Source organism: Ruditapes philippinarum, unplaced genomic scaffold, assembly GCF_026571515.1.
Source record: "Ruditapes philippinarum isolate M1 unplaced genomic scaffold, ASM2657151v2 ctg74_1_1_1_1, whole genome shotgun sequence".
In the NCBI taxonomy this organism is placed as follows: Eukaryota; Metazoa; Mollusca; class Bivalvia; order Venerida; family Veneridae; genus Ruditapes; species Ruditapes philippinarum.
This window is the reverse complement of record NW_026865153.1, coordinates 106,800-250,978: the sequence shown is the minus strand read 5'-3', so window position 1 is coordinate 250,978 and position 144,179 is coordinate 106,800. Positions and strand designations below refer to the sequence as shown.

The following is a 144,179-nucleotide window of genomic DNA, read 5'->3' as shown; positions in this document are numbered from 1 at the left end:
AAGTGATCCCCATTTCCCCACTAAAACCGTATGTGATTACCCTTTCCTCACCAAAACCGGAAGTGGTTACCCTTTCCAACACAGCCTGTACAGTATAGTCTGAAAAGGTCTCGCTTACAAATGGCTGACAAAATTTTCATCTTCATATACCCAAGATTTATATCGGACAGTTTCAGAAATGAAAGCTGGTCCGGAAATTCACCAGATTAAAGCAGCACGCCTCCAGATTCATGCTAATTTTCATGAAAATGTGTATAAGTGAATAATATCGTCAAGAACCAAAAAGGAAGCAATCTACACATTATCAATGACACTTTAAACCCATGTAGTTTACCAAAAAGAGATAATTATGATATGCTAAAATAGCCCCTACTGCGTTAGTAACGCAGTAGAAAAATAGTAACAAATACTGAAAATCAGTCATTAATTGCACAAAACATGTAAATAATTCCTTGAATCTGGAATATTTTTACTTTTCCTAAAATCTAAGCACATTTTTGTCATGTGTGATTTTATTGAAATATTTTTGCTCATATGGAGGCATATACGTAGCTTTGAAGGTGTTTTTTTCACAGATAAGGAAATAGCAATAGGTAAGTCTGTATTGTCCTCCGCAGTATATATATGTTCACATATACATAATATACATTTATATTGATCTATAATACAAAGATCTTGTAAGTATAAACCCTTAGAATCTAAGAATTACTGGAAAAGTCTTTAAATTCAATCTGCTTAACTTTAAGCATGTGACATGGGCATTTAAATCTGAACTGCATAAAGTGATAATTTATCTTATACTATTGGCAATATCTGGGCAGCTAAATCTCCTGACGATATCAAAATAATTTGCATTAACAAAGTGTGAGATTATGACGTTTTATTTCATTCGAAATATCAAAATAAAAAGATAATGATCCTTAAGACGGATGTGGGGTATAAAGGAGATATATAAACGGTGAGCTAGAGCCCTAAAAAGCGACATATTGTCTGTCCACAAGGTGTTATAATGCCCATTTTTTCTCCAAATCACGTTATTTTGATTTACCACAACAAACTGTTGTGGAAATCTATACAGTAATTAAATATTTCCTTCTTGCAAAACAAGTTTGGGCTGGGTAACTGATTAAAATATTAGGTCATCTAGTATTTCATGGGTAGAAATTAATGCATCCCTCGATTGCTCTACGGCATACGTACGTATAAAACGTCAATGTCACGGCCTCCTCCTCAAAAAACGTACACGTTCAGCAAAATTCAAGATTTTTGAATGGAAAATAATGTATTAACAACCTTGTTGTATAAAACAGTGTTTCATATGTGAAAAAATGAATAAAAAGTATTGAAAAAGAAACTGTACGTTGTTCCTTTGCTCATTTATAATACATACTTGCTATGTATTCTTTGATCAGCCGCCTTTAATTAACTTATCACACTCTAAGTGCATACCTTCCTATATTTATAAAAGTCATCAGGAATGATTGACATTTAACGAGTAAAAATGCACAATTAATATTTCTGCATATTTTTGTATGCATGATGATAGGAAATTTTAGTCATGCTTTTCAATAGTGATCTTATCGGCGGTCGTATCTTATATTAGTATAATATACACGATCATTTTAATATATTTTAATAATTAAATCAAATATCGTATGCGTGACAGCAATTTTTGTTGATTCTGCGATAATTAAATCAATTGATGATTAAATTAATTTTGTATTGTTATGCATTTTTTATCGAAAATAAATCAATGAAGGCATTGTTATAGTTTTATCAATAAATTGGAAACGGGTCGTAGATGTATTGTCAAGTATTTTTGCACTATTTGCAAAAAAATATACAAGTGTTTATGGCAAGAAAGAAAGAAAGAAAGAAAGAAAAGAAAAGAAAAGAGAAGAAAGAAAGAAGAAAGAAAAGAAAGAAAGAAAGAAAGAAAGAAAAAGAAAGAAAGGTAGAAAGATAGAAAGAAAGAAAAGAAAAAAAACGAACGAACGAAAGAAAGAAGGAAAGAAGGAACGAACGAACGAAATGACGAACGAAAGAAAGAAAGAAAGAAAAATAGCATGCCAAATCGTTGATACATATGTTGATGTTATAAGCAAAAAATGTCAAAATCAAACATTTTGTTATATTTTTATACAGTGTCTTTTTACACTGACCTTTTTACACTGTCTTAATACTGTGTCTTTCTAAGACGAAATTCTATAGTTAAAGTATTTTGCTGGATAGATTGAATCACAAATATGCCATTTTTGTCTCGCATATATATATGGAAACGCCGACGGACTTAATAACTTACGTGACCTCTATCCGACTATAAGTACCGCCAATGCTTATCTTTTTGTTTATTTGATATGTATTGATGAATAATTATTTCTTAATTTATCTTGTTTACTATGAATAAAATGACCCAGCCAGAACCGTGGAATGGGGCAAATTCTTAAGACTGATATTTGATAAGCCTTATTTGCATTCCAGTTCCAAACTTAAATTGATGACGTCAGTATTCAGTCGGCATAAGTGTTGCGCATGATAAGGGTAGGTAATTAATCGGGTATTGATCGGGTATTGAAAGATTATTTTTTTCAAATAAGGTCATGATTTGTAAAGCAGTAATGCCCTCTATACGCATCTAGGGCATGATGGGTCACGTGATTTAATGATTTAATATTGAATTGCATTGAATTATATATGATTATCAATCTTGCCAAATTCCGCTGAGATTGTAAAATTTAAATTACGATATATGGCAAATAAACTTACAAGTAAGTCGGTATAATAAATGAGGACTTACAGGAGGCAGTATGCCGAGGGCATGTGGGTTTATGCAATGAATCGAATGTGGAAGGGAAAAAAAGCAACAATTTTGTTAAGTAATGGAATGCGTTTAACACTTACGTGTTATTTTCCATGCAAATATAAACGAGGGGACAAATGGTGCCGATGGCTGTTTTCTTCTACTTAAAATCATTTAGTCATATTGTCATAATTTTATGAATTTACAATGCACCGGTGATTCTTTTTTTTGTATGGTGGCTGATGCGGGCCATTCATGCGAAAAGTGGAGAGAAAGAAAAAGATTCGTCATAATTTTGATACATGATGTTTCCTGTAAAACAGATCGAGTTAATTGTATAAAAATGGACTATGACTGCACAGTATTAGGTGTTATTTCTAATTTCCTATCAATCGCTTCCAAGATATTTTTTAAGATGGCGGGAAAATTGCAGCTGATTCTTGCCCGATCTGGGCCACTTGATTGTAACAGATGCTCGAGAAATATCAAAGTACTCAAAAAATCAAATTTTCCCAGAAATCAATAAGTCACGGATCATGGATGTGTGTTACAATAGCTCTTATTGCTAATGACATTAAATGAGTGTCGTTTGTTCGGTAGCTAAGATCAGATCGTTTTATTGGCGGCAGACGAAAGGCAGACGAACATTCCGTGGCACATGAAAAGTACTTTGTGGGTTCTTTTAGCTCCGTGTTAAAGTGACAAAGATAACTTTTGGCGCTAATATCATAATAGGAACAAAAGCTGAATTGACGTTACGGTTGTGCACGTGTTTTGCGTATAAAATATTGGTCCTATTTCAAGGCAAACAATTTTTTTTAACATTTCACGTGCTCAGAAAGAACCCAAAACTATTACAAATATCAAACCCATTGCCCTGTATAATGCCTGGGACTTAAGTCCCATATATTGCCTAAACATGCTATTTATATTGTTATACCCAATTCAATGGTTCAACAAAAATACTTAAACAATGTCATATTTACATAAACAATTTCTTAATACACAAATTGGTTGCCTAATGCATGTTCTGGTATGTAATTTTCACATAACATGAAACGATCCTCTCAAAGATATCCTTGTAACGTTCATTCATTGTTCGTTTATTTGCGGTGATTTCCGCGTAAATGAGCCCATTCCGTTCATAATGACCTCTTTCAGAGAATAATTGTCACAGAATTTCTCATGGAATTCTGATAACTCTTGGAATGTTTTAATAGGCGAATTCCGGCTATAAATATAGGCCTAATTCAAGATTATTGATCAGGTCTATTATATAGTCGTGTGCATTATAACATCTTTACAAGGCTCTTCCGTGATGTCACAGCGTTACAGTTTAACACAGTCAGTCTTTGAGAAATATTTTCTTTATTTGAAATAACGGAAGCTTCAACTGTAAAAATGCAAAGATTCGATATCGATATAATTCACGAGAAAATGAGCAACATTTATCCAGAGTGACGAGTGTAGTCGGTCATTCATCAACAAGTTACTTGCAGCTTCCGCTTTGACTTCATTACTATTTCATGGACAGATGTCCGGTATTATTAGTTCATGGTTTTCGCAGAATCATAGATTTTACTTCATGGACAGCTTTCCGGTTAAGCAGAATCGTAATTTTTTCACGGACAGGTTAACCGGTTTAGCAGGTTCACAATTATTTCATGAACAGATTTCCGGTTCAACGTTATATCAGCATAACTTCACGAACAATTTTCCGGTGATGCATAATAACATTCCGGACAAGTTTCTAGTTTAGCATAACTTCATGGACAAGTTTCTACTTTAGCATAATAACTTCATGGACAAGTTTCTAGTTTAGCATAATAACTTCATGGACAAGTTTCCGGTTTAGCATTTCTTCATGGACAGGGTGGATATTACTAAGTACTCTCAAATAACAGTCATAAAGAAATGGATACTGCGTATATACACAACAAACTAATATGTATTTTTTTCAGGATATTTTTATTTGCTTTCAATAAGGCATTTAAAAAGCCGACATATCGAGAATATAACATTTATTTTTCACCAGTCAATAATTTGCAATTTTCTAACATCAGATTTTTTTCTTCAAGTGCATAGCATTACAATCAAATTTCAACGAAAATAATATAACCTTTACACGAAAAGTTCGAAACCTCATTTTGATGTCTATTTATACATAACGACATAAAAACGCACTTTTAACAGTAATGTTTGTTCATATAAAAATACCGTACAAAATATTTAAGAAATCAAAGTTAACTTTTTTTAAACATTTTTGTAACTGAAAATATGAAAATCTACACCAGCACATATCTTTCACCATTTACCCGAAAAGTCTCCGTAAAAATAAGAAATGCACCTTTCCGTGCTTTATTGGTATTCAAAGAAATGTGCCAGGCTTTGCAATAACTTGTATGTCTTTCTCACTTTTAACATTTCACTGTAAATATACTTCATACATTTAGTTTTAAATACACTATTTTACAAATTAAATAATTCCTTTCATCCCTCCACATGGAGCCCGTTTTTACATTGCGTACAGGACTACATGCATACATCCAATTTCAAGAACCGGAAATCAGTGCTGAAGAAAGTATAATTTATCACAATAGCGCGATTTTTTCCAGGTTCTATCTATTGTACAAGAACTTTGAATACATAAAAACATTACACATGTAGTCTCAGCTCAAATAATGGGCTAAAAATGACCTTATTTTATTTTTTGCTCTATGGACATTTATTTTTTAATTTCAAAAAAGAAACAAAAAACCCAAAAGAATTGTAAAGCTAATTTTATAAACAGTTTATTTATTTTCAATCAACAAACATCATGTATTCAACTAACATTTTATTCAAAAACAAACAGAAGGGATAAAAAAACGTCATTTTATGCCCATTTTTACAGTTATGCAAAATTGTTCATTCAGAAACAGTAGCCATTTTGTCTTCCATTTGCACAAATTCATTTACATATTTATAAATGTTATGAGGAAGAAAAGCTTGAAAAAAAATAAACAAAATTGATAAAGTACTATCACAGTTTCTAAATACTTGAAAAAAGTCCGGTACATGAAAGACTCCTTACGAAAATAATTCTAAGTTTTGTGTAACAAGTTTAGAAATTAAGGTTTCAGTTTACAAAGACAATTTCCTTTCATCAAAAAAGCCACGAAATCTTCCGACTTTATCTGAAGATTTGTCATCACTGCTACCACTAAATGTAACAGATCCCTTTTTTAGAAAGAAAATCGAACTTTGAAAATGTTTTTTCCCCTCTCTATGCAAGTGCAAAGGAACATTTTGAACACCCCTCATCAGAAAAAAACTTGCACTGACTTCACAAGCGTTCAATTGTTACGGAAAAGCTATTTTTGCAGTCCCTGTACATAGCTGGATTGCTATTAGCTCTAATACTATCAAAACTAGATTGAATAGAAATTTAAAACCCACATGTCTGTTTTAAAGAAAAATAACATAAAAATGGATCAAAATTTCTTGAATTTCACTTAGATCTTCTCATAAATGAGAAAAAAAAATATTGAAATAAAAATGGATTGAAAGTTTTGCTCTGCTATGCATTATATTAATTACTGAGGTAGAAAATAGTCCTGTTAAATGTTCCCTTTAAGTGAAACAACTAAATATCCAATCATATACGAAAAACTAGGATTCCATATTTCAGAGGTAGCCTATTCACTATTTAAAGAAAACATTAAATAAATACCAGAAAAAAACACCTTGTATATTCATCGCGTGGTGAAAATCAAGTGTTTCATTTATAAATAGGTTACTATTTATAAAGTTCTATTTATAGATATCACATGTCATGTCAAAACACCCTATTGAAATGGCACTCTATACTTTCCCGTATTCTCCAAGAAGTACAATACTGTATATTTACATTAAAAATACAGAATCAAAGCTCTTGGAAATAATCATTTGGTCGAAAAAAATGGACCAATAAAAAAATGCATTTTATTCATAGAGAAACATTCAACGAGTTTATCTTCTTATAAATAATTAATGATTGAACACATTTTTGAATGCGAGGTTGTGGTATTAACAATTCAAGTTTCACGAAAAATCTGGATTTCAAGCAAGCACGTCCAATTTGAGTTCCGACCATCTGAAATGCAGATGCTGAAAGTCAAACCAAACAACCACTACATCTACCTATAGTTATACACAAAGAAAAAATATATAAACCAAAATCATCTGCAAATTGCAGTTTAGTCCTATGCATTAAACTCTTATATTTAGTAAAATAATAGTTACTTTATATAAAGAGCCCGTGGCCAAATAAAAATAAAACCACACCAATCCAGATTTTTTCAGAGCACCCCTTCATGTTAAACCACGCCCTGATGCCCCAGTCTTTAAAGCCAAGCAGAATGTTCAGTGTCCTATCACTTGGAAATATGACCAAGTAAGTATATAAATAAAGATTTTGAAAACACATTATAATATTGTGACCAAAGATTCTTTTCCAAATTCTTTCAAAGATTAAAACGTATGCATGCTGGGCATTTAACAAACTTTAGATGTTGATTTTTTGTGGCATTGTAAGAACATGTGAAACATGCGCTAGATTTAAAGTTACTGGAGGCATTTTAATGTTAAAAAAGGCTAGGCCCTTCCATGATAATAAATAAATAATAATTTATCATGTCACCTTCTCAAACCAATCACATAAAAAAAGGAAACATAAAAAAAACATGAAAACAATTTTTTTTCATATTAACATCTTTAAACAAAAAGCATGACAGTGTAAAAAAAGGATATTTTGTACATAGCACTATTTTTTTCATCTAAATCTAAATCTTTACAATTTAAAAAAGTGTTCTTCAACATTAATATAACATGTATTCATGGATGATAAAAAATGCTTTTTGTTCATACTTCGATGTTGCTTTTTTTGTCCCATGTATTTTCTTTTTTCTTATAAAAAAAGAATGATGATTTTTTTTTCGATTAATGAAGATGATGATGATTTTTTTTTAGAGGAAATGATGAATGAAAAAAGTGAAAATGAAATATTTAAAAAATTAATGAATTTTTGATACATGATTTTTTTTCGCGTAATGAAATGTTACTTACAAGTGAAATATTGATGGGAAAAAAAAAATATATGAAAATATAAAAAAATATCACATTTGAAGAGGATAATATGCAAATTTAAGGCATATTTTGATGCATGGGCGAAACACATTTACATTTGTGTAACAATGCAAATACATGTAAAAAAATGACACAATATACACGACACCGTTCCAATGACAATATAATATGATCTTCGAATTCTTGAGGATACCCGATTATTACGTCATATATTCTCAAATGAAAAATATTACATCATGAAATGATGCTTTTTTTTACCCTTTCCATCTGTTGGAACCCCCAAAAAAGCTTGTTTTTTAATATTTTTTTACCTATTTTGTCATGTGACTATTTATACACGCTTTTGTAGTTTTTTTTTGGTTAACATATACATGTAGTAAATTGATTTTTTAACAATATATACAAAATATATTATTTCTCCAATCTGCGTTGTAGTTCTAAATTAATCTTTACACTTCTATATAAAACATTCAATGCACAGTTCTGCTACAATACGCCTTGTCTATGTGATACAAACGTTTTTTGTGTGATATAAATTAAAGTGTACAAGCTGGGCATCAACCTTTAAACTCAGTGACGATCGAATTGAAATATTGAGAACCAACCTTTAAAAGAATTAAATTTTTTAACACAATAATTAGGTACTATTCCCAAATTATTAAAAGAATGCATCAATTGTATAGGTTTGCTATGCAATTTTACTCTTGACAAGTGTTTTCAAGACTGAAAAATGAAATTTATTCTAAAAATAGATTTACTCTGTCAGATAGTTAACGTTTTTAAAGGTTGATGGCCACTACTTTATATGGAGATAAGTCATTTTGAGATTCTAACCACATGTTAGCAGATCTTTCTGAAATTGAGATTAAAATTATGCTCTTTTTGTGATGAACTAAACTAAATTTATAATGATGATTGACTTTCTAAGAATGATTTGAATGAATTCATAAATTAATATTATTAGAGCTTGAGCTTATTTGTGAACTTTTTTTTCTAACAAAATGTATGTATGTTGAAAATAACATGGAATGATCTGGCAGTAATTTGGTCCCCATAATAAAAAAACCTTAACAAATATCTCTAAGGCACTTAATTCACTCAATTTCTTGTATATATAATATAACGTTTACATATAATAAGCTTTAGAAATGTAGTTCGGTGGGCAGTACAAATTTTTTTGAGTAAAAAACATAGGAACATATAACTTAAACAATATAAAAATAGAAACAAATCAATTTTTTTTTTGCTGTTTAACAATTTTTTAACAATAAAAAATATTAAATGCATTCTGCAATTATATCTGAACTATTTTTTTTAATAAAAATAACATTTTAACTGTCGTATATATTTTTTTCTATCTGTATTTTGTTCACACGTAGCTAAAAGTGAATATCTTGAACGTCTGTGGGTGTCGTTGGTTGTTCTTTTAAATGTTCGTGTTGGGAATTTGAATGATGTGACGGCGTATGTTCCATTTTCGTTGTCTGTTCAACTGTCGTTGCCATTGACGATAAATTTACTGCTAATGTTTGTTCAATTTGTTCTTGGCAGCCACGAAGACAGTCCTGTACAAAACAAAAATAGAAAACCATTTTTAAAAATTTATATTTCAGTAGCCACTTTGAGTATCATCCACATAAAAATCTGCGAAAATTCTATAAGAACCAATATCAAATGCAAATTTCTTAAAACAATACCCAAATTCTAACAAAATTGTCATAAATAACAATTTAGATCAACCTAAAGAAACAAATTGTCAGAGAAGTATCAAACCCAAAGAAACAAAACTTCTGGAAATGTTCTAAAATATCACAGACCTCCTAGTATATCTGAATTACAGTCTATGTCAGATATCTTGATTGGTTGTAATTACAATTTGATATGCACAATCAAGTACAGACTTCCTTAAGGGTTACCTCCCCCTGCTTCAATACCAAACTGCCAATTGTTAACATAATAAAATTCTCCTTTATCTCAATTGTTGATAGATAAAGTTTATAGCAGGATCAATTAATCTTATTTGTGAGTCTACAACAATCTAGGGGAAAACACACTAATTGATAAAGGTGTTGTCTGGTAAATATTTACCCCAAATACTTAACTTTTTCAACAGAAAGTAGATAAAAAAGAAAAGAGAAAAATTTTGGAAAGTGAAATGATGGATTTTAGCGTCTCCATAGTTTTAAGGTTGTGTGAAAGAAATTTACACCCACATATGTTTGTATATTAAATTTCTTAAACTTTTTTTTTCAAATTGTAAATTTCTTCCTTTTTTGTATTTTTTTTTATCATGATTATTATTATTAGTAGTATTAGTATAATTATTTAATTCCATATTTAAAGATAAGAAATTTTCCTTACCATTTCGATACCAGTGATTTGATGTAAACGTTGCAACAATTTAACATCTAAGTGAGGAACATTACTCAAACCATGAACTGCTGCCCCCACACTTCCAGCCGCAATCATTGAGGGAGGGTACATCATAAATTTACAATCTGTAAAATAAAGATGAAATTTTTTTTAAATAAATAAATTTAAAAAAAAAAAATAAAATACAATACAATTTAAACCCTGTAAACAACTATTATGAATTTCTAAGTATATTCTATTAAATACATACATCTTACTGTTATCAGCCTGGGGTATTGATAATATATATCTACTGTGTTGTCATAAAAAAAACGCTCTAAGTCAACCTATAAAGAATGTTTATCAACTGATTGCATGTGCCTTGTGTAATTTTATTGTACTTTTTATAGAGGGTATTTCCTGCAGTCCTGTATTGCAGGAAATCTGGTTAGTGTTACTTAAAGTTCTTATCTAAGAAACCAAATTCTGCATCCACTTTTCTTTTCACTAATTCTTCAGTCTTGTTTAGAAAGAACACAGATTTAAAACTTTAAACTCCACCCCTACACTTGATTTAAAAAATGTTTTTGCCAAGATTAACTCTAGAATTGTTCTACAAATTTTCATTCACAATGGGATTTCATGAATTCAGTATTAGAAATAAGAATGTATCCAGTTTTGATGGTGTGCCATTTATGTGACAGCTGAATGTTAAATAATCTAAATCCCACAGATTCTCTTAAATGGTATTTGTGCAAAGTTAAGCAGATTTCAGAACCTCCTTAATCCTAAATGTACTGAAATGGACACAAGTTTGTGTACATTTCACATGACCCAGCAATGACATTTCAACAATCCTATCTATTAAGCCGACTAGCCAACTCGAAACGAAAACAACAAGATTTCCTATTTATTAATCCAAAAACTGTTACATGGCTGTTTAACACAACTAAACTATTAAATGACATTTTTTTCTGTCTTTTTAAATATCGATTTTCTTAAAACAAAGGAATGATTGACTTTAATTATTTAGTTAAAGTAGGAACTGTCACACAATTTAAAGTTTTTAAACTTTTCTTCAAAACGTTCCAATATATGTCAAAATGATTCACCCTGTGCAAATTTTGACCTTAATTTTCGATTAAATAACATGTAAATGTTATGCAGGAATTCTTGACAAGGTGTTAAACATTGAATTAAATGGTTCAAAAGTATACTGTTAAGTAAATAAAAATATCACTTTAAATCAGAAAATGAATTCAATTTAGAATTTTTACGATATCTTCATACAAAAATATACGTGACTAAGTTAAACAAGATTTGGTATCTGACATATGTAGTCCTTTTTTCATACATCAGTTCAGTAAAGTCAGTAAAAATCAATTCTTTTCTCATTCATAATTATATTCATTTCAACCTACTTTTTTTTCAAAGTTAACTTTTTATAATCTTATCAACAAATAGATAAAAGTACATAAAACCACCTGTTTTTACTTTTAACACTTCTTTTTTCTCCTTATTTATTTTTAAAAATATAAATCAAAATTGCCTAAAGACATTAGATTAAATGTAGATAATAACTATTTTTTTGGTTTTTATCCCTCATGCTTTATTTGTCAACAATAAAATGTAATAAAACTGAACATTTTAAGTTCATTGTTACATATTAAATAATAAAAATTAGTTTTTAAAAAAGTTAGCAAGGAAACTCTAAAACTGCCAAAGGGCATACAACTCTAGCAGGCTTAAGTTAAAATATCCACTTTAGAAGGAAAGAGTAATTTTGCAATCTTTGTATAGAATGTAAACTGTATGTATGTATGTATAGATTTTTACACTGTAACACTAGTCTACTTTATATAACTATTAAGTTAGTTACATATCACACACATACTGCTTATTTTAGTCATATTTTATTGTTATACTGTACCAAGTGAAGGACAGTTATTTTCTGACATGAAATACAACAGTCTTAATAAGTAATTTATCCATACATAGCTGGAATACCTTTACATGCAATTTATTATAAACACCCTTTACTTTCATGTGATAGTTATAATAATTAATCTTTTTAATCATGTATGTTAAAACAGATAAGGCATTTAAACCTTGTATTAATATATATATTAGATGCTTGGGGCATTAATAAGTATTATTTAACAAATATGTTATAATAATAAAATGACTTAAAAAAAGAGAAAAAAGAAAACCCCCAAAGATGATGGGATCGGAAATCAGATCAGCGGTTTAACTCAGTTTATATATTGTGGTTTAACTCGATTTATGAGTGAAATATCTTTACCCTTTTAATACTGGAGTAAAAAATCTAACAGGTTTTCACCCCAGCGAACCTTGCGGTTTTATCTTTCTTCACAGAGAAAAAATTATCTATTTTTGCTACAGCTAAACATCTTCTTTTAAACTATAGGCCTAAGAACTTTCATGGGAATACACACAAAATTCCATTCAACTTATTTTCAGTGCAAAGCAATTAAGAGTAAAAAAGCCGGGACTGATCAAATTACTGAAAAGATAGTGTATCTTTCAGCGATTCAAATAGCTACTCGTTCTGAACAAATGCCACACAAGGTTGAAAAACTACAAATAATTGAAGCTAAAAAATATCATAATAGAGTAACAAAAAATTTATTACTTTTTTGGGACATTTATAAAAACAGATTCCAAAGGATAATAATTACCTGTTGCGCATAGTGCCACAAAAGTCTGTGCATGTTTTTTAATCACCTCTGTTTGTTCTTTTTCTAATGCTAATCTACTCAAAATTTGCTCTAAAAAGTCTTGTGGTGTAACTGCTGATAGGTCCCATTTTAACTTGCTTAACAATAATGATTCCATGTCCTGAAAAGAGAAATCAGAACAAATTAAAGAATGCGTTTTTGAAATAAATCATACAAAGTTTAAACAAATTAATAACATTAGAATATAAATTTCTCATTCAAAAGTTAGGACAAATCGTAGACATGAAAAGTGTTACATGTTTAAAATGTTCAATTCTGTGTTTTAATCCAACAAAAAAGTTCAAAAGTATACATTTAATACTAAAGTATCTTATTTGGGTACTCGAGCCTTATTACCTACTTTTTTTCAGACCAATAGGTCAAAAGCACTCAAGCTTGTATGCTTTTAACAAGTTCTTAAATCATTAATTACAGTTTTAAACAACGGGATTTTTTTCTCATGTAATTCAAGGTTTGTGTGTAGTATTGAATTCAGTGCTAAAATCCAAATCTTATAGTTTCGTTATTTTCGGTTTCATTTTATAGTTCTTTAGCCAACTTTTTACTCTATAATTGAATGTTGTAAAGGTATGATAAGATCAATGGTATTTCATTTTACTTCAATAGTAAAATAAACATTTGGCCACCTATAAAAAGACGTATTTATCTATACTAACATGGGAAAATGACTTTCTATCATCAGAAATTTATCACAAATTCGACCTAGCCCACAAGTAAGGTAAAGTTTGTCATTCCAAAAATTGTATGACCAAGTGGAGTGAAAACCAACTGATAAAAAGTTAAGAAAGATTTTTAAATAGAATGAATTATTGCTTTTAATGCATAGGAATGTACACTAAACTATGTGCTCTGGGCAAATATTTTCAAATCATTACATCTACTGTGCGTTTGTGAAGACCGCTAAACGGCTATTAAAAAAGCTTGTCGAATTAACAAATCTGAACATTGTGCAGCCTTTCAGAGCTCTTAATTGAATCCCACGTGCGATTACGTAACAGCTCGTGAACTACCGGAAATACTAAATAGCTTTCAAGCTGAGCGGTAGTCGAAGAAAATTCTCGAGAAAAGCATGCTTTTATTGATTTTTTTTCAAAATTGATCGATGTAATCAACAAGATCGGTTTTTTGGAGGTCGCTCAAGATAATTATTTCTTTCAACAAAAAAACATCGTGGAGATTAAGAGTTGGCCAGAAAAGTCGGTCAAAAATAAACGTCATTTCTGACGTCACTTTTAAACTTGTCACTTTTATAAATGTACTGCACGACCTCCTGTCAGCTGATTTCACAGCTGTTTCCAAGAATAGATTTAACTTGGTAAAAATTGAGTAAAACATTTACCATTAACATTGATAAAGTTATTGAATGGTCCGTGTATATCACAAGTTTTTCCGCTGAAACTGGACATGTCTCTTTTAATTTTGAAGCAATAAACATGCACGCTGCACCCAAAAGTTGTAGTCTAGTCCGTGGAGTATCACAAACACTAAGAAATCTATCCAAATAATTCATTGCTAACGAAAACACTTCCTCTTCGCATCTCTGTTCATCGCATACCTGCAATAGATAAAACAAGAGTATTCATCGGGGTCCCCTTCAATATAATAGCCATAAGTATCTACTATATCCTTAAATGCGAAAAGCAATTAATAACTGCTGATTAAGTATATAACTTTTACCACGAGGTACGTACGAGGATATAATATTCAATTTGTCGCTATCCAGAAAACCGGGGCAAAATTTTAGCATGCTCGACAGCATACGAAGATTTCGAGCTATTCGACTAACTTCACAAAGCTCCAGAAAACGCGTGTAACTTAAACATATTTTCATGAATGTTAATAAAACTTGGACCTAAAGTTGACAACATATTTAGTATTCTAATAGACCTATTAGTTTAACAATCGACCGCACAATTTAATTTTTATACAATAAGAAATGCAAAATTTTCACATGACATATGAAAAAAATCTAACAAAATAGGTGTTAGAAAAAAATGGTGTCAAAATTTTATTTAACTTCATTCAAGCGAAATTCGAAGAGTTTTGAAAGGATAAGAATCCTAGTAAACCATCTGCACAAAAATTCCGTCGTTTAAATCTATGCAAATATGTTTAGTGCAACAATCAGTAAATGACTGCTCAAAATTAATGCGTCATGTCTCGCCATCTTGGTTTTTGCAACATTGACAGAAATTATCCAAACTTTAAAAAGTGATAAAAAATTCAATTTTCATCCAAAATTCGTTCTAAATGCATTAAAATAACCGTGTATTTATCCTCTATCCAATGACAAAACTGTCATTTACGATTATTACAGGAAACATAGAATTATTTTCAACATTCCAAAGCATGGTACAGTAGTCGTAACACAATTTACCTCTAACATCCATTGTGCAACCATTTTTCTCATATAACGTTTAATGTCTGTCTGAACACATTTGAAATAAGCAGGGTTCGGTTGATATCTGTCTTCTAGAGCTAAAAGATTCTGTAAAACTCTATTGTCTTGAATTAACACTGGATCCTCGTACGCCCGTCTAGGGGCTTCCGACTCTGCACACATTAAATCCATTTCGGAAATTTGTGCAATAAGTCCTTGATCAGTGTTCATGAATAAAAACAATCCTCGCGTTGAATGGAAACTAACAAATAATTTTCACTAAGGCTGCAAGTTTGGCCGGTAAAAATTAGCGGTTAAACTTGCTAGAATCAATTCACACACGTCCGTACTCTGAGATGATCACCGGCCAACAAATTTTACATTTGCCAGTGATCGATCAAAAGTATTTCATTGATTCCTGGTGCGCATGCGCACAGACGATACAATTTGACAGGTAAGGAGAATAACAGTTGATGTTTACGTGTAAAAATTATAAATAAATAGAAGATACAGATTTAAATGAACTTTTTTGCCTCCTATATGTAGAACATTATAATATACATACGAAATGTGCATTTTTAAAGCACAAAAAGTTAAAATAATATAATAGATCAACTTTCTTTCTTTAACTCGTTACGCCCACCTCGTAAATATTCATGAGCCAGCTGTTAAACCAAAACAAAGGAACTGAAATGTTTTATACTACAAAATCAATAGATCAATGACATACTATCAGTTAAATTTTTGTATTTAGGAGAATCCCACACGGAGTTCTATTCTTATGCCTTTAAAACGCATATTGATATAAAAGTTTGGCTTTTTAATGTACTTTCTTTTCTCGACCCATCCTTGGTTTTGGTCAATTTTAGCGGTAAACTCTAAAATGCAGTAAGGCATCGTACTGCAAGTAAAATTTTGCAGGTAGAATGTAGTTAAACATATATATACTCTATGTTAAGATGCATAAAAATGAAAATTTTATCGTTGATTTTATTTGATTTTTTCGCTTATTTATTTCGCTGCATGTTCGTCGCTTAGCTTTGTCTCTATTTTTAGTGAAACTAAATCAAGGTCATTTGAGAACGTCATCCAATCAGAAGTTACCGAGTATACATGAATGAAAAGAAATACTACGTGTCCCCGACGGTGTGGGGTCGACCTACTACATGGTTAAGGCCCACCCTATTGCAGGTATATTATAGGGAGATCGGTCCTGATTGGTCAGTGGTAAAAAAGGGAGCGGTCACATGTATCTTCCAGGTCCTCGAGAAAAACCAACAACAACAACAGTTGAATTTAGACAATTTTAACATTTTTCAAAAATAACATTTCGAAAAAGACCAATTTAGATACTTTTTTTCCTCTGTACAGTAAAAAATAAGAAAATAAATGTTTTTTTATTATAATATATTTTATATAATACTACGATAATGAAATATGTATTTTTCATGTTTATAGGGGAAAAAATAAAAACGCTTAAGGTGCAATAACACCAATTAAGAACTTCAACCTGTCAAAAAACTACAATAATGACCCGTGTCCACTTCAAAATTATTAAAATTTATGTTCAAATTAACATGAAATCTGACATACTGATGGCTTGCCATTTTTTGTTTTGTTTTTTTCGCTTTGATTTTACTAGAAGAGGAAGGGAGACAACATATCAGTATGATATTTATATTCAGTTACCATACCGACAAGAGATGTTGATTTGTCGGCCCCTCAAAAGCTCCCCTAAAAATACTCAAACGTAAAAACGTGGTTCATAGTAAAGGAATGAAAATTAACATGTTATGGTAAGTATGTCAAAAAAGCACTGATAATTGGTGCTTTTGTATAGATAGATAGATATTTAACTAAAGAGCGCAATTTTCATACTTAATGACTTACTCATGAGTTTCATAATGGCAAAATATTTGTATATGTATTGGGGAAAAATAAACAAATATTGGATATTTTAAAAATTGACAATTAACAAATTATACGATATACAACATACAGTTGGAACGTTTCTATTGTTATGATACTGTATATAATATATAGGAGAGAGAACCTAGCACTTGGAATGTCTTCTATATTCGACAGATATGTGAAATATGATAATTAAAGAAACGTATACAATATGGTCTAACAAATCAATTATTTCTTTTTACTATATACTGTACTATCGCATTCTTGTTTTACAAAACAATAGTTTGTAGGACAGTAGAACTTTGAAAGTATCAAGTAACACAACTCTTATATTTTTATTATTATTTAAAATTCGGGCTCTAAAAAATTTGGAGACACGCGAGCGTTCCAATTTTCAAATCTATGTCTTCATTCAATGCCAGACGCTTAAAGTGAAACAAAACGCATAATTAATACGTGTGACCAACTTTATTTGGCCTTGATGGTAGATTATAAGATAAAGCTCGTGCAAACACTGGTTTCTTATTACTTACCAATTCATAAGCAATAAAAATAGTAAATATTTAGACAATAAAAGCTATTGTATGCCAGTGAGAAGAAATGAAGTGGAACTCAAAAGTGTCATTCTGTACCTTGTAGGTGTAAAATTATATAGTAATTTGAGCCGAATATAGATAATATTTTGTTACTAATGATCATTTTATCCAAGTTGTAAATTTAAGCAGTCACTCATGTAAGAACTCTGCTGGAGGGGTGTCGAGTTTCGAACATTATTTGTTCTGAATGTCTCCGATTCCATTTCTGGAAGGTATAAAATAATAAGTAATAAAAAGTCAAAAGACAGACTGCCACCCCATTGTAAGACAATAATATTATGATCTTCAAAGATAGAAGAAAAAAAAAACAATGACTTTTTTTCGGTCAGTATTTTCTGGGTTTTTTTTTCTAGACATTTGGCATAACTACAGACAGAAATGAGTGGTCTTGATTGAAATATTCATAATATGACACCGTAAAATCAAACTAAAACTACTCGGTCAAGCTCGAGTCACTCGATTGTTTTTCACGGAAAGGCAAGTGGTTACCATAGTAAAGTAAGCCCACAAGATTTAAGCCCCTTGAATTTAGTTGCCATGATGATAGGATAAAATATCGCCTAAACAAAATTCGAAAACAATCCTGCAGTTAATGAAGATGTTGATTAAAAGTTGTATTTATTTATACAATGTTTGTAAATAAACTTCAACAGTTCTATTTTCTTTAACACACGTATTCCAGGCCAAAAAAATAGATGGATGAATAAAGAAAGACGTTAATAACCTCACTGTGTTCGATTTTAAAGATTGTGTTCGGAATTTATTCGAGAAAATTCAACATAAAATCACCATTTATCAATTCCTTTCTTAAATAGTAACATACATGTTAGCACACTAATTTATCAATATAAATAAACATTTACGAAAATTCAATAATTTTCATTTTCTTTAGACTGAAGGACCAAAACTGGTACTCGCTGGTATAAGTATTCTCGTCTGCAACAGAAAGTGCGCGTTTTCATTCATTTCCACAGAAAAAAGGAAGAGAAAACGAAACGGATATGGTTGCCCTTTACGGAATTCGGTATTCGGATTTTTTCAATAGATAAAACAGATTTTCAGGGCATTACATTCGCGATACGATCTTTATCGAACTTGCCATAGACTTTATTCTAAATCTTATCACATGACTTTTGACACATCTACAACACTCAAAATACCTGTAGACCATTTATCAATAACCGCTTTCGTCGTTTTAAATACACCGATCGCCTGTTTACTGATATAAGTAAAGATTTTGAAAAGGTTTTCAATAACTCAGGGGCATTATCGAAAATGGTCAATTTTACTATATGAGAAATAGGCGCAATCAGCGGTCTGGTCATTTAATCAGTTACAATATTGTGTAACTTTTACAATCAGGTAAGTACAGGACAATACTATCATCGTGTCAAGGTGATTTGACCATAGTGTTCCAATAAGTGCTACATTTTTAGTCTATACTCAAGAACAATCTGTAATTTTGCCACGTATGAATGTGCGACTATGACAAGTATCGTGACAAATACACCATATGCGTTACTTTGTGCACGCCGACACCCAATGCAACCGTCGGCACAATTTTTTTTTAAAATTCAAATATTTGTATATCTACCAACTCTGCATGTATATTGATTGGTCAATGTTTGTTATAAGACGTGTCACTTCTGACAAATGCAACATATGCGCCCGAGTTTGTGCAATTTCAAATTCAAAATAACGAAACATATCGCGCACGTTCAATGGCTAGATTTGAACAGCACGCGCTTGGAACTTCCAGTTCTAGTATAGAATTTGGCGTATGAAAAAATACTCAAACATTTTGCTGATTTTTATGAAAAAATCTTGCTGTACGTAGTAAAATTTGTGTTGCAACACTTACATCCATATTCTTATATAGATAACTTTTAGTTTGTTGATTTCGTGAAAGCAGAAAAAGCATTTTAGCGAAACTGTTGCAAAACGCTTTTTTTTAACTTTATCCGAAGTGATCGATTTAATAAAGATCTTTTACTTTAAAAATTAATATGTTTATTTTTTGTTTTGAATAGTGTCTATTAGGGGTGTATAACCTTAAATGTACCATGCAAGATTTTATTTAAAGTTAATTCAATATTAATGCATAACTATAAAATTTATTGATGGATTTTTATTATCGTTGACGTTGTTGTTTTTTTGTTGTTGTTGTTGTTTGTTTTTTCAAAAGAAGAAACACACTTAATGATTGTATTAATAAATCTTTTTGGAATTGTTAAAATGTTTATTCACCATATATGATTTTAAAAATTAATGCCAAGTCCCACTTTTGCAAATTGATGTCCCATTTTACTTTATAATGCATATATATCTATCAGATTTATATACGTTTTCTTGATGTATTTAGACTGACAGATGTGCAGACATTTTAATTTTTTATAATTCCCGAAGATTAGAAAATAGAGAGTACATAATCACAATTATATAATAACAACAATTGGTCCATTGGTTTTCTAACACAATGACAAAATTATGGCGTCAAATTTCGAGTAAGCCGGAAAAAAGATTTCTACAGATCGTAAGTGTTGTTTTTCAGACAGGTGTTATTCTTACACCCAAGCCGAAGCTTTATTCGTCCTATTTTACCAATCTAGAATATGAAAACAGTAGGTAAAGTAGTGCCATCATTGGTGAGAAGTGGCAGAACAGCACGGTGCCCTATACATTTAAACAGACAGACAAGCGACCAGTCGAAGGTGTAAAACACAATGTCGCCCTACTCATTTTTTCGTCATTCTTTTTTTTTTTGCCATTTGTTTATATATAAAATATTTGTACGTAATTGTAACTTTTTTGTGTCCATGTGTTAGTCTACCTTACATAATGTAGATCATTTGTTACATAATTGGATATACCAAATAAAAAAAATAAAAATTTATACATGTACATCTTAATCATTGTTTTTTTACCTTTGCACTGTCTATTGTCACACTTTCTTAGTCGAACAAAACCAACTAGAATATTTCTTACTATCTCAGAAATTGGAAAATGCGAATAGAAATTGACCGCAACAATATTAAACAAATAATTTGATTTTTTAAATTTTAGTATACTGACAGAGTGAACATGTCCAATTTTTGTTGTTATTTTTTACTCAGATATAGTTGAAATCTATTCCAATCTAGAAATATGTTCATTTAAAGTATATTTTATTTTTTAATTTTCGTTCAACTCTTAAAATAGTGTTTTGCTTTTTAAATAAAAATGGTCGCAAAATGCCTGTTTCAGCATTATCGGAGCAACACGTGTCTAATTGCATCCAAAGGTATTTATAGACAAAAGGCATGACTTTTACACCTAAGAGATTCATTTACATAGCTATTTCACTCTATTATAAATAAATCTTCCGTATATAAAAGACACAACAATGAATTCCGTTATTATAAATGATGTAAGGGTTCTGAGTTTGGTACGAGATTTGTTAATATATAAATTTATACGAAACTCGAGATTGCGTAGTTTCGAATTATAATAGCTCTGTTTGTTTGAAAATATGCGGTAGCACGACACCCAGAATATAAGTGTATATTAATTTTGAATAAATTTATGATTAATTTCCGTTGCCAGGTGATGAAAAATGAAGAGTACGTATAAATTTTCAGGATGCATTTGGTAGGTAAATGAATTTTTAACACAGTCATTAATTGCACACCTTTTGGCTCATTGTATCATCAAATTACGTCATATTTCATACCTTTGTTGTGTCATAATTCTGATTTTTGAATAATCATTGTTCCCAGCGTTATCATATAACCTTTCACCCTAAGAGAACGCACTGGTTACTATATGTATTCATGGGTAATCTATTCCTAATATATCATAGATATTAAGAAAGAAAACGAAGGTCAATGTCAACCATATCTTCTTATTTTATAGATATATAGATAATTTATTTCATATATATATATAGAAACTTATGCACGGTACATGTAGTTAATATTTGCCATGCATACAGATTTCCGTTTTCGTGTGGCAGGGTCAAAGGTCTAGATCAGATTTTTTTTCTTCCTTTTTTTATTCGAACCCATTGTATCTGGCCATTCTGGATCTCGTTACATATTCTTAAAGCATTATCTTCACATACTTTCTTAAAGATTTAAAAGGAATGATCGTTTAACGACTCGAATTCACTGCACATCAGACCAGCTCTTTTTTTTTATAAGTAAGTATAAGTAAATATTTTTTGTGCACCCGATCCGATGGGGCTTTAAGTCACCATAACTCATTATAACGATAATAATAATAATTATATATTTATACATATATTATATCGGTCACATTCGTTTAGTATAAGTTGCATATAATTGAAATTTATGTTATGCATCGTAAAAGTTAACGGCTATCGTGGGAATGATAGTTAAAAATAATAGTTTGTATCTCTCTCAAAACGCCCTAGTTAAATTAAGTAAGGTCCGTTTTCGATAATAAAATATGTGTCTGATATATAGAACTCACTCAGAAAAAGAAAGATATTAATTGAGGAAACTGGGTCGTCTCCTTATTCATGTATGACCATTTTTGGCAATGGTAGAAGAACTTGATATGTTTTCACATTGACAGTTGGAACAATGGAGGAAGTACCAGAGCACTAAGACTTAGGTAGAAATGCCCTTAGTCGGATAATTTCAGAACATTACAGGTAGTACAATACAGGGTCCTTATTCAGAGCATGACAGTTCATTACAGGAAGTACGATGATCTTATTCAGAGCATAACAGTACATTGAAAGAAGTATGATGGCCTTAGCCGGAGCAAAACAGTAATTACAAAAAGTGCGATGTCCTTATTCGGACCACTACAGTTCATTACAAATAGTATTACTGTACATTGTAAGTGGTATGATGTCCTTAATCGGAGCATTACTGTACATTACAAGTAGTACGATGACCATAGTCGGAGCATTACAATACAATACAAGACGTGCAGTGTCCTTAGCCGGAGCATTACCATACAATGTAAGTGGTACGATGTCCTTAACCGGAGCAAAACAGTAATTACAAGAAGTACGATGTTCTTAGTCGGAGCATAACTGTACTTAACAAGAAGTACGATGTCCATAGTCGGAGCATTACAATACAATACAAGACGTGCAGTGTCCTTAGCCGGAGCATTACCATACAATGTAAGTGGTACGATGTCCTTAACCGGAGCAAAACAGTAATTACAAGGAGTAAGATGTCCTTAATTGGAACATTACAGTACATTACAAAAAGTGCGATGTCCTTAACCGGAGCAAAACAGTAGTTAGTAGAAGTACGATGTTTTTAGTCTGGCCATTAAAGTTCATTACAAGTAGTACGCTGTCGTAGGTCGGAGCATTAGGGTACATTACAAGTAGTACAGATTATTTAATCGGATCATTACAGTACATTACAAGAAATACAATGTCTTTAATCGGAGCATTACAGTACATGCCCTTAGTCGGAGCATTACAGTACATTACAAGAAGTACGATGTCTTTAATTGGAGCATAACAGTACATTTCAAGAAGTACGATGTCCTTAGTCGGAGCATAACAGTACATTACAAGAAGTACGGTGTCCTTAGTCGGAGCATAACAATACATTACAAGAAGTACGATGTAACTTAGTCGGAGCATGATTGTACATCACAAGAAGTACGATGTCCTTAGTCGGAGCATTACAATACATTACAAGAAGTACGATGTCCTTAGTCGGAGCATAACAATACATAACAAGAAATACAATGTCCTTAGTCGTGGCATAACAGTACATTACAAGAAGTACGATGTACTTAGTCGGAGCATAACATTACATTTAAAGAAGTACAATGTCATTTGTCGGTGTATTACAGTACAGGACAGCATTAAAAAGGTATAATACAACAAATCTATAGTACATTACAGCACATGTGAAACTATGTGATACAATCAATTAAGTTCAAAATAATAAATTCCATCCAACTTAAAATGGTTTAATTCATTTCAATTATTTTAACTTTAAAGGCAAACATAATACAAAACAGAAAATAAAACATACATATAGTGTGAAATATATTATTATATCTCACTGTCTATAATTATCCATTCTTAAAGATTTTTATTTTTAGTCTTTTACATAATCTTTGGTTAACGTTTTTTTTTTTTAGGAAACAATGTGTTTGGTAAGCAGTTAATACAAATGTACATGTATACAAAAAGGCGTTCAAACATTCGTTAATACATTAATAAAATAGAACTGTTTGAAAAGTGAATTATATGAAAGCGGTAAAGTCTAGAGTCAATGAAAGCAAATTTATTTTAAAGATATTTTTTGGTTGTTCCGCGTAAAGTTCAATGTCAAAAGTTACAAGGATTTTTAAAGTTTTTTTTAAATACTGTTTGAAACGGGTTTAAGAAACCGCCTATTGAAGAGAATTAAAATAATAACAGAAAATAAAATATTGAAGGACGCTTTAAGAACACTCAAATCTCATTATTTTAAATTCCTGTATGATTTTTTTGCTGAATTATATTTCTTTAAAAGAGTTTGGAATGCCTTTAAATGAATGGAACGCTCTATTGAAGTCTATCGGGAATGAATTTACGTACTCCACGGATCCTTTTCATGGTATATAGCGGTCTTTTCAATGGCTCAATTAAAATTGAATAATCGAACTATTAGATAGGTTTTAAAATAGGTAAAATGCCCTTTGATAGAATTAAGTAAATGACTGTATTAGTAGTATTAGATCGATTACAGATTGATTTCAAATTGACGATAGATTTTGATAAATGTTGTTGACTTTACATTTTATTGACGTAAATGAGAGGCGATAGTAGAAGATTGTTTTGTTTAATAGAGAAATAAACTTCAAGAGGTCTTGAATGAAATTAAAAAGTATTTATAATCTAATTGAGGGCCTCCTTCTGATGGTTTTGTTACGCCATTAGAAATATAGTGCATGTCCTTTGGTCCCCATTACAAATGTATTGTGTTTCTATCATATATTATGTGTCCATCAATACGATGTCATGCTGCTATTTAACACTTCAAAATCAAACTTTAAGCCTTTTCAGTAATTGAAAAATGTGCGCATGCGCAGAAATCTGGTAAGGTTTGGAGTTACGTTGAAAAGCCCATTGAAGCTAGGAGTAAGTCCATATAGAGTTGATACCAAAAAATCACTGTACACAGCAATCTGATTTAATTTATTTTCATCTGTTGTTGATTTTACTTTCTTAAAGATTTTGTCCTGCTTTTGGCCAAAACGTCTAGTACTGCGGAGCTTTAAAATTTACAAATGTCTATAAATGTCACAACGCCCGTAAATGTTACACTTGCTGCTAAATATCCATTGGAAGAAGATTTTTGTAACATTTGGTGGCTTTGTGAAATATAACGGTGCCGAATCGGCAATGTTAAGCAAAACAGCATGGTACTTTACTTTGTTCAGTTCACTTTTGTCATGTTTTGTAGAATCAGATATGGTTTAAACATATTTATTTATTTCGATCGCGAAACAAGTTCTTGCAACTTATATATCACTTTCGAGTCCGCTTCCTGGAACCAACCAGTACTTGTGTCATATGAAGAAACATGGTCGTGACCCGATTAGGGCTCGAACGCATGATCTCTGGGTTGATAGGCAGATACCTTAACCACTAGGCCACCGCTCCCCTTAAAAAACAACCTCACTTCTTTCATAATATAATTTAGTATAGCATAATGGCGTTCCTTATTTTTGAGGAGGAAGGTCAATTAGTTTTTTAATTAACAGTATTAAAGTCGGAATTATGACGGAATTGGTAAAACCGAGCACCTCTAATTTGTGCACGGAATGAACGGAAATGTTCTATGCCATATTGAGTCCAGTTAGTTTACCAACAATTTGTTAAAATCTGTATTGCAGAAACCAACCGATTCCTCCATGTAGAAGAAACGTCTTTTTATCAAAGTTTTCATTGTGAGGCACCAGTATACAAATGACCTCGCACTGTATTATATGGTAATATTTTTCAAAGGGTAAAATGATTCTAGTCCGTGCATAGGGCGATTGGGGTCGTCCTTGGGCTCTTAATTGAAAAAAGTAGCCATATAAAGCAACTATTTATGCTTGGACATAGGTAAATAATTTACCCCAGACGGAAACCATTCTTGTTTTCGCAAACACCCTTTTGAAAATAAAATCTCAAGTGGTTAATTCATTCGACCTATTAAAGTCAACATGTTCCGAACTATAAAGTATTTATTTTTATAATGAGTTAATATATTAAACTACAGAAGGTTATTTGCTATGAAACCTACTATTAAAATATTATAGGTAATTGTGAACAAAATAAATTGCTTAAATTAAAATGAAAATATTTTCTTAATATATCAAGATAGTATTCATTTCTTCTCACGAGTAAAATCTCTTTCTTATATTTCCAAAATAACATGTTTTAAATATTTTCCGAAATTTCATAATCCGGCAACCTTGACCCGTGGGTATTCTTGATCACTTACTCAAATATTTGGAGAGAAATTAATTTAACATAGGTAGCTACAGAATAGTTTGATCTATTATACTTCAATAGAACTTATATGGTCAATTAGCGTTCAATTTATCTTTTTCCTCTTGTTCAGTCACTGCTATCAAAGGCTGCCATAAAATAAGTCCGAGTTATAACTATTTGCAAAAGAAACTTCCGGGTCAGTTCATATTTTTATTGGACAAATGGTGGGGTATCAACTTGTACGTAGTTCTTTTGTAGTACCCCCCCCCCCCCCATCCCCCATTCGAAAGAAGAAAAATAAATAAGTAAAAAATAAGGCCGACATGGCCATGTCCAAAGATTGTTTCGAGCAATGTCTGGTGTTTTGAAACGGGCTCGTTTCCGAAATTCCCATAGTTTTTGGCATTTTTGACACCAATAAGTTTTTTTCTTGTTCAAATAAAACAAAATATTGGAGTCGTCAACCTGAGTATTTAACATGAGTACTCAAGGGTCAGCGACCTCTAAATCGGGTAATAACACTTAACTTGTTGTCACCTTTTGTCAGTTTTATTTACTCATCGCCTCCTTTTAGCTGATATTTCCCCCTACATTACGTGACCATTTTCATTCATAAGTTTATACAGGAACTCTGATAAGCGAGGCAACAACCTGTAATTGGGGTCGTATGTCATATGAGTTAAAGGGGTAATGAAAATGTAATGTCAACGGAAAATGCTCTCACTGTATATGCGACGTAACGAAATGCTGTATACGGATTTTAACAGTAACTCTTTCATGCTGAAATTCTATTTTTCGTTTGGCTTTACAAATGACATTATTTTCAATTGCAAACACGTTTCACTTACGTTATTGCTGTAACATAACATTATGTATTTAAAATTTTAATGGTAAAAGTCTGCATGTTTTCTTAAAAATAAAAATACTGCATTTCCAGGTTCTCTATAGGTTGTCCTTGATACACGCGAGAAACGGTTTCCTGTTGTTGTTTTTTTGTCAACATTTTAAGGACTTTTCAAAATTTCTGTAGACCATTTCTTCCTTGACGTTGAGTTCATTGACATTGCCAAATATCATTTCATAATGCCTTATTTCAAAACTCGTTCATAAAAAAAATATCTCAAATCTGCTGAGATTTGATTTTTTTATCCTTCACTAGCATTTTTTTGCCATTTTGAATAGATATGACTGATGCAAGACGAAGACTGCACCCGTTTAATGTGCTTCAAAGAAGAGGACCACGGAATCATCGTATTTAAAAGAATTTGCATAAATAAGAGATAAATATATTCTATAATCGATGTAAAGTCTTGAAAGGTGCATAATAAGTAAAAAGAAAACATGACAAGTAGGGCGATACGATCTCGCCTTAAAATTGTATTGCCAGCAATAAGGCGGAGAATGTTTATTATCATTTATACAAGAGGGTGATCCGCGTAAGTGTATAAGAAAAGGCTTGGCCGCCATTCACACATGATCTTAAATAAATATTTGCATTCTCTTTAATACTTACCTTACTACTTATATCCCTTGGGTAAATATATCTACTAGGTCAAAGGTTATCAAAAGGAATGTCAATAAATCGAAAGTTCACGAAAATTCTGCAACAAGCCATATTCGGCAATTTCCGTACATTTCCGGAAATCATTAATGCGATAGGAATTAAAAGTTTCATACCTATATTTATATCTATCTACCACCGGTTGCCGATCGCTTATTTCAGATCTAATCAATACATTTTTGATCAATGATTGAGCAGCGATAAACACGTACATATTTCAAGTGTATGTAAGAACTAATATGACCTTCCTTAGATGAGATTTTTATGACTTAGCAAAAACAAGAACCACGCTTGTAAATTTGTTACTTATTTCGTGCACCCGATTATTAGTGTGAAATACTTGATCAAAATACCTTTTGTGATAAGAAAGCGCATTTTTAGAATTTCTGATTTATTGTTATTTACATTTTTTCTCTACTGAATGAAAATTGCATATTTCAAGACGGCGTGATCTGTTAATTTATATCCCGATTAAAACACCACTTAATTATTCATTTATTTATTTATTTTTGACCATACAATATCATTAATAATTCTATACTAACATGTATATACTTTTAAAAGATAGGAAACATAAGAAATTTAAAGATGTTTGGATAGTTTAAACCTAAAATAGATTATTCCAAGTTTCAATTACATTGATCATTTTGTTTTTGTTGCTGATGATATTGTTGTTGTTATTGTTGCTCTAGAAGAAGAAACTATTTTTATTTCCCGTTGCAACGATTTGATATTCATTTTTATCTTTCAGTAATTAAAAAATATGTGAATTAATGCTGCTGTGTTAGATTTATATAAAAACATATCACGAAAAAAAAGAGTTCAAAATCAGAATTTTAAATGGAACTGTTATTTTTCTTGCACTTTTAATTAAAAGTAACAAATCAATGCTTCTAATACTACTAAAATTTCTCGCACCCCAGTGCTTTATAGTAATCGTTATTTCTATTGTTTAGCATGGTATTTAAATATTTACACTGGACACTGGTACAGGGTCGGATAGACTCATATAGCGCCGACGGTATTCAGTAGCTAATTCCGGTAATTTACGGACGCTGGGCGATCTTTCCGGAATCAGGTTGCAATTTCCGGTGCTAGTCAACATTCGTGATTATTACGGCATTGTTTCAATTTTAAGCTCCTTTCACCTAATTTTTTATATCTAATAAAGTCAGAAAAGAACATAATTGACAATAATATTTGACGTTCATGTATGTCTGCTTTTTTTACAATAACTGATGTATGGATTTTAACAACTTATAGTATTATTCTTATATTAAAGGCACATTATGCCTCAGAAATTAATATTTTTTTCTTCGGTAGGAAGGTCAAATAAGTGTTTTAAAATGCTTTAATAATGGCTTTTAGAACATGTGCGGTGCTCATCATCTGAAAAATAGCCCTGAATGTGGAATATTTGTGACAAAGGTACCAAAATGTAAATATAGTGCTATTTCGACTTCCATACAAAGCTTTTGGGGAAAAAAACACTAAAGATAATAGCATTTTTAGGCTAAATGGGTCTTTAAGAACTAAATATTCGCGATTGCATGACGACAGTGATAAGATTTTGCTATCAGTATAGAGCCAGGCTAGCCTGCACATCCTTGTAATCTGGATAACTTCTACACCGTTGGCTTACTTTAAAGGCACATTATGCCTCAAAACGAATAATTTTTACTTCTTAAAAGGGCAAACTTGACTGTTATAATGTTTGAATAGCAGTATTAGATCACGTTAGGTGCTTGTAACATGAAGAAAGTGCTAAATGTGAATTTTTTTTGTCAGCAAAATGTAAACACAGTAGTATTTTCACTTTCATACAAAATACTAAATCACATTTGGTACAATGTTATTTTCAACTCTCTATTCCCTTTATTACATCTTTCAATCTTACGGTATTTTGCTCCTTATCCCTTTTTTAACATAAGAGTAAACCATTTCATCTTTAATTAATATCATAATGGACCAGTAAAGTCTAATATTGCATTATTCGCGTAATCAATTCTAAGTCTATACGGATGGACAACTATTTAATGATTATACATCAAAACAGTAGCTAAGATTAGAAATACAATGTATCTCTTTTTAAGTTAACCCTTTGCATAGATTTGAAATTCATTTTATCATCTTTCTTTTAACCTACTGACATATTTTAATGGATCTGTCTGGCTTTGGATTTGGAATATTCGTTTAAACATATTTATTTAAGCTGCTAAATTATTATTTATTTATTGCGAAACAAGTTCTTGCAACTTATATTAATTACTTTCGAGTCCGCTTCCTGGAACAAATCAGTACTGGTGTCATATGAAGAAACATGGTCGTGACCCGAATAGGGCTCGAACTAATGATTTCTTGGTTGAGAGGCACAGTACTTGTGTCATATGAAGAAACATGGTCTTGACCTAAGTAGGGCTCGAAGTTGAGAGGCATATACTCTAATCACTAGGCCACCGATCCCCTAAGCTTGGTGGCAAGGCTACTCACTTTAGTTCGTGCAAGTTAAAAGTCAAAATTCAACTACATGTAGTCTAACGACCTTTGTTACGGGGCTGTCATCTCTTTTATGATTATTTTATTAGCACGATCTTTGCGTCCCTATGAGATGTCAAACATGACTTCCTGTCGGAATAATAACGACGTCAAACTTTTTTCTCTTTAATTCCTTCTGATTAATAGAAGGGGAATTCTCTACAAAAACACTATTAAATTGGCAGGTAGTAAAAATGACACCAAAATACCATGTACACATGTACTGATTTTTTTCTTTGAGAAATAATTCTTTTTAACCCCCTGTCACACATTTCAGATCAAAGTGTGTGATCAACTCTGAAATCATGTTTTTATCATGTTTTTATAGAATGCTATGTGCAGTGAAATTTGAGTACTTAAAAAAATATTTACTTTTTGTTGCACTTACATGGAACAGTTGAAAACTGATAAGCCCTGATTATGTAAGACTATAGCACTGCACACACAAAGTCTTTTATCAACTATTATAGCATAAAATCGGCTATTTTCCCCTCTTTTGCCCATGTTATAACGGGACCAAAACCATGTGTTAACATAGTCACGCGCTCTTGTTATAGCCCGGTTTCACCTATGCGCAATACATACAGGGCCCAGTAAAACAAACAAACAAAAAAGACAATTTGGCCCGTTTGGCGAAGAGTCATGCGCTCTTGTTAAATTGAAATTTATTGATTCGAGGGCCTCAGTCGTATATGCCAGTAACTATGCCGGGAAAACGGCGTATAGACATCGGTGCTAATCTTGGTTGTCGCCCTTTCTAAGAAACGGACAGTTGTCAATGTAAACAAATACAGTAGAATCTACCTGTCATTCAGTTTAACACTCCGATTAACTTACAAAACTTGATAACACAAAATTGATATGAGAATATGTTTTTTATTTATGTTTATGTTGATAAATGCTCTTTATATTTCTTTGAGAGAATAATGCTTAGTGCCTGATTTTGTTATAAACTTGTTTGCTTGAAAAAAATAACCGATTCTGATTTCACTGATCTTTTTTCTACCGTCAATCTGAAATCACTCTAAGAATTTCTGAGGGTCATGTTTTGTCTTGGGTAGAGGGTAGAGTAATGTAACGTTTTTTTTTCTTGAGATAATAAATCTCCAAAGGCCAAGCTTTGTTAAATCAATTAAAATTCAAAATTTCGTTCGGTTCCGAGAATTTTCCAAGTTGTTGGCCCCGGAAAAATGAAACGCATACGTAAAACATAGAATTGGATAAATACCGTCCAAGCACAAGAATTTAATGTAATTGTGTTTTGTATAAACTATACATCACGAATCTGTTTGAAAATTTTATGCTATAATAGCGTCAACGCACGTTTATTTCGTGTTATAAAGTCTGCAGAGTCCCTCGGAACTGTTGGAGCCCTCGCCCTACCGGGCTCGGGCACCAACCGTTCCTCGGGACTCTGCAGACGTTATAACACGGAAAAACGTGCGTTAACCCTATATTAATAACTGAAATCTATTATATTTATCGGACCCACTTTGACTTTTACTTCACGTTTTCTGCACGGAAGTTTAAGTGGAATAAGATCTGATATTTTAACCCTCATGATATTACAGACCTTACGACTTCGAGGTGTATTATCTTCTTGTTTTAAACCTCATTTATTTTTATAATAAACCTAATTAGCATTCATATCACATGGCCTTATTTTCTTTTATATCATATTAAACGCTTTAGTTCAAATCCAATAACCGTTTGGTATCGGGTCATTGGGCGTACTAACGAATTTTCGATATAGATAAATTATAACATATCCCATCTATAAATAATTCCAAATAAGATTAATCTTTAAAGTCCGCCATTACGCTATATTCAAATGAGCAATTTTCAGTCGCAAATGATTGGTTACTATTTATAGAATCACGTGACGCATGCAAATTTTTCCCGCTCTGGTATCGACGATTGGAAGAAGTTTCAATAGCGGTGAATTCAACATGTTCAAACTGGAATATCATGATCAATGTCATAAGTAAATTTGTCAATAGCATACCTATAGCTCGGTGAGAATTCGCTATCGATCAGCCTGGGAACAAATTACAAATTTATACTCTATAGTATATAAGCAGACGACAATGTTGTATCGATTTTTAGCGTATTTGTCGAGTGCGTGGTTTAAACAGAAGAGCTAATAAAATGTGGGAGTGCTCATACTGTTGGAAATAATGCGATTACAGAAGCTGCCCATAAATAAAAATAGTTTCAAAAAAATATTTATTAAATGTTTCCATTTGAAATTATTGATGATGTCGGCATAATTGTATAGTTGACGTGTAGTTCCGACAAAAAGTCAATGTCTGTCTTTTTTTATTTTAATAAAATACATGTACAACGCACGTCACTTTTAAATATATAAAACCAGAAACAGTCGGCAGTTTGGCTGTATGGGGGTCCATAAAGTAGTAATGGTTCATTATTATAATAAAACCCCGTGTTTTTTCTTTTATTCTTCATGTCTGTTGAAATAAATTTTTTGCAACATTTCAGAGGCCTTCAATTTATAAATATTTTATGGTGAAGTCTTGTAACTTTAAAACGTTCAATCGCATAATCAAATTTATATTTTGTTTGAGATGGTGTTACATTTTTTATTGATTTATTTCATTGGCAATACCGGAAGAAATAATTCATCGTGCATATTAGCCCGTGCACTAGTATAAAAGATATAGAGCTATGTTATAATTTGTTATCTTATGTTATATTTTGTTATGTTATAATTTGTTATCTAATGTTATAATTTGCTATATTATGTTATGTATTTGTTATATTTTGTTATATATTTGTTATGTCATCATGTCTAATACATGTATATTGTTATGTATTTGTTATATTATGTTATATATTTGGTATATTATGTTATATATTTGTAATATTATGTTAAATACATGTATTTGTTATGTTATATTATATATTCGTTTTATCATGTGATATATTTGTTATATTATTTTATAATTTGTTATATTATGTTATAATTTGTTATCTTATGTTATAATTTGTTATCTTATGTTATAATTTGTTATCTTATGTTATAATTTGTTATATTATGTTATAATTTCTCATTTTATGTTATAATTTGTTTGTTATATTATGTTATAATTTGTTTTATTATGTTATACTTTGTTATATTATGTTATAATTTGTTATATTATGTTATAATTTCTCATTTTATGTTATAATTTGTTATATTATGTTATAATTTGTTATATTATGTTATAATTTGTTTTATTATGTTATAATTTGTTATATTATGTTATAATTTCCCATTTTATGTTATAATTTGTTATATTATGTTATACCTTGATATATTATGTTATAATTTGTTATATTATGTTATAATTTGTTATATTATGTTATAATTTGTTATATTATGTTATAATTTGTTTTATTATGTTATACTTTGTTATATTATGTTATAATTTGTTTTATTATGTTATACTTTGTTATATTATGTTATAATTTGTTATATTATTATCATATTTCCACTGTTTTTACAATAACAGCAACATTCCATTAAAAAGAGACCGTCTTAATTTTTCTTAACTTTCATTATTATCGTTGTATATTACATGTACAAGACTGTTTTTTTTATTATAAAAAGTCAGATTAACAGGTGATTGCTAGTACAGTAATAGACATATGTAATCCATGTATTTCGTCTAGAACTACCAACCCTGAAACGTTCATTATCTTACCATTTCTTGGTACTTTTATCCAGTCCCCTTTCACCAGAAAAAAAAATTAACATACAAAAGTCTTCACTACTAAAGGTATTCAATTCTAATGAATGTCCTGGGAAAAAATGACGAAGAGGAGGGCGAGAGTTGAGGGATGAGGGCATGGGGACGGGTCTGGCGTGTGTCACCCAAATAGATGGGTGCGTCCTGGAATATCTAAAAGAGATAGAGAAAAAATGTTTATCAAAAGAAATTTTCTTATTCAACCTTGGTAGTTTTCCCTCTTCGTAATAAGCCAATTTTGATATCTGCAATTTTGTTTGTCATTTAAAGAAGACGTAATTTAACTGTCAATATATCGAGCACGTGCAGGCACGAACGTAACAGTGTCTGATTGTATTAGAAAAAACTACTCCCAAAATATCAAATTTAACTTTTAAATGAAACACTAATAAAGCCGTCAGAGGGCGGGTATTGATCCTTTAAAACGCTAACAAGGTTTGTTAATATTTTTACTTACAGCTATTAATCAATTTTAATAACCTACATGTCAATGTGGTATTTGAGAATATTATTACTTATATAAAGTACACTTAATTCAACTAACAAGGTGTTGGCGATTTAATTAAATTTAAATATATTTTATGTAGAGTAATTGAAATTCATATATAATCATAGTTTAAATATATGGATGACATAGAAGAGTCAGCTAAATGTTTAGGAACATGGCACGACACTAACCCAGTAAAATTGTTTAAAGCTTAGCACGACACTTGGCCAGTAAAATTGTTTAAAACATAGCACGACACTTGGCCAGTAAAATTGTTCTAAACATAGCACGACACTAGATGTACTCACATAGACTATTTAAGCGACAATAAACAAGATGAATGAATAAGCACACAAAACGACTCAAGTCTAGTTAAATGTATAATTAATTAAGACGACATTTAGCATTTTGAATAATAAGAGGCACAGCACGACACTTTGACATTTGTATGAATAAAGACGTAGTATGACCCTAGACCAGTTGCATTATCAAAAATTTAGTACGTCACTAGACCGGGTGATATACGACAACATTGCACGAAATGCTGAATAATTAGAGATATGACACGACATTTGGTATGTTGAATAATTAGAAACGATACTCGGCATAGGCATAGTACGACATTTGACTTTTACAATAATTAGGGACATAGAACGACATTTGGTATTTTGAATAATTAGAGGAATAACACGACATTTTAGCCAGTTGTATGATTAAACACGAAATATGACACCGTACAAGATAATTTGAGTAAAGCATACTAGCAGCACGACACAAATGTTGAATTATAAGAGTTGTGGTGCTCACGGACCTTGGTACGAGATAGGTTGAGTACGTGAGTATATGTTTCATAACCTTGATTGGCTGTAACCCCTGACGGCAAAGGGCCCATTGGGATTCTGGGTGATTCCTCTAGAAGCAGCCATTGGTGCTGCAGGCAACATTGACTAGGTGAAACTAATCCGTTCATTAGACAGGCATATTAGTGCATCCAGACCTGGTATACAGACATCTAGATAGGTAAGTCATTAACTTATCTTATGGAAGGTTCTACAGAGTCAAAAGCACGACACTTGGCCAGTTTAATTGCTAAAGACATACCATGACGACGTCAGGCGTATTGTGTAATTAAAGACATTGCACGACTTTATGCCAGTTGAATATTTATAGACATGGTGTGACACAAAGACACACACGTGACGAAAAATGTAGCATGGCACAAGATTTTAACATGGCGAAACTTCATAGCAATTCAAATAAACTAAGGAAATAGCACGACATTTGGTTAGTCAAATTAATAAAGACTTAGAATGGCCCAATCAATTTTAATCAAAGAGTGAATTAGCACATACTTCTGTCAATATAACAAAAAACAACAGTTGACAGAATGTATACATTACATAATTAAACCAACTGTGAAATATTGAATTTTACCGACAACAAAAACAAATACTGTTTATTGAGTATGAATTTTTAATGCAGTCGAATAATACATGGAAATAACTTAATGAATAAGGTAGCACGTTTAGCACGTGACCGCTTCGTGTCACTGTTTGTTTCATGCCCTTCTGTGGACATATGTATGCATTTAGTCTGCCGACAAATGTAAAGAAAGTAGACGGACTTATTCAACAACCCTTTAAAGGCCCATTATACCTCAGAAATGATATCATTTTTATTTCTCAAAAAACTGTTCATTTTAAATATCTTGTTACTGTTTCCAAAAACATACTCATATGTTATATACATGAACTATCTCTTGCATAGTTATGTTTTTTGTGTGGTTTTTTATTATAGTTTATTTATCTTATTTTTTTAAACAATCAGTTTATTTTTAATAAGTGAAACCGTGTGTCATATGGGCAAGTCCTCCAGAAGAGTATAGTCATTTTAGATTTTGGAAGATAGTGCAAGATACGATTCCCAAATTCCAGACGCTTCTCCTGGTTCTTCAGCGTGTCAAGTGTTTAAGTACTCATACACGGGACCTCGATTTAAAGTTTCATCCGAAAGACTGATTAATAGTAATTTTAGTAATCGAAACCAAAATGTCGTAATTACAAGTCTGTCGCTCTAACCGGTTGATCTACCCGGGTTGATTCTGCGTCATATTGAGACAAGATAGTATAACAGACGATACTGCGACAGTAGCACCAATCTAAGAGGATATTTTATATTGATAAAATATTTATATTAAAAACTTATAACACTCATGCAAAATTTACGATAAGTTCTTACGGTTGAGATATCAACGAGACAAGATAGTATATCAAAAGACATTAATGGGACTTCTTCAAAAGGAGAAGAAACGCTGAGAAAGTAGTTCAGGAATTAATAATTCATCCGCGCTACGAGTAAAATTCCTTCCATTTAAAATTCCGTTGACTTGAAGGTCATGGTCATAAATTCCCAAATAATCCATTTTTTTTACTGGCAAAGTGGTGTGATATCATCAATTATTATTATTGTATAATTCGGAATGACAAATCATACGTTTTGATAAATCGTACGGTTGATATTAAAAAAATATAAAGGCGTTAATTTGCCAAATGCGGTCCAGATTAAAACCGGATAATTTAAAAAAAATTGTCATAGCCTGTTATAGTGTATTGTTACATATCAAAGGTCACATCCGGTTCAATCCACACTGCCGTATTCACAACCCTATCACGCTGTGAAATCTTCCATTGACTTGGCACAGAGATTCAAACTTGGCACCAACCGTGCCGAGACGAGATATTGATGTGAAAATCGGACAGAATTACTACAATTAAATACAAAAGATTTTTTTTATAACAATTCGACACATGGGTAATTCCAAATTTTTCAATATGGGTCAAATTGATTAATTCAATGTGGGTCAGACTGATTAATTAAATATGGGTCAGATTGATTAATGAGTTAAAACGTCGTTACAATAAAGGTTAAACTTCCGTTTGAATAATGTCTTCTAAAATAGAAAAACAAAATGTTTTGCTACTTTAACCGTGCATCGTTCTAACCTCGTGTCATCGTTCTAACCTTATATGGAAATAGCTCTTGCACGCACTACATTGCAAGTCAGCCTTCATGCAGAGCCGCAAAGTCTTGTTGTCTATGCCAGCTGTGGTTTCTCATTTTTCTTATTATGGATCTTACATCAGAAGACTGACGGAAAGGGCCGCAAGTTGCGATTGGTAATTCTTTTAATGCATTTAAGAAAAAAAATGCACGAACGAATATCGATGTCGGTTATTGACACAGATAACCGTGACCAAAACGATTTATTTTCCAGACAATAAAGACCGTACGAATAATAAATAAGTTTGAATATTTTAGCTCCATAATATATAGCATTAAACAAAACAGAATATTATGTTACATCTATAAAACATGTAAATCTCCTCCTTCGATATTTTACAATCATTCCTGAGGGATCGGCAGATAATAGGGCTCGTAAATGCTTATTATTCAAAAACAGTGTTATACTTCTTCATGTAAATCAATTGCAAATACATGTACATGTTCAAATAGCATTGTTCTACGAAAGTGACTTCTCTTGCATATTTTAGAAAAGAGGGAGAGAAAAAAACAAACAACTTTCAATGTTAAAATGACGTGAAATGAAAAATTTCTTCCCCTTTAAAAGATCTACAAGCCTGCATCAGTTAAATACATGTATGCCTATGTTGGAAATCGATGTTCGAATCTTTATTTGCTTAATAAATCTTCACCACGAAGATTTCAGAATGAGATGAGGCATCAACAACTTCCGACGCAATTGAAAGCAAAATGTCGGAAATAAAGTACATCCGGATGAGTTAGGTAATTACATTAAGATTAATACACGTACTTCCTATGTATTATGAATGAGCAATAATCTTTTATTTAAAATGGTATGACAGAACCAACCAGTATTGAATGGTTGCTTTACCGCAAAACAATAGCAATACCGTACTGGTGGCTGAGCGTTCCGGAGACGATCTGGTAATGGCAGACGATCATAAAATTTAAGTCATTAACCAAGTAATTTCAAACGTCCAGGTAACTGCAGACGGTCATTTACAGTCGTATAAGGTAGATCTAACTGCAGACGATAGTGTTGTTTCAAACGGTCAAGTAACTGCAGACGTCATGCAAGCTACTGTAAACGGCCATGCAACACTAGATGATCTAGTAACTGCAGACGATTGTCAAGCTGCGAAGACCAGGTAACAAATGCCGGAAGTCTATCAACACCAGCTTTGCCAAAAGAAATTGGGGGAAAGCCCGGATATAACACCATTCTTGCTTAGAATGACTGTAAAATTAACATTCTTTTTGAGATTCGAAAGGTATACATAACGCGTTAATGCTTTCTATAGTATTGAAATGAACATTATAGAAAACATTGTTTCAAATATAAATAAAATATAATGATCATGCAATACACTAGAACCGACAAAAGAAAGTCATTATTGTGGTGAAGAAAACTGTGTTTTGAATGATTTAGGCTGGGGAAAACAGAGTAAAAGATATATCTTTTTTTCTTCCTGATCGTTTAAATCATTGATAGTGAGTTTTGTTACAAAAAGGCAATAAAAGGATGAAAAGGGGGTATTTTGCACAGCTTTTTAAGGGGAAATAATCCAACTATATAGGGTCTGAAATGGAATACTGAGTCTAGAGTAAGTATATTGTCGTCTGTGACCTGATTTGGACACCAGTCTTGTGTTATAGATATATTGATCGATGCATTTGATTACAAATCCCGATAATCTTAAGATAATCTTTTGATCTCCCAGACGCTTATCTTCGATAGTATATTAGTATATATTACATGTATAAATATTTTCGTTGCGTTTGAACTATTTTGGTAAGATGCCTTACATTCAATGCATTTGCCTGGTATCCGGAATGCACGGAGTTTATTGAAATGTATCAATATTAACCAATAGGTCACGCCCCCTTTTTTATTCATTACCGTCATAGGGTCGGGATTCTTAATAATCTAAGGTGAGACGAACTATTTATGTGTAAATTGTAAATAAATAAAGAAATGTAAATAATACACCAAAACAACAAATACAATTTTATGTATACATGTAGATGTTTGTACGCACTCAATCCTCGCGGAGATAAGAAAAAAAGCCGAGATACGAGGGTAGATAGCGCACTAAAAACTGTTTGTTGCCGTATAGTACCCTAAATACCAAAGTTTGAATGAAAAAATGTAGTAAATATATAAATATATAATAAGATTATAACAGGATTATACGATTAGATATCAGATAAGATATACCTAAAATATTAGTATGTTAGATAAGAAAAATATGTCAGGTTAAAGGTATATAAGGTATATAAGTCTTTTTTATATTTATGTTAGATATTTTGTAACCGAATTCCGAATAAGAATGAAACACAAACACCGTCACTATTGTAAGAATAAAGAAAAATATTCGGGTTATTTTAAGGTAAAGTGACCACAATTTGGAATTTGGTTTATGTCCTTTTTTATATAGAATTAAAAGTACATATTTAAAAGCACAAGCGCACCGCACCTTTGATAAATTTGGTCTTGCGAAAAGCAGAAGGTAATTTGTAAAATAAACTTCTGAGAAATAACAAAATACTCTTAAACCCAATTATACCCCAGAAATTATTTCAATTTTACTTTTCAAAATCTTTTTATTTTTTTGTGTACTTTTATAGTTTCCAAAAACTTACGTGTTGGCCAATTACCTGAACAATCCTGTGCTTCTGGTGCTTTCTGGCAATAAAATACAGTCATAGTGAAATAGTATTTTGTATTGAAGTCAAAATACCACTTTGTTTACATTTTGCTACTTTTATGACACATACATGTAATTTCAAATTAAGCACTACTTTCTTCAGTTAATAAACATCCAAAGCCATAATATAAACTTTATAGAACTTAAGTTTGTCCTTTCCAAAGAAGTAAAATTTTACTCATTTTTGAGGCATAATGAATGTGCGTGCCTTTAAAGGACAGCATAATGTTTATGAAACACACATTAATGACACAACCACTCAAAGTAAAATTGACAGAAACAAAAAATTGCTCACGGTAAACAATTAAATGTAAATGATTTTCTTCAAGAACATACAAATACAAATAATTATTGGACATGTAAACTAAATTTTTCAAATGGCTATGCTTCTGTCATTAGACATAAGGATATAGGCAAAGTTTGACGTGAACTGTACATTTTTGTGACGACACAAGAACTGTTGCAAAGAGAATTAAATCGCCACGCTAAATATCTTAAATGGACTCGTCCATCCATCAATCTGGACAAAACCATTCATCATTATAGGGATTCAAACTTAGAATTGATTGAATAGCGAACATTGCAGACGATGATCAGACGACACTGATGTGCTAGCAGATCTTGGTCTGCAACGGTCGCATGGGTAGAGCAACCAACAGGCTATAGTTCCAGGACTAAAACTTGCAATCGGAAAACCATAGTGTAAGTTCCGTTTTACCACATTGGTGGCCTTTCATGCAACAACAGTTTTGTTCATCGAAAAAATCTCAACCTAGAATTAAAATATTACAAAATCCAAACATGTGTTCGACCTTAATTTACAATGTATCATCAGCATGCCCAGATTATAGAATTATAATTATCTTTATTACATTCCTATAAGTAAAACATTCTGAAAATGCTAAACATAATTATGAGATTCTCACGTCGTCTATTGAGTGACCTAGTCGATCTTCTGATTCCTTCATGCGGGGGAAAGGGTCTTTCAAGGTGCTTTTTAAAATCATCCAGTTATTAATGGGGTGTTAGCAAATCAATAAATTCCATTCACTTTTCGTAACACCCCTGTCTTTGAGATACACTTAAGACCGAATTAAGAGTATATTGATTACGGATTTATGTTATTTGAAAAGCCGACCTAACACTTAAAATAATCTTCAGTGAAAGAACTATGGTTCTGATAAATTCGGAAATAAATTGCCTAGTTTTTATCTACGTACACGTATTTCAAAGCCTCTTCTAATTCAAGTGTATCTGTACTACTAGAAGTTTGATCGATTACGAAGAGATATTGATCAAAGTTTGACATCTATTTGAGACATCTGGGACATCATGTAATTCCCTTAAAATGTGCATCGTCACGGCCACAGTAAAACACTAGGTGTTTGGATAGGCGAAACAAAATCAAGTGTTACGTCCCTTTGTTTTAATAACACCATTGCATAGTGACAAGTTATACTGTGCGAGACATGCTTTGATTGGTGTTAAGTATCACTTAGCATCACTTTGATTAATGTTAAATGGAATTAGTCATATTTTATGATTTATTCAATTTGATTTGACACACGTGTAAGAATAATCACGCGTCATTGTCATTATGATATGAGCAATGCTCAGAACACGTGTTTTACTTTCCAGACTATGGCGAAATCAAGAAACTTATAATAGCCTTTAGCGGTAGCCTGACTTCTGAGCAGGAGGGGGTTATTATAAATTACAGGTATGTAGACAAAACGTAAGTTAATGTCCAACCTTGATTACGGATTTATATTATAGATTAAGATCCGTTCCTTAATGAACTATCATATTGACTCCCATTACCTCATCCCCCTTAATCTCGGCACGATTGACCATACCTAAACAAAACCGACATATTCACCTTCAAAGTTGGGCATTGTTGAACATTTTTCGGGCTACGAAACCCGTTCTTTTTGGTGTCGTAAAATATTCAGTTTTCCTTGTATTAACTGACTTGTCTCGAATAGACAGAATGCACATGAAAAGACTGCAAAACAGGTTTTATGTACACTTTGTACAGTATTAATTTGAAATAAGAATTCAAACCAACTTCGCGCTTTCAAAAATTAAATCTTTTAATGAAATTTAAGCCTATATCATTTTCAGTTTAGTTTAATTTCTTTATGGGCAGTAAAAAGGAGAATGACAAAAGTGATTTCAAAATAGACACGTGGGTTAAATCTAGATGAATAGTAAAAATGTATACTTTAAGAGCAATATAAAGACGGATAACGGCTGTCTGAGTGCAAAAATTTAAAGGGTCATATTTCATAAAATCTGATAAGCCTGTTAAAAGAAAGAAGCTAAAGAAAACACGGTTTTTATTGTCAAATTGAAAATTTATCCGCCCAGATTTGACACCGGTATGTAAATGGAGGTCACACTCAGTCACAACAAAGAATTTAAAGAAAACATTTTAAAATATAATCCTCGTTTGCAATATTCTTAAGAACCTAGTTCCTGTCATGTGACCGGCTGCAACAGGTGTCGCGGCACGCGACCAATGAAAATCGTCGCGCGCTAAGCAGACGACACTATTTTTGCTGATTCGCAAACCTTTTATCATATTTTGATGAAACAGGTGAAGTATGTCACCTTATATTTTGCTTTATTTTAATTATTATAAATGTGGGCCAACAAGTTGAAGAAATCTGAGCGCCGAACATTCCATGAGATGTATACCTTTTTCAATTTTGAATAACGTCAGAAATGAGACCTTTGACCCGGCACCAGTTGATCATGGTACAGTTAAAAAAGTAGATCTATTAAAGAAGAATATGAAGATTTTTTCTTATCACGAAATTACTTTATGTCAAATGTCAAGGATGAAGAAAGGTGCTATTTGAATAAAATGTAAACAACAACAAATAGACAAAGCAAGTGCAATAAAATGTGTTCGTATTAAATTGTGAATATCATGTTAAATAGTTCTTATTCCTTCTTTTTCTCTAGTGATATCAAAGTACATGTATATGTACTCATAAACGCGTCAACAAATTTTAAAGAAATAAATTGAAGATGAAAATAATTATACCTCGTGTAAATTTAAACAGCGACTTTATTACAAGATTTTATTTAATACTATATAAGGCTAGAATCCTTGGACAATCCCGGCCGCCGTCAATGTTTTCATAGCGATTATTATTACCAAATGACCGAAAGAAATTTAAACTTCGTTTTCTAAAGTGCTAAACGGATTATTTCAATGGAAAGGAAGCGGTTATTCTGATTTTCGTAATGGAAATTTAGTAAGCAACGGGCTATAATTCCATTCATGTAACTGTTCCACACCTACGCGTTACATTAGTTGATCATCTATTTTAGAAAGTCGGCCTAGTGTAAAATTGGTTTGAAGTTTTATCGCCCTCTGAAAGACAGTCGTTCTATCCTATTTATATTATAAGTAAGTTTCTTCCGTACCATGCCAGCTAATATCTATCTATTTGTAACGGAATGTATTGAATTTCCTCTCAATTGAGCAGATACGTTTTTAGAAAAAGTGTTATGTCCGGAGTATAAATTGACCGTGTTAACTAGGAGATTAGGTAACACCCACAACTTTTGAAGTCAACATAACTGATTGCAATTTTCAAATATCGGTTTTGTCACGGAAGAACTTAAATGATTCATCATGGGAAGAGCTTTACAGCACACAATACAGTGCAAGTCTAGGCTCGAGTTCTTGCAATAGGACGTAGGCATTGGTTTATAAGCCATTTATTCATGCGCCATGCATTCGTGACCGTTTTTAAGAGTTACCTGAACACACCGTATTACCGGCGGCAGTGATGGCAGATCACTGCAGTGGTGGCAGATATCTGAAAATTACCGATCGATACAGGTAGGTTATAAATTTGGTTGGTTTAATTATATTACACAAATACGGCCCATTTCATTGCTATAAAACTATTGTCCATTGAATGGAGATACTGTAAGGTAATTTTGGACTCGTTTTTTCCTGTTTTAAGACTATTTTGAGCAGGTTAAAAGTGACAGCCTCGGAAAAATCCGTGAAAATGTCTGTTTTCTGTTCAAAATATCTCAAGTTTAAAGTAAATGGCAGGATTTCCTGTTATCAACATAGACGTTCATCCATTGGGGTCACGCAAGCCAGATATCTACCCCGTGAGTCTTTTCATGAAAGTTTTACAGACGCTCAATCTTGTCCGGTCGAAGAAAAAATGCTGCCGTTGTACTAGGCAGATACATATAATAAATGCTGCCGTCGATGGCAGAAATACCATGAAAGTGGCTAATATTCTGACAGAAAATCAAGTTCAATCTTTTATCAATTCCTCTTTTCTTTGCGTCCTTTTAGTCGGAATTGAGACGTAAAACTATCATTTCTAATATTTTCTCAAGATAGAAAAGTTATTAAAGCGGTATGTGCATCGAAAAAAGCTTTTTAGCAACATGCAGTTACAATACAAAAGATGATGATTTAGTACGACAAAATTGCCTATTAATAGAGAAATGAACATGAAAAACTTCATGTTTCTATATTCATGCATGTGTGCTTGATCTGTTGTGTCTGTCAGTTACATGCATACAATACTATACGCATCTTAAGTTTAGCAGCGCACTCCCTTTTTAAGACATAACGCCAATTGCATATTACAGCAAGTAACTTCTGTAAGTGGATATTCATTTGCTAGCATATGACATTATTTTCTCGAGGTAATAATGTTCATCGCTTTATGACAAATAAAGGCTGAAATTTACTTAATCGGCGCAGATTATAAGTTATTAAATTGATGTAATAAAGGGGCGACTATTAACCTCGCAACTGGCATCAGTGTATCATAAAACAATGTATGTTAATGTAAAATGGAAAGATAATATTATTGACAGTTCAAATATTTTCCTATATTATCAAGTTCTTGAAAAACACGACAACGTGGATTCATTTCTTTAAATTTTAATGTTTGTAATAGCGTTGTAGTTTGCCTTTGAATTACATTTACTATGCTAAAGTTCTAACATCACGTGCTCCCATTTAACTATACATTTTTTCATTCATTTTAGTTGTATCCATGACAACTTATAAAGATAAACCTTGCGATGATTCATATCACAAGATGAAAATAAATCCTGTATGTATAGGAAAAAAAACTAGAATATTTGGTTTGTTATATACTTTTTGACCTTTCAATTCATAAGACTTCTCCTTTAATTTTGTATATTGCCTGAATTGAGAATGAAAGTAGTCCGGCAAGACACCATTCAAAATACGGAAAATATGTTTCGCTGCAGTGAAAAATAAATCTACATTGAGGCAATGGCTCCATTACTGTGTACATCTTGTGCATTCAAATGTTTCCTCGCTGGAATGTTTTCTTAGATGTCTTTTCAGTAAGACTTTGGTCTTGTAACCTCTGCCACAAATGTCACAGTCAAATATCTCACTATTAACAGTCTCTTTTAGAGATTCATCAAGAAACAAGCCATCTAATGGAGCCATTGCCTCGTCTTAATCATCGAAAGGTTCATCTTTTTAAGTTGTCATGGTTACAACTAAAATGAATGAAAAAATATATAGTTGAATGGGAGCACGTGATGTTAGAACTGTTGTTAATAGTTTAGCAAAGTAAATGTAATTCAAAGGCAAACTTAAACGATATTACAAACATGACAATTTAAAGAAATTAATCCACGTTGTCGTGTTTTTCAAGAACTTGATAATATAGGAAAATATTTGAACTGTCAATAATATTATCTTTCCATTTTACATTAACATACATTGTTTTATGATACACTGATGCCAGTTGCGAGGTTAATAGTCTCCCCTTTATTACATCAATTTCAGCCTTTATTTGTCATAAAGCGATGAACATTATTACCTCGAGAAAATAATGCCATATGCTAGCAAATGAATATCCACTTACAGAAGTTACTTGCTGTAATATGCAATTGGCGTTATGTCTTAAAAAGGGAGTGCAATGCTAAACTTAAGATACATATAGTATTGTATGCATGTAACTGACAGACACAACAGATCAAGCACACATGATGAATATAGAAAAATGAAGTTTTTCATGTTCATTTCTCTATTTATAGTTCAATTTTGTCGTACTAAATCATCACTTTTTGTATTGTAACTGCATGTTGCTAAAAAGCTTTTTTCGATGCACATACCGCATTAATAACTTTTCTATCTTGAGAAAATATTAGAAATGATAGTTTTACGTCTCAATTCCGACCAAAAGGACGCAAAGAAAAGAGGAATTGATAAAAGATTGAACTTGATTTTCTGTCAGAATGTTAGCCACTTCATGGTATTTCTGCCATCGACGGCAGCATTTATAATATGTATCTGCCTACAACGGCAGCATTTTTTCTTCAACCGGACAAGATTGAGCGTCTGAAAAACTTTCAAGAAAAGACTCACGGGGTAGATATTTGGCTTGCGTGACCCCAATGGATGAACGTCTATGTTGATAACAGGAAATCCTGCCATTTACTTTAAACTTGAGATATTTTGAACAGAAAACAGACATTTTCACGGATTTTTCCGAGGCTGTCACTTTTAACCTGCTCAAAATAGTCTTAAAACAGGAAAAAACGAGTCCAAAATTACCTTACAGTATCTCCATTCAATGGACAATAGTTTTATAGCAATGAAATGGGCCGTATTTGTGTAATATAATTAAACCAACCAAATTTATAACCTACCTGTATCGATCGGTAATTTTCAGATATCTGCCATCACTGCAGCACTAAAAAACTTGATCTGCCATCACTGCCGCCGGTAATACGGTGTGCTGAACCTTTTTTACAATTGTTGCATTTTAAAAGTTATCCCTTCTTTGCATTTTTGCATTTTTTTTGTCATTACTGTTATAAATATATTACATATTTTGGTGATTTGCATTTTTTTTGTCATTACTGTTATATTACATATTTTGGTGATTACATGACAAATTCAAGCATAGATTTATCGACAGGTTTGTTTGAACAACGGCCTAACCATTATTATGATGGCATTGTCTAGATTGTTAACAGATAACAAAAATAGCTCTAGTATCCAAACGATAACGATATTCCTGACACTAATTCGATGATAGATTAATTGATTACAACGATAATTTAATAGTGAAATGTTTTACCCCCGACCATTTATTTGATTAGCATTTGAATACAATGCGAATGATAAAGTATTGTATAATAACCTATAATAAAAACTGCCATTTTGATTTTCAAATTGTCCAAATTATAACATTTTTACTATTTTTCGGGAATATGTTATAACGTAACAACATTAGAAAGTTATATGACATAGACAAACACATTTGTAAGTGTCATGGTCGTTGACACACACTTCTAAATTCAATTACTGTTTTGACTTTCATACCTTAAATTAAATGTCTACTGTAAAATAAGATTTCCTCTCAATGGCCTTATAAGGAAAATTAATGTCCAGTTGCTCGTAAACTTGTCGCCTGCCTAACAACGGATTGACTACGTAACATGCCAAGAAAAGATGGTGCTTTTTTGCGGAAATAAATGATTTTATTTTTTAGGTATACTGCATGCCTCATAAGTGGCAAATACGCCTTAGGTCTTTATGCCTGATTTGTACATTTTGAAACTTTTTATTACTGACTGCCGACGAGAATGTGTTTATATATTCATCTGTAGATTTAACTGTTGTCTCGAAGACAGTTATATCTTCAGATGTGTTGTTTTCAGGAAATTATCATCAAGACCTTGTATGAAGAATAGCAAGTCATCTCGTCTTGTCATATATTTAGTAGATACTTTATATATAAGAAATAAACTTCAGAAGACATGATTTAAACTCGTAAGAACTCAAAATTGACAATTCAACAGGCCTGTATTTCTTGTTGCCCTAAATCTAGGTTAACGATTTAAAGAAGATCTAATCAAATATTTACGGAATTTTATCATGGTCTTTTAACAAATATTTGAGAATGCCTCGTTACATAGGTTTTCCGTGACAGTTCCGATTACCTATATAGTACCTACCTGTTATCAAGGTATTGTTGAAAGTTTAAACAAACGGTACGCAATCATCTTAAATATGTAAAGTGCGTAATGAGCCCACTAATTGCGAGGAAATTGAAGAACTTTAATTATAAGGCTTCTGACCTTTATTTATTTTGATGCCTCCACGTCTGTTTGTTTATCTTGAAACTTTATTCTTAGGGTGGCTACCACACGAAACAAAAATATATGTGGTTTTGCTGAAAATATTTTCTTTATTTTCGGTGCCAAATTATGTCCAGACTTTGTTTTTAGACATATTTGTGCATAAATTAAATGTGGCGGAATTGAATGTGTAGGCATTCCTACATTTTTTACGCTTTAATCGAAGTAAAGGTATTTGTATAAATGTTTGCTTGTTTGGTTATTATACAATCATAATGCGTTGATTTAGACAAGTTTTCATTTCTATTTAACTGCCACAAACACGGGCGTTTCCGGTACAATAGCCGTGATGTTTTCGCAAAGATTTTTTGCGCAGATTGTGACGGAATTTTGCGCGTCGTCTTTATTTTGACAAGACTAACTTAAAGAGCTGTTTGTCCACACCAAGGATATGGTTGACAAAGGTCCACAGCTTCTATTTGCCATAAAAGTTCTTATGCGTAATCAGTAGACACAGACTGTTTTCCGAAGCCGGCGTCGATTTGAGAACATATTCTCATTCCATCGTGAATGGATTAAAATACTTACGTTATTGACAAGTAATTGTTTCGATTAGAATGACAATGCCAAATTGAAATGGTCAAGACTAACACGCGGGCGATTAGAACAAGCTTCCGTGAAGTCGTTGTCATCACATCATTGTCTTGATGACTAAATGTGATGATAGGGATTAATGTGTTATAAAGAAGTAGCGACAGTGTATAAATCTTTACAAAAAGCTGTGAAATAGTTAAACATTTAGTAATTATTTGAATGAGAGTTATTCTAATAAGACGCCATTACAATTTATTTTCTTAACGCATTTAGAGAAGTGTCCACTGTCCACCACTACGTCACACTATAATATTATGTGTTTTGATATTGATATATAAACAAAAAACGATCGAAAATTATATTTTCCCTTTATCCTTTGATTAAAACGATATTTGCGCCCCCTAATCGGTTAGTCATTCAACAAGTATATTTATCTATAATACATAATGATATTGGGTATTAGAGGGGATTTGATATTTTCAGAAATAGAAGAAAAACCACAAACAAAATTTCCCCTCTCAGTTCTTGTAAACAGATTTATTTGTTTTCAATGGTCATTCAAGTGTTTTTATCAAACTGTTTGGTGTGGTTATAGATAGTAATAAAATAATACAATCAGGTATGTACGTCAAATACGATATTACGTACATATTATGTCAATGAATCTTTCATAATTTTCATAGAAAGGATTAAAAAAAAAGTCGTACACACGTACAATCACCATTTATACAGTATTCAACAAAATCATAAGTGCATCTCAAAAGTGCTCGATTAAAAAATCGTTTTTTTCTTCTTCTTTTTTTCAATACATTAATCGAACATTTATATTCAATGTACACTATTGTTTGTAATTATTAGTGCAGCTTTTCAGATGCACAATGCGTATTATAGACAATTTATTTATGTAAGATCGCGGGCATTAAATAAATTTTGACAGTTCTATGTTTGGTAAGTGTCATATATATAAAGAGACATTTAAATTATTGAATAAATATTTCTGAATTATTATTGAAAAACAAGATAAACACTTGTTTACCTGTTTTGGGCCGCCACTATACATCTTTTTTATTATTTGTTCGCCATACCTATAAACAAGTGCACGTGAAAGACAAACATTATATGCCAATAGATAAAAGAATTGTTGATTGAAAAAGGCGTTCCTTCGATAGGTAATAATATTCAAATTTTTGCAGGTTTGATTGAATTTCCTCACGCGATGAATTTCCTATTAACCTAAAGTTCAGAAACTAAAGTATATTTAAATGCCGTTATTCATGGTTTATATATAGGTAAAATATTCCGCGTTTCTAAGCCATAAATACACTAGATTTTATAACATCAGGCCAAATAAAAGTGCATTGTATACAACTATTTTAATGGCCAACATGAATTTGCTTTTTAGAATAGCTAACGTAAATTTAATTATGCTTCAATTTCGTTTGAAAAATTAAAAAATGAAGAGTGATAGAATTTATGTTTCCTAGGTCTAAATACTTGTTTATAAAAGGCTAAAAATCACGGATTATACAAAAATGTTAAATAAAAAACACCATATAAAGAGTCTACCATAGAACCTCGTTTGCACCACCATTTTCTTTTCATTTGTTCGCACCTTCAAATGTTTTAGGTTATATATAATATTTTTTGGACAAACATCTATATACAGTATAATAACGGAATCGATGGCAGTCCTAAAATGGAATTCAACATAAAATCAAACGCATCACTTCCGGTGTATATGATTATAATGGCAGCAGACGATCGACATTTTCAAATTTAAAAGTCATTTTCATGTATCATGTTAGTGCTGATTAAAATTTGTGATTTCTTGACTTCAGGTGAACACTGTCCCCGTGAGTGAATTTCTTTACATTTAATGTTTGCGCAATTCTGTAAGCAAGAAAAGGGTTTTCTCGAAGTGCTATTTCACCATTTCTATTCGACCCATATTTTTCGTGTTAACTAGCAAAAACTGTCTTCCTTGAAGAACTGCTTACATTCATTTTTTTCTATCCATTATGAAATTGTGTATATCATATGAAATGGAAGATTATGTTTTTGAAAGAGTCGTTAAAATCATATTTTTACCGTCAAACTGGAAAGACGGATGTTATTATTAATTATTATTATTATTAGTCGTTCGGACAACATCTATTATTTGTATAATCAACTTTTATATAGCTGGAGAGTTCCCCATTCTTAAATGTTATTAATCTATTACGAGAATCTAAATAAACAAATACCATTTTAAAATTTCAATCAGAATATTTAAACAAGGGTTTTAACTTTAAGAACAACACATACGTAATGCACTTCACTCTAAAACGTCTTACGCTATTGCATGTAAGAGATTTTTGAAATGCTATGGAAATAATTTACCAAAGCCCTTATTACATGATCCCCGTAATCAGCCTTTAATAGCCCCCTTTTTGAAGAAACGAAAAGTGGGGAAAAGATCGCCCCGCGTCGGCATTTATTTTGATGATACTAGGACGAATTACTGGGTTATTAAAAGATAGGTTACGATAGTAACTAAGATTTTCAAAATCAACTCAATTAAGCCTTCTTTTATTTTGTTGAACATGAAGGAATTCAGAAATTCAGTGCACTATAAAGACACTTAATACTTGTTTATCTACATATATCTTCAATTTCTAATACCCCCTCTTCATTTTCTTTCTCGGTCTTAATACCTCGTTGCGTCATCGGGAATTTAGCCCAGTGTTGCCGGGATTAACGGCATCCGTGTTTATGTTGGAATATTGTACAAATCCTATGCAAACAAGCTTTGCCTAAGAACCAGAGAGAGAGGTTACAAACATAACAGGTGGATGTTGAATAGGAAACATTCATTAACATCACCTTTAAAGCCTCTGGGCTTATTGTACTCAGCTGACACTAATCGTTTCGTTTTCTTGTACTTAGTAGTGTGTAAAAAGTAGGTTGTTTTTTGTCAGTTAAAGAAAATTAGAACCATATTTTGAGAGCCATGTAAACATTTCCGGCGATGAGCACTAACCCTAATGTGTAATTTCAAAACAAACAATGATGTTTTGATTATACGAACTCGTTAAGTAACTGTATTATGGCGTAATGTCAGAGAATTGAATTCAGATGTTTTCCCCCAACTTCTGCTATTATTGCGATGTTCAGCACACTAAATTTGTTGCTTAGAATGTGAATTTGTAGACAAATTAAAGGCATGTATACATTCTTTATTGAACATTCATATTCATTCATCAGTTTAACACTTTAGCCTGCTAACGACAACAAAATATACCCATGCGACCTATGCAGACCAAAATCACCCGGCACATCCGTCCTGTCTGGTCACGGTCGGCACTGTTCGCTACTCGGTCAATATATATATCCGTGTTCTGAATTTTTGCCTAAGATGATGAATGTTCAGATTGAAGGATGAACGAGGCCGTATAAGGTAATAAGTATGGTAAGGGTAGAATAATTTTAATTTGAAGGTGGCTGCTTATTTGGAGATTTTTTTGATATTAAGTGGATTGCTTTACAATGGACACATTTTTCCAAAAAGTATTTTAAATTTGTATAAAAAGCAATAGAAATTTATTATCAAGTTCACTTAAAGGCTAATTCAAGAACCATTAGACAGCCGTATTTATATTTATTGCAATTTTGTACCGCAAAACACAACCCAATCCTTCATTCAGGTTGTAGTACTGATGATTCAAACATTCAGAAACAATTATCTGGCATATATCTAAACATTACTTCTAGGGTTTGCATAACTCTATAGATTTTTTTTTGTCACGAAGTGTTAATTTTCTTACGCACCTCGCGAACGCGACGGATTTTCGCGGAATATGACTGTTGACGCGAAAAATGACGCACACTGCCCGTGACAAACTTGGCAGCTTTTGTAACCGAGTAGACATTTAAAGATGGTGCTTGATACCTCTTGTCTGTGTTGTGAAATAACAACAATATTCCACCAGCATTGTCGTTACACTGTCAAATAAATGCCCAATATTATACCCTTATAATATTCCTTATTAAGGTATACCTATTTTTCTTTAATTAGCCCAGAACGTGTGCAGATCGAGTCATCGGTACATTTGATGTTAGAGATATACCTAATACGAAATACAGAAGTCTAATTTAGAAATGGTGTGCCTGTAATAAGCCTACTTTTACGGCTACTAACTATACCATTGGTAAGTTGTAAGTTGTTTGCCGACATTTTGACAGGGGCAGCATTTGATAAGGCCTCTTCCTGCAGGTATTGAGATATAAGGATGATATTATATGTATAATAAGCCCACTTGCTTGTGTAGATAATATCTCAAATAAATCCACTTAACCAGAGAGCTGTTACCAAGTTTCAAGTTTATTGTCAAACGATACTGAACATTTGACGACAAAAGTTGCCATATAAATAAACAAACTATAATAAGGACATGAAGGATCTGGCAATATTTTAATAATGTGTTTAATTTACAACCTTTTAACTCTACAGTTTAGTTTGTACAGAATATATTTTAGTTTGACTGACCAGGAAGCTATAAGCTTACATTCACACTCTCGAATCCGTTCCTAAGCAAAGAGTGTAAAGTTTCTTGCTAAAGGGAAAAAAACAGCTTGTCTCTGACAGGATTTGGCTTTGCAGTTTGGCTTGCTTTGCTCCCGAAGTATTGAAAGCGATGCCTGCCCATTCTTCTCAATTCGTTCTTATGTATTACTTTTGAAAAGATGTACCGAAAATGTAATACCAAAGAGTGTCGTTTTGATAAATAGAAATACGTTGCATTTTTCACTAAAAGATAAACAAAAAACTAATCAGACATTTGCACGTCACACAAAATGTCCTTTCAAGTTTTATTTACAATTTAGATCCTTTTTTCTGCTGTAAGAAAAATCTTCTAAACCAATATACATTTGGTGTATCGGAATTCGTTTCTTTTACTGTATTATTTGAAGAGTGCAAACAATGGTCAATTAGACATCAAGGCGAAGACGGAGTTGCATCATTTAAAAGATAACGCTGACTTATCTTTGATGTGACCTAATAAGTATTTGATCAGAAAATAGCGATGGCAATTTGATTGCACTGTCCTTACATGAATTCCTTGTCATCTTTTGTTGACATAGATAATGAGTATTTGACTTATTTCATACATACCGTTAGAAAGCAAATAAATGTTTGTAGCTTTGAGGTATGTATCTATTCCATTGTTTATTTTAGCATTTTCATGTTTGACTTCTCTTGTGAGAGATCAATGACTATTGATGTGATCGGAGATTTGAAAGGGATCGATAAAGAAAGAGATGAAATGAAATCTCAGTACAGTTTGTTCCCTCGAGAAAAAAATTCCCGAGTTTCTACCCTCAGTGGTAATGAATAGCTTTATTCCTATCAATAGTTAAGCTGCATGCCCCCAGATGAGCCAAAATATTTCAAGAAAATCAAACTTGAGAAAAGTGCTGAGATTTTAAGAAAAGTAAAAAGTTTCTAGATAAAATTAATTATTTCCGTATAATGTACGAGTTATGACCACTTTTGCAGTATTTTTCACCATATTTGTCATGCGCTACTAACGCAATCGGCGCTATTTTTGCACTATTTTTCACCATATATTATTTCTACCACATTACTAACGTACTAAGGGCTATTTTTGCATATTTTGACATTTTCTTTTGTAATTTAAATAAGTTGTAATTGCTGTTTGCAATGAAATTTAGCATGAATCTGCATGGATACGGACTGCTTTAAAATATCGTTTGTCATTTATTCATGTCTAATTCGAAAAAAAACACTTTATAATGATGTTTTGTGGTAATATTTGTATGATTTGTGTACCAAAATAACAGGGCAGAGTTTATATCGGATGATTTCCTTCACATACTCTATGTCCGAAATGTTGTATAAATAGGTCCAATAACTTTTGGGTAATAAACAATTTTATTGCGGTTTTATTATTGTATAAGTATATACTTGGACTGTGAGTTTGAGATAAAGTTAAATAAACTTTATATAATCCCATGAGAGCGTTTGTAACCATAAATGTGAGAAAAGTTTGCCCTTCTTCCCGAAATCTTAAAGTGAACTTATCTATATTGGATTCTGTTTTTTTGTATAAATAAGTACATTGATAGTTTTTAGTACCAAACAACAAATTTAGTACCAAACATAACAACAAATAACGAAAATAAAAAATATATATGGATGTTGTCGGCAAGTGTGAGATACAGAATCCGATATTACATGTAGGTATATAGCAGATAATGAAATGTTCTAGAACAAATATTATTATTAATCATAAAAATATGTTCATAATAAATCATTTAGAGATTTATCAACATTTTTGTCAAGAAATATTTTAAAAGAATTCCCAAATGATACATTTCTATTTTTTTATCAATTTTTGAAATACTTAAAGAAAATGTGTAGATATATAGCTTTATGCACCCAATTCCACGCTAAATATCTTAAACGGACTTGTCCATCATTCATGTCGGACAATTCTCATTCTCGATTTTACGAATTTTTCGCAGACAAAAAAACTACTTACTGAATAGTGAATACTGCGAAGACCATGATATGATGGGACGGGTTCGTGCCTGCTTTTGATCTGCATCGGTGGCAGTGGTAATAGTTAGTTGCCACCAACCGGCTAATGGTTTAACGCTTGACAGAAAAATGATGGGCTTTTTACGAAACCGAAACGAATGGTTTAAGTTTTGTAATAGTAAAATGAACTTATTGAAGTCTCACGAGGAGGATTTGGCTGTTTCCAAACAAAATTATTAAAATTTGTACTAATATCAAATTAAGTTGAATATATCGACAGTATAGAATGAGTTCAAGTTGTGTAACTTATTAGTGACTGGAGACTTTAGGAAATGCAAATTGTGTTTGATGTGAAATTACTGACCGACTTTGTATGGACAATTAAACTTCTGTTCAATGATTTAAGACTAATGCAAAGCACATGGTCCCATTATGAAATCAACGGCAAAAACATTGCAGGTTCTCGGCTTTTAGAATATTAAAACACAATAAAATAATTCTAGCAGCACAGAGAATCTGATAAATATTTAATAACGTTTACTTTACTCATGTTTGTATGCTCGTACAACTGTACCTAATTCATTTTAATAAATGCATGTTCTTACGACACCGTTACGAATATTAAATTTTCAATATATAGTAGTATTTACGTACTTTTAATGAGATATAATATTGTGAGAGAGCATAATATATTTTTTCATGCGAACGAATACATTTCGTAAAATGCATGTTCAGGCAGAAAAAGCGCGTGCGTTGGTAAAATAAATTTTTCAATACAATTTACGAACAAAGTGCTCTAGTCTATTAGATTTTTTTAAAAAAATGTTTGCAGACGACATACTTTTTTTTATCAAGCACGATTGCCCGAACTGAATCCAGTGCTAAGGTCTGGCAAATTTTGATCTCTTCCGGGTTTTGGCGAGAATCTATCATGCTTTTGTACAATGCAGATATACAATTCTTACATTATGAATTACAGATTTTATATTATTTAAAAAAAAAAAAGACTAAGTCTTTCAAACAAAGGAATGGGATTTTTAGAACATGGTGTCCAGTTTGATGACCAGGGAGACAGGGGGGGGGGGGGGGGGGGGGCAAACTTCATATGTTTGAATTTTAATATATTCTATAGAAGAACATTGACCTAATCAGTTCATGAACCCTGGAAAAATAGGGGCATCTGACCTGAATCGCTACACATGGTACAGGTGGTCGGTTCAGTTATTTAAATGTGATATTCGGTAGTTAAATGTAAGGGCCCTCTATCTTAACTGGTTTCTTTAGCAATGTATCGGTATTCAGTGGCTTTATGGTCGTAAATTCGGCAGATGTTGAAATAAGCAATATTCAACAGGGCCATTCGTTCTTAATTTGAAATAAAACGCCTTGAATAGGAAGTATTTGCCACGCGCCTGACAGACGACAATAATACATTCACAAATGGTCATTTAAAAACAACTGTCCATTACAGATGATGGTGATGAATAGAGCAGAAAAGGGTAACTGACCATATATGACCCCTTGAAGTCCACCAAGGGTCGAGTATATTTGAAAAAAGTACTTCATTTAATGGACTCTTCATTAACTAATTGCGACTTGAACTTCTGCTTTTATAAAGAAAGGAACGGTTGGGAATTATGCATTAAAAGATGGTCTATCCAGAACACAAAAAGCACTGTTTCTTCAAAGCGCAAGTCAAACGATAAATATACAGGTGAAAATCTCGTCTGCTGCAAATGTACTACGGCGTGGTATGACTGCACAGTCTGCTTGTTTCCAGGAAACATCATTTAACCGGATATAATTGAAGTATTAATATCCTTAAATGTGCTATACAGCTTACACTTGGTTTATTAAATTTCAGCTGTACCCTTGAAAAAGTTGTTAATAAAATTTAAAAAAGCTATTAAAGCATTTTTCTTTTCACGTTTTTTCCTTAATCAAATTTCAGTCCATATATGACGTTACAATACAAATTTAAATAGAAAACAGCTTTTTTGTACATTTACGTAAAGCGATGAATACCGATCGTAATTAATTTTCAATATCAAATAAGGAAATCCAATAAAGTTAAGTATGCTTGTAAATAAATCACTTATAAGTTTATCAAATTAACAAGTTTTCATGCGTTAAGGGGCACGTAATTACGTATTTTAGGTATGGCACGTAGGTGACAAACTTTGGGCGTATGAATTCGTTAACAAATAGTACCACTGAGCGGTTTAATTCGATTATCTAATAAATATGTAAAATTATAGTATACCTTTCATTAAGTGTCGAACTTTTGTAAAATTAATTGAAAAATTAATTGACGGGACACTTAAAGAAGTGGTCACGTGACAGTATATTGTTTTGCTGTTGAACTAACATGTGTCTACAAGTAAAAATAAGTACCCATGAAATATCGAATTAATGTTTCAATTAAGATATTGGTTACGATTTTTCTCAAATTTGACATAATTCGAAAATTACAGGCTATAGAAAGTATTTTATTATTTTCGTTTAATTAATTTATAAGAAATACTATCCGGCCTATAATAGTGAAATTTGCCCATTACATAAAACCTAGTAATGTTTTGTGCGATAATTCAAGATAATTTAATGCTTAATTATTGATATTTATTAGATTTATTATCTACTAGAGTTTCAAAATTCAGTTATTTGACAAATTATCATCCGAAACAGACCTATTCAAGCCTTCATCGACATATCCAGGGTTCCTACTCATCCCCACACAGTTTATTGCTACATACTGTACTGTTCGTTATTGTGTCATGGGCGGCTTTAAAGCCTATATGAATAAAATAAAATGTCTACTGTTTAAAGGGCGAATGGACCCTCATTAAACACAAAATCCTTTACTACAAATCAAGAAAACGAAACCAGGATGTTCCATATGAATATTTGAACAATGAATTGTTTTATTTTCTAATTTTTATTTTGAAGTAAAATATAAACAGCTTTTGAAAGTTATACAAAATAATGTACATGTATATGACTTATTATCATGAAATATTTTAGTCTTTGGTTTAGTCTAGTTGTGTGTGTGTGTGTTTTTAAAAATAAAATGCATTCCTTCTTTTGTGCACTTAGTTAGTATGAAACTCTGACATATATACATGTATATATACATGTATATCGTTAATTTTAGCTTGACATAGTTAATATATAAGGAAATATTCATATATTCCATATAGGTCACACCGAGCGGTCAAGGTCATGTTAACTTGGACACTCCCACACCTCTTATATACTAACACAAATATAGTAAATCGGAAAGCAAATACTTCACCCAAATTTACATGCTGTTATATTTAGGTAAAAGTGCTTGGGTTTGCACTCTTACAACTTTCACACAATTCCCAACGTATCAAGATAAGTGGCAGACAAATATTCTATATACATGTAGTGTATTACCACTAGTCATGCTGACTTACTGCAATAAACATTCTTTGTTTTGACATTGAACTTGTCAACTTTGAGTGAATAAACAACCAGCCGACGGTATAAAATCTACTAAGACTTTACGGATGAGCAGGTATGCCCGCCTCTATATTGCATCCGCAAGTCATTATCGCAGCTAACGATCTAGAACAAGGCCAGCTGCCAACCTAGAACAAGGCCAGCTGCTAATATAGAACAAGGTCAGCTGCCAACCTAGAACAAGGCCAGCTGCCAATCTAGAACAAAGCCAGCTGCAAACCTAGAACAAAGCCAGTTGCCAGGCTAGAACAAGGCCAGCTGCCAACCTTGATAAGGTCAGTTGACAGGCTAGAACAAGGCCAGCTGCCAATAGAACAAGTAAAGTTGCCAATCCAGAACAAGGCCAGTTGCCAACCTAGAACAAGGCCAGCTGCAAACCTAGAACAAAGCCAGTTACCAGGCTAGAACAAGACCAGCTGCCAACCTTGATAAGGTCAGTTGACAGACTAGAACAAGGCCAGCTGCCAATAGAACAAGGACAGCTGCCAATCCAGAACAAGGCCAGTTGCCAACAAAGAACAAGGCTAGCTGCAAACCTAGAACAAGGCCAGTTGCCAGGCTAGAACAAGGCCAGCTGCCAACATAGAACAAGACAATTGCCAGGCTAGAACACGGCTAGTTGCCAACCTAGAACAAGGCCAGCTGCAAACCTAGAACAAAGCCAGCTACCAGGCTAGAACAAGGCCAGCTGCAAACCTAGAACAAGGCCAGTTGCCAACTTAGAACAAGGTCAGATGCCAACCTAGAACAAAGCCAGTTACCAGGCTAGAACAAGGCCAGCTGTCAACCTAGAACAAGGCCAGCGTGCAAATCCTTGTGGTCTGATAAAACTTGAACTTTTATGGTAATTACAGTATTACACTAATATTGAACAGTCTCATCTTCTTTTCTGGGATATTGTACATTGTACATGATAAAGGTAGAGAATTAATTGCCAGTTTCTTGTGTAAATTATTAAAAACTGAACGAGAACAAAATATATCACGTTTGACAATAATGAAAGATTTCTAGTTCTGTAGCCTGGAGGTTATAAAACTTTTTTGCTGAGTTCTATGGCGGCTGATTTGTTCCATGTCGTATTTTGGCTCCGCAGGGCGCCAGACGAAAACACGAAAATACAGCAATATCACCACTTTGTCGTATCCTCGTTTTTTCACCAGTTTGTCTTATTTTTGTGTTTTCGCCAGGCAACCCATGGAACGAAAATAGGACATTGCACAAATCAGCCACCATAGAGTTCTGCCTCAAATCTCAAATTTAATTGTCTGTGAAACTTACATTGTTTGGCTGTTTCTGTCCAATTAAATACCTGAGATTTGAGTTTTAGCTTAAATAATTCCTTAATAACCTCTGAAATTTAATTTTAGAGATGGTCTTTAAGGCCAGGTTTGAATGTATTCTATTACATATACATCTTTGACAACTGCACTTTAAGCTATTTCCTACTAGGATGTAAGTACAAGTTACCGGTGTCAATGATGGTGTATATCATGTGATAATCTGATAGTGGTCCAGTAATGAGTTTGTTCCGGACATAACTGCTGACCATTCACATTTTCTTTTCATTCATATATGACTTATTTAATACATTGCATGTAGATTACTCAGATTACTTGCTAAAAGTAAAGAACGTATTCCAAAGAATTAAGAATAAATTCAAACTAGTCAACATCTACTTTTTGCATTGCACATACAAATATGTTAGGAAATAACTTTGTAACCAATTACAAGATTTATTTCATAATCACCATTATCATCATCATTATTCGTATTATTATTATTATTATTATTCAGAAAACTAAATTTTTCCTTGAAGATAAAATTATTTTCATCAGTAAATCATGTGTTGAGAAACCTAAAAAAAATAGCAGAGAGCTGATGCCGACTACATGTATTTCTGCTCAGTATGGTTTAAAACCATTTGTTAACGAATTGTTTTAAGAGCAAATTAAAACGATCATGAAACAAGTTCATGTATCTGACTGTCGGGTCAGAATCTGGTAAATAACCTAACCTCAAGGTTATAAAACTTTTTTCCTGAGATCTATCTCGGATCTCAGGATTTTCATTATGTGCCGGTTTCTGACCAATAATTAAAATGTTTCAGAGATAGGTTTGAGTTTAGAAGAAAATCATTATAACCTTTGACCTTGCAGTACTTATGTCATTTGAGGAAATTTCATGAATAGTCTTGTCTGGTGTACAGCTTGAACCCATGGTACACTAGAATGCATCAGAGTCTTTTAAAGAGACTCCACTGAGTTGTTTTTTGTTGTTGTTTTTTTGACATGACGGAAAATATTTTTTTCGAGATTAATACTCCTATGTAGGTCTAGACCAATAATAACTAGTGTGCAGAATTTCAAGTCATTCGGCCACTCCGTTTTTCCTGGATAATTATTCTAATGTGTGGAAAAAATGAACTCAAAATTGAAAAGCGTTGCAGCGCTTTTCATTAAAAATTCAGGATACAATTGTAGAAAAATACGATTTTCAAAATATTACTGCGTAAAATTTTATCATCTTGTGCATATTCTTCAGTTTTTAAGTGCCCCAGATGATCTATGTAAGAAAGGCAAATTTTGTGTTTTTTCTGATGAAAGTTTCAATCATCAAATGATGTAATATTTTATTGAATACTCCAAAGTAAAAACATCGCTCTTTTGTGCTAATATAGTTAAGTAAATAAAGTTTAATGTTTTGACGGAAGTGACGAAAGAATATATAATATATTTTCATTACTTGTGAAAATTTGTGAAAAAATAATCCGTAGAATTATCACCAAATTTTAAAACCACACCTGTGGGAGATGATGTAAGGGATAATTCGTCACAGATGTGACAGGAAGATGGATCCGTGGTTTGACGGGTTTTCAATGGCTAGAGCCCGAAAATTACCGTGAAGTGCTGTTTTCGGCCCGGGGGTACGAAATTGGCATGTGCCGCGTGCTCCACGAGACGGCCATTGTATTAACTAATCTTCGGACAGATTAAAACTGGACATTCTCTTTTAAGCATTTGTCCTCTAATTGCTTGATAATGAATGTTAACTGTTGCCCCATTGTAACGTCAGTTGTCCGCTGTTAAATGACCAAAACCACATTCTTTAAGCTAAATTGGCATGGTTTAAAGTGACCGCGTAAGAATAAAAGACGATTTGCTAAATGCTATATATTGAGGGATCTTGGTAACGGCCCTTTCTCCTAAGGTGAAAGGGTCACACGTCTGTCCCCATTTTAGTTGAAGTAACAGTTGTGTTAAAAGGGCAGTGACGTAACCTTTTCAGTTCAACATACGTTATTTCGGATGATAAACTGTTGTTTCTGACAAACTGTTAAGAAATAAAAACAACTTTAGCTAAACCCCATATTACGGTGCTACCTAATAACTAATTTATTTCTATATAGGTCAAAAAACGTAATTTTGTTATATAATATAATTAAAATGAACTTTTGACAATGTTCCTATATTCATTTGTGTGTTTGGCCCTTTCTGTGATGCACGCCTTTAGAAAACATTCAGCTTAGTTGTATGGGCAAAATATTAGTATGAAAATTGTTGAACTTTATTCTTTTCTGGGACACGGCCAACAGAACCCCTCGTTACAAACAAAAATTGCTAAATCTTCTCACAAGAGGACAACATAAAGACATGTCTCTCAAAAATCCACATTTGTGAAGCGGTAATCTCTATTGTTTTGTTAAACTGACACGACCGCTGTTTAAATAATTCCGACACGGGAAAATCTTCATTTTAAAATGTTTGATGAATATCTGGTCAAAGATTTCAATGTAATATTTGATGGCCCTTATTGTCCTCTCTCACCTGTAATTCCTTTTTTCCAGGTGTCATGCATGCCGATGCACACTTGCAACGGTTTGACCCCGAGGTCATGCACATGTCATCTTGATCATCAAGGCGCATCTTCCGGTGCTCATTGCTAATTGAATTGTGGGACATATTCTTCAGACGATAATACCTTTATTGATGCAGTAATTACAAATGACCGGGTCCGTTTACAAGACATGGTTTGTATCTCGACTATAGCCGTCACTTGATAATAAATTAAAAAACGTGGCACAAATATTGAAATATCACATTGAAATTTGGCGATGGTCATTGTTTTATCATTTTTTTAAAATGTGCAAATAAATACTGTGTTACAAAAAGTAAGATCACAGTAATATCTTTAAAAAGTATATACTAATGGCTCTATGAATTTTTTTTTAAATTAAAAACATATTTTTGTCGATATACCATGCAAACCCACTAGCTGAAAATCTAAGTAAATTTGCCTGCCTAGAATCATATTAAAGACTAATGAATAAATATAGATTTACGGTATAGTTTTTTCGCAAGCCAAATATCAGATTCGGGGATCGTCACTTTTTATTAAAAATTAAAATTTTAGAGGAGTAATATGCTTAATTTATGATAAAATTACTTTTTGGACTGCACAATTTCATAACATTTGGTTTATAATACCATATTACTTACATTCGTAAAGTTTGATGTAAAATTTGGAACAAGTAATATACACAATGCAGGGGCGACAACTGCTGTAGCATTATTGAACAAACTCCTACGCAGTAGTCCCCCTTTGCTTCACGGGCATACGAGTATAATCACTGTCAAGTGTATTGAAACTGAGGGGCGTGGGTTCAAACCCAAGAAGGAGCAATTTTTTTTTCTTTCTTTTTTTTCTTTTTAACATTTTTTATGAATCACTCAGACCCTTAATGGATGAAAAAAGTGTTTCATTTTAATTATATAATTATTGTAGGTATTTATTTGGTAAATAATGCCAAATTTGATAGCAAATATGATACCAGATATTTTCAAAGTTTAATAAAATAAAAACTGCACGGTAAAAGTATTTAATATTTTGCAAGACCCACCAATATACCTTTAAGAAAATTTAGGCAAACTTTGAAAACAGCCCCTCATTGTGAAAAATTTTAAGGATATTTTAAATAAGGCTTTTTACATATGGAAATGGTCAAAGTGTTTAAAGTGGGTGGGGTAGGGTTACATTTTTATACATATTAAAAAAATTTCGTTTAGAAACAATCGTTTTGCTTGTTTAATTTGTTTACCTGAATGTCACTATTTGTTTCTTAACAATGAGCAATAGGAAAACATTTTTCATAATGATGATATTATAGATTATTTAGAGTTTCCTCATTTCTGAAAAAGAGCCTTTCTAATGGCAAAGTTTTAGTTCAGAAAAATGTCCATAACTCATAAACCACACAGTAAATTTTGTTTAAATTTTGCATACAGGTGACATTTTAGGCATAACTGTCCTATGGTGTCAATTTAACAGTTCCTTACAGTGTCCATTAGGGGTGTACTACCTTAAGGGCGTAACGTTGCTGATCAAATTTTAATAGAAATGGATCAGATAAATAGGTTCATCAAAAAATGTCTAACCAGTATTTGAAACAGAGGCAGCTACCTATCTTTCTATTGAAGCAAAAAATCCAATCCAAGGCCTTTGCTGGTTCGAATTCTACAATGAGCTTTGACTTCTATTATGTTAAAAATATCCAGCTAGTGGATAATCAATATTTATATTCAGTTTCCTCGGTTACTTTGCTTGTGTCTGAAATAATGCATGAAGGATCGAGCACTCGAGGTCTTCTTTACCAGTAACAAGTTACTTCCTGCCATTTGTAATCAAGTAATAATTTTATACTCAACATTTACTTTCCTTTTAAGCAAGGCAGGATCTGAACCAAGACAAGGTAGGATTTAAACCGAGGTCATAGGATTTTAACCAAAGTCGAGGCAGTATTGTACGAAAGTCAAGGCATTATTTGAACCAAAGTCGAGCAAAGTTAAGCAAAGTCGGGACGGATTTAAATTAAAGTCAAGGAAGGATTTGAACCAAACTCAAGGCAGGATCTGAACCAAGTCCAAGGCAGAATTTGAACCAAAGTCCAAGGCAGGATTTGAACCTAAGTCCAGGCAGTATTTGACCAAAGTTTTAAGGCAGGATTTGAACCAAAGTCAAGGCAGTATTTGAACCGAAGTCAAGGCAAGATTTGAACCAGTCAAGGCAGGATTTCAACCAAAGTCAAGGCAGGATTTCAACCAAAGTCAAGACAAGATCTGAACCAAGTCCAAGGCAGAATTTGAACCAAAGACAAGGCAGTATTTAACCAAAGTTTAAGGCAGGATTTGAGACCAAGTCAAGGCAGGATTTGAACAAAATCAAGGCAGGATTTTAACCAAAGTCAAGGCATGATTTTAACCAAAGTCGAGGCAGTATTTTAAGAAAGTCAAGGCAGTATTCGAACCAAAGTTAAGGCAGTATTTGAGCCAAAGTCAAGACAGGATTTGAACCAAAGTCCAAGGCAGGATTTGAACCAAAGTCAAGGCAGTATTTGACCAAAGTTTTAAGGCAGGATTTGAAACCAAGTTTAAGGTAGGATTTGAACCCAAGTTTAAGGCAGTATTTGAACCAAGTCAAAGCAGGATTTTAACCAGTCAAGACAGGATTTTAACCAAAGTCGAGGCAGTATTTTACGAAAGTCAAAGCAGTATTTGAACCAGTCAAGGCAGTATTTGAACCAGTCAAGGCAGTATATGAACCGAAGTCAAGACAGGATTTGAATTAAAGTCAAGGCAGAATTTGAACCAGTCAAAAAAAGACTTGAACCAAAATCAAGGCAGGATCTGAACCAAGTTCAAAGGGCAGAATTTGAACCTAAGTCCAAGGCAGGATTTGAACCAAAGTTTAAGGCAGTATTTGAACCAAAGTCCAAGGCAGGATTTGAACCAAAGTCCAAGGTAAAGTCAAACCCAAAAAGAGAGAAAAAATGAGGTCCAGAACTATTAAGATTATAGGGAGAGATATGTGAATACATGGCTGATGTCAAATGGAGACAATTTATCCAGTGAGCGAGAAGGTTTTTCTTGACGAGCTTTAGCGAGCCAAGATTCACTTTCGAAGCCAACCAGATGCCTATATGTAGTTTTGTTTTGCTGCTAACCATGTGACGTAATGACTGGAGATCCGGCAAAGCTTTATCCAGCTGACAATATATACAGTACCTGGATTTATTATATTACACTGTATTCTTATATGATGTAAGGAAATCACATAACAATATATATTTATATAAAAGTATATTTTAAACATTTTGTAAAATATCTTTAACAAAACATATGAAAGAAATGATCTGCAGTTGGATGTCTTTATTTCAAAAGTTCTGTTGAAATGTAGAAACCAAATTCATGAATAAATCCTGTTTTATCCAAGATCAATCCTGCTTTAAAGATAACTTCAAAAAATAACTTTATATAAACACAAACAGCTAAGAAGTCTTTCACTCTTGAAATTGTAAAATTTTCTCGCAACAGAGTTCATTAATTTTCTTAAAAGTATAAATTACGTAAATTCATAAAAAAGATTCAAAATGGAGCAAAAAGGTTAGTCATACATGATCAATTTTATTTTACTTTTGAAAAACAAAAACTGAAATAAAAAAAAAATGACACCAGAAAAACGACGTTTTTGTCTTACATGTAATTCAAGTGGTTGTCAGTACCGAAACACATTATTATCCCCTGTGTAAAATGCAACCATTGCTTAATTTAAATTTAAGTAGAATTTGAAAAAAAAATCAGTGTTAAAGAACATATTTTTGACAGAAAGGCATAGTCACCTTATCTAAGGATTATCTTGCATCTGGTGTAAAATATTCATTATAATGGATGTTTTTTTTTTAATACAATAAAAAAAAAATAGTGGAAAAATATATTTTAGATTTTAAATAAATTTTAATGAATATAAAATTATGAAATCTTAAATTTCTTTTTAAAATAAAAAAAAAACACCCCAAACAATCTATTGGAAATTGTAAATTACTTATTACTTAAGATATTTTTTTTCAGTCCATGTAGCAGTTTTAATTATTAAAATAATTCAAATCTTTGATAAAAAATGGAAATGAACCTGTGGGCCATTTTGACTTGTTTACTCTTGACTGATTTCACACAGGGAAAGCAAAGTTGACTAGAAGAAGAAGAAAAAAAAATTGATATATTTTCTCCAATATATTACCATTTATGTATGATACTCTATTATGAAAACAAGTTATAAATATAAGAATCCAAAACTTATAAATTTTAGACAAAAAAAAAAAAAAAAATTAAATATAAGAAACAATCTAGACAGACATGACACAACTGAAACAAATAAATTTATATGAAAAAATGGTGTTATATGACCTCACAAAAATTGAACACATTTGTAAATGGCTAACTAGAAAATCCAAAGCACATTTCTCGGCAAATAAAAAAAAAAAAATCTCAAAATTCTCATATAAAACGTAACATTTTTTCTCTCTCACTTTGTTCAAATAAATTTTTTTGCTACGTATCACATATAAACATCGTAACATTTTGAAAATTGGAAGTCATCTTGTTACATAAATTTCATAATCTGAGGTAATTAGTTATCAATGGTATTTCTAGTTTGTTTTTTTCACTGAACACTAGTCATACATGGCTCGCGCACGGGCTGTTGGTCTGCGCACACGACCCCGTTGACTTACAGTCACAGCACTTGTATCATCACTCTCCGAATTCCCACTGTCTTCCGTATACTTTATTGTAGATTTCCCCTGATTCCGAGTTCGCCTACCCTGCCGAGACCCTGAAACGAAATGCTGTGACTCATGACTGGAATTCTCGTATCGTGAAAGTCTACCTGGTGGACTTGAGTCACTCTCACTATAATGACCCCGTGTATTTTGAGATCCCTGAGATGCCCGTGACCTTGTCACTGGACTATGATCGTCTGAATTCAAGTCTTCCGTGATAGAGTCATCTTCTGCTTCTTCTTCTGGACTGGATCCCTCTTCAGATTTACTGTCATCTTCAGTTTTAGATTCTGAATCAGTATTTGCACGTGTTTTTCTTTTCTTTTTAACTGGTTCACTATTTCTTTTAATTCTTTTTCTCCGGTCTTTATTTTTTCTGCCTCTTACGCGTTTTCTTGAACGTTTTGGTGTATCCGATTCCGTATCGCTTTCAGTGTCACTTAGTTCATCTTCATTCATTGATTCTACTTTTATAAGACGCCTGCCACGTTTAGATTGTCTTGCTGGTGACCTAACCGGTGACCTTACCGGAGACCTAGTCCGAGATCTGGTGGGCAACGTCGGAGATTCAATTTCAGTGTCACTATCACTCTCTCCCTCACTTTCTGCCGTTGGCTCCTGACTACCATGTGCCCGGCCGAATGACCGAGCACCATTGTTTTGAGATCTTTTAGCACTATTTGTGTCAGCTTTATTTATCATATTTTCATTATCATCTTCATCTGTGAAGAACCCTTCATTGGTATATTTCCGCATTTTGATAGTTCCGGTCCGAGCACGTGTAGAGTATCTTGAGTTAGGATCGTCTTGTTGAGAATTTTGAGAAGAGCCATTCGACAGAGTTCTCTTTCCTGTTCCTGTAATGGGGAAAAATATGACTAATGATAGGATTTCATCTTTTTCTAAAATGGTCTCCAAAACTACCATGGTAACTGTATTATTGAAGTATTTTCAATTTCTTGAATGATAGTTATTCAGAGTAAAAAAAAATTGTTTCGGAAATAGATATCAATTTTAAGTGCATGGTTTCAGAATCATGCAAGGTTGGAGCTAAAATGCCTGGTAATATAACCACAGGCCAAATAGGCCTTTATAATTAATTACAAAGCATTTGAACAATAAACCAAGCATCATTGTACTTCAACACAAGATTATTTAATATCTTTTGCCATTCTAACATGCTGATAGAAAGAGATTTGATACAAATACATGTGTGTAGAACTACATTGATGTTCATGACATCATTTGGTTTACTGTCGTCAAATTTGACTTCATACAGTGTGTAAACATTCCTTTCATAACTTTGTGCATATATTGTGTAATTACTAAACACTTAATTGTTCAGTCTCTTTTAGGTATAACGCCCCTAATTGGAAATTTCAAAAAGCTCAAGCTTGACACTTGATTGTCTTTATGTTTATTCTTGACAATTCTTAAAACACAACCATCACATATAGTTGACGAAGGTTTATATTTAAAGTCATTAACAACAGTATAAATCTATAATTTTACCTTTTCTCTTCCCTGCTTTACGAGGCTGCAACTGAAAGTCATCATCAGAGTAATCGGGTTTAGGTTCGGGAAATTCCTGGTTTTCTAGATCACTGTCATTGTAACCTGTTGTTAACTGTACAGTACGACTCTCTGTCACAAAAATAAAACAAAAAACATTAAGCCTTTTGCCTGCATTATTCAAGTAATTGATGTGTCAAGCTTTAAATTTGGAATGGAGCTAACCATCGAAATCTTTAGTGATAAAGAGGATATTTGTTTAGTTCAGTGTAAGATCAGAATATATTTCACCGAGTGAGCACCAAAAGGTATATTTCACGAGTTGCATAGCCAGAAGTGAAAGATGAAATATATTTCGATCTTACATTAAACTAAACAAATTTTCTTTTTATTATATGCAAAGAAACGTTTAAAAAGACAATTTTACGTACCGGTAATACTAAATGAAAAGCGCGCAAAATTATAATATAACATGACGTCATGTCATTAAGTTTTCCAGTACTGTGCACGCTGGTATTTCATTGAAACAACGTAACGGGCTTAAATTCAAAACAGTGAAATTATCAAATTGATAATTTCACTGTTTAAAACTGTGAAATTATCAGTTTTATATTTCACCGATATATAGAGGATATTTGTTTAGTTCAGTGTAAGATCGGAATATGTTTCACCGAGTGAGCACCAAAATGAATATTTCACGAGTGGCGCAGCCACGAGTGAAATATGAATTTTTGGTGTTCACAAGGTGAAATGTATTTCAATCTTACACTAAACTAAACAAATTTTCTTTTTATTACATGCAAAGAAACGTTTTAAAAAGACATTTAACCTAATACTGAATGAAAAGCGCGCCAAATAATAAAACAACGTGACGTCATTTACGACGTCACGTCATTAAGTTGGTACCCAGTACTGTGCACGCTGGTATTTCACTGAAACAACGTAAGGGGCTTAAATTCAAAACAGTGAAATTATCAAAGTGGTAATTTCACTGTTTTAAGGTATTAGCACCCTAATGCATTACCTCCGCTTTGAAGAGTATTCAAATAGGCTAAAACTACTGTTAACTACATTGAAAATGAGGGCCATGGGTTCAATCCCCAGAAGGGTCAACTTTTTTTTTCTTTCTTTTTTTCTTTTAACATTATTTATGTATCTCTCATGTCCCATTTGGAAAGAAAAAAGTGTTTAATTTTGATTTTTTAATTTATATAGGTATTTATTGGCTAAATTATGCTAAATATAGTAATAAATATGGTACCTGATATTTTTAAAGTGTAATATAATCAAAACTAGACGGTAAAAGTATTTCATATTTTACAAGATCAACCAATATACTTTTTTAAAAATTTAGGGAAACTTTGAAAACAGGCACTCATTTGAATAAATTTTAAGAATTTTTTAAATTAGGCTCCCTAAGTAGAAAAATGGTCAGACACGTGGTAAAAATGGGTGGGGTAGGGTAACATTTTTATACAGATTTCATAAATTTTAAGTAGAAACCATAATTTTGCTTATTTGAATTGTTAGCTGAATGGTACTATTTGTTTCTTACCAAAAATTAATGGGAAATCATCTTTCATTAGAATGTTATTGCAGATTATTTAAAGGTTCCTACTTTCTAAAAAAGGGCCCTCATAACATCCTAGCTTGAGTTCAGAAAAGTGGCCATAACTTGATTTCCGTACGGTAAACTCTGTTTAAATTTTGCATACAGGTGTACTTTAAGGTATACATCTGACTTATGATGTCAATTTTTTAGTTCCTGATAGTGCCCATTAGGGTCCTAATACCTTAAACAGTGAAATTACCAGTTTTATATCACTGATATATTTCTATAAACCACCGAAAAGCATGTAATAAATTTCTATAAACCACCGAAAAGCATGTAATAAACTGGCATAACTCAGATTGTACACATAACTTTCTCAACAATGATGGCATAGACAATGTTATCATCACTGTTTAAATTCAAGTCCAAGACAGGATTTGAACCCAAGTGCAAGGTTGGATTTGAAGTCTAAGGCATGAACCCAAGTTTAAGGCAGGATTTGAACCAAAGTCTGAGGCAGGATTTTAACCCAAGCCCAAGGTAGGATTTGAACATAAGTTTAAGGCAGGATTTGAACCCAAGTCTAAGGCAGGGCTTGAACCCAAGTCTGAGCCAGGATTTGAACCAAAGTCTAAGGAAGGATTTGAACCCATGTCCAAGGTAGGATCTGAACAAATCTCTAAGGCAAGATTTGCACCTAAGGCCGAGGCAGGATTCAAACCCCTTGTTTGAATTCTGAAGATTTACTTAACTTAAAATAATTCGCCATTTATTAATCATCCGCTGAAGAACTCACAGGTAAGTTTAATTTCTGTCTTAGTTGACATTAACACGCCAGTGCTTTTGCGAAGCCGTAAAAATGGTTTTGTATGGCCATGCATATATCTTGATGTGGTGTCACTAGCATACAAAAATGGCATAAAGACACACTCAGTGTTGGCGCAACCACTATAAGCTTGTAAATAAAAACATGTTTTTTTTTTTTGCAAACAGTCCTTATTTTGGGTATTTTAAATAAATAAAACTTTAAAAATTTTGTTCCTTTTTTAAAAAGTTTTTTTTGGGAATATCTTGAAAAAAAAATTTCCCGAAAAAAAATGTTTAAAATTTTACCTCTAAATGGACAGCCCTGGTAAATTTTTTTTTCCCCTTTTCGGGTGATTTTCACTTTCAAAATCTGTTAAAATCCATTGTTTGAAACGTGGCCCTTTCCGTTTTTTTTGGGACCAACTTTCCCGGGGACGGACTGTCGGGGAAGAAGGGAGCGGCAGGCCCGACTTTAACTGCCACACTGGAGGGTCGGCCTCCCTCGAAACCCTTGGAGGGTTGTATTTGAAATTTAAAATTTTTTTTTAACTTTTTAAAATTAAGGCATAAAAAGAAATTCATTTTTTTCTTATTTTCCCAAATTACCCACTTAAGTTTTTATACGTTGAAACAGACAAAAAAAATACAATACCCAAAAACATGCCCAAATTTTTCCTACGAACAAAAAAAAAGTGGGTTTTAAAACCCCAAAAAGTCATTTTTTATGCCCAAATTTAAAAACACTAAAAAACCCGGGGTTATAACTTACGGGGTTTGGATCTGTTTGCCTTGACGTCAAACCAGCTTTTTTTCCATGTAGTTTTTTATTTCCCTTTTCATTACGAATTTTCAAACCCATGGCTGACAGACTAAGGGTAAATTGTTTTAGACTCCCAAAAAAAAATTTATAAACCCAAAAACGTCTATAAAACCCTCAAAAAAATAAAAACCAAAAGTCTCAAAAAAAGTCTTTAACTTTAGTAAAACCTTTTAAACAAAAACTTTAAAAAAAACAAAAAAATATTTCCATCCTTTTTAATTAGCCTGAAAAAAGTGGCATTTTTCTTTTCCTTTCTGGGGTTCTTACAAAAAGTTTAAAATGAAAATAAATAAGGCAACATCATTCACAAAAATTAACATATTCATTCTTTTCTATGTCTTGCATTGGCTTAAGAAAAATTTGCATAATCATTGTTTCTTATGTCTTACATAAGAAAATCAGCCCATTTGCTCACAGTAATTTAGCACATTAATCCCATTAGGTATTTCACATATTTTAATGCGTTATGTAATTTAACATTATTTTTTACAGAATGTTTATACATGTACAGTAGAACTTCGGTGAGTCGAACTTCGATTAGTCGATTTTCTCGATGTGTCGAATTAAAATGAAAGTCCCGATTTTTTCCCCTATATATTCCTTATAAAAACCTACAAATGAGTCGAACTTTTATGTGTCGAATTTTTCGATGTGTCGAGTTTTTTCTGTGGTCCGTGTAGAATAAATCGAGTGCAATTTACCACAAATAAGTCGAAGTCCTTCAATACTTTTTACACCTTTTAATCTCCAGATATTTTTTCACACCTTTTCCACCCGCGTAGATGATTGCCGATCATCTTATCTGACAGGTGTTAATAACACACAGCCGCTTGTTTTAACAGCTTTTGCATGCGTTTCTATGTGTGAAAAATATCCTTTATTATGTCTTAAATCGTTATCACTCTCAATGTCATATGAAATTCCGAATATAAACCTTATGAATGTTGACAAATTAGTTCCATTATGGATATTTCTACTGATTCATAACGTGTTGGTAAGCGAAGGACCAGGTACCCAACCCGGGGGATAGCGAGCCGCACAAACGTGACCGAAGCACTCAAGTGAAGGACCCGGTTATTCCGGGGGGATAGCTAGATCGGTCAGATCAGAGCAAGGAATAAAGCGTAAACTGAATGTGCAGACTTACGAAATTAAATACCAGGCAATACTATAAGTAGAAAAGGGAATAAAGAAAAAAGATGTCGCAAGTAAATTTGGTATTCCACCTTATTAATAAATACACTTTCAACTTGGTTAAAACAAAGAGATGAAATTAAAAAGAAGTTTTCAGAGGCAGACATTGGCCCACAACGCAAACGTGACAAAAAGGCAAAATTTCCAGAGTTAGAAAGTGCCCTCTTGCAATGGTTTTCTAATGCAAGATCAAACAAGAAACATGGCAATGCCATGAAACCAGGTTTTCAATTATCACCATTGTAGATAAATATGTTGTATTTGAAATACAAATACAAGCAACAAACAATGTAACTATGTGCAATGTAAAACATGAATAATGTAGGAGGAATTGCCACTGAAGAAGTGTTCACTATAATATTATGTATAAGGAAAAAAAACACAAGGGCCATAATTAGGTTCAAAAACTATCCAATCACAAAACCCCGACAATATGTGCCAGGGTGCTTGATGAAAAAAGCTTCTGTGAAAGTTTGGAACAAAATCCGTTGAGAAATGTAGGACGAGTTCAGCAGCATGAAGAATTTGTTCAACTATAATTATATTGATAATTCTGTATAATGAAAAACAAGTTAACAAAGTAGACATGAAATAATATATCATATCTTTTTTTTTAAATTACCTCCAAAGATGATATGACCTTTGACTGCCAAATCAAGTTAAAATCATGTAAACAGGATTTTCAATGTTAATGTCACTTGACCTTGACCTTGGAGCCAGCCATGCGGAACATGCGTTCTGCACGTCATCTTGATGTGGTAAACATTTGTCTGAAGTTTCATCAAAAATTCTTCAAAGGGTTGAAGAGTTACAGAGCGGACAGGATTTTCAATGTTAATGTCACTGTTGACCTTGACCTTGGAGCCAGCCATGCGGAACATGCGTTCTGCACGTCATCTTGATGTGGTAAACATTTGTCTGAAGTTCATCAAAAAATTCTTCAAGGGGTTGAAGAGTTACAGAGCGGACACAATTTCGTTTGACGCCCGCCCGCCCATCCGCCCATCCGCCCGCCATACCCCAATCTAATAACCAGGATTTTCAAAATTGAAAACCTGGTTAAAAACATACCGCTATCTGGTGAAATTGTCAAACAAAAAGCAAAGCAATTTGCAGACCAGATCAATGTTTCTGATTTCGAGTGCTCAACAGGCTGGCTTGACAGATTTAAAGAAAGACATGAACTGTCCTTCAAAAAAGTTTGTGGTGAAGCAAAATCTGTCGACTCTAATTCCACAGCAATGACCGAGTGGAAATCTAAACTTCAGACCTATCTGACTGGATATGAGCCACAAAACATTTACAATGCCGATGAAACTGGCTTGTTCTTTAGAATGTTGCCTGACAATACCTTAGAATTTAAAGATGTTCAGTGCCACGGTGGTAAAATGAGCAAGGATCGATTAACAGTTATGGTCTGCGCAAACATGACAGCGTCTGAGAGTACCACTTTTTGTGATAGGAAAATCAAAAAATCCTCGCTGTTTCAAAAATCTAAAAACAATGCCAATTGAATATGATGCAAACAAAAAAGCATGGGTCACATCAGAAATCTTCACTAACTGGGTGAAAAAGTTTGACCGCCGTATTTCGGCACAGTCGCGAAGGGTTCTGTTGATTGTCGACAACTGCCCTGCGCATCCAGACATCACGGGATTAAGATCTGTCAAACTCATATTTCTGCCACCAAACACAACATCCGTGACCCAACCTATGGATCAGGGAGTCATAAAAAATCTCACTAAAAAGCAAGTCATTCAACGACAGCTTCGAGCTATTGAAAAAGGTGGAGAAACAAGCATCTCGGTTTTAGATGCATTGTACATGCTCAAAACAGCTTGGCATGCTGTCAGTCCTCAGACTATTGCTAACTGCTTCCGACATGCTGGATTCCAGCAGTCTTCAGTTTCCGGTATTGAAATGATTGAGGACGACCCTGAGGATGACTTACCTCTGTCAACTCTGAGGCGTCTGACCTCTGGTGTATCGTTTGAGCAATACACATCGGCAGATGACAGTGTTCCGGTATGCGCTGATCTCAATGACGAGGAAATCATAAATAACGTTGTTTCACAACGTCAATCTCACGATGAAACCCTTCCTGATGATAACGATGATGATGAGCTGCCTTCAAGATCTGGAGTGACTATTTGCGATGCCATGGACGGATTAGATGCGGTCAGGGACTTTCTTCACCAACAAGGAATCGGGAGTTATGCGGAGACAGAAAGAGCCATCGCAAAATTAAGTGACATTAGTTCTATGTTCAGCAGATATTATCTAAGAAGAAGTGAGTGTAAGCAGACATCAATCTCTGATTTCTTTGTAAATGTTAATGATAATCGTTTATAAACATTGTGATGTGTGATATTCATATTCGTTAATAAAAAATGTGCTCATTATTCATTGTGTATTAAAAAGTAAAATGTATTCATTTAAGTCATGTTTTATTTGCCTGTTTTGTTGTACATAAATAAATGAATGAATAAATAAATAAATTTTGTTAAAAAAATATTCTTGTTTTGTTTTAAACACGCACGAAACAGTATTGTATCTGATCCGTACTATAAGATGATTTACTTATCGCCCCTTTTCTTTGTAACGCCATTTGTAATGTCATTTGTAAACGTTGTGTCAGAGCGAAATTTTGTCACAAAAATTCAGACCTATATATAAGTCGAAGTCCCGATGTGTCGAACTTTTTACGTAAGTCCCTTGAACTTCGATTTACCGAAGTTCTACTGTAATTCATTATGAAATTTCAATAAAAATTCAAATCGGATATTAAATGAGTACAAAGTAATGTAATACCAACAAAACAGGAATAGCAAACACAATAAAACAGAACAATCCAAACAAAATAAATGAGCAACGTCACGACAAAACCAACATAGTGCGTTTGCGACCAGCATGGATCCAGACCAGTCTGCGCATCCGCGCAGTCTGATCAGGATCCATGCTGTTCGCTTTCAGTTTCTCTACTTGTAATAGGGTTGGTAAGCGAACAGCATGGATCCTGATCAGACTGCGCGGAGCACAGGCTGGTCTGGATCCATGCTGGTCGCAAACGCATTACGTTGGTTTGTCGTGATGCAGCTCAAATAACGGGCCCAAAAATATGCACTTATGGAAAAAAAAATAAAAAATTTATTTTTTACCCCCTGAAGGCCCCTGGTCAGAAACCGCCCCCCATTCTCTATAACATGTTAAATGTTTTTGTTTTTTTTAACTTATTTAAACTTTTTTAAAATCATTAAACAATTCAAGAAAGCATTAAAAAAAAGGTAAAAAAAAGCATGAAAGAAAAAAGAAGAAATAAATAAAAAATAAGAAAAAAAATAAAATAAAAAATCTTGTTTTTTTTTTATTACAATTCCCCAAATTTTCCCCAAAAACCCTACCTAAACCAAAAAACCCCCAAAGGGGGGGGTTGAATAACCCCCAAAACAAAACACTAAAAAAAGCATATAGTGCCCTTTCCAGTTTTTATGGGCAGATTTTTGTGTGTTTGGGTTTTGTTTACCCCCCGCCACCGGGAAAAGAGAACATATGGCCTAGCATAATTATATAGGTGGAGATTTTATGTATTTTTCCAAGCATGACTGGGCAGCTGAACAGAAACATTGACCTTCTGTAGGCTAGCTAGATTTACTGATAGGCATACAGGTGAAGGGCAAGTGTTATGAAGTCAGCCCCCTTTAAACCCCTTTAGCCACAGAGGGGTCCCCAAAAGTTTTAAGGTTCAAAAAAGGTTTTTAAAAATATTTATTTTAAACTCAATTGGGAAAAAAGTTTTTTGGCAACTTTTTATTTTGATACTTTGAAATCTGCTTTAAACCCGTAAGGTGTCTTAAAAAAACATGACTGTGACCCCAATTTTTGGTTTTTAAACCCATGATCCCTGGGTTGAGAGGCAGACACCTTAAACACTAGGCCACTGCTTCCTTCTGTTTCAAATGTTTGGATAACTTGATAATAAGCTAACATTATCTTGAAAAAATTTCTGAATCATGAGATACATATATGTATACACAAGACGACAAGCCACTGTAAATCCCAAAGTTATTTTGTAAAATAAACCATGCAGCTTTCGTTTATCCTGCCTTATTCAAACCCTTACCCTGCTAGAGTCTTAAGTGATTAGCCTTTGCCATCAGTATAGAACCAGGCCAGCCTGCACATTCCCTACAAGCTGACGTCACTCTAAAATATTGGCTGACAAACTTTAAATTTTCATTTTGATTTCCCCAAATTGATAATGGACAGTTCCATTAAAGAAAGCTAGACAAGCCCATTTAAGAATTTCAGCAGGGGTAAAGGTTAAATTACTACCTGTGACTTTCTCTTCAGAATATCAAAAGACAAAAAAAAGTTCACATTACTGTTTTACATAGGATTTACATAGGATTTAACATAATGAAATATTAAATAATCAAATTGCATGTGCATAAAAAAGCCAAAAAATTGTACACAGTTCTATTGAAGATTGAAAGGTCCTTTTTCAAAATATTGAAAAAACAAGAAACATGGCAATGCCATGAAACCAGGTTTTCAATTATCACCATTGTAGATAAATATGTTGTATTTGAAATACAAATACAAGCAACAAACAATGTAACTATGTGCAATGTAAAACATGAATAATGTAGGAGGAATTGCCACAGAGGAAGTGTTCACTATAATTATATTCTTTATAAGGAAAAAAAACAAAGGGCCATAATTAAATAAAAAATTATTCAATCACAAAACCCCGACAATATGCACCAGGGCACTGGATAAAAAAGCTACTGTGAAAGTTTGAAACAAAATCCGTTGAGAAATGTAGGAGTTCAGCACAGAAGAATTTTTTCACTATATATCTGTATAAGGAAAAATAACAAAGAGCCAAAATTAGGTCAAATATTATCCAATCACAAAACCCCGATAATGTGCGCCAGGGCACTTGATGACAAAGCCTCTGTGAAAGTTTGGTCAAAATCTGTTGAGAAATGTAGGAGAAGTTGCGCATGGTAAAAAATTTCACTATATAATCTGTATACTTAGGAAAAAAAACAAAGGGCCATAATTAGGTCAAATATTATACAATCACAAAACCCTGACAATATGCCTTTAAGGCACTTGATGACAAAGCCTTTGTGAAAGTTTGGTCGAATTCCGTTGAGAAAATGTAGGAGATTTTTTGCGCACAGAAAAATCGTTCACTTTTATATCCTATATTGGGAAAAAAAAACAAAGGGCCATAATTAGGTCAAATATTATCCAATCACAAAACCCCGACAATATGCCGCCAGGGCACTTAATGACAAAGCCTCTGTGAAAGTTTGGTCAAAATCCATTGAGAAATGTAGGAACAGTTGGGCACAGAAGAAGTTTTTCACTATATATTCTATATAAGGAAAAAAAACAAAGGGCCATAATTAGGTCAAATATTATCCAATCACAAACCCCGACAATATGCGCCAGGCACTTGATGACAAAGCCTCTGTGAAAGTTTGGTCAAAATCCATTGAGAAATGTAGGAACAGTTGGCACAGAAGAAGTTATTCACTCTATGTTCTATATAAGGAAAAAAAAACAAAGGGCCATAATTAGGTCAATATTATCCAATCACAAAACCCCGACAATATGCGCCAGGTCACTTAATGACAAAGCTTCTGTGAAAGTTTGGTCAAAATCCGTTGAAAAATGTAGGAGGAGTTGCGCACAGAAGAAATTTGTTTACGCCCGCCCGCCCACCCGCCCGCCCGTCCGCCCATCCGCCCGCCGACATACCTCAATCTAATAACCAGTTTTTCCTTCGGAAAACCTGGTTAAAAAATTAAAAAAATTCTCTGACATACATGTATCTTAAGTCATTGTCATCGTGTCTATTCTTTAACATGATTATTTGTCTTGTTCCTTAAATTCAAATTTATGATATCATTTTATTTGTTACTGTTACAACCTGTAAATAGTACCAGCATGCATTATCAAGGTTCCTAGATCTAATTACCTTGTATTTTTAAATTTTTTTACAAAAATAAAAAACCTGCACAGAATCATAAGGAAAACTTGTTAAAGACCCAAAGACTTGAACATACATAAATCTCAAACAAATTCCATATAGATTTCACAGACAAAAATATTTAGAAAAGCCACAGTTATATCACAGTTGTTAGTGTTATTTCCATAATTTTGAAAATTCCCTATCGGAAGAAATTGCGTCAAATTTAGGCCCACCACATTAGTTCTGGTGTCTTATCAGAAATTTGGGGGGAAAAAATGGCCAGAAACAACACCCTTTAGAGCTAAGTAGACAGACAGACTCATCAACAGACAGTACTCCAAAAACCACTAGTAGAGTTATCTTACCTTGGCGCGCTTGTTGGTGTTATACGTCTTTGAATTGGAGAATATCAGCGACATATCTTTGGCAAACTGCTGTGGTGTCTTGTAGTTACCATACTCCAAGTTCTCTCTTACAATGCTCAAATCCATCGGATATTCAATAACATTGTAATAATCCTAAAATAAAATACAATCTTCTAGTCAATTATTGATATGATTTGTTCAGTAAGACATAAAGTATTTTTATAATACTGCACACTTTTACAGTGACCAAAATCATTGTTTTCAAAGTGATCACAATCACTGTATCCTGATCACTGTATCCTGTCTTGCAATTCTAAGCACCTGCTACTTATGATCTTTGTGACCTTTCTAAAGAGCATATATATTTTAACTTGTATCTTTCTTGTAGACCCGTTCATCCACTATGCATTTCATTTATTAATATTCATTTTACTTATTGTGACATTTATCATAAACATGTCTGCTACAAAATATGAATGAATCTTTATTTTAAGGAAAGAAAGCTATTGCGATGTATTTAAAATTTTATTTGGTATGTAGACTTCTATTAACATGCACATCTGTGCTGACTGTGCAGACTTAATACTGTAAGCTGCTAAATTTTTATGCTTAGATATTGAAATTCCTTAATTCTTTTCACACAATATATCTTAAATAGACTTGCCCATTTTTCAATATGGATAGAACCATTCATCATTTTAGGAAAAATTTCAAAATAAGTACTGACTGAAAAGGGAACAGTGCAGACCATGATCAGAATGCAACCAATGTGCTGAATCTGTGCCAACTGGTCTTGATCTGCAATGGTCCCATGGTATATGCAATTGCTGCCGCCAAATTCAGCAGTGTTCAGGGAGAGGACACTCAAAAGCTATTATAGCTTTCTGTCCAATCCCAAAATGTATTGTGTAAATGTTATTCATCATACATAATGTAAATACATTAAGTTAAAATGTTTCAACCTTAGTCAAGTTTAGTTGTAATAACAAAATTTACACTGACCCTATAAGGCATCTTCAAACCGATCTCAACATACAAGTACAATATCTACCAGTAATAATCATAAACTTACAGTATAGATGTTGATATCTACAGGTTGACGGAATGGTTCGGAGTCCTCGCATTGTACAATGGTCTCAAGAAGTTTCTTACATTCTACTTTCCAGCCATCCGGATTCAAACCTAGAACTGATAGCCGATGCTTCCGTGACCCACTGGCAGACTTGGCAGCTGGCTCATTCTAAAATGTCATTGGATAAAGAAATAAAATTGGGCGAAATTTGTTTGTATCTATGTCTGCTACAATTCTTCAGGAAACAGTCATTGATATGCAATAAATAGCTTTCTTCTGAATATAAGAGCTGTCTACAGGACAGTATGCTTGACTAGAGCAGGTCTCTGAAAAGTCACATGATACGAAAATGTTACTGAAAATTCTAAGCCCAAAAAGAAGCATAATTTTGTTAAAATCAATGAGACTTTACTTTTCTTTCAAAGCAATACCTAAGATATTCATAGTCAATTAGCAAGTCTTTTTGTCTAAGTCATCTGTTAATGCCAATGACCAATAAAACTTTCCTTATGCAGATAGATAATATTACATCATTAATTAACTTAAATAAATTTGACCTAATTATTCATAGTATTTCCCACAGATTTAAAACAAACAAAAAAATGTTCTGGTGAACTGTCCTTTTTTTGAAATCTTTGATGAATCTGGAACATTTGTAACAAGGGAATCCATGGATATTTGCAGACCAGGGAATGGGAGACATCTGCATCCCTGGGAATTTGGGACATTTTCCTACAAGGGAATCAGGGACATTTGCAACCCTGGGAATTTGGGACATTTTCCCATGAGGGAATCACAGACATATATCACCCTAGGAATCAGGAACATTTGCAACCTGCGAATTTGGGACATTTTCCAGCGAGGGGATCAGGGACATTTGCAACCCTAGGAATTTAAGACATTTTCCACTGGCAGAATCAGGAACATTTGCAACCTGAGGAATCCAGGATATTTGCCACAAGAATGCTGTCAGACCAGACTCTATACTATAGTCTGCTCAATTTTGAAAATTGCTACACCCAAAATCCCTGAAAATACTAATGGACTATTCCCAATTTAAAACAAGAAAAGTCTTTTTTACAAATTCAGCAGAACAAAGTTGAATCAAACATACTGATTTTTTCTTGCTGGTAGAGGTACCCGGAGTATCATAATCTTCTGTCTCCTCACCGCTGTCCTCGGAATCTGAGCTCAACTGTATATTACGACCATGAACCATCTTGTTTATCATACGACATGCATCTGTACTGTTCCTGTCACTATTACAACAATAAATGTCTCATATTAAGTGGCGGCATGGCCGAATGGTTAACACCTTGGACTAGTAATCTAATGATCGCTAGCCACATGGGTTCAAACCCCATCAGGGCCAGGTCCTAGTTTCCTTGAGCAAGAAACTTTACACTTGATGCTCAGTACTGGTTGGTTCAAGGAACGGATTTGAAAGTGTGTCTATAAGCTTCAAGCTTCCTACACAATCGAACTAAAATAAAATCTGTATAAACCAAAAGTCTCATATAAAACTACATTACTTCTATACAACAAATCATAACAAAAACTGATTGTTTCTTTTGTTTGTTAAGCATGATAGAATTCATATTAAACAAATTTTTGCCCCCAAAATATGATTGTTTCAATGTTTATCTTTTTTCATAAAATTATAATTTGAAAAATAACAAAAAAAGCAGGTACATGACAAGCCCTATATCTAAGTTTAGGTTTCCATGTTTGACACTAGTCCTGATCAACCCCCAGGCACACATTATTTCAGATGTAGAAAATATCTTTTGGAGCAAGCTGATTAAACCTCGACCTGCTAAATATTCTAAATGGACACAATCTCGACAAAATCATTCATCATTTCAAAATTTTCAATACATACTGACTGAATATCAAACAGTGCAAACCATGATCAGACGGCATCAATATGCCAGCTTATCTTGGTCTGCACTGTTTGCAAAGGTTAAGTATATTGCCACCAGCAGGCAAATGGTTAATCAAAATTGAAAGATATAAAATATTTACCCAATAAAATTGAGCAAAGCATCACACAATATCTGAGCACTCTTTACTATCTGTGATTTCGGCTCGTTGAACTTCTTGGCATTAGATTCAATATATCTCAGATCAAACTGTAAAGCTGTAACCCTCCTGTAACAATAACACAAGAATATTTTTTATATATCACTTTTTAACTGAACACAAGAAAATGAGATGTTTTTTGGTATGCATGTATAGTGTAACTTCTGAAAACCGAACACCTGTGGGACTTGCCAAAAAGTTCGGAATTTGGAAGTTTCCAGAATTCAGAAGTTGGTAATTTCGGGGCCCTGAAAAAGTTCGGATTTCAGAAGTTCCGGAATTCGGAAGTTACACTGTAGAAGCATATCCTGGCCTTTTTTCCTTATAAATAGTTGCTACCGACCATTCCCAATACTGACTTCCAAATTGGTAGCATAAAATTGTGAAATGTCAACCTGTCTTTTACAAGATATTTTCAATCAAACAGAATCCCCTAGCATTACTTATACAATAAAATATTAATACAAAAGCTTTAGATAGCATCAAACGATCTACATTTTAATTAATTTTCTGTTCAGCATTTACTCTACATCTCCCAATTTAAACTTTTTACAATGCTTTTTTCTAATACAATTAGTTAGGCCAGGACTTGGCCTAAAACAATGAGCTCAAAATAATTATTAGTCAGTCATGACCTGAACCACTCAGGTAAGGAGGCCCCTGAATTACATGTAAGCAATATGGATGACACTAATAGAAGGAAATGAAAGAAAAAGAATGTAATCAATAATAAATTCCCCTAACAGGTGTTGCTGTATCAAGGTTATACTGTACCTATAAAATCTGTTCTCCAGACGACGTTTAATGGTGTTCAGATCCATAGGATACTCTATAGACATGGCATAACTAGGGAACACGTTTATATCCACTGGTGTTAGAAAAGGTTCTGCTATGGAATGTTCCATCACCTGTAAACAAATTCAAATTTTAATAAATATATTTTTCTTTCTGTGTTTATGTACATCTCATATATAAAACAAGATTGCATTTGTAAAAAATGCCATGCCACCGCATAAATACAACACTAAATAGTAATGAAGGAACGCAATTTTTTTTGCTTCTATACAGATTGCCATAATGCATAGATCACTTACCTACATGTATCTGTTATTATCAGATTAGTACCTTCAGACAATATGATTTTTAATTTTTTACTTTATGACATAGTGACTGAAAATCATGATCCCCAGGGGCAGGGCCAATTTTGACCCCAGGGCTTTAATTTGAATAATCTTGCTAGAGGTTCACTACACAATGTTTAATGCAAAATGTCTCACCTCTAGCCTTTGTCAATTCGAGAAGATGATTTTTTAAAGTTTTTACTATATACATGTATGTAATGACTCCCGGGGCGGGGCTAGTTTTGACACTAGAGGCAAAATTTGAACAACTTTGGTAGAGTACCTATAGATGATATCATATACCAAATATCAAAGCTCTAAGCCTTGTACCTTCAGATAATAAGATTTTTTTACTAATTGTACATAGTGAAAATCAATGACCCCAAGGGGTGGGGCCAATTTCGACCCGAGGGCTATAATTTGTATTATCTTGCTAGAGGTTCACTTCACAATGCCTTATGCAAAATATCCAACCTCTAGCCTTTGTCAATTTAGAGAAGATGATTTTTTAAGTTTTTACTATAATACATATGAGGAAAACCTATGACCCCCGGGGCAGGGATAATTTTGACACTACAGGCAAAATTTGAACAAATTTGGTAGACTACCTATAGATGATATCATAAAACAAATATTAAAGCTCTAAGCCTTGTACCTTCAGACAATAAGATTTTTTTATTTTTTACTATATGTACATATTGAAAATCAATGACCCCCGAGGCGGGGCCAATTTCGACCCCAGGGCTATAATTTGTACAATCTTGCCAAAGGTTCACTACACAATGTTTCATGCAAAATATCTAACCTCTAGCCTTTGTGAATTTAAAAAAGATGATTTTTTAAGTTTTTACTATAGACATATAAGAAAAACCTATGACCCCCGGGGTGGGGCTGATTTTGACACTAGAGGCAAAATTTGAACAACTTTGGTAGAGTACCTATAGATAGTAACACATACCAAATATCAAACCTCTAAGCCTGGTACCTTCAGACAAGAAGGTATTTTAAGTTTTTACTATATGTACATATAGTGAAAATCAATGACCCCCGGGACGGGGCCGATTTGGACCCCAGGGCTATAATTTGAACAATCTTGGTAGGCGTCTACCAGACAATGCCTTATGCAAAATATCTAAGCTCTAGGCCTTTTGGGTCTTTACAAGAAGATTTTTTAAATTTATTCTTATAACTCCTTTTGGTTGCCATGGCAACCAGATTTCTGCATGGAATGAAATTCTTTGAACAACTTTGGAAGCCCTTCACCCAAGGATCAATCCTGCCAAGTTTGGTTGAAATTGGACTGGTGGTTTTTCACAAGAAGATTTTTTTAAGTTCACTATATAATCTATATAACACACACACACACAAACAAACACACACACACACACAGGTGAATCGCTATATGCCACCGCATCGCAGATGCTGCGGTGGCATAAAAAAAATAGTTCTATTTGCAAAACCTAAAGGTTCTAAAACTGTAATTCCAAATGAAGTCGAAATTTATCACAACCTTGTAAATTTGCAAAATAAAATTACCTTCTTTAGAATTTGTAAATATATGTAGTGACTTGACTGTTCATTCAAGTAATTTCTACATCAAAATACTAAAATTGTGCCAACAATCTGGTTCTATTGCAGGTATTTACAGTCTCACCTGATATTATATAGGTGGCATGGTCTGTTAACCTTTAACTTTCTATATTGTGTAACGGATTTTTCTTGCATAGCAGACTGGCGTTACCGTGAGTTTTACCCATGCCGGAAATGTCATCTGGCATGGGGGGTGCCAGATGAGTCGCGTGCCAAACAACAACGTCATTTTAGCGCACTTTATGAATGAACCGCGTTAAAATGACGTCGTTTTAGAAGGGAAATATGTGCTTTGGATGACGTCATTTCGCCGTTGTTATTTAAGTTGTAAGTTCATACGCTATTATAAGAAAATAGTTATGGAGGAAATGACTTTATTTTCCATGAACATATATCATATTGAGGGAAACCATTTTAAATATAAAATAATATGGCAGAATATGCAAGAAAAAATATCTGACATATGTTTGTGGTTCGGATAGGAATATCCGTCCCTCGGGGACCCGCCCATACCTCGGGACGGATATTCCGGTCTGAACCGCAACATATGACAGATATTATTAGTCCAGCTTTAAATCTGTTACAGTCTAATCCCAAGTTTTAGGGATCTTAATATCAAAGTAAAACAAGAGCTGTTGGTAGGACTGTGTCCTCAACTATTATCAATGCCTGATAGTGAAAACAAGAGTATGGATAATGTTGAATTTTAAAGTTCAAAACAGGCCATAATTCTGTCAAAAACATGTGAGAGTTATGGGCCTTGGATAGTGACCTACTATTATACACTGACATAAGTGTGTAAAGTTTCAACCTATTTCCTTCTATAGTTTTGGAAATATCAACTTGAACTCAAAAACTTAACCAAAGTGTGAAGGCAACGGCAATGCAGATGTCTGGTTGAGTACAATAGCTCTTCTAATTCTTCGAATAGTCAAGCTAAAAAGTTAAGCTGCAAAACAATATAGAGCCTAATCTGACCAAATAGATGTGGCAAAGGCTAATCATTTTTGATTCTTGCAACTCAGATTGGTGTTTCCTTTAGTTTTACCCATGTTGGAAATTTCATTAAGTGGTTAGGATGACGTAATTTCGCAGTTGTGAATGATGTTGTAACTTCATACGCTGTTGTAACAAAATAGTTACAAGTGTAATGGCATAAATTTCCATGGAAATTTGTCTTATTAAGGTAAAGAATTTAAATATGATGCAATATGGTAGAATATGCAAGAAAAAATATCTGACATGTTTGCGGTTCGGATCGGTATATCCGTCTCTTAGGGAACCCGCCCATTCAGGACGATTATTCTGATCTGAACCCTGTTACACTGCAGCATATGACGGACATTATTATTGGAGGTTAAAGGTTAATATATGTAAGTTACCTGATCCCAGCCGTGAACTATTCTATCACACTCTTCCTCTATATCACCACCAGGCCACTCGCCAGATTTCGGTTTGTACATGAATGACTTCCTCTCCTCCGCAGTAATTTTAATACTACCATTCAATTCACGAGGTTTTCCTACAGTGAAATGTTATCAAATAGTTAAAAGAAAGTCTGACATTATCAAAGTTTACAATGTAGAATTTCAGGGGAAAAAAAGGACATTTTTTTATAACTTATTTTTATGGCGCCCTGTCAAGAACTAACATCCATATTTTGTAATATGGCTATTACATACTAAAGAAGCAACAAAATTACATAGAATTAACGTATCTTACTAAAAAAAATTTTAAGGAAAAGGGTAACATTAGGACATTCAGACAAATTATTAAAAGAAAACAATAAAACTAGAACTCCGCGAGTCGGATGTGTCGCCTTGTGAACAATATAGTTTAGGAGAAATGGCCAGGACAAAAATGATATTTGAAAATCAACAAAGGGGCAATAGCTCAAAAAATAAGAAATGCAGAGCAGCAGTTTCTGTGCATTGCACTTCTTATCAATAAGATCTATCATCCTACTAAGTTTCAAGTCTAAAGCTTTTATAATTTATGAGAAATGGCCTGGACAAAAATAAAGTTTGAAAATTAACAAGGGCAATAACTCAAAAAATAAGAAATGCAGAGTACCAGTTCTTGAGCACTGCACTTCTTCTTAATGAGATCTATCATCCTATGAAGTTTCATGTCCATAGCTTTTATACTTAAGGAGAAATGGCCTGGACAATAATAAAGTATGAAAATAAACAAAGGGCAATAACTCAAAAAATAAGAAATGCAGAGTACCAGTTCTTGTGCACTGCACTTCTCCTTAATGAGATCTATCATCCTATGAAGTTTCAAGTCCATAGCTTTTATACTTTAGGAGAAATGGCCCGGACAAAAATAAAGTATGAAAATTAACAAAGGGCAATAACTCAAAAAATAAGAAATGCAGAGTACCGGTTCTTGTGCACTGCACTTCTTCTTAATGAGATCTATCATCCTATGAAGTTTCAAGTCCATAGCTTTTATACTTTAGGAGAAATGGCCTGGACAAAAATAAAGTATGAAAATTAACAAAGGGCAATAACTCAAAAAATAAGAAATGCAGAGTACCAGTTCTTGTGCACTGCACTTCTTCCTAATGAGATCTATCATCCTATGAAGTTTCAAGTCCATAGATTTGATACTTTAGGAGAAATGGCCTGGACAAAAATAAAGTATGAAAATTAACAAAGGGGAATAACTAAAAAAATAAGGAGTGCAGAGTACCGGTTCTTGTGCACTGCACTTCGGGTCATTGTAAGAAGCATGCAAACCAAGTTTGAAGTCAATCCGACTTATAATGACTGACTTATGCTCCAGACAAGCTTAAGGGGACGCCGACGCCGACACAGCCGACAAAAGTAACCCCTATATGTCGCCTTTTTCAAAACTACACAAAAACAAAATAAAAACAACACAAAAACAACACAAAAACAACATAAAAGCAACACAAAATCAACACAGAAACAAACGAGAAACAATACATCAACACAAAAGATTTTCAACATTTAAGATTAGGAAAATAAAATGTTTTACCAATTGTCTTCATACAAAATACATACTTTATAGAAACAATATTCTGCTGCATTTTTATAAACAACAACATTTAATGAAGTGGTAGCAAAAGTTTAAAGATATCTTTCCATCCTGGCACCGAGTTTAAGGCCCATGATGATTTTCTAACCATGTTTAGTTAGGTTTATACTGATTTCAATTAAGTTTGATTGTGAACGAAGATATAAGCTTATGGACACACTCTTGAATCCATTCCTGGAACCAACCAGTACTGAGTAATGAATATAAACAATTTCTGCTTGTATAACTTCAGTGTCTTGGTACATCTTAGGTGCACGCTTGAAAGACATTAAATTAAAAGACAGATTTTACTACTTTAAAATACTCTAGTTAAAACAAATTTAAATCAAGAACAAAACCAACATAAACAAACACAAAATCAACAGTATATTGTAATAACAGGGTGGTGATTACTCTAGATTCAAACCTGGCATTGAGGTTTTTATCTAATTTTAATTCTAATTTTAATTTCGGTGTTTGTTGCTCTTCAAATTTGGAATAACCCATTCAAAGGGATTCAAAGGGATTTCAATATCAAAATACAAGAAATCACTGTACTTCATCACAAGAAAGAATCAAATGTCATGTGCATATAAAGAGCTACCAACAGTATAGAGCCTGGTCAGACAGCACAGATGTGCAGGATGGCCTAGCTCAATATTTGTGGCGAAGACTTTTGACTTTTAGTACCAGCAGGTTGAGAATTAATGTTATTCCAACCCTTATTAAAGATCAACATATAAACAAAACATTTTAACAAGTAACACAGTCTGACCAATGGCTTTCAATGTACAAGTGTCTCCACAGTTAAGTCGCTTAAGGTCAACTTTAATTTTCTTTTTGACCTTGAGCTCACTGCATGCTTTGACCATGACCTCCTTATAAAGGTCACTTATGCCAGTTTTCTTTTCCTTGTTGTGATTAAAGAGCTTGATACAATCGGCAATGAAATCCTTAATTTTGGCATGCATAGAGTCGGGGTTTAACTCTACAGTTTCTATATCAAAGATAAACAAACATACACACAAATAAACATGTAAAGCAAGACATAGAGATTTTGTAGAAGTCATATGTTGTCAGAAATGTAAAGTGTAGAATAACGTAAGAAAATTTTGTACAAGTTGTGTAGTATTAGTAATTAATGTAAAATTGCTTCAGTTGGAACAAAAACAAGTAAAACTGAATTTGATGGATAAAAAATAATCTTTATGCAAATGTGTCATTAAATGAATGAAAGATTGAACAGAAGAATATGAAAACAAATGAATGAATGAATACGAGTGAATAAATGGATGATGAACAAAAAAATGTTGTGTTTTTTTTTCACTTCACTTCAAGTGGTTTGGCAGGGTCCATAGAGAGGTGAAAATTGTGTGGCAGAAAGGAAAGGGAAAATTCAAAAATTGATAAAGGAAAGGGAAAATTCAAAAATTGATAAAGATTCTTCCATACCAGACAGGATTGATAAAGATTCTTCCATTCCAAACAGAATGGATAAAGATTCTTCCATACCAAACAGGATGGATAAAGATTCTTCCATACCAAACAGGATGGATAAAGATTCTTCCATACCAAACAGGATGGATAAAGATTCTTCCATACCAAACAGGATGGATAAAGATTCTTCCATACCAAACATAATGGATAAAGATTCTTCCATACCAAACAGAATGGATAAAGATTCTTCCATACCAAACAGGATGGATAAAGATTCTTCCATACCAAACATAATGGATAAAGATTCTTCCATACCAAACATAATGGATTAAGATTCTTCCATACCAAACAGGATGGATAAAGATTTTTCAATACCAAACATAATGGATAAAGATTCTTCAATACCAAACATAATGGATAAAGATTCTTCCATACCAGAAATGATGGATAAAGATTCTTCCATACCAAACAGGATGGATAAAGATTCTTCCATACCAAACAGAATGGATAAAGATTCTTCCATACCAAACAGGATGGATAAAGCTTCTTCCATACCAAACAGGATGGATAAAGATTCTTCCATACCAAACAGAATGGACAAAGATTCTTCCATACCAAACAGAATGGATAAAGATTCTTCAATACCAGACAGGATAAGACATGTAAGACTGTAAAGGCAAAAGCAAAGTAAAAGCAAGGGATACATTTTCACAGTGGACAAACAGGCATGCAAGAAAAATGATTGAATGATGGAGATGAAATGTGAAAAAGAAGATAAAGGGATATGATACTTACTTAACCAACTATCAGTAAATGGTTCCATATCCCAGGGGCTCAGGTTCTCTTTCTCAGAATTGTCCCATCTAAAACAAAAATATAATTTTGTTTTTTAAATGATATACGTTTTGACGATTTGACTATGTTCATTAAATAATGGAAGTCCTAATTTGAATTCAACCTACACAAAGAATGCATGTGTATCTGATGACATAGCTACTATTTCAATAGTGAGTTTGTTTGTCTGGTTTTTAACATAAATTTGGTAGTATCTTGGGACATTGGCCCACCTCACAAGAATTCCAGGATAACTAACTAGAAAGTAATAATTTTCTCCACAAGTGACCGACTCATAATCCCACCAGATTTCTGAATCAGCAGTCAGAGACAATTGACCATTAGCCTCTATGTCCTAGATCAACTGTCACAAAGATTTTTTGCTTCGCCCAAGAATCAAACCACCAATCCTTTGTAATAAATCATATTCTCTTCATATTGATTTAAGCAGGCGGACGTTTTTGCTTAAAGGAACTCCACTGTGGTAAAAAAAGCCTAAAAAATTAAACAAAATTTGAATTTTTTACATAAATCAACTTGGGCACTTAAAATTTTACATAAATCAACTTAAAAGGAAAAGATATGCAAAAGATGTTTAAGAAATATACTCAGAAATAAATAGAAATCGTATTTTTGTGTTATTCTTACATTGTATATTCTAATTAGCCCAATATGAGCGAAAAGTGTTGAAATGCTTTTCAAAATGTTTGTCATTTTACACAATTAGAATAATTAATCTGGCAAAAGGGAGTGAGCGAATGATTTGAAATTTTGCACACAAGTTATTGGTCTAGACCTACATTAAACAGAACATTAATCTCAAAAATTTATTTCCAGTCACGTCATTTCAAAAAAATGCCAGTGGAGTCCCTTTAAAGCTACATTAAATGAATTTCTTAAAAACAGAAATAGCGACATTTCATTAGTAAATTTGGTTTCATATCGACTCCAGATCTTATAATGGTGCAAAGGCAACCAAAATGAGTTTTATAAGCATAAACATCTGCAGCCTCATTGTGGCGAAATCGGAATTTGCATGTGAAACTCCGCCTTCGGGTCACCCGTACATCAATATTAAATCAGCATGCATGGTTATAAGTAGCAGCCCTAATATAACGGTATATTTACGCTTTGTAACGGTTGTATTCATACAAATTTAAAATATTTATGAGATGATTACCCTTTCCTGAACGCCATGCCAAGTGCACCGTGAAGCTAAAACGGTTAAAGTGTGTATGCACATGAAAATCTCGTATTTGCTGTGTTCTGTATAGCAACTATAACACTGTGACGTAGCACATACATGAACTGATTATAGTCTTCATTTGCATGTTAAAATTCGTATACGAACTTTAGTGTTACCGTGGGGTTTTCCGTTTAAAATCGTAATTTATGAACAATATTTGATGAGATTTACAACAATACTGGTAAAAAGGTTAACTAGAAATGTGTCATCATGCCACGGATGCCCCCGCATGCAGCCAAAATTTCAGATGGTGCATTAATTATTTTTTTCATTTTAAGTTCAAAGCCCTTAAAACTATACAATGTTAACACAAACCATTTTCATACAATGTTCAAGGCACTGAAATTATTCAGTCTTAACCTTTTAAAAATAGCATATTGCATATTTGTAGCCAAAATTGTGGCTAAAAGTATGAGTGCTGAAACTGAAAGTTCAAAATTTTTCCAACATTCAGGAAAGATAAGTGTCTAAAATCATTGAACCACGACCAAATTCAAACTTAAACTGCTTATTCCTAAGATGTATCTATATTATTTTCAAAGTGAAAGGGACATAACTCTGCCAAAAAATCATCAAACCATGACCAAATTCCAACTTGACCTGCCCATTCCTTTGACATATCCATATGTCAAATTTGAGTTAAATGTGTTGTACCATTGGGGAGATAATAAATGGAAACTGAAAATTTCATATTACTTTCAAAGTGAAAGGGGCATAACTCTGCCAAAAATCATTAAACCATGACCAAATTTGAACTTGACCTGCGCATGCCTTTGACGCATCCATATGTCAACTTTTGAGTTGAATGTGTTGTACCATTGGGGAGATAATGAACAGAAACTAAAAATTTCATATTGTTTTCAAAGTAAAAGGGGCATAACTCTGCCAAAAATCATCGAACCATGACCAAATTCAAACTTGACCTGTATTTTTTCATGACATATCCATATGTCAAGTTTGAGTTGAATGGGTTGTACCTTTGGGGAGATAATGAACGGAAACTGAAAATTTCATATTATTTTCAAAGTAAAAGGGGCATAACTCTGCCAAAAATCATCGAACCATGAACAAATTCAAACTTGACCTGTATTTTTTCATGACATATCCATATGTCAAGTTTGAGTTGAATGGGTTGTACCTTTGGGGAGATAATGAACGGAAACTGAAAATTTCATATTATTTTCAAAGTAAAAGGGGCATAACTCTGCCAAAAATCATCGAACCATGACCAAATTCGAACTTGACCTGTATTTTCTCATGACATATCCATATGTCAAGTTTGAGTTGAATGTGTTGTACCGTTGGGGAGATAATGAACGGAAACTGAAAATTTCATATTATTTTCAAAGTAAAAGGGGCATAACTCTGCCAAAAATCATCGAACCATGACCAAATTCAAACTTGACCTGTATTTTCTCATGACATATCCATATGTCAAATTTGAGTTGAATGTGTGCAACCGTTCTTAAGATAATGAACGGAAACTGATGATGACGGAATGACAGAATGACGAAAGGACGGAAGGATGGAAGGACGGAACAGGGAAACACTATATGCCCCGGCCATTACATGGCGGGGGCATAATAAAACAGTAGAATGCTTGGTTATTAGGCCGACCGCAAAATATTTTTACATATTTATTTAATGTAACTTTAACAAGAGAACTTTGAATCATTCTGTAGGCCTGAATGGAAAGGATGTGTCTTAATGTTATTACATGCCCATTTATCATTATAGCTTATAAGTACCTGACTTTGAAGCACTGGAACATACAGTCTGGGTATTCTTTCTGGTATGGAATCTGAGCCTCTATAACACCTATCCACCATGAGTCATCTATCACTGAACGGAATCTGTCACCTGAAAATAATAAAAATATGGATAGAATATATATTATCAAATTTCTATTTCAATCAATATTGACAACAAAAATTACCTTCAACTAAAGCAGCGTGGCTTCAGACTCATGCTAATTTCGTATTAAAAATTTGAATATGTGTTTCAAAGTAAAACATTGTAAAGTGAACAAAGAAAGTTATTTACACATTGCAAAAGCCAATTACAATCAATGTAAATAACCAAAATGAGGTTAAAATATGCAAAAATAGCCCTTTACTGCATTAGTTAATATTATCACTTTTCTTAAAATCTTAGTACATTCTTCTTAAGTTTGATTTTCTTGAAATAATTTGGCCCATCGGGAGGCATGCAGCTTTAATAATTTCCGTAAGAAATTCATGTAATGGACATGACCTGTTTTAAATGATGAACCTAGAGCAGTCTAACATTACATTATACAGATTTTTAAATCAAGTTACTAAGTACTTATATATAATCATATTTATGTTCTTGTATATGACCAAAGGAAGTTGATTATGCTACTTATGCTGATAAAATTGAAACAAAAAGCAAAAAAAAAACATCATTCCCAGTAAGGAAATAAATGCATTAAAATTTTAATACAAAAATAATTCTTATGCCTGACCTGGTTTCCAGTTTCTAGACATGGCAATGTCATAGTTTTGTTTGAGCACTAGAAAATCCACCACATCTGGCATGTCATGGTATCTGAAATATAGAAATTAAATATACCATTTAAAGAAATTTATTTCCTTCAATTCATAGAGAATACCACACACCTGATTTAACCACACACCTCCCTTCTTTCTATGAAACATAAAATCTTTAATTCTATGTCACTTCCATAAACTTACTTTTTCATCATTATTAACACTAAGAAATTTGCGAAAACAAATATATGCTTTATGTCTTCCAAATTGACGGCCATCTTGGAAGCCATGATGGATTTCTTATCTTCACATCTGTGCTAAATAATTATCAGAATTTCAGAAACTACAGATTGCAATTAACATGTTGGTATATGGAACTTACTGTTGGCATACAAATACCAGTCTAGGGATATTCAATTGTTTGTCCTATTATGTATATTAATTTTAAGGCCCATTTAGCCTCATAGATGAATGATTTCATCTTTTTGTAAAAAGAACAAACATGTGGTTTTTAGTATGTAATAATGAATTTAGTTCATGCTAGTATAATAATGGATTTTGTTTTTGTTTTGTTTGATTGGGTTTAATGTCACATCGACACAGTATAGGTCATATCGCGACGTTCCAGCTTTAATGGTGGAGGAAGACCTCAGGTGCCCCTCCGTGCATTACAGGCACCTTAGTAGAACCACCGATGTTCTGTAAGCTAGCTGGATAGCTTCCTCACATGAAAGAATTCAAAGCCCCTTAGATAATGTTGTAATAATGGATTTAGACCATGTTGTGGTAATCATGGATTTAGATCATGTTGTTGTAATAATGGATTTAGATCATGTAGTTAAAATGGATTAAGATCATGTTGTGGTAATAATGGATTTAAATCATGTTGTTGTAATAATGGATTTAAATCATGTTGTGGTAATAATGGATTTAGATCATGTTGTTGTAATAATGGATTTAAATCATGTTGTGATAATAATGGACTTAGATCATGTTGTGGTAATAATGGATTTAAATCATGTTGTGGTAATAATGGATTTAGATCATGTTGTGGTAATAATGGATTTAAATCATGTTGTGGTAATAATGGATTTAGATCATATTGTGGTAATAATGGATTTAAATCATGTTGTGGTAAAAATGGATTTAGATCATGTTGTGGTAATAATGGATTTAAATCATGTTGTGGTAATAATGGATTTAGATCATATTGTGGTAATAATGGATTTAAATCATGTTGTTGTAATAATGGATTTAAATCATGTTGTGGTGATAATGGATTTAGATCATGTTGTTGTAATAATGGATTTAAATCATGTTGTGATAATAATGGATTTAGATCATGTTGTGGTAAAAATGGATTTAGATCATGTTGTGGTAATAATGGATTTAAATCATGTTGTGGTAATAATGGATTTAGATCATGTTGTTGTAATAATGGATTTAGATCATGTTGTGGTAATCATGGATTTAGATCATATTGTGGTAATAATGGTTTTAGATCATGTTGTTGTAATAATGGATTTAGATCATGTTGTTGTAATAATGGATTTAGATCATGTTGTGGTAATAATGGATTTAGATCATGTTGTTGTAATAATGGACTTAGATCATGTTGTGGTAATAATGGATTTAGATCATGTTGTTGTAATAATGGATTTAGATCATGTTGTGGTAATAATGGATTTAAATCATGTTGTGGTAATAATGGATTTAAATCATGTTGTGGTAATAATGGATTTAGATCATATTGTGGTAATAATGGATTTAGATCATATTGTGGTAATAATGGATTTAAATCATGTTGTTGTAATAATGGATTTAAATCATGTTGTGGGTAATAATGGATTTAGATCATGTTGTGGTAATAATGGATTTAAATCATGTTGTGGTAATAATGGATTTAGATCATGTTGTTGTAATAATGGATTTAAATCATGTTGTGATAATAATGGACTTAGATCATGTTGTGGTAATAATGGATTTAAATCATGTTGTGGTAATAATGGATTTAGATCATGTTGCGGTAATAATGGATTTAAATCATGTTGTGGTAATAATGGATTTAGATCATGTTGTGGGTAATAATGGATTTAGATCATGTTGTGGTAATAATGGATTTAAATCATGTTGTCGTAAAAATGGATTTAGATCATGTTGTGGTAATAATGGATTTAAATCATGTTGTGGTAAAAATGGATTTAGATCATGTTGTGGTAAAAATGGATTTAGATCATGTTGTGGTAATAATGGATTCAAATCATGTTGTGGGTAATAATGGATTTAGATCATGTTGTCGTAATTTTGATATAGAACATGTTGATGTAATAATGGATCTAGATCATTTTGTTGTAATAATGGATTAGGATCATGGAAGTTGCTTATCAAATAAAATAGCATTGAATGTTTAACAAGTTGTCTTTAAGTAGCACAACGTAAACAAAAGCCTATTTTGACTTCCATACAAAACACTAAATCACTTTAATTATACTTGACGCCAAAAGATGCCTTAGTTTTATGGCCAATGAGTTACTTTTTTGAAAATTGTAACAGAACACCAAAAAATAAAATGCTTTTAAATAATTAAAATATTAGCATTTTTGAGACTTAATGGGTCTTTTAAGTTATTAAACATCACGATGAAACAGCTACTCACTTTATACTGAAAGATCCGCCCGTATTTTTCAAGGTAGATGGGTCAATGTAGTTGAGTTTCAGACAACATAATCGTACACCACATTTCAACATCTCGTACCTTATACCAACTATCCGAACCAACTCCTGCTCCTATTCCATGTAATGAAAAAAATATTTGTAACATAGGTTTATAGAATTTATTTAGAAACAGTTTTTGCAGTAAGTTCAACAAAGGTTAAAATGAGAAATATGTCCATAGGACACAAATGTCCCACATTATATTGTTTTATCAGTTATGGATGGACAGCGTGAAAGCAAGACAGACATCTCTCCAAGGTGCAAGCATACAAACAACAAAATGGCTAATTAATAAATTTTCCTTTTTTTCCATTATGTAAATCTCAAAGAACAAATAAAATGCTTCTTTCAAGAGAATTACAAAGTCTAAATATCTTACATGCACTACAATGAATCATTTCTTCGTTCATTGCTATTCAACACAAAAAAAAACCTCCCACAAAAAAACCAAAACAACTCTGTAGTTTCAAAATTCATGAAGCTATCTAAAATTTATTTTGAAACATCAGTTTTTACTGTATTTAGATACTTACCCTAAGTCTGGGATATTTATGCCACGCCTGATTTTTGTTCGGGTCTAGATGATAAACCTTACGTCTGGCAACCTCTTTCACATAAAACTCATGACCTTGACGGAAATAAATAACTTCATCGCCCATCTGCGGGAAATACGGCTGTTTACGTGGTACAACATCTGTCAGCCAATCAGGGGGACGGAATATTCTCAGCAGTTCTTGAATCTCTTCTGGTGATTTTCCGGGTAAAGCGGCTGCTTCATGGGCCGTCTGCTTTTGCTTTAAAGGTTAAAATAAAAATTTTACACACTCTTAATTCAGACAATAATCTCTCGTCATTGGTATAATGCTTTTTTAACCAGACACTAGTGGCAAAAACGGCTTACCCTATACCATAAGTATACTGCCATTGTAACCTGCACATTAATAATACTTCAAATGGATTGAAATTAACATATAATATCCCCTTGATGATTTCCACATAAACCGCTATTGCCACTCGTAAAATATTTGTCTTCATACCATCCATGAAAAATCCTGTATTTATAGCAAAAACTCAAATAACTTCTATTTATTTTACTTCGAAACCGGCAATTATTACAAACAAGTAATTTCTTTTTCAATTTTTTAAAGTTTAAACATTTTCAAATAATGTATACTATGGTACATCTATGTACCAAATAGTTTGCAATTTTGAACATACAAAAGTAAATATAAAGAAAAACAAGAGCACTGTATAACGCTTTAATGCTCCTCAGTTAAGAGCAACAACCACTTTATAAATATTCTACTTTAAAAAAGGGCATAAACCCAAAAAAATAGCTTTCAGAATAATGTCCCTTAACAAACTGTGCCTTGTCATGATAATGAAATGTTCAAAGTTTCATGTTGATACCTTCATTTAAGTGTTTAAATATTTGGTTACATTGTGACGTTTTTGCATAACAACAACAAAGCAAACATAATGCAGTTAGTTTGACTTTTTCTTCAAAACAGACAAGCTAAAAACTGGACACATTTCAATCATACATCACTCTTTTATTCTCACCTTTCCTCTTTGCTTTCTCTTCACTTTTTTTGCAGCTTGTTTATCTTGTTTCTTTGGTGCTTTGCCTCGGGGCTGACTTCCTTCTCGACTGCCAGGTGTTTGTTCACGACTCCCTCTAGGTGTCGACTCCTCATCTTCGGAAATCTCAGACGACGTGTATCGTTTACGTTTCCTCGACCTTGTTGATTTCCTTTTTGGCGGTTCGAGGTTGATGCTGGTTTCTACGCACCAATCTGAGTATTCACTGGAATCACTGATAGAAAAAAAACAACAACAGAATTTAAGTTAACATTTGCCTTATGTCCACAAAGTCAAACTGAGAATAAGGATCAACTGATAGGATTTAGATTTTTTTTTCAGTATTGCATGTTTATTCTAGTAATAACAGACTAAAATACTTAAAACTATATGTCAGCTACTGAAAAGTGAAAACATACATGAGAAAAAACTCATTATGGGATAATTTTCACACAAACATGTGCAAATTATTTTATTGAAATAATCCAACCAATGTAGAACTGTAGCTTTGGACAAACAGACATTGCCAAAATTAGATCTCTACCATAATCAAGCAGGTGATAATGAAGATTAAATACAAAAAAAAAACAACAACACTTACTCCAGGTCAAGATAAGTGTCCTCCTCCCACATATCAGAACCTATTTCATCTTCTACCTGCAATGTAAAATCATCATTTCTACAAGTACATTTGTCTATACAAATTTTCTAGTGTTTTAGAAAACCTTTATCAAATCTTTGGTGTTAAGAATTAATAGTTTGTTTACAGGATCATCAAAGATCATAAAATCAATCATTTGATGCAGGTAGCTAACTTAAATATAACTAAACTATTCTATAAAAAAATATCATAAATCAATGACCAGATTATATTTTAAGAACAGGACAAAACCTATTGTTTAATACTTATTATAGTAATCAAATGGTTTCAGTCAACAACATTGATTACATGGAATCCCTTGACCTGTTATCACTTAGGGTTATATCTTATATATTTTGTCAGGGAGATGTTCAATGTCAATAAAGTCCACTGTCAGAAACCAGTTGAATTCATTGTCCAATGGGAATTAAGTGGGGGTGGAGCCTTACAGCAGGGTTAGAATTTAGCAAGATTTTCTACTTGCAGATTTTTGCAAGTGATAAAATGTTTAACTGGCAATATGAGGTAGTCAACTGGCATTTCCATGATCACGTATCTTATTATTATTATTATTACTATACACAATGACAATGTATTTGAACATCTGGTATGACAAATGATAATAAGCTTGAATGTCTATTGAATATCAGAAACATCTTTATCACTGGTAAACACAAATGTCTTCTTAGGACTTTCATTATTTTTAGCATATTTTGTACTTGATTACACCAACAGCCTGAAAACTCAGAGGTACTGATCTACTTTAAATAAATATTTCAGCTTAAAATTAAACACTACAGAGGAGTGCTATGCATTTACATTGGACCCTGATAAAACATCTTGGATGCTCTAACCAATAGTGTTTGGCTGTTATAAAACCTACAGGTTTAAAGTCAAACAACTTTCACTGTCACATATCTGTTGTCATTTAAATTCACTGTCAAATACCATTTGATTCCACTGTCTAATGTCTAATAAGTTCACTGTCAGAAAAGAGTTCACTCCATGCCAGCGGTCAGTTAAGTTCACTGTCCAGTGTCTGTTCACTTAACTGTCGGACCTCAAACTTAATATACTGTCAGATAATAAGTTATCTATTCATACAATCTCAAGCAGTCGTTAGCTGTATAACAGATTGACAAGGTAATAATGGTTTTACCTCTTCATCTGTATCATAAAGAGCTCGCCTTGTCAGACGATTTGTCACAGCATCCTCGTTGTCCGCTCCCGCGCGCGCAGAATATCCGCGCTTACTTGACCTCTTCTTTTTCTTGCGGGTCTGAATTCCCGTATCACTAGGTTCATCCTTTATTAAATGAAAAAAATTTAAAATAAGAATCAATAAACAAATGGTTAATATACATGTACATTATCAATATGTTGTTTTTATCCAAATTTCAGACTTACATGCTTTATAAAAAATTTTTATCAATACCAATTACATGTACAATGTATTACTTCAAAAAGCTTCATCAATATTTTACTTAGCAAATAGTAACTTTCATAAATACTGGTTACAAATATCAATACATTTTCTAAAACAGATATTTATCTATCAAATTATGTGACTTAATAAACTTTTATTCTTTGATTTCAAAATTCATTAATAATACATGATGGTCTATGAATGTAGCAGGTACATGTATATAGAAGATATTAAAATAGAAATGGTAACAAATTTTTATCATTAGTGACAAATGGTTAGACTACTATAATATGTAAATTCAGTACACATGCAAGTTTGATAATGGTTTAAAATGTTTGTGTTGCCTTTCCCTTGTGTTAATATTTAGATTTTTACTATATTTCAAACTTAAATAATAGTAATATTTTGGCCAGTTATCAACTAAACCACTGTTCCTGGACAATGCACCAGTACTTATGTGTTTTCTATTATAATGTAAAAGCTTTCCGAACCTCTGAAGAACATTGCTGAACTAAGCAGACGGGCTTGGTAAAACAAAATAGATCTGCTTGGTACATGGATATAAAAGCTACAGATGAAGTGAAATGGCTATGAAAATTACAGAAGAAGTGAAATGGCTATGAAAATTACAGAGGATGTGAAATGGTATAAAAATTACAGAAGAAGTGAAATGGCTATTAAATTACAGAAGAAGTGAAATGGCTATGAAAATTACAGAAGAAGTGAAATGGCTATAAAATTACAGAAGAAGTGAAATGGCTATGAAAATTACAGAAGAAGTGAAATGGCTATAAAATTACAGAAGTGAAATGGCTATGAAAATTACAGAGGATGTGAAATGGTATAAAAATTACAGAAGAAGTGAAATGGCTATGAAAATTACAGAGGATGTGAAATGGTATAAAAATTACAGAAGAAGTGAAATGGCTATGAAAATTACAGAGGAAATGAAATGGCAATAAAAATTACAGAGGAAATGAAATGGCAATAGAAACTAGAGGATGCTTTTGTAAAAAAGCGCATGTCTCCCCCACTGCTGAGAATAACTGTGAATGGAAACAGGAATGGAAATGGAGATAAGATAATGTAAATACCCGGTAGTCACTTCAATGAAGGCTGTCTATGGATGGTTTCTATTGTTAAGGTTGTATGAGAAGATGCTTCCTAAACTGTTTGTTTTTAACCAGGTATTCAATTTTGAAAATCCTGGTTATTCAATCAGCGTATGGCAGGCGGGCGTCAAACGAAATTGCACTTGATGGTCATATCATATATAGTTTCACAAATGAAATTAAATGAAATTGTGTCTGCTCCATAATTCTTCAAACCTTTAAAGGATTTTGATGATACTTGAAACAAACGTTCATATTGTCAGATTTTTTTACACTATTGAAAGACAACTCAAATTACAATGTATGTAAAATCATGATAACTGTAGTGTGTTGGGATGACTCCACTCGTTTTCACAATGAAGCCTCTCTGGTAGATACTTGAAACAAAAATTCACCACATCCAGAGAACGTGTAGACCAACGGTCACTGTGACCTTGACCTTTGAACTACTGACCCCAAAAACAATAGGGATCATCTGCTCAATAAGACCAATCATCCTATGAAGTTTGAGAGCTGTAGGTCAAAAGGAACTCTAGTCTTGTCCGGAAACGAAGAATGGACGGACGGACTGACGGACGGACGGACAGGGCAAAAACAATATGTCTCCCCCCAGTTTGAGGGTTGTAGGTCAAAAGGAACTCTAGTTATCATCCGGAAATGAGAAATTGACCAACGGTCACTGTGACCTTGACCTTTGACCTACTGACCCCAAAAACAATAGGGATCATCTGCTCTATAAGACCAATCATCCTATGAAGTTTGAGGGCTGTAGGTCAAAAGGAACTCTAGTTATCATCCGGAAACGAGAAATTGACCAACGGTCACTGTGACCTTGACCTTTGAACTACTGACCCCAAAAACAATAGGGATCATCTGCTCAATAAGACCAATCATCCTATGAAGTTTGAGGTCTGTAGGTCTAAAGGAACTCTAGTTATCATCCGGAAACGAGAAATTGACCAACGGTCAGTGTGACCTTGACCTTTGACCTACTGACCCCAAAAACAATAGGGATCATCAGCTCTATAAGACCAATCATCCTATGAAGTTTGAGGGCTGTAGGTCAAAAGGAACTCTAGTTATCGTCCGGAAACGAAGAATGGACGGACGGACTGACGGACTGACGGACGGACGGACGGACAGGGCAAAAACAATATGTCTCCCCCCGAGGTGGGGGAGACATAATTAAAGAGGAAGTGAAATGGCAATAGAAATTAAAGAGGAAGTGAAATGGCTATGAAAATTACAGAGGAAGTAAAATGGCAATAAAAATTACAGAAGAAGTGAAATGGCTATAAAAATTACAGAAGAAGTGAAATGGCTATAAAAATTACAGAGGAAGTGAAATGGCTATAAAAATTACAGTGGAAGTGAAATGGCTATAAAAATTACAGAGGAAATGAAATGGCTATAAAATTACAGAGGAAGTGAAATGGCTATTAAAATTACAGAGGAAGTGAAATGGCTATAAAAATTACAGTGGAAGTGAAATGGCTATAAAAATTACAGAGGATGTGAAATGGTATAAAAATTACAGAAGAAGTGAAATGGCTATAAAAATTACAGAGGAAGTGAAATAGCTATAAAATTACAGAAGAAGTGAAATGGCTATAAAGACTACAGAGGAAGTGAAATAGCTATAAAATTACAAAGGAAGTGAAATAGCTATAAAATTACAGAAGAAGTGAAGTGGCTATAAAAATTACAGAGGAAGTGAAATGGCTATAAAAATTACAGAGGAATGAAATGGCAATAAAAATTACAGAAGAAGTGAAATGGCAATAAAAATTACAGAGGAAGTAAAATAGCTATAAAAACTAGAGGATGCTTTTGTAAAAAAGCGCATGTCTCCCCCACTGCAACGGTCGCTGTGACCTTGACCTTTGACCTACTGACCATTAAAACAATAGGGATCATTTGATTAATAAGACCAATCATCCTATGAAGTTTGAGGGTTGTAGGTCAAAAGGAACTCTAGTTATCATCCGGAAATGAGAAATTGACCAACGGTCACTGTGACCTTGACCTTTGACCTACTGACCCCAAAAACAATAGGGATCATCTGCTCTATAAGACCAATCATCCTATGAAGTTTGAGGGCTGTAGGTCAAAAGGAACTCTAGTTATCATCCGGAACGAGAAATTGACCAACGGTCACTGTGACCTTGACCTTTGAACTACTGACCCCAAAAACAATAGGATCATCTGCTCAATAAGACCAATCATCCTATGAAGTTTGAGGTCTGTAGGTCTAAAGGAACTCTAGTTATCATCCGGAAACGAGAAATTGACCAACGGTCAGTGTGACCTTGACCTTTGACCTACTGACCCAAAAACAATAGGGATCATCAGCTCTATAAGACCAATCATCCTATGAAGTTTGAGGGCTGTAGGTCAAAAGGAACTCTAGTTATCATCCGGAAACGAGAAATTGACCAACGGTCACTGTGACCTTGACCTTTGAACTACTGACCCCAAAAACAATAGGGATCATCAGCTCTATAAGACCAATCATCCTATGAAGTTTGAGGGCTGTAGGTCAAAAGGAACTCTAGTTATCATCCGGAAACGAGAAATTGACCAACGGTCACTGTGACCTTGACCTTTGAACTACTGACCCCAAAAACAATAGGGATCATCTGCTCAATAAGACCATTCATCCTATGAAGTTTGAGAGCTGTAGGTCAAAAGGAACTCTAGTTATCGTCCGGAAACGAAGAATGGACGGACGGACTGACGGACTGACGGACGGACGGACTGACGGACGGACGGACAGGGCAAAAACAATATGTCTCCCCCCGAGGTGGGGGAGACATAATTACAGAGGAAATGAAATGGCAATAAAAATTACAGAGGAAATGAAATGGCAATAAAAATTACAGAGGAAGTAAAATGGCTATAAAATTACAGAGGAAGTGAAATGGCTATAAAAATTACAGAGGAAGTGAAATGGCTATAAAAATTACAGAGGAAGTAAAATGGCTATAAAAATTACAGAGGAAGTAAAATGGCTACAAAAATTAGAGAGGAAGTGAAATGGATATGATGTCTTCCCGCAAAGGAGGAACTTATATTACATGATATGTTAATACTACATGTACACAATAAACAACATGCTTGACTGATCATACTTTTATATTGTGGGCTAAGTGAACATGATCCTGATTTATTCGTGTATAAATCATGTACATGTCACACTAGGGCTATCTACAGATTACATTTATATTATATTTCTAGGAATATATAAGCCTTGTTACTATATATAGTGATTAACTACAGGTTAAACATATTATAGAACATACCGATGTATGCTTTGGTTCTACACACATGCAGAATTAGTGAACAACTACATATAACACATATAGAGTGAACCCTGTGATCATACATGCTTACAATGTAGTTAAAAACAAGGGTGACTAGATATAGATTACATATATGCTACAAGGTCTTTGAATACATATGCAATAATGTTCAACAATGGGTGACATACTACAAATTACACATATGTTGTGAGCTCTGTATTTACATATGAATTGTTACAACATAGGGTGACTAAAGAGTACACATATGCTGTGAGCCCTGTGTATACACATCCATGGTCACAATGTTGTAGGCTCTGTATTTACACATGAATTGTTACAACATAGGGTGACCATAGATAACACATATTCTGTGAACCCTGTGAATACACATAAAAAGTTACATGAATGTGTGTGAGCCCTGTGGTTTAAATATAGGGTGACTAACTACAGATTAAACATATACAGTGAGACAAACATATACAAACATGCATTGTTACAACTTTGCGTGACTAACTATAGATTACACATATGCTGTAAGGTCTGTGTGTGTACATGCATGATAACAATATAAGACGACTAACTATCAGTTACCTTATGCTTCGAAATCTGCATACAAACATGCATGGTTACAACACTCGGTGACTAACTATAGATTACACATATGCTGTAAGGTCCGTGAATACACTAGCAGTGTTACAACAGGTTACAAATATGCTGTGAGATCTATGTACACATATGCATAGTTACAACATAGGGTGACTAACTATAGATTACATATTTGCTGTGAGTTCCGTGTACACATATGCATAGTTACAACATAGGGTGACTAACTATAGATTACACATATGCTGTGAGCTCCGTGTACACACATGCATTGTTACAACATAGGGTGACTAACTATAGATTACACATATGCTGTGAGCTCCGTGTACACACATGCATTGTTACAACATAGGGTGAGTAACTATAGATTACACATATGCTGTGAGCTCCGTGTACACACATGCATTGTTACAACATAGGGTGACTAACTATAGATTACACATATGCAGTGAGTTCCGTGTACACTTATGCATTGTTACAACATAGGGTGACTAACTATAGATTACACATATGCTGTGGCCTGTGTATACAGTATGATGACCCTGAAACTATGCTCTCATGAAATACATGATTAATGATAATGTACCAACAGCTACGATCAAATGACGTCAAATGACAAATAAATGAATTTTTAAGTGAATGTAAGATGTCAAAGCAAAGCCATGTGTATCATGTGATGATGATAAACGTGAAAGCTTGCTATGAAAACGCATGATCGACACTATAAAGAAATTTTACTTCCTACATGTCAACACAACATATTATCACTTATCATATGCTAGCTTGTAAAGAACATTTTTTTTATCTACTAATCATAAATCATATAAACCAAAAAGAACTAAAAATATCAGACAAAATTAATTATTTAAATTAACTGTAATATGAAATGAGCGTCTGATGACCGAAAAATGGCGGGAAAATGTGGTTGGAGAGCATAAGGTCAAACGGTCATACTGTACTTACAGAACTGTCTCGTCTAACTACCAGATTCTTCTTTCTTTTCTCCAGTATGTATTGCCGCACCTCAATTTCGGCATGAGCTATTCGTTTTTCCTCGCTTTTTCTAAAATAGTTTTTTTTGTTTTTTATATTATTAATATTGAAACTAAAAAGCTCCTCTGAAACCATTTTTTGATGAACTATTGATAAAATTTTCAGTATGAAATTACACAGGGCTAAATTATTTAAGCAAACAAAAGACTTCTGTTGAATCAAAAACCAAACAACCAAAACTTAAAAGCAGAAAAATTCAAATATTTATATATTTCATTGATAAATATTAGGACTTAAATTTTTCACTTTGTATGGAATCATTGAAATAATTCTTATACATTCTTATTGAACTTTTTCAGGCATTGATTCATAATAATCAATGGAAAAAATTCCTTACTTAAGAACAGCAGGGTCCATTCCTCGTATGACCATGCGTCTACTGAGAGCAACTAGATCTTTTGATGTGGACACTTGTAAAATGTTGCCTAGCGACTGCCGTACTCCCTCTGTCTCGCCAACTCTTCTCATACCAACCATGTGTGAACCACTCGTTCCTGTTACTGTTTTGAAATAAAAGTATCATGTCAGGTTGTGCAGATATACGTATGTTTATCAAAGCCTATACAGTCCTTCATGCCACCACTAAATGAATACCTTGCTGTCAATGGATATCATTACATTCTTGAATTAAAGAACTTACCTTGCTAATTCAACCCCTATACTAAATGCTTATGTTGAACAGGCTTTGCTGCATGTGTCGTTGTGCAGGTGGCATTTATTAATAAGTGATTAAACATGGTAATTTCTGTAAATGTTTTTTTTATTGTGGTGAATTTCAACAGGTGATGCACTATTTAAGGTCAGGGACCTAGAGTTTTGATAGAATTGAAATGAAGTGCTTTTTTCACACATAAATAATTATGAATGAGATTGAATACAAATTTTAATAGTTTTTTTTTAAGGAGTTCATTGTTAATTAAACAGCGATTATCAATATTAAGGAGTCAGACCTGAATTCAACCTAGAAGGTCCTGCTCTTGGTGATCTCATCTGTGGAGGTGGCGAGCTTAGTGGTATCTCCCCACGTGCAGCAAGTCGCTGATCTTGTTCCCGTGCCAACTGTTCGATCATCTGATCTATACTGGCACGTATATTAGGCTGTACCTCACCACTGGTACCCGGTTCATTACTCTCATGTTCAGTAATAGGGCCTGGTTCCGGTTCTACTCTGGCTTCTGCTGCGTGTTCCTCTGCTGGTTCAGGTACACGATCACCCATTACCTCTTGCTCACCTACATGTATCAAATGAAAAAATATTAACTAAGATACATTAACTTTTTATCTATATATTTGTGATGGGTTTAGTCATAGAATGACCACCAAGATAATAAAGACCTAAAGGTGAAAAAAAAAACATGCTGCTCCATTGCACATTTTAAAGCACAAAATAGTAATAAGATTAAATAATCCACCTGAGGTACATTTAAAAGCATCCATATTTAAAGGAATTCATTTTTCAAGACAAATATTCATTCATTTTTTTTTGTTTTTACATTTTGCACCATTCTTATAATTTTCACTAAAACTGTTATTAAATTTGTATTTTCATCTTGTTAACTTTACATAACAGAAATGGAATTCAAGCTGAATTAGATATAAATTGCTCTGATGCCATTAGTTTCTTATTTTAAAACCTCTGACATGTGGCTGATATGCCTGAAACTCAAGTGTTTAATGAACAGATATATGATAGCATTTCTCTGCCTGTTGGCATAAACAATTCTGAAGGATGTAATCATTACCTTCTTCATTGACAGCAACTTCTGGTATAAGCTGGTCATCTCGGCAGTTTTCTCGACCAGGTACGAGCCTCTGCATGATTGGTGGGTATGGGTTGCCATCAATGTCCACTAGGAATGGGGATGGCATCAGGTGCGGTGCCTGCTGTGTCTGCTCATCCAGGACATAGTTGTTCGAGTCTCTAATGAGTGGACGGTAGTCGGTATGGAAAAACAGTTGATCTGGAAGCTAAAATAGAATAAAATAATTTTTCACATATTTCTTTCATTATTATTCAAGTGGTAAAAATTGATTTAACTATACATTTTACTTGTGATCCATTGAATATTAAAGAACCACTTTCTCGCGCCAATTGAATCAATATCTACGGTCTATATATTTGTAAATTCTTTAAAGATTTATTTATTTATTTTTATAACTAATGTTAAATTGTCATCAAAGCCTTTGGATATAAAAGCTGATACTATGTTAAGATTTTTTTTTTACTTGTAAATTTGTGAAAAAGCTTTATTTAGAACTATACAGGAAAAAAAAATCTTACCTTGTTACACCTTTCATTCTCCCCATATCCATAAATCATCATCTGTCCATGAGAATCTGTAGCTGTGAACATTGTTCCATCCGGTGAGAATTTACAATCAAACACAGCACCATGACCTTGACCTTCAATCTATTATGAAAACAATGAAACAAACAAATTTATCATGCTTTTTATATACATGTAACTTTAAATATCAGATTGTTAAAGCAATACGTGAATGTCATTATAGGACCATTGATCTCGTTAGGCACAATGTCTTGCTTACTTGAAAAAGGAAACAACTTCTTCACCCTTTCCAGAAGTTTTCATTGGCTAAACTCCTGTAATTCAGCCTTCAATTAAAACATTTGAGCCGCGTCATGACAAAACCAACATTATGGGTTTGCGACCAGCATGGATCCAGACCAGCCTGCGCATCCGCGCAGTCTGATCAGGATCCATGCTGTTCGCTTACAGACCCTATAACAAGTAGAGAAACTAATAGCGAACAGCATGGATCCTGATCAGACTGCACGGATGCGCAGGCTGGTCTGGATCCATGCTGGTCGCAAACCCATTATGTTGGTTTTGTCATGATGCGGCTCATTAAAGAATTACAGTGGAGATATTGTAAAATCAGTCATCATAGAATTTTAGTCAACATTATCCTTTTGACAATTTTGCCGCCCTTTTTTATAAATTAGAATGATAGAAAACTTTAAAGTAGAAAGTTCAAGATAAAAATTTTAAAAAAAAAACAACATTTTTCTGTAGTTTTCTCTCATCTTTTTCACTAAACACAATAACAACATATAATTTACATTTGGCTCAAAATGTTATAATCAGTAAACATAATACTTACTCGATTGAAAAATCTTTTGACTTGTCGACCTTTGATGACATCCCAAATAAAGATACAACCATCATGTCCGGCACTCATCATGATGCGTGCATCTATTGGATTAGGCTCCAATACAAACACTTCCTCATTATGGCCCTGAAAAAAACCCCTCAAGTTTCAATTTTACAACATTTCAATATATTTCAATGGGAACTGCTTCTTCAATAAATATCTAAAAAATTTTATCCTGTAAGTTTTATTCCCGGTCATGAAATTTAAAAGAAAATGCTGTTACTAAGTAGGAAAATAGAAAACTACAATATTTGACTAACTGTATACTCGACATACAAATGAGCCGTGTCACGACAAAACCAACATAATGGGTTTGCGACCAGCATGGATCCAGACCAGTCTGCACATCCTCGCAGTCTGATCAGGATCCATGCTGTTCGCTATCAGTTTCTCTACTTGTTAAATAGTTAGTAAATGAACAGCATGGATCCTGATCCCGATGCGCAGGCTGGTCTGGATCCATGCTGGTGGCAAACCCATTATGTTGGTTTTCTCGTGACGCGGCTCAAATAATAAACAATTAACAAAATGATGGATTAGAATATCAGATTTATACATGCCAGTATATAAATATTAATGACATACCCTAAGTCTGTACAGCAATTTTCCGGTAAACGAGCACCAGACTTTTAGTGAGTGATCGTTGATCGCAGTCATCACTAGAGTATCGTCAATATTCCATCCAACCATCGTAACTTTTAACTTCTGTGGTTTACCGTCTTCATCTAGTTCATCATCGTCATTATTGTCATTACGTGTTTTATTTTTAGCTTTTTTCTTCTCTTCTTCTTCATCGTCACTGTCATTTTCCCTGAGTAGATACATTGTATATTCTTATATACAGAAAAATTCAATTATTATAACCATCTACGACACTGTAGAAAAGTTGACTGATTTTAATCAATCAATGCATATAATTGTTCCCAACTAGTATTCAGAGTTAAAACTTTCTAAACCCTTACCATGCAAAATATCTTAAATGGTCTTGACCATCCGTTAATCAGGACACAACCATTCATTATTTTTTTACAACAACAAACTTTTATTCACTCTAAGGCCTCCATTATTATTAGTTATAATTTCACAATATGTACTGACTAAATAGTAAAGAGTTAAGACCATGATCAGATGGCACTAATGTAATCTTTAGTATACTTCTTTAATATTATCTTTCAAATTTTTAAATTTTCTGTTTCAAGTACCTAAGTTAATCTATGTCAGATTCTCAAATTTTATGTTTTTAGACTTTGTTTTTGACCCTAAGTGAATTGGTGCAAGTTAAAAATATCAGAAAACCTGAAAGCCCTGAATTTAGTATTATTTCAATTGATTTTATACACAAAAAGAGAGCTTTTAAGACCAGGAAAAACATCAATTTCAGGCAAATGAAATCTTGCACCCTTATTAAACTGGAGCTCCATTAAAATATTTTTCATCTAGAGTATAACAAACTAATGAAACAACATACTGGAGAGGTTATATACCTTTTTGGTGCTATAAGGTTCATATCTAGGACTAAACTACGCCACTCGTTCCTCTCAAACTTCCAGATACACGCCGTACCATCTTTACTACCACTCAAAAATCTGTTGTCATTGTTGGCATAAGTAATGCTATCTACACGATCCTGAAAATGATTTTAAGGGAATTGTAAACAATGAAACTAGATTTAATCAGGGCTTGCAAAATCTGAATTAGACTTCCTTGTCCGTTATCATCTAAAGCATTTCTTAAAGGGATACACAGGCAAAATTTTCATTTCTTCATTTTGAATTTTTCATTCATTTATCTATAAATTTCCTCAAAATGAATACACTTGGCAGTCACATGAACAAAACTTTTTTCCTTATAAAGAATAATATGATGGTTTTCCTAACCTGACCCCCGCGGGTCAGGTTAGAGCATTTAAGATTTCACAATAATTGTCACAATAATTATCTGGAAACATTTAAGAACATGCCAAATGAAAGAATAAGGTTTGTTTCAATCATACTACATCCACAATATCTATTATTGTAACTTGCACGGTTTGTTCAAGTCACATAACTAGTTTTAAAACTACTCGGTGATTCTGTCGGCGTCTAAATTTCGTTCAACATATAAAGATATTTTGACGCTTCAAACACAAATTATATAGAATTTATACAGAAATTCATGCTGGGACTTTTACAAATGTCATTTTAGCGTGATTCAAGTACATAAGATAATTTTGATATTTTTGTCATAAATTTGCCTGAGTACCTCTTTAACTTGTACTTAACAAACTATCCCATCAACTTTGAATTTTCAAAATACTCACTTTATTACATGTACTTGCATATTTATTGAACTATGAGGGAAAGAATAAAAGTCTTTTTTAAGCTTCAGCTACCTTGACAAATCTGTCAATGCAAAGTACCTTTTTAAAAAATATTTATGATATTAGTGTGTACTTGAAAATATTGTTATATGCTCCCCTAGAATTAATAGAGCATGATTTTTTGTTGCTGGTTTGATTTCACATCAACACAGTAGAGATCATTTAGGGGCTTTCCGGCTTACTGGTGGAGGAAGACCTCAGGTGCCACTTCGTGCATTATTTCAGGCACAAGCTTATGGAGCATGATAAAGTTACTGAACTTACCGTATGTTTTTCAAGTTCTCCTATCTTCTCCGGGTACCCTGTGTGAAAATGGTACATGCGTATAACATTGTCAGTACTTCCTGCGGCAAAGAACATTCCACCTGGACTAAATGAAGAGCATAAAACCTGTGCACCTGCTCGAGATTTCTCTATATATTTCACTGGTCTAGCACTGAAATAAGGAAATATAAAACATGAAATATAAAAGCTCTTTAATTAATTAAATGTCAGTTGTAACAATGACTTTACATTAACTCTGCTAAATTTCTTAAATGGACCAGTCTAGCTTTCATTTATGGAACTGTCCATTATCAATTTGGGGATATCAAGAAGAAAATTTAAAGTTAGTTGGCTATCAGTATAAAGTTTGATCAGACGGCACAAATACACAGACTGCCCTGGCTCTATACTAGTGACAAAAGCTTATCTCTTTTGATTCCAGAAGCATAAGTGTTAAAGAAATTTTCAAAATTCTTAACACAAAGAAGTAGTCTTGACAAACTGTTCTCACAAATATATGTTTAAAAATAAAATGACATAAAGAGTTTGAAAACTTATCAAATATGTTCATATTTTATCTATACCTTAATATGTTCATATTTTATTTACACCCACTAATGTAAATATTTTATCAAGCTAACATGTTTATATTTCATATATACCTTATACTTTCATATTTCATTTATACTTAAAAATATTATGCAAACTTGAAAGAAATAACATGTATCTCCTGAAGTACTTACTTAAAAGAATTATCAGTGACATTCCATTCCCAGAAGCAGACGCAAGCATCTCCACCAGTGGACGCGAGATAACGTCTATTTCCTTTCACCATTGGTGAAAACTAAAAATAAATATTTGTCAAATAATTGAAAAATATCCAATTTTCTCAAAAGACAATATAGATGTACAAACCATACATAATTCATGAAATGTGATTTCACAAAAGAGTTATATCTTTAATTCTAACATGACTCGTGATTTTGTCACCTTACGAAGAAAATAATCAGTGCAAAACTGCCAATAAACACTGGCTTTTCTTTTTTACTTGTACTTCCTCTCATAAAATGGATACACAAACGGGCAACAATAATAAGTTAATGTACTGACATGCTGTTAAGCATAAATTGAGTTGTCCAGCTTTATTATTTTTAAGGAGCTCCACTAAGGTAAACAAGAGCACCGCTAGGCGGAGCATTATATGCCCAAAAGTGTTTTGTTTTTTTTAGTAAGGATGAAGCATTTGTAAGACATGGGAATTAAATAAAGTATTACCTCCTTCAAATAGCAATCCTCCTATGAAGTTTGAATATTGTGGGCCAAATGGAACTAAAGTTATGCTCCGGAAACTGTTTTCAGTTTTAAGGTAATAGTGACCTTGAACTTTGACCATGTGACCCCAAAATCAATAGGGGTGTTCTACCCAATATAGACAATCATCCTATGAAGTTGAACAATGAGGGCCAAATGGAACTTACGTTAGGGTATGGAAACTGTTTTCAGTTTAAAGTAATAATGACCTTGAAATCAATAGGGGTCTTCTACCCAATATGGACAATCATCCTATGAAGTTTGAACACTGTGGGCCAAATGGAACTTAAGTTATGTTCTGGAAACTGTTTTTAGTTTTAAGGTAATAGTGACCTTGACCTTTGACCTTGTGACCCCAAAAACAAAATGGGTCTTCTACCCAATATGGACAATTATCCTATGAAGTTTGAATATTGTTGGCCAAATGGAACTTAAGTTATGCTCCGGAAACTGTTTTCAGTTTTAAGGTGATAGTGACCTTGACCTTGTGACGCCAAAATCAATAGGGCTCTTCTACCCAATATGGACAATCATACTATGAAGTTTGAACACTGTGGGCCAAATGGAACTTAAGTAATGTTCCGGAAACTGTTTTCAGTTTTAAGATAATAGTGACCTTGACCTTTGACCTTGTGACCCCAAAATCAATAGGGGTCTTCTACCCAATATGGACAATCATCCTATTAAGTTTGAATATTGCGGGCCAAATGGAACTTAAGTTATGCTCCGGAAACCAAATTGCTAGCTATAAAGTTTGATCAGACGGCACAAATACACAGACTGCCCTGGCTCTATACTAGTGACAAAAGCTTATCTCTTTTGATTCCAGAAGCATAAGTGTTAAAGAAATTTTCAAAATTCTTAACACAAAGAAGTAGTCTTGACAAACTGTTCTCACAAATATATGTTTAAAAGTAAAATGACATAAAGAGTTTGAAAACTTATCAAATATGTTCATATTTTATTTATACCTTAATATGCTCATATTTTATTTACACCAACAAATGTAAATATTTTATCAAGCTAACATGTTTATATTTCATATATACCTTATACTTTCATATTTCATTTATACTTAAAAATATTATGCAAACTTGAAAGAAAAAACATGTATCTCCTGAAGTACTTACTTAAAAGAATTATCAGTGACATTCCATTCCCAGAAGCAGACGCAAGCATCTCCTCCAGTGGACGCGAGATAACGTCTGTTTCTTTCACCATTGTGAAAACTAAAATAAATATTTGTCAAATAATTGAAAAATATCCAATTTTTCAAAAGACAATATAGATGTACAAACCATACATAATTCATGAAATGTGATTTCACAAAAGAGTTATATCTTTAATTCTAACATGACTCGTGATTTTGTCACCTTACGAAGAAAATAATCAGTGCAAAACTGCCATATAAACACTGGCTTTTCTTTTTTACTTGTACTTCCTCTCATAAAATGGATACACAAACGGGCAACAATAATAAGTTAATGTACTGACATGCTGTTAAGCATAAATTGAGTTGTCCAGCTTTATTATTTTTAAGGAGCTCCACTAAGGTAAACAAGAGCACCGCTAGGCGGAGCATTATATGCCCAAAGTGTTTTGTTTTTTTAGTAAGGATGAAGCATTTGTAAGACATGGGAATTAAATAAAGTATTACCTCCTTCAAATAGCAATCCTCCTATGAAGTTTGAATATTGTGGGCCAAATGGAACTTAAGTTTTGCTCCGGAAACTGTTTTCAGTTTTAAGGTAATAGTGACCTTGAACTTTGACCTTGTGACCCCAAAATCAATAGGGGTCTTCTACCCAATATAGACAATCATCCTATGAAGTTGAACAATGAGGGCCAAATGGAACTTAAGTTAGGGTATGGAAACTGTTTTCAGTTTAAAGTAATAATGACCTTGACCTTTGACCTTGTGACCCCAAAATCAATAGGGGTCTTCTACCCAATATGGACAATCATCCTATGAAGTTTGAACAATGTGGGCCAAATGGAACTTAAGTTATGTTCTGGAAACTGTTTTCAGTTTTAAGGTAATAGTGACCTTTGACCTTGTGACCCCCCAAAAAAAAAATGGGTCTTCTACCCAATATGGACAATTATCCTATGAAGTATGAATATTGTTGGCCAAATGGAACTTAAGTTATGCTCCGGAAAATGTTTTCAGTTTTAAGGTGATAGTGACCTTGACCTTGTGACGCCAAAATCAATAGGGCTCTTCTACCCAATATGGACAATCATACTATGAAGTTTGAACACTGTGGGCCAAATGGAACTTAAGTAATGTTCCGGAAACTGTTTTCAGTTTTAAGATAATAGTGACCTTGACCTTTGACCTTGTGACCCCAAAATCAATAGGGGTCTTCTACCCAATATGGACAATCATCCTATTAAGTTTGAATATTGCGGGCCAAATGGAACTTAAGTTATGCTCCGGAAACCAAATTGCTATTAACAGACTGAATGAAAAAATCTCATTATAAAATTAAAGATCGATTTGTGTGCCATTCTTAAAGCCCTTTGAGTAAAAAGCATTGCATTTTCATTTTTGAGCTATTTTTCATAATAAAAATGATGATTCTGGAAAAAAGGGGAGAGGGAATGATCTAAAAATTTGCAGAAAAATTATTGGTCTAGATATACATCAAATGGTACACAAATAATGGAAACATATTTCCAATTCCGTGATGTTAAAACATGTCAGTGGAGTGCCTTAATAAAAATTTCAAAATATGTACTGACTGAATAGTTAACAGTGCATACCATGAAGCCAGTTCAGACAGCACGGGTAAGAAGAGTTGCCCCTAGCAGGCTAAGAGTTGACAGAGACAAAAAATAATAACTCATTTTATAAATAAAGTGAATATAAAAAATTCAAATTCAAATTCAAAAACACTGCATAACAAATGTTACAAAAGGAATTCCATCAATAATTTGCCCATGGACTATGTAACATGCCTTCATATATCACAACTGTAACCAGGTAAAATCAATACATGTATGTAGGTATGTAGAGCTGATATTAAGTTATCAAGTACATGTAAAACTCATGCTGTTATATACCAATTGTTTCTATGGAAGGCCATTAGTGACATAATTTAAAAATCAATATTGTTATGAAAATCAACCAGATTTTACCTGAAGTGATGTAATCATCCCAGTATGTCCTAATAACACGGCAGCAGGTGCACAAGACTTTAGACACCATACACGGACAGTTTTATCACAACTACCTGATGCCAGGAGGGTATTCTCGTAATTAATGGCCATATCAGTAATCTCCCCTGCATGACCCCTCATGGTCGCCTTCAAACGACTGTCAAATACCCACCAGATTTTCACAAGGGCGTCATCAGCTGCCTGTATTTGAAATAATTAGATATCCACAGTAGGTTTTTGAAGTGACATTATGCCTAGCCAAGTGTAAATGTTGAGAGAACAGGTAAACGTCAAAATAAGATAACATTTTGTCATATTTGTTTCCAATTTCATATTCTATTTTTAATCAATATTCAATAGCCCACATGGCACACAGAATATTCTTCACAATGTATTGGTAACACTCAGGTGATAAAAAGAGTGGGGCAGTCTGTTTATATTTTTGGCAGTTTTTATATTCTACCCTAAACATTTCTAATCATCAATTATTGGTCAATCAGCATTAAAATAATAAATCTTTTCAAATATATAGCTTATTCACCTCAGCTTCACATTGAAAAAATGAGCATAATGTCACTTTAAGTATAAACCAATTCTGTTGAAGTAATGTTACTCAAGTTCTTTTCTATGCAAATGATGACCTTGCACCAGAGTAATAAAACCATTGACTTTTTTCCATCTCGCAGGATATATAGAGCTCAACACTAAATACATTGTGGTCAAATATGCAAATTAGACAACTGGTATATTACCATTCTATGCAAACTACACTTAAATACAACACACACAACATCTGTATAAAATATACATGTACAAAAAACTGATCTGCATGTATTAACAAAACAGACATACTGGTATAACCAGAAGAAAACTTACAGTGAAGATGTATTGTCCAGTACGATCAAACAAAGCACAATATACAGCAGAAAGATGACCAAGCTTCCGACTATGTTGTTGTATTCGTGTATACATGCACGTTGGAATCACATGACCTAAATGTGTTCTGCCTGTCAGCTCTCGGCCACGATGAATAGTTTCTGAAAAAAATTAAGATATGTTATTTTAATTGTCTCCAGGAACCAGTATTAGAAAACAAAAAAACGTCAAAATTAAAGTAAATTATTCCTGGAGTAAAGAGATTCAACATCGAATAATAAACTTGCATAAAGAATGCACTGGCCAGTTATATTTAAGAATATTACTTTCTCAACAGTCTATTTAATGAGACAGCAATGCATACGTAACTCTGCGAAACATTCATATTTTTTACAACATAATGTACATGATTGTGTTTATTTAAGTTTAGATTCTGATTATCACAAGTTTATGCCAAGTTTGTCAGTATTAAATATTGTGAATTTCAAACTTAAGAGCAACTGGCAATTATTCTGTTCAATACAAATACCCTTCATGATCTATTTCACTCAATATGTCAATAATAATGCCTTCCTATTCATTAATGAGTATGAATATCAGTATTATATTTTTTTTTAACATTAAGATTTGTTTTGAAAATTCACTTACGCCATTTAGGTGGGACTAAGTTTACTGGGGGATATACAGAACAGCCATGCTGCAATGCCGAATGAGCTTGTGGTTGCCATGACAATTTCTTCATATCTGTAATACAAATTAAATATAATTAGAAATATGCAGCACTAAGGTGATGCAAATATTAATTGTTTGAAGATTTATATAAATACATAATTTATAATATCTATGACATTAAACAACTTTGTTGATTCGGAATCACTGTTAGCAGATTCATAATAACATCTTCATTTATAGTCTTTAACAAATTGTGATGCAAATCTTAACAAATTCTAAAAATAAGATTTAACATGCAGAACTTTGTAAATATCACTTGGCATATTTTACATTTTAGACAAATACGTACCTAGCTGTGTGCGCAATAATGACTGGCTGCCGGCACCCAACAGAGACTTTACTCCCATAATGTTGGGCCGGACTTTCTCGTCCATTAGGGGTCCTAAACGCTGACATATTTTCAGTAAATGATCACATCCAATATGTTTATTAAGCTCCAGCTGAAATAAGAAAAACATGAACACACTACTATGTAGGTAAGTATCCAAAGGTTTCTTTTCTTGGCATTACAGCACATAATTCATTCATTTAGACTGGACATTTTTGCAGTAGTTGATAAAAAATTGCTAAAAATTGAGGGTAATATAAGATGAACAAAAATTTGCTAAAAATTGAGGAAAATGTAAGATTACAATTTTGAGTTGACTGAATCTCATATTCTAACCTTCTATACAAAGTAGAGCACCCTAGATATGTTTCTTTCTCTCAACATAATCATTGACCTGTAGCTTTTATATCATTCTACTTTAAAAGTGTATAAAGCTATATTTAACTGCTACAAAATTATTGTTTGAATTTTAACAACAAAGGCGATCTGTGCTCATGTGTCGTGTCATCTGATGACAGCCAATTATGCAGTTGTATTTAGAGGTTGCCGCCAGTTACTTTGAAGCATGTTGCAGCTACTGTTTTGGAGGAGACACAAAAATCATTCACAGGTCAAAACACTTTTTTCATCTAAGGGCCATTACTCAGCAAAAAATTATTCAACTGGAAAACCAATTGATTATGCACAAGTTCTTGACGTTTCAATCAATACTGTAAACATTTACTCAAATTTCATTAGTAGAATAAGAGAGGTAGCCTATACAAAACTTTAAAAAAATAAAAAAAAATTTGATGTTTATTCTGGAACATTTTATTCTGTTTATATATTGTATTCGCATTCTATCTTACAAATTTGAAAATTGACCATAAGATTAAGTAACCAAAATTATTTTTCTGTTGTTAAATCTGACAAACTTATTTCTTAAGATTTAGCTTTAAACCCTTTAAAAGCCATTATTTCTAAATATGGACAAAGTAAGTGCTATATACTTTTTTCCCATTTCAACAGGGGAATTTTTCTAAAAAAATAAAGCAAAAAAATTAAAAAAAACTATAAAATAAACTATACAATCAAACATTTTGAAATGTAAAAAAATGAGGTTTAAATTATGATGTTTCCATTTGAAATACCCTGTATTACCTTTTTAATATATAATGCTAATGAACTCTGAATAATTTATTATTAGAAAAAGTAGTACCAACAACACTGCACAGTTTAATGTGTTTTCAATATTACGAGTTAATTATACTTGGAGAAAGAAAAATTGTTTGAATTTGAAATAAAATGGATATTTTACCCCATTTTAACCTAAAAGTTAAACAACATAATTGTGTTACATACGGAAATTACACAAAAAACAACCACAATGCTGATGCATTTTGAAACAGACTTTAATTTCCTGATGACATGATCGCTTACTTTAGAAACAAACTATACTGGAGTTAAAATCTTATTTGTATCAACCAATCAAAATCCTTCAATTTTTCAAAGCCTGATAACCATTGGTCCAGAGTAAATCTCTGTCCCATGACGTCAAAAGGTCAATCTAATTTACTTTCTCTGCATTTGTAAGGCTGTTTTCCAATAAAATTAATAATTACAGAACTGAAATAAAAAATAAAATTTTACATCATTTGGTAGATAATTAATATCTTTATGCAACGAGCATTTTAAATTGACCCACTAATCAATAAAAGATACATTATTTAAAAAATAAAATTTTGCCATTTTTGCCACCATTGCTCTTGGGAATCTTACCAAACTTTCAAAACTTCTTTCATGTTCTCTTCCTTCCCAGTCAATTCTTTTGGGTAGCAGCTGTGTGAAAATGAAAGAAAAAAGATTAATACAAAATTGTGCCAAATTTCAAATAATGTCATTTCAGAGGTACTTCACAAAATTTTTTCAAAATAAATGCGCATTTCCCGTATTTTCTAACGTAAACACCCGCAATTGCCGGTTATTTTACTATGAATTTTATGTAGAGTACTTACCCCATGTTCGTCCAATTCCCTGCGTAAAACCTGAAAATAGAAACAAAATGTGAAATACATACTACTAATGAAGCATTCAGCAATCGAAATAAGGAAAACTACTTACTGTAGCGGCACTCTTACATGGTCCAGTCGACAAAAACCTCTCAATCAGAAAGTACAATTCTGAAAATAGAAAGGAAGGTTCAGTCATCACCTGTTCAGGATGGGTTAATAAACGAATTACAGTAATAAATGGCATATAACTTACCTTGTTCGATTGTAGAATCTCTTTGCTTTCGACTACCACTAGCAAACATTTTCCTTAATAGTTTCTACGGCTAAAACCGGTCAGGTAATTTTGGAATTGTCCTGATAACGAGTGGTAGCCATTTTCGTTACAAATCAACAAGATCACAAAACAAAAAGCGTAGTAATTTCACGACACACTTTTAGAAAATAAAAACAACAGCAGTCTTTAACATAGACAGTGACAGACAATCAAAACATTCATTTATCGCAAGAGATATTTACACATATGTCATTGCTTATTTAAACCATGAAACCATTGAGTTTTAAGAACTACTTTTTGTATTCAAAGACTTGACCTACATTTGAATCTTATGACGTCACAACGGGAAAACCCTCGTGGATGGTGTCTCCCCATGTAGTACACGTAGACTATCATATCAGCGGTATATATTTTTGCTAAATTTACCTTTATTTTCTCACATAATTTCCATTGTTCCAGCAATATCTTATCTATTAACAATAAATGTATTTTGGAAACATATTATTAGATCTAATAATCTAACATGTTTAGTAAATTTGCACAAAATGTTGTAATATTCGGATATTTAGTCATTGGATAAAAGTCAAAGATTGATCAGGTTTTAACAGATTTGTCCAGAACAAGTGATAATAAATTACACGTTTATATGTTTTTGTAGTATTATATCAAGCTATATGCATAGGATATTTGCCGGGATATTTATTAACCAGTAAATATGCTTGTCACTTAGAAGATGTCTGCAAACAAAGTTATCAGATAAATTAACATGATATGTACGATTCAGAGTAAACTCGTCCCCTGGTCAACTCGTCCTCTGGTCAACTCGTCACCTTTTTGGTCAACTCGTCCCTTGGACAACTCGTCCCCTGGTCAACTCGTCCCCAACTCGTCCCCCCCCCCCCCTCAATAAATTATCATAGACTGTTAAAATAATACATTATAAAATTACTGAATTTGACATATTTTGACGCTTTTTGTATGCGAATATTTGGAGGTTTTTTTTTGTTGTCAATTAAATATATCATGACACGTGCCTTTGGTTATTAAAGTAAACACATAGTAATTTGATAACAGGATTAAAGACACATTTGCCTCTGTGGTTGGATACGTATATACATATTAAAAGAACGCGTGTCTTTAATTAGAAATTATACAAATCGCGTGAAAATCGTGCCAAAGGTTGTTATAAAATTTTATTTTCCAAATGTCGACTTTGTTTTTGATGGTGTATGGTCAAATATGTGAAAATGTTGAATTAAATACAATTAATACATTCAATATGTTGACTTGTATTATACAAGAAATTCTGGAACTCGGTTTTATACAGCTCCTCTTTGAGATCAATTTAAAGATTTATTTATGGAAATTTAATATTAATCTTTACTTATTATTAGATGGCAATTGAATATTTAGTAATTACTTTATGTTTTCAATTAGTTGATATCCACGGCAAATATCATTGTACGGATTTTTTATTTAAAAAAAATAATGAAAAAAAAAATACTAACTCTTTCAAAAGGCATGTATGTTTATACAACTCCTATGATAATGGACCATAATATTACAATGAAATTCAATTTTAAAAAAATCAGAAACAATTGACAATTTCACAACAAACAATTATCATGTTTTTAATTGACACGATCCTTCTATAATGAGATCAATACGCACCAACATAAAGTTTTTAGCACTTCCAATTTCTGTTAATCTGTCGTCAGTCTTTAATCCATTCAGGTAGGAGGTAAAAATCAAAGAGTTGGACCTAATTTTAGTTTTAATTATCATTAAAACTCCGATTAATTAAACATTAATTGAATGTTTGCAAACTTACCTGTCTTTGTAATTTTACATCAAAGCTATGCACGTGGGTTAGATAAAGATCATTAAAATTTAACGTAAAAAAGACGTTATTTTATTAATATTTCGATATCAATCAAATTCATTATAAATTTTACATAAAAAGTACTATTTAAAGACATTGATTTACAACATAATAGTGACGAATAGATCGAACGTAGGGGACGAGTTGACCATATTAGGGACGAGTTGACTCTTTGAGGACGAGTTGACCAAAAGTAGGGGACGAGTTGACCAAAAAGGTGACGAGTTGACCAGAGGACGAGTTGACTAGGGGACGAGTTGACCTGATTGCATATGTACATGTAGATATGGTTTTCTTTAATATTCATTTTTTATTAATTTCAATTTGATAATAGATATTTTATGTGGCAGCATGGCCTAGTGGTTAACATATTGATGATTTGACTAGTAATCTAAGGACCACTAACCCTGTCAGGGGCAAGCCATATTGTTCCCATGAGCAAGAACTGTTGTATGTTTTGTTTTGACAAGCATAATTAATATTATTATTGAAAATATTGCATCTCAAATGAGCTGTCCAGGTAAAATATGCAACTGTATTATTTAACCAGGAAGAGACACATCTTAATAGTCCTAGATTTAATACATGTGATGTTGCATGTAGTATGGGGGCGGAGCTTATCAGCAGCTAAAGACTGTAAAGACTGATTAGAATCAAAATTATCAATATAGAACACTCATTGCTCAATACTGTTTGGTTCGCAGAATTGAATTTATCTAGTAATGAGTATGTCTATAAAGTTCTAGCTTTCTACACAATTAAACTGAAATAAATCAAGTACATGTATAATCTAAATCCCCTAAATTATAGTCATGTAGTAAATGTTGTAACACATTGATCTCTATTCTCTGTCACTATTTTTAGGAAAACAAGTCAAAATCCTATCAAAAGTATTTTATCTGTGGAGACCAAAAAATTTGGGAAACTCGGTATGTCGTGGTTTCCTGAGCGAAGGACGCAGGACTCATGGGTTCACAAGATTTGCACAAGTGTTTTAAAGGCCGGACCTATACCACAACACATTGCAATCATAATGGATGGAAACAGAAGATTTGCCAAGAAAAACAGCATGGCTAAAGCTGAAGGACATTTAAAAGGATTTGATAAACTTGCAGAAGTATGTTGCAATATGTTTTATAATTGTGCAAACGATTAACACCAGTTTGTGGTTACTGCAAGATTTTATTTCAACCTTTATTCTCCTAATAAACCATTGGTCATCTTAAAATATTGTATTGGCAATTTTCAAAGAGTGATCTAGGAGTTCAGCTTTCCCAATGTGTGCTGACTACCATTTATAAGTAAAAGATCATTGAGATTTTACAGAGTGAGAAAAAATGTGTAAACAGCCTGAAAGCTCAGTCAGTAAAGTCATTGAATGATATTCCAAAGGGGTTTGTTTTAAGTCCATTAAGCAGATTTTTCTGACTGTTACAGACTATTTATGGAATACTTGTAGATCTAAACATTTTTGACTTTTTTTCCTCAATGTCAAGTTGCACTAAATATAAAAAAATCTTAGAAGAGATTAAATATATAGGGTATCAGAGGTTAGAACTTTACGGTACGAGATCAGTAATTTCAAAAACTGTATCAAAATAATTAATTGCCTTAAAATAATGTGAATATCTTGTGCATGAGGATAAAATATTCAATGTTGCAATAAGAAATTTCATTCATTTGATTTAATCATTATTTGTCATAATTTTATTTTTAGACGCTAGAATGGTGTTTGAGTCTTGGTATACTGGAGGTAACAGTTTATGCATTCAGTATAGAAAACTTTAAAAGATCCAAAGATGAAGTAGATTGCCTCATGGAATTGGCAAGACAAAAATTTGCAAGACTTTTAGAAGAAAAGTAAGTAGCCTTTTTCTTTGCAATAATTGATTGATACTATTCGATTTTTATTGAGTTTGCTCCATTAAATTAGTTAAATTGATTAAACAGACTCCACTGAGGTAATGACTGGAAATATTTTTTCAAGATTTATGTACTATTTGATGTAGGTCTGGATTCTGGACCAATAACCATTCTGCAAAATTTCAGGTCATTAACTAAGTCAGTTTTTCCAGAATGTTTATTTAAATTGTTAAAACATACACAAGCATTTAAATGCATTTAAATGCTTTAAACTTGAATCAGGCCAAGAATCTCACAGAAATACCATTTTCAATTTAATTCTGAGTACATATAGATATAGATATATTAAGATTTTCATTCTTTTCTTCATAGTTATCCAATGTTTTTAAGCTTTTTGCAAAACAAGTTTTGAGAGTATCCGTATCAATTGTTGTTAACAATACATATTCTTATTTAAAATTTACATTTACACCCATTTATTGTTTATAGAGAACTGATTCAGAAACATGAAGTATGTGTCAGAGTTTTGGGAAATGTTTCCTTACTTCCTGAAGATGTGCAGCGGACTGTGGCTGAGGTCATAAACCTATCTAAAAATAACACAAGGTAAGATTTCCAGAATATTGGTCGTTACACATTAACCCTTAGACTTAGAGGATTTTTGGTTGCTTACAAAACACCATTGCCAAAAGCATAGCAAAGCCATTCAACTGTTGCCAAATACATAGAGACAGTCTATTGTTGCCAAAACCATAAAGCCAGTCTACTGTTGCCAAAAGCATAGAGCCAATCTATTGTTGCCAAAAACATAAAGCCAGTCTATTGTTGCCAAAAACATAAAGCCTGTCTACTGTTCCTAAAAATATAGATCCAGTTTATTGTTCCCAAAATTATAGATCCAGTTTATTGTTCCCAAAAGTATAGATCCAGTTTATTGTTCCCAAAAGTATAGATCCAGTTTATTGTTCCCAAAATATAGAGCCAGTTTATTGTTCCCAAAATAAAGAGCCAGTCTATTGTTCCCAAAATATAGAGCCAGTCTATTGTTCCCAAAATATAGAGCCAGTCTACTGTTGAGAATAGCATAGAGCAAGTTTATTTTGAAAACACTTGCCCCTTGACCCATCTTTATACTGCTTGTTGCTCATCATTAAGTTTTTTTTTTAGTTTTCTTTATTTCAAATCTGATAAACTACTAATTTACAATGAATGTTTCTAAAACAAAGGCTTGAAAAATTCATTCCATTTGTTCAAGGGTTAGAATGTAAATTTCAGTTTCAATTTATTATGCTCCCCGAAAAATTTCGGGGGAGCATATAGTCGGCGCCTTGTCCCTCTGTCCATCCGTCTGTCTGTCCGCACTCACAGGAGAGTAATTATGTGGCTAGAGGGACAATAGGTAACTGTTCTTTCTCTTTGATGTCACTCATTCCGTAATGCTTTTATGTGGCTATTTTCTTTTGTGTGGCTAAAAAGAACAATAGAGAGAACAATAGAGTAGCCACATAATTACTGTCCTGTGAGAACGTCCGTCCGGGCAAACGAGAGGACACTTGTTGGGTACCTTGAACACATGAGAGGAAACTTGTTGGGTAATTCTATTCATTCCGTCAGTACTGTTGGGTACCTTTGTTCTCTTATTGGGTACTTTTAAACAAAAGAAGTACCCAATAAATGACCATTCGTAGGAACGTCCGTTCGTCTGACCGTCCGTTTTTTTGTCCGGAGCATAAATTTGAAAACCCTTGGAGATAATTTGTTTAAACTTCATACAGTGGTAGAGGGCATTGAGGGGGAGTGCAGTGTTAAAGAACCTTAACTCTATTTTGCCCGATTTTTGAATTATCTCCCCTTTTAGAAAAATCTTGTCCGGGACATAACTGTAAAACTATAAGAGATATCAACATGAAACTTTGTAGGTGAATAGATCTCAATGGGCAGATGTGCAGTGCATAAGAACAATAACTCTTTTTGTCCTAATTTTGGAGTTATTGCCCTTTGTTAATTTTAACACTTTGATCTTTGTCCGGAACATAACTCTATAAGCTATAAGAGATATCAAGGTGAAACATTGTAGGTAGATAGATCTCCTTGAGTAGAAGTGCAGTGCAAAAGAACCATAACTCTGTTCAGCCTCATTTTTTAATTATCTCCCCTTTTGGAAAAATCTTGTCCAGGACATAGCTGTAAAACTATAATAGATATCATCATGAAACTTTGTAGGTAGATATATCTCAATGGGAAGATGTGCAGTGCACAAGAATCATAACTCTGCCTTGCCTAAATCTGGAGTTATTGCCCTTTGTTTATTTTTACTTTTTGAAGTTGTCCGGGACTCGGAAACCATAAGAGATATCAACATGAAACTTTGTAGGTTGATAGATCACATTGATTAGAAGTGCAGTGCAAAGAACAGTTACTTTGCCTTGCCTAATTTTGGAATTATTGCACTTTGAACTTTTTCCAGGGACATAACTCTGAAACTACAAGAGGTGTACTTTCCTGTATCCAAAACCTATTCGGGGAGCATCACCCGGCTCAAACCGGGCTCTTGTTTACAATAACAGTCAGTTTTTTATAATTTACAAAAACATGAGCAAATCAAATAGGCAAACATATAATAGAAATAGGGCACTGTGATGCTAAGGTGTTGGCATAAAATCAAAATAATAATAATATTAATTAATAATAATAATATTTATAATAATAATAATAATAAAAATAATGATGATGATAATGATAATAATAATGATGATGATGATGATAATGATGATGATGATAGTGATGATGATGATGATGATGATGATAATATTAATAATGATGATAATGATAATAATAAAAATAATAATAATAAAACATAGAGGATAACAATATAGATTTATGTTTGTAAGCTGATAAATAACATCCAGGGACATGTTATGATCTTTTGTGTTTTCGCATACAAATTCAAATATTTTGTATATCATTAATTACTATAACACTTAACAGTTAATTGAAGCCAGGTGATTCAATTTATGTCAGGTTCTATTAAAGTGGTTGTATTAAGAATAGAAAAAAATAGGTCTTGCTATTTATTTTTTAATCCTTATCCTGCTTATCCTGCTGAATTTGTATAATGGACTTGTCCAGCTTTGAATTAGGGATGGTCCATTTTAAATTTTAGGGATTTTAAATTTTTAATATCAAAATAAACAGACAAGCCACACAAACACGAACATTCAGTAATTAAATTTTATTGCAAACGTTTCGGCTATATGCCTTCATCAGTGCAAAACATTTTTTTTTTTTAATATCAAAATACAAATTTACCTGTTCTAGGGACTGTTACAGAGCAGTCAACCGTATATAGCCTGGTCAAACAGTATACATGTGGCATTGACAACCTATTATGGCAAAATTTAATTTAATTAGATTGTGTAGGAAGCTAATAGGTAATATAGACACACTCTTGTGTGCCTTGATTAACAAAGAAACACAGAGTATAAATATCTTATGATAACCCTTGAAAACTGATCAAATATTTTCCTCTTATATGAAGTGCCCTTAAAAGAATCTTTAATATGTGGAAAAAAAACATTGTTAATTTTGTTAAGATCTTAAATTATTTTCTATTGTTTTAAGAGATGCACTTAACTGTTTTAAGGTTTTCACTTAACTTTTTTTTCTGGTTTGTCTGTTTAGGTTTGTCATAGGTCTTGTATTTTAGCCATATTCAAAAGAACTTAACTGCTTTATTTGAATAGACAAGAAATTGAATACTGTAGTTTTGATGAAGAAAGAAGAAATATTTTTTCCTGTAGAAGAAGAAATTAATTTTGTTATGAACAAAGATATGCAAATCAGAAACCATGCCTTACAAGTCATGTTTTAGGAAACAATTTGAATAAAAAAATTTTTTACGAAATACATTTTCAAAAGAGGCAGAGTTACTTTATGCATACATGTAAGTCCTATCAATACTAAGTTTTGATTGGACTATATTGGCCTGGAATATAACATAAAACTTTTTTTTTTAATTTTACAGTGTCATAGATCTTGATAAAATTCTTAAAGAATTTGTTGCAGAAACCTACATTTTAATGAAAAAATATATAAAAAAATTAACCCAATAGAATACAACTGTATAAAAAGTGAAGAGCCTTGTCTGGAAACCTGTACTCTTTTATCTTGCATCTAATACCACCTAATGTAGGGCTACATCCTTGAAAAATACTTTCACCACCACAGTACTGAGCCAAGCCAGCCTGCTCATTTGTGAAGTCTGACCAGGCACTATACTGATTGCTGATCATGGACTGCACTGTTCACTATTCGGTCAAGCACTTATTTTAAAAATTTTCCCCTAAAATATGATGAATGGTTTTTGCCCAGAATGAAAAATGAACAAGTCCATTTAATATTAATTGAGCATGGTGCAGGCAAGACAGGCCCATTATTCAAATTAAGCACAGCCACTTTAAAAAATACAACAGATAGAATACAAAATGAAAGCTAATGGCTTCTAACACAATTGAACTAGAAAATTATTTGTTTAAACTAAAACGAAAGTCAAGTTACACTGTAGAGGCAGGACTAGTATTGGCAAGACAGGCCCATTATACAAATTCAACAAAGCAGCGCTAAAAATACAACAGATAAAAATATAAAATGAAAGTCAAGTTACACTCTAGAGGCCGGACTAGTATTGAAACTGAATCAAATGTTTTTGAAGTTACAGACTCATATCTCCAGAGCAGCGGACTTCCATTAGTGTGATGTTTACCTCTTGTTTATATACCTTACTCTATGTTGCATATCTTACCTGCAAAGTTATGAATTTGCATAATCTTATTTCTTAGAGAATTGTATGTATAATAATCGTGTTTGTTAATTCTTACACATAATCAGTTTTTATTTTGGTACAGTTTTTTATTGCATAATCCATTTTTCTTCCCGGTAAAGTTCTTAGTTTGTGATTAAACAATTTAAATTCTTTGAGAAAATGATTTTATATTTTAGTATATGCATTTGATGTTAAAAGAATATGCTGTAAACATGTAATTCTTTGTAGTTTGTAATTTTGACGTCAATTGTAAAAATGTTTTTTCTGTATTAATGTTTAAATACTCATGACAAAGCCTTGTTACATGGTGCATTTAACAAAGTTGTGGAAGATCTTTCATGTGATTTTTGTATTGAATAACTGGACCCGAAACAAAAATAATTTACATTGGCAACGGTGCTATTCTTCATTCATTCTAAGGTGAGGTAAAGAAGAAAGTGTTGTTACTATTTTTAGAATTACCTGGAATTGTATATACCGGTAATAAATTATGTACATGTTCACAGTTATATGCTTGAGAGCCCCAATAAATATCAGCTGTAATTTTCTCTCATTGTTCTGCTATACAAAAAAGAATCCAGTTCATCAGAAAAATTTAGATTATACCTTAATAATACTTTTGAATATTCAATTAAATGAACTCCACTGAGGTCCTATACCCTAAAAACATAAAATTTGAAAGTATAACATAGATCAGCTGGGCCACTTAAAACAGAATGATATGCAAAAGATACTAAAGAAATATATTCAAATTAAATTGAAAATCGTATATTAGAGCTATTTTTAGCCTGATTTTGCAACGCTTTTCAATTTTTGGTCATTTTGCATAGTAAGAATAAAAAATATTTTTGAAAAACGGATTGAGTGAACGATCTGAAATTTTGCACACAAGTTAGTAGTCTAGCCCTGCATCAAATGGAACATTTATCTCAAAAAATTATTTCAAGTGCTGTTATGTTAAAAAAAAACAACTCAGTAGTGGAGTCCCTTTAACTTAATATGATATTAATAATGTTAATTGGATGCAAATTTTAGCTTGTTTTAATAAATTTCAAACTTTAACATGCTGGAACTTTTGCCACCAGTATACTATACTATAGTATAGGTCAGACTGTAGTGAAATGCATACTAACCACATACTGTACTGTTTGCTGACCTTGATATTCCTAAAATTGATAATTGACAGTCTAAAATAAAGAAGGTGGGTAATTCCGCAGGTTTACAAATATGACTACAGGTAGTTACTTCCCTTGATATTCTGTTCACATTATCAGGACCATAATGTACAATAATACATTGAGGATTAGATATGTTAAACTTGTGACTCAAAAAGATACATATGCTACATGTATAAATAAAGGCAGAACATGTATTACCTTTTTGCACCAAGCCTTGTTTCTATTATTTGTTATTTACAGTTTGTTTCCAGTTTTAAAGCAGCATGCCTCCAGATTCATGCTAATTTTCATGAAAAATTTGAAAATATATTTATAAGTATTATGTTGTGAAGTGAGCTAAGAAAGTTATTTTCACATTGCAGACGGAACTTACAATCTACGTAAATTACCAGAGAGGTAAAAAAAAATGCACTTTTTTTTCTCGAAATATTTTGGTTCATCTGGAGGCATGCTGCTTTAACCATTTATTTGATTGGTGTATGTCAGTGGGCAGCTGGGCATAAACAGTTTCTGTTGTGTGTATTTCCTCCAACATTTTTAAATGGATAAAACTTTAAGAGAACTATTCACGAAATGTATGCTATAGTGTACATGACATTTTGATTTGTGATTTGATCATGTTTTTTGGCAGAATATTGACCTGGTTTTATGACATTGTCCTGTTAGTTGTTATGAGACGTGTGTTTATATATATTTGCAGGGCAACATTGAACGTGTGTTTTTCATACACATCAAGAGACGAGATCTGTACGGCTGTAAAGGAGATGGCGGAGGGAGTTGAGAGTGGTGAAATACTGGAGAGGTGAAAAATCTGTTTATTTTTTCACTTTTTAATTATAGTCTTTTTGCTCATTTTTGTCAGAACTTGTAAGCTTTAACTCAAAAAAGCATTATTATTAAAAGTGTTATAAGTCTGACACCCATTTCTGTGCAGTAAATCTCAAAATATTTTGTCAAAAAGTGTAAAAAAATATTGTATCATGTAAAAAAGTGTATCATTCCATTTTTGACCAATTTCTTGGAAACTGCTAGTTTAAAACTCTATAACAATTGGTCAAGATAGCAGACTTTAAAAGTATAGACTGAAGTGTACCATTTAGATGGCACTATCCAGTTCAAAAGGTAGAGTGTTGCACTGTGAATCAAGTGATCCAGGTTCGATTCCGGGACAGTGCAGGTCACTTTCATTGTGATTGATCATGAAATCCTTTCTACAGTCATTCACACTGTACCTCTGCTCTGGCATGTTAAGAAGTTATCAGCTCCTTGCAAAAGTTAAGGCAACTAGTACTGTTAAAAGGCTTGACAGCCATCCCAGGAGTGATGCGGTGGCTGAACTGTGCTCTGGTTAATTCAATGTAACTTACTGCTGTGATCCCGAGTAAAAACTACCAATACCATTAAGATTTACAATTTAATCATCAATGTTTTGTCTAATTTAACAATAAATGTTAACTAATTAAGTTGTTATTAAATATTGTACATGTATATGTTTACAGTGACATAAGTGAGGAGATGTTGGAGAGATGTTTGTATACAAACCGTTCTCGACATCCTGATTTGCTGATTCGTACTTCCGGAGAAGTGCGCCTTAGTGACTTCCTGTTATGGCAGGTAAAAGAACTGCTGGTTTATCAATCAGCATTACATGTTTACAGTGTAGTACATTTGTACAGCCATTTATTTGTACTTCTTTAATAATATATACATGTATACATAGTTGATGAGAAAATGGCATTTCAGGTTGTGAATTCTTAGGCTTTATTATATCTTGTACTTAAAGATTTGTACAATAATTTTATTGTTAATGTAAAAAATATAAGTGTGTAAGTTTGATTAGTTTTACAAATTTCTCTGTAAGTAACCATCTGCTAATCCCACAAAAATTAGCTATGAAAGACCAATGACCATAAGAGTCAGTGTCCAAGATGAATGGTCGCAGAGAAATTTTCCCTTGATCAAATCAGTAATTCATAGATTGCAAATCTGATGCTCTTCCTAAAGTTGCGGTCTCTCTTACTCCCGGCAGAGCCCAGGACCACCCCAGTAAGATACCGGGATGATCCGGGGTGAAATTATTGTTGCGGTCACACTAAACCCGGCAGCACTACGATAATTTCCAACTAACCAACTGACCATCCAGGCAGAGCCCAGGTGAAGCAACGGTTCATGCCGGTGCTTCCCCAGTTGTAACCGGATGACACCGGAAGAGCCCCGGTTGACCCCGACAGAGCCCAGGTCGATCCAGACAGAGCCCTGGCAGAGCCCAGGATGATACAGGCAGAGCCTCAGTAGAACTCCGGTGGATTGAAAACACGCGAAAATGATAACATTGATACATAATTTTTATTTAATATAATATCTATTGTTCCAGAATAGTAATTCATGATGATTTTCTGAAAAATCCTTATGCAAGACTTGATAGAAGGGAAATGGGAAGGGTTTTAATACAAACAAGTGCTATCATTGCAAATTGTCGTGGTTCTTTTGGAATGAACCAGGGCTCTACCGAGATCAACCATAGCTCCATTGTCATCCTCCGGGGCTCTGCGGGCATCCTCAAGGGCTCTGCCGGCATTCACCGGGGCTCTACCGTAGCTCTACAGGCTATATCATACCCCGGATCATCCCCGGTTTGTGCTGGCAGAGCTACGGTGCTTCCCTGGTGTAACCCTAGTCGTTTCCAGCAGAGCTAAGGATGAAGCCGGCAAAGCTTTACTTCACGGATCACCCCGGAGATAATGAATATTTTTTTCCATCCGGGGTTGAATGCCGAATGTTCCTGGATCATCCTGGATGTTGCTGGCAGAGTTATGGTTCGCGGTCATACCTCGGTCGTCTACCGGGGCTCTGCCGGGATGTCAGTGAGACTGTAGCTTAAGTAAATGGACGTAAATCTATGTGTAAAGACAACAATGTAAGGTCTTGGTCATATTCTTATATATATGTATGTTAAACATTTAAAATATCATTTAATGAATAACTTTCAATGGCTTTCTGTTATATTTTAGAGTACATTCAGCGTGCTGTCATTCCTAGAGGTGCTATGGCCAGATTTTAGTATCTGGCACCTGTATGCAGCGGTTCTCCATTATCAGAGGAACTATACAGCTGTAAATGTATGTATGATTTCTTCTTCTTCTTGGTACCATTTGTGTTTGTGTTTACAAATTGATTGTAAAAATGCGTCTGCAGATGATAAGATGAATTGCCCGAAAGTATTATTTTGACATATAGAAATAAAATTAAAAATTACTTAAATTCTGTGATGGTTTAGTAAAAAGAGAGCAGAATTAAGAAAAGTTTATTTTATTTCTTGAGTTCAGTAAAAGGGAGCCAAATTCTTTCAAAATTGCCAAAATTTTGGATCCATAAATCAAAGGGTTTTGTGTGAAATCATTGTTACTCCCTCTACATATGGGTTAAAATCTTTTCTCCCCGAGACCTCAAGATGAATTTTATTTACAGTACAACCTGTGCAAAAATGCCCTCTGTAGAGCAATAACTTCCTTAAAACAACAGTGCTAAGTGTCTTCCCGAAGTAACAATTCATAATTGATTTGAAACAAATGATAGCATTAAACTTGAAATTCATGAAGAAATAAAATATTAAACTACAGTGAAACTTCTTCAGACCAACACCTCTCAGCTGCAACAAAAATCATTGTGTCCCATAGGGTGTTGCTGTACAGAGGTTGCACTGTATTTGAATGTTTTATTTCTTCATGAACTGGAAGTTTTATGTTATTACTTATTTTATCATTACACGGTACTTGAAGATTTGATAACAAGATTTCCTAAATTTGTTTTCGTGAGAAAATTTTTTGGGGGACTTATCTAGGCTAAGATTGCGCATGCACAGTTCAAAGTTAAGCCCCACACTCAAGTCTTACTCAAAAGATTGAAATCAATCTTCAACTTAACCAAGGTAAGTCCGGTTTAATTTGTAAGATTTTTACTTTAAAAGTTTATTGATGTATTATTTTGCTTTGATTTACAGAATGCTATAGAAGAGAACGACCAAGAAAAGAAAAGATTACAGGCGGAATCAGACAGACAGTGTGTACTTCAGGAGGAAAAGTGTAAAAAATGTGACACTGAATCGTGTAACCATGGCAACTGTCCTCATTCAAATGACCTTAAACAATTGACCTTTCAAGAAAAGGTCGAACAATATTCACAAGCAAGACAGAAAAGAGTGGATAATTTTTGTAATAATCTACAAAACAGAAGAGACATGTTTTTCCAAGACTTGAATGTGAAACAGAAAAGTTGAGATACAGTTAGAAGATCTATATTTGTTGTTTATAATCAGATATTTTATATTTAAATCTACCAGTACCTTGCAGGAACAAGGTTGAATACTTGTAGATAGAAAATTTATATACAACCCATGACTTGTTTGGTTATGCTACTAAAAGGTGTTAAGTTGTACGAGGACATTATTAGTTCGTCAACCCAATGCATTCTGTTTTCTGAGTTTTTATTCTTGCCAAAATCTAAAGAACTTTAGTGCTAGAACTGGTTCTTTAACTCTCTGTATTAAAGATTTGATGATTGTTACATGAGTTATGGCCCTTTTTTAGCTCACCTGTCACAAAGTGACAGGGTGAGCTTTTGTGATCGCTTTTCGTCCGGCGTCCGGCCGTCGTCCGTCCGTCCGTCGTCCGTCCGTAAACTTTTACTTTAAATGACATCTCCTCATAAACCACTGAGCCAATTTCATCCAAACTTCACAGGAATGTTCCTTTGGTGGTCACCTTTAAAAATTGTTCAAAGAATTTAATTCCATGCAGAACTCTGGTTGCCATGGCAACCAAAAGAAAAAACTTTAAATATCTTCTTTTAAAAAACCCAAAGAGCTAGAGCTTAGATATTTGGCATGAAACATCTTCTAGTGAGTGTCTACCAAGTTTGTTCTAATAAAAGCCCTGGGGTCAAAATTGGCCCCGCCCCAGGGGGTCATTGATTTTCCCTATATGCATATAGTAAAAACTTAAAAAATCTTCTTTTAAAGAACCCATAGAGCTAGAGCTAAGATATTTAGCATGAAACATCTTCTAATGGGTGTCTACCAAGTTTGTTCAAATAAAAGCCCTGGGGTCAAAATTGGCCCCGCTCTAGGGGGTCATTGATTTTCCCTAAATGCATATAGTAAAAACTTAAAAAATCTTCTTTTAAAGAACCCAAAGAGCTAGAGCTAAGATATTTAGCATGAAACATGTTCTAATGGGTGTCTACAAAGTTTGTTCAAATAAAAGCCCTGGGGTCAAAATTGGCCCCGCCCCGGGGGTCATTGATTTTTCTTATTTGTGTATAGCAAAATTTTAAAAAATCTTCTTTGAAAAAACCCATATAGCTAGAGTTTAGATATTAAGCATGAAACATCTTCTAGTGAGTGTCTACAAAGTTTGTTCAAATAAAAGCCCTGGGGTCAAAATTGGCCCCGCCCCAGGGAGTCATTGATTTTCCCTAAATGCATATAGTAAAAACTTAAAAAATCTTCTTTTAAAGAACCCAAAGAGCTAGAGCAAAGATATTTAGCATGAAACATGTTCTAATGGATGTCTACAAAGTTTGTTCAAATAAAAGCTCTGGGGTCAAAATTGGCCCCGCCCCGGGGGTCATTGCTTTTCCTTATATGTGAAAGCAAAATCTTTAAAAATCTTCTTTGAAAAAACCCATATAGCTAGAGTTTAGATATAAAGCATGAAACATCTTCTAGTGAGTGTCTACCAAGTTTGTTCAAATAAAAGCCCTGGGGTCAAAATTGGCCCCGCCCCAGGGGGTCATTGATTTTCCCTATATGCATATAGTAAAAACTTAAAAAAAGCTTCTTTTAAAGAACCCAAAGAGCTAGAGCTAAGATATTTAGCATGAAACATGTTCTAATGGGTGTCTACAAAGTTTGTTCAAATAAAAGCCCTGGGGTCAAAATTGGCCCCCGCCCCGCGGGTCATTAATTTTCCTTCTATGTGTATGGCAAAAACTTAAAAATCTGCTTTGAAAAAACCCAAATAGCTAGAGTTTAGATATTAAGAATGAAACGTCTTCTAGTATGTGTCTACAAAGTTTGTTCAAATAAAAGCCCTTGGGTTAAAACTGGGCCCGCCCTAGAGGTGTCATTGTTTTTAACTATATGTGTATAATAAAAACTTAAAAAATCTTCTTTGAAAAAAACCCAATGAGCTAGAGGTTAGATTTTAAGCAGGAAACATCTTTTTGTTGGTGTCTGCCAAGTTTGTCCAAATAAAAGCCCTTGGGTTTAAATTGGCCCTGCCAAAGGGGGGGGGGGGGAGGTCATTGTTTTTCATTATATGTGTGTAGTAAAAACTTAACATCATAAAACATCTTCTAATGGGTGTCTTCCAAGTTTGCTGGGGTTTAAACTGGCCCCGCTTCCGGGGGCCTATATACAGGTGAGCGACCTCAGGGCCATCATGGCCCTCTTGTTTAACTTGTTCTCATATTATGGCTTAGATAGTTCCTGATTTATACAATATTTACCTCCCTTACCAAAAAAGTGGCAGCCATTATGCAATATTCTGTATATTTGATAAAATATGAAGAAAAAAATTATATAAACGTAATGTTGTAGCACCAGCATCAAAAAGATTTTTTTTTTCATTTAAATGAAAATACTAGAATTATAAGATTTTTGTCTTATCTAAAGCTAACGATATGTTGTCAGTGACCCTCAAAATGGCAGTCAGGGGAGGTAAACATTGCAATGTAAAAAGCATCTATTTATTATATGTGTTAAATTGATGTTTCTGTGAATTACCTCCCTTGTATATTTAAATTGTATTCTTGATTTACTAACGGTATTTTAGAAATAGTTACTCTCCCATAACTACTCTGTGTCAGTTCTCGGTGCAAAGTTTGTGTTGTGAAAAGATGTTTTAAACTTGTAGAGTTTATTTGTATTGTTTATGAAATAAACAAATATTACAGAATTAAATGGAAATGTTTTTTTTTTTTAAAAATTCATCCATATCCTGAGAAACATGAGCCTAAGCCCACCCTGTAATGAAAACCTGCATTTTATCCCAGTATATGAGCAAACTTTTATATTTAACTTGCTAAATATATCAATTTTAAAGTGCAATGTTGATCTTTCTGTTGCGAATGGTAGTGAAATCCGTAAAGCTATAAATGTGCCCCAGAATTGGAGAAACCCAAATTTGCTGAGTTGGGGATAATGTCTATACCTGTGTTATAGCATCATATCTCCAGATTGGCATTCTAATTATTACTGAAATTAATAACAGTGTTTTAAATAGTAATACTTTTGATAATTTTAAAAGATCATGTTAGTTAGCCTTGGGGCACTTCAAATGAAAATATTTAGTAAAATTATTGTTGTTGATTGCATAAAGTCAATTTTAGTTTGCCTTAGGTTCTTCCAATAAGAAATAATGAAAAATTAATAAAACTTGTTGATTGTAAAACATAATTTTAGTTTAAGGCATTTTGCCATACCCTGCTCCAATGGAAGTGATCTACCTTTTGCATAAGACTCGAGGGTTGACCGCAAAACTACAATTACTTATATGATATAAAAAAGGACTTACAACAGTTTTGCGATCAACCCTCAAAGTATAGAGCTTGCCCATGTTTCACATTTGTGCACTTTCACCATGCTCTGTAATGATGATAGCTCAATTTTTGTATTTTGTTCATGAAATTCCTTAGAATTTAAATGGACTGTTCCAAATTAAAAGCAGGGTAAATCCAAAACACAAATTCAGCAGGGAAAGGATTGCCTGGAGGTTACAATTTTAAAAGATCAATATGGTTTATGCTGTCTACATTTTTTTTTCTTTTTGTAACTGTACAGCATGTTTTAAAGCTGTATGACTCCGAATAATATCTAAAGTATTTCAAGAAAATTAAACTTAAGAACAATGTTCTATGATTTTAAGAAAAGGATTCAAGCAATAATTTGCTTGTTACATTGCATGTGTGATTAATGCCTGATTTTGTAGTATTTGCAGTATTTGTTACCATATTTCTATAGAATTACTAACACAGTAATGGCTTTTTTTTGCATATTTTGACCTCTTTTTGGTAATTTACATGAATTGCAAGTGTTGTTTGCAATGTTTAAATTAATATTTTTTTTACATTTCATATACATTTACATTTAAATACATTATAAAATTTTTGATGAAAATTAGCTTGAATCTGAAGGCATTGTGATTGAGTTCTAACTGAAAATTTTAAAATTAATTTTAATACTTTTAATTTTTATGCGGTTTTTCGTTATTGAACTGCTTATTTTGTTATATGAACCTATATGGTGTCCAAGACATTATATTTCTTGTTACCAGAAATACTTAATCTAGGTTTTTTAAATTTTTTTCATGTGGGTTTGTGGGTTTAAAATCATTTGATGAACATCTATTAAATATCATATACCTCGGCAGGGTGGACCTATGTACTGTAGAGCAATACTTTAAAGGAACCCAACCTAACGAGAGTATAAACAGATTTACAAGATTTGTTTACCATTTGCTGTAGATCTAGGCCAATAATTTGTGTGCAAATTGTCACATCATTCTTATTCCTTGTTTTTCAGAATAAACATTTTCATAGGGTAAATGAACACTTTTCACTCAAATCATGCTAAGAATTGCACAAAAAATAGATATTCAATTTAATACTGCGTATATTTTTAATTTATCCTTTGCAGATTTTTCAATTATAAGTGTTTCATATTTCATATTTTATTTTTTTTTTGTCTTTTGACTCAGTTAAGTCCCTTTAATCTCTACAACAACAGTATCAGTTCCTATGAAGATAAACTTTATCATTTATACAGAATTTACATGTATTTCAGTTTAATTGTGTTGTAAGCTATATGCTTATAGACAGCCTTTTGAGTCCATTTCTGGAACCGACCAGTACTGAGAAATGAGACTAGGTATCAAGGGCTTTCATCTGATGGGCTTTGAACCCTAGTGGCTAGAGACCCTTAGATTACTAATCTGACATGTAAACCACTCAGCCATATTTTGCAAAATGACCCAAAAGTAAAGAGCATTTATAAGCTCTGAACTGTAAAAAAGAGAACAAAATTCAATGAAAATTTGAGTTAATATCTTTTATTGAAATAAATTTAGGAGTACGTAAGAGTTACAAATTTTATATTTCTACAGTGGGGCTTTTTTTCTTTTAAAATCAGAAATGCATGTGTAGCAGTACATGATCATATTTTTTACACCAGGTATAAAACAAAGTGACTGTGTATATTTTGCTGTATTTTTTTGTTGCCATTTATAACAGCTGTTTTAACCACATGTTGTGTTATTTATATAAAGTATGAATAAATCATATGCATGTTATAATGTTATATAGTGGTAAATTTATTAAATAATGTGTTTTCCCTCAACAAGTTTCAACAAACCTTATACAACATGTTTATACATTATGTAATTTGGTTAAAAAACTTGCCCATAGCTTAAGAAATGTCGGTGGTTCTACTCAGGTGTCGGTTTGTGCCTGAAATAATGTGCAGAAGGGCACCCCGAGGTCTTCATCCACCTGTAAAGCTGGAAAGTGGCTATATGACCTATATACTGTGTTGCTGTGACTTAACATCCCCCTTCCTGGGACCAAAAAAAGGAGAACCTCCCACAACCAATTATGAAATGGACATGTGCTATTTTTACCTGTACATAGATGTTAAATATGTTATAAATTAAACATATCCATCTTTCAATCTGGACAAAACTATGCATTCAGATTTTTTAGGAAGAACTTCAAAATATGATTTTTATAACTAATGAAGATAGCAAGAAGGCATGGATGTGTTGGCTGTGATCAGCTGCCATGAACAGGTCAAGAATTCAATTTGGAACAGCCATTTAGGGATCGGGCTGAAGCATGGTTGGTTTTCCTGATTAAAAAAGAATAAAAATTAAACAGCCAGTAGTATCAGATTTTAGTCTTGTTAGATTGCATGGACATGTATGGCCCTGCTGGTTTGGCTCTATATTTTGGTGGTATAAGTCTTTTAAACCTGAACTTGCTGGAACCTTGCTGTGTCTAGTCTATACCACTGGCCTAGTGAGGCCAGACTGCATGAGTAAATTCTCTTTTAGACAAAAATGACTTGTACATGATTATGTGCATTAAAGATTATTGAGGTCAATTAGTATTGCTATGGTAATGTCATTTCATAGTCTCAATGTTTATCCAAGCACTTTATTTTTTCTCTGCTGCCATTGCAACAGCATCCCTTCACAAAATCACTGTACATTAATGTTAAAATTGTCCACATTATTTCAAAACTAACCAAATCAACATTTCAAGACAAATAATTGTATTCTTATTTTGGTAGAAAACAGTCAAGATAAAAGCTGCATGCCTCCACATCTGTCAAAAGATTTTAGGAATATCAACATTTAGAAAAATATACATAGGTTTTAAGAAACAGTAAATGTATTCACAATCCAAGTAATAATTTACATGTTATATGCAATGAATGACATTTAGACATAAAATCAATGTTTGGAATACATAATTATTATTTCTTCAATATATTTTCAAAATTTTCATAAAAATTAGCATGAATCTGGAGGCAATGCTGTTTTAAATGACTGGAGACTTTTAAAATGTCTGACCAAAAACAGAAGTATGTATCAAGATTCTTGTACATTTATTTTAGAATCTAGTTCCAATTTAAGAAATTATTTTGAAAACATAATTGCCTCAGAAATTTTGCAGCTATATGACCCAGTTCTCTTGGCAATGCGTCTGCAAGTGAAGATTTTTGCAGATCAAAAGTATCGGCCTCCCAGTAATGGTAATTTAGATTTCTCCATTTAGCTAATGTCTGAAATGTGTTGTTCACATTTAAGCTATAATTCGTTGGAAATACTTCAAAGACTATAGCCTGCTCTGGTAAGAACAGAATGTTTACAAGCTCTTCTCTATGTATACTGACAAGTATGTCTGCTTTTGAGACATCTTCAATCTTGTCTTGTAGACTACCTAGTGTTTTGTACGATTGTAATTTATGATCTGAAAAGATTTCCATCATAAATGGATAAAAGCGGTCCTCACGAATGTTTTCAATAGCATGTCCCGTTTTCCGATCGATGACGGCATCAAATTTGTTCATAAATAACACGTTTAATTTTTTACAATCTTTTTTATGATTATAATCCAGGTTGTGTCTGCTAAGGAAAAATTTCCTAAAACTTTCCAGATTTGGAATGGATTGTAATTTGTACTTAGAATTTAGTGGGCTTTCACTGTCGCTTAAACCCCATATCATATTCTTGTACATAACCGGTTTCTTTATTTCTTGGATTCTGTGGACTTGGCGAAAAAGTGTTTTCCATGTTGAATTTGTTGACATTTCTGGTAGACCATCTATAAAAAGGATATTTACAGTTTTAGGATCAAGGTCAAAGGCTCTACATAGCAAATATGCGTTGTAAAAAAATCCAGCATTGTTTTTTGGGTTAAAGTTTTATTGTGTTTCCCTTTGGGAAAGGGCAAGGGGTCCGGGTTTTGAAACTGTTTTAAATTTTTGGGCATTTTTCAAAACCGTCAAAGGGGGCCTTTGCCCCATTGAATTTAAATTGGGGCCCGCAATGAAACACTATCATATCTTTAAACTTTTCACTCAATGAAAAATCCAGGCAAAACATTGTACAATCCAATTTTTGAATTTACTGCACTCGTTAATTTTCCGAAAGCTGGATTTATTATAATGTTTTTCACTTTAGCAAATTTTCCGAATGCAATGAAATTTGAATCGCAATACGTTTTTCCTCTCTTTATCAAACTTGCAGCAAATGGGTCGGACGGCAGCTGAAATTCTGAATCTGGATCAGAAACAGCAACGTCCACTGCACCGGAATGTCTCCCCGACCGTTCAAGAGGTTCCTCAGAATCGTGAATCTGCGTCTTTGAATTCATACTGTCTTTTAGCCATATCATAACAACCAGCAGTAAAAATAAACAGGCCACGTTACACAAAGATTTATTCATTTTCATTAATCTATACATACACTGCATAGTCCAGAAAACTCTTACGATAATAGCCTATTAAATATCAAATTCACTGTTCACTTTTAACAGTTTAAACTCATCAAAAATCTTATGTCAAATTATATGCACACCAATTATTTTAACGATATTTTCTCTTTATTTGATAAAATGATAATTTAGATGTGAGTATGATAAAAATAATTCATAGATTTTCTTTTCTGTATTGTAATTACATTTTATTGATTTTCTGTGAAAAAAACCAACAGTTACTGTATCAAACATGTTTAATTACACATGGATAATTTTATCTGTAAGAAAATTGTTGAAACTTGAAAATCTCATATAATTATATATATATTAAGCACTGCTTCAGATTTTAGTCTTTTCAGATTTAAGACAGATTTTGTCCTTGTAAATTTTATGAATAATTTCATCGCTGCAGAATATAGACTTATTTTCTCCTTTCAGATTTTATACTTATTTTGTTTTCTCAATTTTTTTTCCCAAAGAAACATGGCATTGCTAGATATAAAACAACTCTTTTTATCTGAACAATGAT

At 33.0% G+C, this 144,179-nt stretch overlaps 6 protein-coding genes across 8 annotated transcripts; 2 read left to right on the top strand and 4 right to left on the bottom strand.

The window, feature by feature from the left end:
• Positions 1–4,749: 4,749 nt before the first annotated feature.
• Positions 4,750–15,788, bottom strand: LOC132728030 (G1/S-specific cyclin-D2-like). Its single transcript, XM_060713642.1, has 5 exons — positions 15,395–15,788; positions 14,357–14,572; positions 12,958–13,117; positions 10,268–10,404; positions 4,750–9,471 (listed from the first exon to the last, which is right to left on the bottom strand). The coding sequence occupies exons 1-5, from the start codon at positions 15,626–15,628 to the stop codon at positions 9,286–9,288; spliced, it is 933 nt and encodes a 310-aa protein (XP_060569625.1). The 5' UTR covers positions 15,629–15,788; the 3' UTR covers positions 4,750–9,285.
• Positions 15,789–66,301: 50,513 nt separating this feature from the next.
• LOC132728026 (pre-mRNA-splicing factor CWC22 homolog) lies at positions 66,302–69,485 on the bottom strand. The gene is made up of 2 exons (XM_060713637.1): positions 69,307–69,485; positions 66,302–68,651 (listed from the first exon to the last, which is right to left on the bottom strand). The coding sequence occupies exon 2, from the start codon at positions 68,548–68,550 to the stop codon at positions 67,687–67,689; it is 864 nt and encodes a 287-aa protein (XP_060569620.1). The 5' UTR covers positions 68,551–68,651; positions 69,307–69,485; the 3' UTR covers positions 66,302–67,686.
• Positions 69,486–75,182: 5,697 nt separating this feature from the next.
• Positions 75,183–76,031, top strand: LOC132728027 (tigger transposable element-derived protein 4-like). The gene has a single exon (XM_060713638.1). It carries the CDS (start codon positions 75,183–75,185, stop codon positions 76,029–76,031), a length of 849 nt encoding a protein of 282 aa, XP_060569621.1.
• A 3,974-nt stretch (positions 76,032–80,005) lies between these two features.
• On the bottom strand, positions 80,006–122,006 carry LOC132728024 (bromodomain and WD repeat-containing protein 3-like). Of its 3 annotated transcripts, none has more exons than XM_060713632.1 (33): positions 121,849–122,006; positions 121,705–121,763; positions 121,599–121,628; positions 121,363–121,422; positions 119,566–119,716; positions 119,193–119,288; positions 118,545–118,705; positions 117,648–117,869; positions 113,939–114,039; positions 113,196–113,367; positions 112,057–112,199; positions 111,158–111,383; positions 110,522–110,656; positions 109,681–109,809; positions 109,142–109,367; positions 108,350–108,631; positions 107,737–107,899; positions 107,310–107,409; positions 101,063–101,209; positions 99,865–99,920; positions 99,246–99,498; positions 98,216–98,476; positions 97,624–97,754; positions 94,943–95,025; positions 94,206–94,317; positions 91,173–91,240; positions 89,716–89,937; positions 87,278–87,417; positions 83,959–84,092; positions 83,128–83,253; positions 82,217–82,361; positions 81,103–81,270; positions 80,006–80,183 (listed from the first exon to the last, which is right to left on the bottom strand). In XM_060713632.1, the coding sequence occupies exons 1-33, from the start codon at positions 121,895–121,897 to the stop codon at positions 80,022–80,024; spliced, it is 4,713 nt and encodes a 1,570-aa protein (XP_060569615.1). In that variant the 5' UTR covers positions 121,898–122,006; the 3' UTR covers positions 80,006–80,021. The 3 variants fall into 3 exon arrangements, with proteins under 3 accessions (XP_060569615.1, XP_060569617.1, XP_060569618.1); XM_060713634.1 differs by having other exon boundaries at positions 107,331–107,409; XM_060713635.1 differs by lacking the exon at positions 89,716–89,937.
• Positions 122,007–122,132: 126 nt separating this feature from the next.
• Positions 122,133–138,575, top strand: LOC132728025 (dehydrodolichyl diphosphate synthase complex subunit DHDDS-like). The gene is made up of 8 exons (XM_060713636.1): positions 122,133–122,272; positions 124,616–124,868; positions 125,469–125,611; positions 126,104–126,220; positions 132,315–132,416; positions 133,114–133,228; positions 134,626–134,733; positions 135,615–138,575. Exons 2-8 carry the CDS (start codon positions 124,683–124,685, stop codon positions 135,888–135,890), a joined length of 1,047 nt encoding a protein of 348 aa, XP_060569619.1. The 5' UTR covers positions 122,133–122,272; positions 124,616–124,682; the 3' UTR covers positions 135,891–138,575.
• Positions 138,576–142,063: 3,488 nt separating this feature from the next.
• Positions 142,064–143,812, bottom strand: LOC132728032 (uncharacterized). Its single transcript, XM_060713644.1, has 2 exons — positions 143,253–143,812; positions 142,064–143,064 (listed from the first exon to the last, which is right to left on the bottom strand). The coding sequence occupies exons 1-2, from the start codon at positions 143,645–143,647 to the stop codon at positions 142,290–142,292; spliced, it is 1,170 nt and encodes a 389-aa protein (XP_060569627.1). The 5' UTR covers positions 143,648–143,812; the 3' UTR covers positions 142,064–142,289.
• Between the last annotated feature and the right edge of the window lie 367 nt (positions 143,813–144,179).

Excerpts from the sequence above, each read along its gene's own strand:
- LOC132728026 (XM_060713637.1), bottom strand. The coding sequence starts at position 68,550 with ATGCGGAAATATACCAATGAAGGGTTCTTCACAGATGAAGATGATAAT.
- LOC132728027 (XM_060713638.1), top strand. The coding sequence starts at position 75,183 with ATGCCAATTGAATATGATGCAAACAAAAAAGCATGGGTCACATCAGAA.
- LOC132728032 (XM_060713644.1), bottom strand. The coding sequence starts at position 143,647 with ATGCAGTGTATGTATAGATTAATGAAAATGAATAAATCTTTGTGTAAC. Across the intron at positions 143,065-143,252 it reads TTGCCTGGATTTTTCATTGA|TTACAACGCATATTTGCTAT; the intron begins GTGAAAAGTTTA and ends TGCTGGATTTTT.
- LOC132728030 (XM_060713642.1), bottom strand. The coding sequence starts at position 15,628 with ATGAACACTGATCAAGGACTTATTGCACAAATTTCCGAAATGGATTTA. Across the intron at positions 13,118-14,356 it reads TAACTTTATCAATGTTAATG|GACATGGAATCATTATTGTT; the intron begins GTAAATGTTTTA and ends TTCTCTTTTCAG. Across the intron at positions 10,405-12,957 it reads TGTGGCACTATGCGCAACAG|ATTGTAAATTTATGATGTAC; the intron begins GTAATTATTATC and ends TTTATTTTACAG.
- LOC132728024 (XM_060713632.1), bottom strand. The coding sequence starts at position 121,897 with ATGTTTGCTAGTGGTAGTCGAAAGCAAAGAGATTCTACAATCGAACAA. Across the intron at positions 97,755-98,215 it reads ATAAATATCCCAGACTTAGG|GAGCAGGAGTTGGTTCGGAT; the intron begins GTAAGTATCTAA and ends TACATGGAATAG. Across the intron at positions 82,362-83,127 it reads GCTTTGCTCAATTTTATTGG|TGACAGGAACAGTACAGATG; the intron begins GTAAATATTTTA and ends TTGTTGTAATAG.
- LOC132728025 (XM_060713636.1), top strand. The coding sequence starts at position 124,683 with ATGTCGTGGTTTCCTGAGCGAAGGACGCAGGACTCATGGGTTCACAAG. Across the intron at positions 125,612-126,103 it reads GCAAGACTTTTAGAAGAAAA|AGAACTGATTCAGAAACATG; the intron begins GTAAGTAGCCTT and ends TATTGTTTATAG. Across the intron at positions 126,221-132,314 it reads CTATCTAAAAATAACACAAG|GGCAACATTGAACGTGTGTT; the intron begins GTAAGATTTCCA and ends ATATATTTGCAG.